We start from the raw sequence: 132,626 nt of genomic DNA, 5'->3' as shown, positions 1-132,626 counted from the left end.
CTTCAAAAAAAAGTTCTTTTTCACTTGCGAAGAAGCACTACGTCCTTAGACGGAACCGAGTTGGAAGGCCTGCGGCATCCGAGCCCAGCGCTCGTCTTTGTTCCGCTGGACCCGCCTCATGCCTCCACCCGTTCGGACTCCACGACCGTCCGGGGCCCCCAGAGGGCCGGGAAAAATGGGAGTTTGCCGGCCAGCCTGGGTCCCGCACCGATTGCCTCCAGCCCATCTCTCTGATGCGGCCCGGAGGGAGCGGGGATGGTGGTTGGCGGGGGCGGGGGAGGGCAGGGCCCCCCTCTCCCCCCCGCAGCCCCTGGGCTTGTCTGGGGTCAGTGCCACCGGGAAGGCCGCCCGTCCGGTCCCGGCAGGAATCTGGGAAGTGCACGATGGGAGGTTTGCGTCGAGGGTTCCAGGTACAGGAGAGGGGAGACTTCCCGTAGTAGTTGCGAAAGCAAAAAAAAAAAAAGAAAAAGAAAAAAAGTTGCGTCAGGATTTATTCTTGTGGAAGAAGGAAGAGAAGGAGGTAGGGGGAAATAAAAAATGGTGGTCTTGAGACTTTTTTAATTCAAAATTTTATAGAGGGCAAAAGTGACGTTTACCAGACAGAACGCTGATTTTTTTAATATATTTACAACAGTATTTGTGTAAAAAAATTGAGATTTTTAAGAGTAATTTTCTTTGTTTCCTTTCGTTTTGCATACACTGCCACTAATCCCTTCTCTCTTGTTTTGTTTTATATATATATATATATATATATCTATATCTAGAAAATGTATAGATATATATATGTATATTTTGTAAATTGAGACTGTTGAGGTTAGCTAAACTGCTTCCAGGTAGAAAGATAACTTGGCGACTAGACATTTATCAGAAAGAGAGGAAGGACGTTCTCTTCATCCTTTGTTGACATTTCTCTTCATTTTTATTGTTTTTGGTATTGCTTGGATGGGCGGGGGGCAGTGACCTCCCAGGCATTGTAAGTTGCTGCTTGACGTCTCGGTAGGGGCAGGTCACCCTCCCGCAAACCCTTCCCGCCCTCTTCCCTCCCGCCCCCATCCCCATCCCAGGGTCTCCCCTCAAGCTGTGCTTCCCCAGGCGGTGGTGACCGTGAGGGGGAGGAGGTGACTGACCTCACTCCGGGGTTGGAGGCTGTGCCCTCTGAGGGGCTCCGCCTTCCCTACAGTCTGAGAGGGCAACACGGCAGGGCAACGCGGCCAGGCAACGCGGCCCCCGGCCTCTCCCTTTCTCTCCCCTCCAGCCTTGCTAACAACCCAACCCCCTGACGTAGAGGCTGCTGCCGCTCTGTACCAGGTTGCCTGGCCGGTGCAGGGCCCACCGGGCCAACGGGCAGGTAGGGAAGGCGTGGGAGTTCTCGCGGAACCAACTGAAACCTGGGGACGGGGATCGGCACAGGGAGGGTCCCGCCTTTGGGGGCCGCTGGGCCGGGAGATGCCTCTGTGGCCTCTTCTGGTCCGGCTGGTGAGCCTTTTCCTGGGCAGCTCCTGCCTGGCACTGGGAAGCCAAGCTCCAGAGTGGGACCCTGCCCGGGTCCTGGCTGGGTAGGGGTGGAGTGGGGCTGTGACCGCCGCGGGGACCGGTTTGGAGCGCTTCACCGGGCTCGGTCACCTCCGCCACGCCGTCCCAACTGCCCCATCTCCGGCGTGTTCCAGGAGCCGCTCGGAAGCCCCGCGTGCCGACCGGGAACCAGAAGGGAAAGCTGGGAGTTGGCCAACTAGAAAGCTTCAAGTCTGGGTGACCGTACACCTGGTTCCCAGAGCGTCTCACGGGCAGGAGTTGGGCTCCTTGCAGTAGGAAGGGGGGTTCCCCTCCTCCCGCTGGGCCCAGAGCGTGGGGAAGGAGCTTCCCCGCCCTACCTCTCTCTCACCGCCCGCACCCCTCCCCCACCCCCCTGGCAGGGCATCGAGCCAACTGTGCGCCAGGCCCCTCTGCAAGGCCACAGGCCCTGGGTGGGAAGTTCACTTTGGGTTTAAGAGACCACTTGGGTCTGGGAAGGAGGCAGATTCTGGTGGATTCTGTCAGGAACCGATGCCTGTTGCCTGTGCCCCAGGGGTGCCTGGGAGTCTCGGGACCTGAGGAGGTCCTGGATGCCACACTTGTGCTCCGCCCCCCTCCAACCCCCAACACACACACGACCCCGGCCCGGTCTCTTCCCCGGCTGGTCAGAGGGTTCTTGGGGCCCGGGGCGGGCAGGAGGACAAGGAAGTCGGGGAGGGGCCGGTGGCCTTCAGAGCACAGGAAGAAGCCCGGCTCGTGGACAGCCAGCTCAGACCATGACAGTGCTTACTGGGGAGGGAGTCTTGGCCATTCTTTCCAGCATCTGAGCATCATCCCCTGCACACCTTCCCTGGCTTTGGTTCAAAACAGCCTTCTCTGGGGCAGGGGCGGGCCTTCCTCTCCATCCGTCCGCCGTCAGTCCTTGCCATCCGACTCGGGCCAACCGCTTTGATTGAGCAAATTCATTTGGGTGCAGTGGGGCGGAGGGGCAGAGGGCTAGCGGCGCACACAGAGTGCGGGGGATGGGATCCTCACCATTGGCCTGTGAGGTGGGGGAGAGGGGCCACCCCTCCCCCTGCACTGTTTCGGTATTCCGACCTTCTCAGAGCCCACATCCCAGGGTGGCGGCGGTTGGTGGATGGGGCCGGGGGCCCTCTTCTGGTCAGCCGGCCCCGACGGGGGAGTTTAAGCAGCTGGGAAGCCACGAGCCGGGCCATTTCCCTGCGGCGGAACAACACTGCCTGTGTGCCGGGGTCGGGGTGGGGGTGGAGGTAAGGTGGGGGGGCCAGAAACGGCTGCCCCCAGGACAGTTGGATAGTTTCCACCGGGCTGTTGGACTGGTGGCGGAGAGGCCGGTGGTTTGGCCATGGTTTCTAACAGAGATGTGAGTGATAGTCCCCTCCCTTTTCCCTTCTTCCTCCTTCCCTCCTTCTTTTCCCCTCTCCCCTCCTTTCCACTCCTATCCAGGGTTCTCCTAGCTCCTCACAGGCAGGGAACGCCTCTGGTGCTTCTGTTGCACTTTCCCAGACGCTCAGTGCAGTGCTCCGCACCCAGTGGGTACTCAGTAAATATCGTTACTACTACTACTACTACTACTACTACTACTACTACTACTACTATTACTACTACTACTACTACTACTACTACTACAACTACTACTATTATTACCACTACACTCTCTCTCCATTTCTCCTCTTCCTCCCTCCCCTTCTAGCTGTAAACCCTCCCCCATGCCCCTCCAGGGTGAACCGTGGATGGACAGACGGACGGACGGACGGACGGACAGTTGGATGGAGAAATGGGTGGATGGATGGTTGGATGGTTGGGTGGGTGGGTGGCAATTAGACAGTGTATTCCAGCCTGTCGGGCCCCGTCTGCCCCCAGGACACATCGGACCACTTGGTGAAAGGAGCAGGGAGGTTGGGAGGCTGAGTGCTTTCTCCCAAAGGAGCAGATTCCCTGCCCGCTCCCTCCTGGAGTCCACTCCTAAGAAATAGCCCGGGGAGCTCTGGACCCGCATTTCTCTTGGACCCCAGAGACTGCTTTCCCAGGCTGTCCGGAAGTGGCCGACCCTTCTGATTTCTCCAGCCTTGTTGTCATCAAAATGTTTAGGGTCTCCCCATGGCCCCCAGCCTGCTAGCTCAGCCCCTCGCCCCCGACCAGTGAAAGGACACTCCCTTGGCTGAGGAGGGGTCTGTGGGAAAGGGGCCAGGTGAGTTTGCCCCCATTTGAACCAAAGCAAAACTCTGTCCGCCTCTCTATCTGCCACCTCCCCCCACCCCACTGGAGCAGGAGGTTGGCAAGGGCCAGGGGCGGACCTTGGCTCGTGCCTCCCTCTTGCCCCTCCCCAGGGGAAGGGACCAAGGCTGACTGCAGGAACTCACACAGACGCCATGCTGCCTGTTTACCAAAGCTGGGGCCTCGGCGCTGGGGTCCGGGCCGGACCCGGGGGCTCCTTCCACGGCCTGACTGCCTCCTGGGCCATATGGTGAGGGAAGCTTAGCCATCACCCATCTGCCCCTTGGACGGTGCCCCACCCTTGGGCATCCCAGCCCTAACCACCCTGTTGCCTCCAAAGAGCCCACACCCCACAGGGATGCCTTTTCAGCCTGCAGGGAGCCTAAGGACCCCCCCCTTCCCCTCCCCCTTGGCCTCTCCCATTCCAGGGGCGCCCACATCCCCGCCCCCAGCCACTCTAGGAGCCTCCTGGGGTTTGAGCCGCCTGGGCCCTAGAGCGGGGGCAGAGACCAGTCAGTGGATCAGTCCAGGCTGCGATCGGCCTGGATTTCCGCAGTCCCGTCAGAGAGCTGCATTACCGGCTCTCCTCAGAACACCTCCCCACCCCTCTGCCATCGTCCGAGGAGCCTCAGACCACCACGGACGGCTCTCTGTCCCCCTCACTGAGATCAGGCCTCCATCTTCCCGTGTGCCCACCCGCCAAGGGACCCAGCCCGCAGCCCGAGCGCCCCTGGGCTGTCAACGCTGAGGCTCTGGGGTTGCCTCCTCCCCCAGCCCCCTTGGCCTGCAGCTCCACTGTTCGCCACGGCCCCCTGCCCCTCGGTCCACCCCCAGAATGCAGGCCCCTCCAAGGCACAGAGTTCACGCCTTCTGAATCCTGTCCCCAACACCACAATGCCACGGTGGCCTTTGCCCTAATCTTCGCAGCAGTGACTCATCTTATGGGGCAGGAGAGCTGGCAGGTGCGGGGAGGGTACGGACCCAGCTGACTCCTAAACCCCCAACTCTGGGGGCCCCTGGCCTGACTTCTTGCTCCCATGGACACTTCTGCGGCTCTGGGCCTTTCTCCAAACCCCACCGACCTGGGTGGGGGTGGAGGGGTTGTCTCCATCCCTCCCTCCTCTCCCCTCCCCTCCCCTCCCTCCCACCGGCCCTCTGACTAAGGCGACAACCGCACCTCTTTCTGGTTGCTGTTGAAGCATGTGTTGTCTTTCTGTATCCAAAAGGAGTCTGTGACTGTTATTAACCATAGCGATTTCTTTTTACTGGAAAAAAATATCACAGAGGTTTTTTTTTTTATTAACAGTACTAGTGACTTTGTGGAAGATGAGTTACTATTTAGCTATGCTTACTTAAGTACAGTACACTACATTGCAGTATTTCTGAAACCTAGACCATACACACATTATATATAACAACTCTATATCGAAATATATATCTATTACAGTATATTCATTTGAACTTTTGAATCTGCCTAGGATCATGATTTCATGCATTTATCATCTACTGCCTGCCTGCTACAGTTAAAACTCGGTGCGTGTGCTGATGACTCTCCTGACTCTAGTTTGCTTTTCATATTATCGGCTTCAGTAGTGTCTTTACAGGTTTTTAGAATCTGTTTTGGGGGTTTTTTTTGGAAGGGAGGGGTGGGGTGGGGTTATTTCATCAGATATATTTTTGCCAAGCAGGAAAGTGAAAACTTTTTACTGAAATAGTGTTAGTGATAGAGCAATGTGGTGAGACCTTGTTGAGCTGAGCCAAAGAGCTTGTCCGTGGCCTCGTCCCTCCCCCCTCCCCCCTGCCTCTCCCACCCACCATCCACCCTGCTCACTCCCCAGAAGCGGCTGCCCGGTCCCCAGAGCCGGCAGGACCGGCCTCCTGAGCCCTCCTGAGCCCTCTGGCTCTCTTCCGCCTGGATCCTGGGCTTGGCAGCTGCACCATCCAGGTGCCCGGCACTCTCCCCAAGGTGGTGTCCGCAGCCCAGGGTGGCAGGGGCGAGGGTCGGGGCTGAGGCAGAATTGGAACTCGGAGCTCCGAGTGACCCTGCCCAGGCCAAACCTGGCCTCGAAATCCACCGTTGGTTTGCCGGTGAGGACGAGGCCCTCCCTCAGACTGGAGGGAGCTTCCGAGATCCCTGGGTCCGCCCCCCCCCCCCCGGCCACCCCACCCAGGTCACCCCACCCAGGTGACCCACCTGCCCTTCCTGCGACCTATTCCTGTATTTAGCAACTCTCTAGGCTAAGAATATCTTCATTTTACCTCCCCTAAATCCCCCCTGCTGCCAGAGAAGCCCACCCCCACTTAGTGTGTGCCTGGGGGTGGCAGCTGGTTACTTCCGCTGAGCGAGACTCCTCCCAGGCCCGAAGACCATTTTTTGTGAAATCTCTCTCCTTCAGGGGGAAGAGCCCCAGTTTCTTTTGCCCCTTCTCGGTAACCTTGCTGGCCAGGGCCTCCATCCTCACATCTGACTCTAGAGCTGCATGTGTCTGGCCCCGGCTCCCCACACGGCCTTCTGGCTGTGCTGGACCCCAAGGGAGTTCTACTGCTCTGTTCCCCGCGGCCTCCCTGGGGAGGGGCTCATAGGGTGAGCTTTGGGGGCCTTCTCCGGGGTCGTGGCATGGCTGTTGGGTTCCTTCTGGTTTCGGGTTAGTAGCCTTGTTGTTCAGGCCCCCTGCGGTAGCCTCTCTTCTCTTTGCCAGGCATCCCCCTGACCGCCTCCCTTTTCATGGGTACTTTAGGCTCCATTCCCTGGTTTTACGGACGGGGGGATGGGAATCCCGTACTCCCTCACCTGTCCACCTTCCCTCGCTGCCAGGGTTCCCGTTTAACAGCCTCGCGCTAACAAGGGCCAGAGGGAGTAGGCCAGGGCAGCAAGTAAACCGATCTTCACCAGGTCTTCCGTGGCAGTCCAAAGGGGGCGGGGGGGTCCTGGTCCTTGGCCCCCATTTTCATCCCAGCGAATTTGGTCCGGGCCTTCTGGCCCCAAGAGTCTGATGCCCTCGCCCCCCGCCCCGCCATTTCTTTGATGATGAGCATGGCGCCAGGTCTCTGGGAACCAGCAGGTTCTTAGGGGGCGAAACCTCAGGGTTTCCTGCAGAAGGGTCTTCCTCCTCCTCCTCCTCCTCCACCTCCTCCTCTTCCTCCCCTTCCTCCTCCTCCTCCCCTTCTCCTCCCCTTCTCCTCCTCCTCCTCCTCCTTCTCCTCCTTCTTTTCCTCCTTCTCCTCCTTCTTTTCCTCCTCCTCCTCCCTCTCCTCCTCCTTCTCTTCTCCTTGTCCTTCATAAAGCTGGCCTGGAACTCCACCTGCTGAGCCCTGCTCCAGGCCTCCCGATCCAGCCCTATTGTTCCAGCCCTGCCCCTCTTAGCAGACTGGGCCCATGGACTCCAGAGCAAGGCTTCATCAGACCCAAACTATCCATCTGTTCATCTCTTCGAGGTGGGGATCTGGGTCCCCGAGTCTAGGCGCCTCCCCAGTAGGGCAGGCTAGGGCAAAGCAGGTTGTGGTCCCAACAAGCTCAGACCTGTTCTGTGGGGTCCCCAGAGTCCACCCGACAAGCTCCCCGGGAGCTCTTCCCAGCCACCCGTCTGAATGGTGGATTTCTGGGGACTGCCCCAAGCCCCCTCCTCCTGGGCTGGTGCTGGGTGGTGGTGTTGATGGCCTTAACTGTAGCCACAGTGTGTCTTGGAAAGAAAAATGCCTGCCACCGTTCAGTGTCACTGCTTCTTTTCCGGGGAATAGGGAGGGAGTACCTGTGTGCAGATTTCCCAGGCTCAGCCGTCCCCCCGGGCAGTTTTTGAGGGGCAGCGTGAGGCCTAAAAGTGGGCGGGATGGGTCCCCAGCCTGATCAATTCCCGCACCCATGGAGAGCTGCCCACGGACAGCTGTTCCATGCGACCCGCAAGCAGGTAGTGGGCGACAGCTTCCGTCCCTCCGCTCAGCGGTCAGCCCCCGGCCACCTGCAGAATCTCTCGTGTGCTTCCCTTTCTGCCCGCGGCCCCCCGCCCCCCGCCCCCCCCCCCCCCCCGGTTCTTAGAGGCAGAGGCTGCAGGAAGGTGTGTTTTCTTGGGCCTCCGGGGCTGCCTGCCTTTACCCCATGTCCGCTTCCACGAGCCTGACCACCTCCGGGCCCCCAGAGACCTTCCACTCAGTAGGTCAGTAGGGTTTATTGAATGCTGGCTGTGTGCAGAGCACTGTGCCAAGTGCTCTAGGGGGCTTCTGACTGTCAGGGGTGCTGTCCCACCAGGGTTTTGCTGTCCTGAGGGAAGCCCGTGCCTTGTTCAGTCTGTGGTCTGGCTGAACGGGACGACCCCATCTTGTCCGAGCCTCCGGACCGGAGGCCGAGCTGTGAGAGCCAGGCCAGCATCTACAACCCAGCCTCTCGAGGTGCTGCATTCCCCGGGGTTTTGGAGGCCCTCTCGGCCAGTCTTCTTCCTCCTCCTGGGTGCCCACTGTGCCCTGACTCATTGTGGGGCTCCTAGAGCAGAGGGAGTGGGTCAGAGGCCTTGATTTCTTGTCCATTTTGCACTATTGACAAGGGAGCAGGGGCCACCACACCCCCTTGCCCCCTCCACCCACCTGCCGCCATGGCAAGAGAGTGTCGGGCAGAGGACCGGGCCAGGGGAAGCCCAAGTGTGCTGGGGCTTGGGTGTGTCGATGTGTTCCGCTCTGCTTCCAGAATCCAGGCCACTTCCCAATTGCCTTCTGGATCCTGTGGGCCAGGGCTGGGGATAGGGAGAAGGGGGAGGGGAAGGTGCTTCTTCTTGTACACATGTGCACCCAGCCGTGTACTCCATGCATGCAGGTGTGGGCGGTGGTGAGAGTAGCAAGGGTAAGCAGGAGGAGACCCGCGAAGACTATCAAACATGAAAGGCACCTCTGGAGTCACCGAATCCAATCCCCGCCGGTCCAGCCACGTGTGTGGGGCCCTTTCTCTGAGGCCGGCTGGGCTGACTCTGCATGAGGGCTGTCCAACATGGCTCTGGGATGGCCGTGTTGAGGACTGGAGAGGGCTTCCTGCTCCCCTGTCTGAGCCTGGTGCTCTGCCAGTGCTCCCGACCTTCTGGGAATGATGAAGTGTTTCCGTTTGTGCCCATCTTGGTCCTGGTGGCCTGAGATGGGGCCTGAGAGACAGCGTATGCATGTGCATATGTGTGTGTGTGTGTGTGTGTGTGTGTGTGTATGTGTACACACGCGTGCAGGAGCAGAAAGTAAAGATGGGGAGTGAGGGGTGGGAGGGGCACCCCCAGTTGCAGGTGGATGGCGCTGCTCTTGATGCTCAGTCTCAATTGAGAAAACGGATTGATTGCACTATGAGGGCCCAAGACCGGGCGCTATCACATCCAGGGCCGGGCCGGGGGTGGGGGAGGGGGGGAAGGGGGCATGGGAGAAGACGTTGGGAGCCTAGGGAGGCTCCTGGGCATGTAGGGGGAGGCCCGGGGCTGCCTCTCTAGAGCCATCTGTCATGATGAAAACCAGCAAGTAAAACCACTACTGACTGACCTTTGCATTCGATGCTGGTTTCTCAGTCTGAGACGTTCCTCCACATGACCACCCGCTGACTTCCTCTGTCGCTGGCCCCCGCGGCCAATTTCCCGTAGCCAATGAGGTGAACTTTCGGGCTTCCTCCCCGGGCGGTGGGTTTGGCTGGACCTGGGCTGTTTATTTTGCACTACGAATGACTGCACTGCATTGCACTACTGACACGTGGAGGGGGCGGGGGTCAGGCCTGGCAGGGGCCTGAGGCCACGAGGGGCACCCCACCGTGGACTGTTAGCCCGGAGTCTGTCCCCGGCGGGTGGGGTGGTGGGTCTGAGCACTCTTGCCGGCCACAGGTCTGCCCCTGGAACGTCATCATTTTCTCTTGCCCAGCCTGGGTCCGCCCCGCCATCCGCCCCACCTGGCCCCACACTCCGCATGGGGGAGTGAGCCCAGGGTGGGGGAGGAGAACAGTCTGCTGGCAGGTGGCTTGAGGTTCCCCTGAGATCTGGAGGCAGCCCCCATTGAGACGAATGGAGGGGAAAGGAAGCTGCCATTGCGAGGCTGGCCCCAAGACAGCGGCCCTGGGCCTGCTGCCTCATCCTCTCACCGCCCCCCGGCGGGGCAGAGTCACTCCCAGCTCTGGGGCACAGCCCTAGGCCAGGTGAACCAAAGAAGAAGGTGGGCGTGCGTGCATGTGTGTGTGTGTGTGTGTGTGTGTGTGTTTGCACATGTGTGTGTGTGCGCTTGTGTGCGTGTACACGGGCGTTTGCACGTGTGCGTGTGTGCATATGTGTCTGGGGCGGAGTGCTCCCCGGGAGGCGCTGAGGGTTCGGTGCAATAAACACTGGAACAAGGGTTGGGATGGGCAGTTAGCATTGCAAATGGCAGGGCATGAGACATGGCGGAGTGGCAGGCGGGAAGGAGCAGGGGAGAGAGCGGAAGCCCCATGGCTGCCCACAGCATGGACTGGCCCGAGGGAGGCTGGGGACAGCCAGGAGGGAGGGTCAGGTCTGGAAAGTTGAACTTCCCTGGTTTTTGGCTTCTCCTTTTCTTTCCAAATCTGTGAGGCAGCCCTGGTCCTGGTCTCACCGCCCCTCAGTGAATTCCTCTCAGAAAGCCTGGGTTGCCGCCATTGAGGCTGGGAACAGCCGGGAGACAAGGCCCCAGCAGGGTGACCATGAGGAGCCCAGGGGGCTGTCGGGGATGGGTGTGGTGGCCAACAGCCCAACGTCTGAACAAGTGGGGCTGTGCCAAGCAATGCCTTTCACCAGTTTGGATACCCCACCCCCCCACAATCCATCCCCAGAACAGAGGTACCAGCCGTAGCCCCTCACAGGCCTCTCCCCAGTCCCCTCTACCAACTCCGGGTCTTCCACTCCTCCCTGCGGCTAGAAAGCCCCTGCTGAGTGCCTCCTCGGCCCCCATGCAGGAGAGGTCCAGTGGAGGGCTCAGCTCAAGTCAGGTGCCAGAGGTATTGGGCCCGGGGGTGTGGGGAGGGGAGCCGAGTGGTGGCTTGCTGGAGGCTGGTGGCTGGTGGCCAGCCCCGGCCCCCCTTGCTGGGAGTGGTGTCGGCAGCCCCAGTTCTGCCACACAGAACTGTCCGCCACCTAGTATCTGATTCTCTGAAGCCTGAGCCAAAAAACTCCGTGGTGCAGCAGCCGTGCCCAGGGCCCACAGGTGATCTGAGTGCTCTGGGCCCAGTGCCATGGAAGGGAGGGACGTTTGGGCGCAAGTTGTCCCAGCAGTGATCTTCCCCCTGGCCAGGGCCCAGCCAACAGGCCCTGGCAGTCACCCTGAGGGAACGCACTCCCCTTTTGCCGAACTGGCGGCCGGGGGCTGGGAGGGGGTGAGAGCCCGCAGAGGGACCGGCAGCGCAGTGGTTGATGGGTCTGGAAGGAGGGGACACTTCTGCAGGCCTTGGCATCAGTTTCTCCGGGGAGCATCTCGAAGCGCCGCCTCTGCCCTCCCTGGGCCCGCGGTCCGCCACCCGGCTCCCTGCCGGCCAACGGACAGATAGTGCCTTTCCACTCGTAGTCCAGGCTAGAGCCTGCCGCTCGGGATCGCGGACCCCCCGCTCCACCCCCCCAGCCTTCCTGAGGTTGGCCGGAAGGGGAGCGTCCGGCTGGGCAAGGAGGAAGGGTGGACCGGGTGATATTTGCACTAGAGTCCCAGGCTGCCAACGAGCCTGGGACCCCCGGGGTTGGAAGGAGCCAAAAGCAGCCCTGTTGACTGGTGCCCCTCACCTTCCCCAGAGGGTGGGCTCGTTCCCATGGCTCCCCTGGGCTCCCCCTCTCCTCCAGTTGGAGTGGCTGGTGATGGCCTGGGTGCTTTGAACTGGCCCTTGGGCTCTCCCTGCCCTGAGCCAGACAGCTGCCCGTCCCCCCGCTCCCAACCACGGGCAGAATCGTTCGCTCCCCGGGCGGCTGGGCGGGCCCCCCAGAACTCCAGTCCTGGGCTTCAGAGATCCCCCCCCACTGGGTCCCGGTGCCATCTGTTCCCAATCCTACCGCCCCCTGGTCTGGCCACAGCCGCCCAGTGTTTTGACCCCCAGAGGTGGAGCTGGTCCTGCCCGCTTCCCGCCCCCCTCGGCCTCAAGGGTCTGCTTCCTGTGAAGTGGGAGGGACTCTGGGGGTGGCCAGACGGCACTGGACCCAGCCTCAGGCCGCAGCCTCCTGCCCCACTCACCTTCTCGCCCACCCCTGCCAGGCCCCTATTGATCGCACGCTCCAGCACCTCCTTCCTCTTGCTCATCCCCCCCACTCCTCCTCCTCAGAGCCGAGTCCGGTGGTTGTGTCTCTGTGAGGGTGGGGATCTGTCCCTGCCGGGCATGGAGTCAGCCCACTCTGGCACGGAGGTGGCTTGGATTTTATTTTTGTTACAAACTAGTAATTCTACTGTAGACCAAAAAAAAAAAATATGACAAAACGATAAATTTTTTTGAGGTGAAAGCCGCGGCCCACCGTGTGCCAAGACGGCGAGGTGGTGGGCGGCTGGGCCGCAGCCATGGGGTGGTGGGAGCCAGGGGGCCCAGGCTGGCCTTTCCTACCAGCCGGCGCTCTCCCGACCCCGTCCACACTTCTGCCCCATCGTCCTTTGCTCTGTTCCTTTGGTTTTCCCTGAGGTTCTCGCCGTCGCGCGTTGTGTAGTCTTTGGCAAGGCCCAGTTTTGTTAGATTGTGCTTTCACCAGCCATTTCCTTTGGAAGGATGGGAAAAAAATACATTTCCTTTATATTTTATTTAGAACTTTTTAAATGCACTGGAAGTCAGATTGGACACATTTCACTGTTGGAAAAACACACAAAACAAAACACACATGAAAATCCCTGGCAAGCACATGAGCAAAATAGCAGGCTGGGAAGGACAGCCCCTTCCCTCTTTCAGATTGTGGGGACACCGTGGTGCGTTGGGGTGGAGCTCTGCATAGTCAGCAGTACCCGAGTGTCCCCGGCCGTGGGTTAGGGATGGGGTCCGGGGGCCCTCGGGTGAGGGGCCGGGGGTCTCCTGCTCTGCCAGGAACAGGTTGGGGACCTTGGCTCTGCCTTGAGTCATGCCTGGGGGCCCGGCTTCCCCAGCCAAGAGGGTCGATCTGACGAGCCTCTTCCCAAGAGCTGCTGGGGCCCGCGGTCCCTCCTCCTACTTCCACCCTCCCGCCACCCCAGGCCCCTGGTCTGGGCCTCCCTTGACACTCAGTGCCCACGGGGCCCTGGAGGTTCGGGGGATTTGGGTGCTGCCCAGCTCCCAGCCCCCAGCCATCCCCACTCTTGGGACCCTTGGTCCCATCCTGTCCCATCCCAACCCATCGTGGGCGCAACTGGGAGACAGTGATCCCTGCTGCGGGGTAGGGGGATGGGACACCCATGCCCAGCCTCCCCCCACACCAAGACTTTCCCCAGCCTGTCTGCTGCAGACTCCCCTTGTTTACCGCTTGCTGGGAGCTGGGCGGGAGTCAGAGGGGAGGGTTACTTCACAACTCTAATAGCTTGCTTGTTTTGCATCATCCATATGTTTTATGCAAAAACAGACATTAAATCAGTAAACAATTGTGCCCTAGACTGAAAGTTAATGTTTAGGAAAGGAAAAGTTGTTGGGATTTTTTCTACATTTTTTTGTGAAGAATCTTTTTTGGAAAGGAAGGATACATATTTTTGTTGTGTAATATTTTCTATTTTTGAATGCATTTTATTGGTACAAGACTGTTTTTTTGGTGAAGACATTATTTAAAAAAAAAAAAGAAAAAAACGAATCGAAAAGTTTGCCCTTAAGGATATGCTGCAGTTTTGAGGTTTAAAAAAAAAAAAAACCGATTCAAGATGCGTGTTGAAGTTGGGATTATATTGTTGTTTTTTGTAATTGTTACAAGAAGAAGTTTGTACCCACTGCTGTTTATTTTGTTTCAGATGAGTAAGTAAGTAAGGGATTGTTCTTGTTTTATTCTTTGAAAAAAAGCTATTTATGAAATGTCAAAAACACTGGACCGTGAGTTTAAGTGTGGAAGCGTTTTTACCACCTGTGTCTTCAGTCAGCCGCGGGCCCCCTCTCCCTTCGTCCTCCCTGCCCTCCTCCCGGCTCCCAGGGGTCCTCAGTGTCCCCCGGCCGAGCTGGGGATGGACGGCGGGGTGGGGGGGGGGCTTTCTCATTTGTGGTTGGAAAGAGTCGCGAGTCCATAAGCCCAGGGGATCCTGAGTTTCTGCCCCCTGCCAGGCTCCAGGGGCAGGGGTGGGGCTGTGGGGGCGGGGCAGGGGCTGGGCCGGGCCTCTGGGGTCTCATGAGGTCCTTGGAAATGGGACCCCAGCAGCTGCAGGCCCAGCCGCGCTCAGGAGCCCACCCAGCGGAGGTGCGGGGGTTTGGGTGCACGGGGTGGGGCAGGGCCGAGGGGGGGGCATCTCTCCTCCTCTGGATCTGTAGGCCCGCGGTGAGGCGGCAGCTTCCCCAACCTCTTTCCAAGCACTTACGGGGTGTTTCAGAGACCAAGCTGGAGGACAGGGCAGAGGGAGCCCGTGGCGCTGACGCACGCACACACGCACGCATGCACACACATCATACACAAACACACACACACACACTCACACACAAGAGACTGGAGATACTTAACTGGGAGCTGCTGAGGCCAAGACAAACCAAACCCCTCTGTCCTTGGCACAGCTAGATCTGGGCCCTGACAACCACGGCCTGACTGGGAGCTGAAGTGGGGCCTTCCTTTTTTCCTTTCTGCTTCCACTTTCCTCTCCATCCCTTCAGCTTCCCTCTCCTCTGCTCCTGGGCCCAGGCCCACCCTTGGGAACTGCTCCAAAGAGCACTGTACAGACGCCCTTGCACAAACATATAGGCACACACACACACATACACACACACATGCCCCGCAAACACAAACATACCACCGTCCTATTCCTCCCTGTCCCCAACCCCAACTCCAAGAGAATGACCCTGAGCATTGTACCTGTGGCGGGGCTTTTAGGGTCTGAGTAAAGCCATGTGCCTTCTGATTTCTTTGTCAAGTTGAACCGACCCCTTCCCTCAGCTGAGGGGACACTGTGGGGGGCTCCTGGCTTCCCCCCCATCCCTCTTTCCCAGGGTCCAGGCCCGAACTCTCTCCCCCCATTCCCAGAGACCCCCCCCAACCCTCGCCCTCATCATTCCAAGGTTGCACCCTGGGGCAGGTGACGCCCCCCAAAATCGTGGCCTTATCCAGAGTGTGGTGGCCCTGGGCCAGCCCGGCTCCTTCCCGGCTCTTCCCCCCCGGGAAGGGCCTCTGCTTTCCCCTCTTTCCTCCCCTCCCAGCCTCTCCCCCGCAACCCCCTCCACCCCTGGACAGCACGTTCAGGGGCCGGGCCATTGCCGGCGGGGCTGCAATAACGTTCTCTGGGCCGGGGGCCTGCGGACTGATGGCATGCAGGGCTGGGGATGAGAGCCTCTCTTGCTGCCTGCCAGCCAGCCTCCACCCCCCCCAACACACACACACACACACACACACACACACACACACACACACACACACACACACTCTCTCTCTCTCTCTCTCTCCTCTCTCTCTCTCTCTCCTCTCTCTCTCTCTCTCTCTCTCTCTCCCTTCCTCCCTCCCTCCCTCCCTCTCCTAGGATGGCAGTTAGTCGGGACAGGTGGCAGCCCAGTGGCAACAGGGCAGGGAGGGGCCATACCTACTGGCATCTTACCTCCTACCAGCCAGGGCTTGGGTCCTTCAAATGGGCCCCCCCAGTGCCTCGGTGCCTCCTCCCACCCTGTCTGGGCCCCAAGCAAGGCTTTCCTCTGCTTTCCTCCACTTTCCTTCTGCTCTTCTAAGCCCAGAGTCTCTGCTGCGGGACCCTGGGTGGGAAGTTCTGGGCAGTGGGGGCTCTGGGGGAGAGGTACCAAGCGGTTCATCCTTGAACAGATAGGTGACCGCCGCTGGCTCCCCGGAACCCCGCTGGCCCAAGAGGAGAGCTGGCCCTCTGGGCTGTGGATGAGGCTAGCCGGCGATGGGCCTGGGGAGGAGGGTGTTCATCTTTTGTTATATTGTGATTTCTCTGGTGCCTTATTCCCGTAGACTCTGGCACTTCCCAAAACACAAGAACCCTGGTGCACACTGCCACCCCAAGAAAGGGGATCCCGGGCTGGGGCCCTGGGGAGGATGAGGTTTCCCAGCTGAAGCAGGAGGGGAATGCACAGTTACTTTGATGGAAAGCTATGTTTTTGCCATTTGCCAACACATAAAGATCTCCCTTCCCTCCTCTGAACTCTCATTCCTTCTCCTCTTCTTCTTTTCCCCCCTCAGTCTTCTTGTATTCCTCTCTCTCACCCCTCCCACCCCTTTCTTTCCCTTCCCCTCCCCGTCTTCTCTTCCTTTGGCCACCTTCCTCCAAAGTCTCGGCCAGGTGTTAGGAATCCAGATCCACCCCGGGGTCTCGCTGCAGGGGGGCTACCCGGCCCTGCCACCCCCAGCCCCTGGCTCTGTGGACCCCAAGGGCCAAAGCATTGACCCCCCCATCCCAAATGTTTCACTGGGTTCCTAGGGTGGGCAGGGGGAGGACCGGTTATTTTGCATCAAATGCACTTTAAAGTCAAGAAATCCAAGGTCCAAACCCTTTGCAGCCCCTGGGGAAGGTGAGCGGATACAGTCTCCCGACCCCAGTTGCAATCTCCAGTCCTCACCATTCCCACCCCAGCGTTCACGGCCACAGGCCGGCCCCAGGCACGTGTCCGCCAGGCCGGGCACGTGTCTGCGGGCGACGGCCCCCGGCACCACACAGACACACAGCAGCAGAGGAAACGAGGTCAGGCTCTCGGAACAGATCACAAAACATCCAAACAGCCGTCGGCAAGTGACTCGGTCATTGCGCGGTGGTCCAAGGGGAGGACGGGCTGGAGCTCGGGCCGCCCGGCACACCACGTTCTACTTTGAGTCATTTCCTTCTGTGGTTACTTGGGATAAGATCGGAAGGCTAGAGTGACCCACAACAGACCCAGCACAGCACACAGCCCACCACTGTGCAGCCCTTGTCTAAGGGAGATGCCAGAAATCTCAACAAGCAGGGCCTGACTTGGCCCACCCACACCAACCAATCAATACTCTCTCTCGATGTTGGAGACGAAAAGTGGAGGGAAAAAAAATACTTTATGAAGCACCTTAACGTGGCCACCCCTCTGGGAAGGGGGCCACATTTTTCTTTGAGCACCTTATCGACATGTTACACTATCTGCTGTCTGCCTTTCCGTTCCCCACGGCCCGGAGGGCTGGCTGGGCACGCAGGCAGGGGCGAGGGCGAGGGGCCCTGGGTGTGTGTGCAGGATTCAGCCTCCCGGGGCCGTTGCCCATAAGGGAACCGGCTTCTTGAACCCTGCGGCCCGGTGAGGGCCCGGCCCGGACTCGTTCCTTAGAATGGTGGGTCTTAGCGGGGACAGGAAAGCGGTTCCCTTCTCGGGCGGGGCCTCTGTGTGTGTGTGTGCGTACACACATATGCACTGCACACACACACACACACACACACACACACACACACACACACACACACACACACACACACACCGTCTCTCCCGCCGGCCGCACCGCGTCCTGGCCCCGGGACGCGGCCATGTGCAAGACCCAGGCAGGCCAGGCCGGACCGGGTGGGCGGGCAGGCTGGCTCCACCTGAAAGAGAGAGAGAAGGCTGAGCCTGCCCTCTGGGTGGGGCAGGGGCCAGCAAGGGCACTCACACATGCACATGCACATGCGCACGCATGCACACGCCCCTGCCCAAATATCTATCCATCCATTCATAGTCACGTGCTGGTTGGGGATGAGCAGGCCAGTGGTTTTGAGAGATTCCTAATTTTTCTCTCATCGTATTCCCAAACGGTTGTCAGCTATCAAACAAAACCAACAAACAAAAACAGAAAATTGTTTTAAAAACCTTGCATACGCCTTTTCTATCAAGTGCTTTAAAATATAGAATAAATACACACATCCTGCCAGTTTTTTCTTACAGTGACAGTATCCTTACCTGCCATTTAATATTAGCCTCGTATTTTTCTCACGTATATTTACCTGTGACTTGTATTTGTTATTTAAACAGGAAAAAAATTAAAAAAAAGAAAATTAACTGTAGCGCTTCATTATACTATATTATTATTATTATTATTGTGACATTTTGGAATACTGTGAAGTTTTATCTCTTGCATATACTTTATACGGAAGTATTACGCCTTAAAAATACGGAAATAAATTTTACAAGGTTTCTGTTTTGTGTGGAAGAGTAATTGATGTTGCTAAGAATGATGTTTGTTTTTTGGGTTTTTCGTTGTTTTTTTTTTAAATGTTACCAGCACTTTTTTTGTAAGTTTCACTTTCCGAGGTATTGTACAAGTTCACACTGTTTGTGAAGTTTGAATATGAAGGAATAATTAAAAAAAAAAAGAAAAAAAACCTCTCCTCTGGGTTCCTGGTGTGTCACCGTCTTTGGGCTCCCCACGGGTCCAGCCCCTTTTCCGGGCAACCTCCGGCCTGAGCTCCGCCCCCCAAGGGGCATTCCCAAAGACAGGCCAAGGGGTCGGAGGGGTCAGCTGACTGGACGGCCCTCATCCTTCCACCCCGCACCTCAAATCTGGATATTTGGAAGGGAGCCAGGTCCCCCTCAGTCTGTGCTTTGTCTCCACCGCATGCTGGGCACCACCCGCTGTGCCGGCACTGAGAAGAGCGCATCGGAGCACATCAGAGCGGGGTGCCCATGGTTCCCTGCCATCAGGCAGCTCCCACTCTATTGCAGGTGAAAGGCAGGCACAGATGCAGCAGCCACAGTCGTAAGAACCACATCTTCAGGAGAGGGATCGTGCCTGCTGCTCTGGGGTTCCTAGACTCTCCCAAGCGCTCAGTTCAGTGCTCCACACACATGGATCGATCAATCGATTGAACGGACAAAAAGTCGGACAGATCTGGCAGGATGAATGAAGGAGCTGAATCGATGACTGAACGGACACGGGCCCAGGTTTCACTCTGCTCTTCTGAAGGATATGGTTTCACAGCAGCAGTCTGACCCCATCGCCCCACTCCTCCAAGGCCTCCAGCAGTCGCCCAGTCCTCTCTGCATCAAGCGGAAAGAAGGTCCGTCGGCTCCTTTCCACTCACCTCTACACTCTCTTCTCCCATTCCATCCCAGCTCATGCTCTCTGTTCCTCCCGAGCTCCCCTTTCCATCAGGCCTCGTTCCTGACTGACATTTGCTGATGTCCTTCTCCCCTACCCCCCTCCCTAATCGACCAGTCCTCAGCTCAACTCTCCCTAGCTTCAAGGCCCTCCCAAAATCGCCTCCCACCCCCACCCCGGTCAGTTAATGGCCGGGGGGGGTGGGGGTATCTCCTCTAGTCACACCCTCCCAACTCTTCTGCAGCACTTGTGAGCTCCCAACCCCCTGGAATCTTCCGGACTCTACTGTCTTGGCCCTGGCTCCTCCATGTGACCACAATTCCATGTTCTTCCTCCTCTCTGTAAGTGGGCTGAGCTTCTGTAGGCCCGGCTAGACTGAAGGCCCCTTGGGGTCAGACATCACAAACTCTATTGCACTCTCCCAACTGCTTAGTCAATTAATCAATCAATCCTTATTTATTAAGCACTTGCTATTTGCAGAGCACTGCACTAACCTCTTGGGAGAGTACTATAAAACAGCAGACATGTTCCCTCCTCACAACAAGCTTACATTCTGGGGTAGCGGGGCGGACATTAATTTACAATACAGAATTTCCACACACAATATGTGATTGATAAATGCTATGATATGTAAAGGCACATGAGAAAAGAAGAATGAAATGTTGAGTGCTAAAGTGGTTGGGGATTGCCAGGGGGGCTGGACTCATGTGATCAGGGTGTTTTCCTGAAAGGGGGGAGGTGATCAGGGTGCTGTGGTCAGTGGGGGAAGGCTTTCTGGAGGAGGTGAGATGACTGGAGGACCACCAGGAATGCACCCAGCACCTAAGGGGACGCAGCCTCCAGAAGAGATTTTGCCCCAGGATGGACACCGGGCCACTGCAGGGGCCACAGTTGAGTCCAGGGACCAAACTGCCCCCAGCTCCCTTACCCGTCGGGGTTGACAGGTCCAGACCCCGCTTAGGGGTTCGCATCCCCCACCTGCCCTGTACCACACTGGCGGTGTGTGGGATGGTGCCCACCCCAACAACTGGCACTGCCCCAGAGAAGAGGAAAATGCTGGATGACCTTTCCTTGGTGGCCTGTTCACAAGTAGTGACACACACACCCTGTGGGTCTCCCGAGTGCTTCAGGTAACTCTTACCCCCAGACCCTGCTAGGGTTCGGGGAGCATTGCGGGAGGATTTTGCCGCTGACGCGCGCGGGCTCAGCATCTGGTGGGGAAACTAGGCCAAAGCCTCAGCCTCCTCTCCCCCCCAGTAGTTGGGTTTCCCTGGAGCTTGTGAGACCGCTTGGATGGGCAGATCAAGCCCCCCTGCCCTCCCCCCACCACACCCCTCAAAGAGCTATACAGATAGTGCAGAACTCTACAGATAGTCATTCCTCGGACAGTACCTTCAGCCCCCTCCACCCCCCAACCCCAGACAGGTAGAGGAAATAAATCCACAAAGATTAGGCAGTAGAGGCTTTTAAAAGAAAATTCTGACAAGTATGAACTGACTTTAGTTGGGTACAGATCTTTAGCTTCACCAGGGGTTACCCCTAAAATTAGCAGCATCCACTTAAATCTCTATGTGTAGAAGGCAACTCTGCCATGGTTTCTGGGTCTCGCCGGGGTCTAGACCGAACCACCCCTCAACCTCCCTTTCGGGCAGACGCCTCAGCCAGCTCCCGACCCACCTTCCTGGCAGTCTCCTCGAATCCCTGCCCCACCAGGGTGAGGGTCAATGCCGTCATTCTTCAACCTCGTTCCCCACGCTCCGAGGTTTGTTTTTATCGTTCCTCTGCCGGGAGAAACTGACAGACCTCCCCCGTGGTCTTTGGGGCTCTCCGAAGGCGCGCCAGGTCCGTGACAGATCCCCGCTAGCTCGTCTGGGCCCGTGCTGGAGGCAGGGAGGCCCCAGGACCGGGTGGCATGCCTGGCGTCCAGGCAAGGAGACTGAGTCCGGGGGTGGAGTCTCGGAGTTGGGGCTGGGAGTGGCCACGGCTTGGGGAAGGTGAGATGGAAAGTTCTGGGTGTCCGGCCAGAAGCCGCAAACCAAAACCATCTTTTGCTGCGGCTGCTTCCCACATGCAGCTGGACTGAGCTGTCATCTCAAATGTGTCCTGTGAGACATGTCTACCGAACCCTCCCTAGGGCATAGTGCGGTGCTCTGCACACAGTAAGGGCTCAATAATAATCATAATTATGGCATTTGTTAAGCATTTACTATGTGCCATGCACTGTTCTGAGCGTTGGGGTGGATACAAGGTAATCAGGTTGTCCCACGTGGGGCGCACAGTCTTAATTCCCATCTTACAGAGGAGGTTACTGCAGCACAGAGCAGTTAAGTGGCTTGCCCGAGGTCACACAGCAGACAAGTGGCGGAGCCGGGGTTAGAACCCACGTCCTCTAAGTCCCAAGCCTGTACTCTTTCCACTAAGCCACGCTGCTTCTTGGTTGATTGACCGATTGATTGGACAGTGGGTGTTGGGTCCCTGGGGGAGAATCGGGCCATCCAGGAGGGCGACCGGCACACGTTTCCTCCCGGCGTCCTGGCCTGGCGGTCGCAGGCAAGAGGCCTGGGCCGAAGAGGCCTGGGGGCGCCCGGGATGGCGTCGCTGGGGGAGCCTTGCCCCCGTCCCCACGGTGACAGGGGGTGATGGCTTCCTGCCGCCCTGGGCGTCGAGCTGGGTCCGCTCTGGCTGGAGCCGCTGCCGGATGCCTCGGGGGCTCGGGCCGAAGCCCGCTCTGCTCCTCTCTGCATCTGCTTGGGGAGCCAGCCAAGCGCTGGCAGGACGCAGGTGGCCCAGCCTCGCCGCCATCTGCCGGGACAGCAGGTGTCAGCTCGCCGGCCCCCACCTGTCACTCATCCCCCTCCACCTGCTGCCGCCGCCACCGTCACCGCCGCCTGGCAAGGTATTTACGGGCGGGTGGGTGGGCGGCCGGGGGGAGGGGGCCTCTGTCTGCCGCCCGCCCGCCCAGCTGTGCCTCCCGTCCCGGCCGTGCGAGGAGGCCGGTCCTGGCCATGGGAAAGCCGAGCTAGCTCGGGAAAGCCACTTAACTGCTCTGTGCTGCAGTAACCTCCTCTGTAAGATGGGAATTAAGACTTTGCGCCCCACGTGGGACAACCCGATTACCTTGTGTCCACCCCAACGCTCAGAACAGTGCGTGGCACATAGTAAATGCTTAACAAATACCATAATTATGATTATTATTGAGCCCTTCCTCTTATTTAATAATAATAATAATGATGATGGCATTTCTAGACTGTGAGCCCACTGTTGGATAGGGACCGTCCCTAGATGTTGCCAACTTGGACTTCCCAAGCGCTTAGTACAGTGCTCTGCACACAGTAAGCGCTCAATACATACAATTGAATGAATGAATGATTTCCCACTTCCCCTGCTCACCCTGACCCCTTCCCCCCGTTCCCACCCAACGACCCCCAAAAGGAGCTGGGATTTGAGGGGAGAGGGTCTTTCGATGAGGGGGAGGGGGGCTTTAGTCCAGCTTATTTAATAATAATAATAATGATGATGGCATTTCTAGACTGTGAGCCCACTGTTGGGTAGGGACCATCTCTGTATGTTGCCAACTTGGACTTCCCAAGCTCTTAGTGCAGTGCTCTGCACACAGTAAGCGCTCAATAAATATGATTGAATGGATGAATGAATTTATTAATGCCATCCCCCCTCCCCACCTTACCTCCTTCCCCCTCCCCACAGCTCCTGTATATATGTTTGTACGTATTTATTACTCTATTTGTACATATTTGTTCTATTTATTTTATTTGGTTAATATGTTTTGTTTTGTTCCCTGTCTCCCCCTTCTAGACTGTGAGCCCACTGTTGGGTAGGGACCGTCCCTAGATGTTGCCAACTTGGACTTCCCAAGCGCTTAGTACAGTGCTTTGCACACAGTAAGCGCTCAATAAATACAATTGAATGAATGAATGAATGCAGAGCACCGCACTATGCCCTAGGGAGGGTTCGGTAGACATGTCTCACAGAACGCCCCTCAGCCAGCCGGGACAGCAGCCCGGGCAAGCCCAAGAAAGGGGGTCGCCAAACCCGTGGCCCCAGGACAGAAACAAAGGGCTTCTCCCGGGGCCCTCCCTGGAAGACCCGGGCCGAGCCTGTGGAGCGATTGCCCCTGCTCCCAGGCCCGGGAAGGCCGGAGGGGTGTCTGCTGGGATCCCAGCACTCATCCATTCATTCAATTGTAGTTACTGAGTGCTTACTGTGTGCAGAGCACTGTACTGAGTGCTTGGGAAGTACAAGTCAGCAACATATAGAGACGGTCCCTACCCAACAACGGGCATCCACAGAGAAGCAGCGTGGCCTAGTGGAAAGAGCCTGGGCTTGAGAGTAACAGATTGTGGGTTCTAATACCAACTCTGCCACTTATCAGCTGTGTGACTTTGGGCAAGTCAGCTAACTTCTCTGTGCCTCAGTTACCTCAACTGTAAAATGGGGATTAAGACATTGAGCCCCACGTGGGACAACCTGATTACCTTCTATTTCCCCCAGTGCTTAGCTCATAGTAAGCACTTAACAAATACCGTCGTTATTTATCCTCCTCCTCCTCCCCATCGCCCCCCCCCCCCACCCGGCCCTACCCCCTTCCCCTCCCCACAGTACTTGTATTTATTTGTACATATTTACTATATTTTATTAATGATGTGTTTTATTCTGATGGTATTGATACCAGTCTACTTGTTTTGTTGTCTGTCTCCCCCTTCTAGTCTGTGAGCCCGTTGTTGGGTAGGGACTGTTTCTATATATGTTGCTGATTTGTACTTCCCACATGCTTAGTACAGTTCTCTGCACACAGTAAGCACTCAATAAATACGATTGAAAGAATGAATCCACCTCACCGCCTAGGACACAGCCCCATAAGGGTCCCGTAAAGCCAGCAGTTCCTTTCCTACGCATTTCTGAAGCTCAAACTTTCCCAAGGTGGAGGCCAGACCCTCCTGGTTCAGCAGGTCCGGGGGTCCAGCCCGGACCTGGATGGCCAGCAGAAAGGCAGGGGCAGACTCATCTTCCTGGGGCTGTGGGGACTGGCGGGGTATACTGGGTGGTCACTGGCTATACAGGGTGTGTGCACGTCATATGCAGAGTGGGTGCCGGCTGGCTGCCAGTTGGGTCCGTGATCATGGTCTACACTGTAAGCTCATTGTGGGCAGGGAACGTGTCCATTCATTGTCACATTATACTCTCAAGTGCTTAGTACACTGCTCTGCACATAGTAAGTGCTCAATAAATACAATTGCCCGACTGTTCTGGTGGTCGTGAGCCAAGCACATGGGGTTGGAATGTTCCTACCAACTCTGTTGGATTGTGCTTTCCCCAGGACTTAGTACAGTGCTCTGCACACAGTAAGCATTCAACAAATACCATTGGTTGATGGACTGATTAACTGATCTGACCATCTTAAAATCAGCCATCGTGCAAGGCCAAATCAATGGCCCCACAGGGACACCAGCAGGGGGGTGCTGATTGAGCCTCCACCCATGGAGGAGGGTTGGGAGGGTGAGCTCTGAGCCTTGAGTGTTGGGTGGGTAACCCTGTGGCTTAAAGGTTTGGAGGGTGAGCCTTTGGGGTGAGGGCTAAAAGGGTGAACCTCAGGGTTCAAAGGTTGGGAGGGTGAGCCCCAGGGTTACACAGGTTGGAGGGTGACCCCTAAGGTTTGAGAGTTTGGAGGGTACACCAAACGGCAAGTGACCTGCCACCCCATCCAAGGGTACCATCTGTCTGGCCTTTCTCCAAGTTCTGTCCTGCCCCGCGATGCCCCTACCAGCACATGGGTGCCAATGACAAATCTCTGGCCACAGGAGGTCTCTGCCCTTATGCCAAGCCCTGCTCCAAGCACTGAGGCATACCGGCTTGTCGAGCGCAGAGACGAGAAGGAATCAACAGGGGATGTGGATGAGGCGTCCCACTCGGCTGCCTGTGCCCCTGCAAACCTGCCCCGCTCCCTGGCACCGGGCCCCTCAGCAGTGCCCCGGCCCCACCTGCACAGAGACAAGGTCGCGGCCGCGTGGAAACTTAACAGAGACACCAACTGCTGCTTTAATAGTGAGGGACCGGATTTCAGTGGCTACACCTCCAGGAGTCCCACTACCCGGTTCTGGGCTGGCCAGCTGGGGAAACGGCCTCTGCTGGGGGGAAGGGGCCAGACACCCCCCACTCCGTGAGCGAGAGGATTGGCTCTGATGGAACCGTGCACGGATGGAGGGGAGGCCCGACAGAGGCCGAGCAGGAGCTGGCCTGGCCTCCCGGGTCACGCTCCACTGTGGCTGAGGGCCCCGCATTTCCCCGACTTCTCCCCGCCCGGCTCCAGGCTGCCACTCCCCTGCGTCTGCTCCTGTCCGGGGTCGGGGGCCCCTCCGCGGGGGTCAGGCCGCCTGCCGGCGGATGAGGTCCTGCAGCCGGCCCAGCTTCTCATCCCTCAGGGCCTCGCGTATGGAGCGGAAGAAGCCGAAGTAATGCTGGAAGTTGTGGATCATTAGCAGGACCCCGGCCAGCAGCTCGTTGGTCACCAGGAGGTGGTGGACGTAGGCGCGGCTGTGATTCTGGCAGCAGTAGCAGGCACAGCCTGGCACCAAGGGGCCAAAATCATCCTGGTACCTGGGGACGGCGATGGGGCTGGCAGGGCGGGCCTCGAAGCCCTGCCCCTGCCCACACACCCTCCCGCTGAGATCTGAGACTTCCTTGCCTTGTCTCACCAGGCTCACCACCTAGAGGCTCCCCCAGGGCTGATCGGCTGGCCTTACCCCACGGTATGAAGACTGGGCAAGGAGGCAGGGGACAGGGAAGGAGGGAGCAGAGAGGGGTTGGGAAGGAGGAGACAGAGAGGGGAAAAGAGGGGGAGAGAGGGAGGATGGGGAAGGGAGGTGGGAGCACACATGTGGATTACCCGCAATTTCAGCGACTGCTGCCCTAACCCCCCTCCAGAAGTGCAGATAATCGGGAACAGACTGAGTGAGCCAGCCCCCACCCTACCGACAGAAACCAGAGCGAGGGGCGGCAGGGGGTGGTAGGCGGGTGGGCACCCACCTCTTATCCTTCAGGTGAATCTCGAACGATGTGATATCTTTGTGACAGGCAGAGTCGTTCCTCTCCTCCGACGGGTCCCACTTCCTTCCCTCGGCCTGGACCCCATTGGGGCCCACCCCTGGAGAACGGGACTCAGCTGTCATCAGTCCAGCCCCTGCCCACTCTGCCCACCCCACCCTGCCCCGCCACGTCTGGGAGGGGCCTAGGGAGTGTTCTCCGAGATCATTGGTCCCATGGGGTGGAGTGCCAGCTCTCCCCATACTGATCATCTCCTGGAGAAGGCACTGGACTTGTGGAGGGAATAGTGGGGACCAGCCATGGCGGGGGATAACAAAGTGGCGGGGGAGGGAGGACGGGACTAGATGGTGGCAGGTGGGGGGGGGGGGGGGCGTGGATCATGCAAAGCCGCTCTTTCTGCACCACCCCTGCCCCCCAAAGCTGGGCCTTGCCAAGAATAAACTGCAGGCCTCTCCCCACTTCCCCCCGCCCCTCCCCAACTCAGCTCTGGCGGGAGAGACCCACCTGCCTCCTCAGGGTCCGGCCGGCACTCGAAGCAGAAGGACAAGGCACAGCCACGCTCCGTTACCTGGTAGGGGAAAAAGCTCTCAAACAAGTCCACCCCAGCCTCCACACACTCCAGCACTTCATCCGGACGGCCGACCCCGCAGATGAGCCTGTGGGAGATAGACAGAGAGAATCGTCGGGGGGGAGGGGGGAGTCAGACCCAGCCCAGGGCCATGCCAAGATCTGGGACTCCTGGATGGAACCGGGACCGCAGCCCCTTACCCCACGGGCTCAACGTATTCATCCTGCCCCAGCGAGGCGGCCCTTGACCCCTCCCCAATGGCAGACCTAATCGGGGACCAGCAGAGAGGGTGTTCAGAGCACAAGAGATCACAGACTCAGCTCGAGTCCGAGCCCGCGTCGCCAGTCACAGAGTCGACTGCCCTGGGTCTGAAGACGCAGTGGGAATCAGGCCCAGGTCGGTGACCGCAGTTTCAGATGCACTCGGCTCCCCACGCAAGGTGCCCGAGCCCGCGGCCCTCCCCCGAGATGCCCACCCACCAACCCGCCCCCGGGGGAGCCCCGCTGTAGACAGAGACAGGCCTGGGCTTGTCGTCCGGCAGCTGGGCGGTGACGGAGCGGACCAGCTGCCGCCTCGTCTCCGGGGTCATGGCCGAGCCCTGGAACCCGTCCAGGAGGAAGCCGCCAACGGGACGCTTGGCCGTCTCACGAGCCGAGCGCAGCCGCTCCTCCAGCACGTCCCCGCCTTCGATCACGCCGATGGGCACGCTCTGCCTGAGGACCTGAGAACGGAAAGTTGACATCTAGGCAGCTGCCGGTCCCACCCCTGTGGGCCACCCCCACCTCTGCTCAGCCCCAGCCCCGAGGTGCTGGGCCACGACTGGTTATCGGCCAGCCACACAGCCATGCTGAACTGCGCAGAAGAGCAGGTGGCCGAGTGAACTGGGAAGACCCCAGGCTGGCTTTGGGTCCTGGATTCCGGCCCCCCTCAGAGAGAACACCCTGCCAGATCCCTGCCCCTCCCACCCTATACCAGTTCCTGCCTCAGCGACCTTGCAGAGCCCACCCCCACAACCATGGGCCAGATCTCTCACCGCTGACTTTTCCCTGAGCTGCAAGCATTCATCCAGGAAGGCCAGGGAGCGGTCCACCGACTTCCGGGCTCTCTTTTCTGAGGACACGTCCCCCTGCAGGGCCTCCCCATCTGAGAGGCACTGGAACCAGTCTGGCTGTAGGACCCTCTGGATGTCCATGAACCTGGTGGGAGTCATCTCCAAGCGCCCGCCGACACCCCACACCGACACTGTCTGTGGAGAGACGGGGGAAAGGGAAGGAGAGCCAGGTAGAAGGAGGAGAGTCATGAGCCACCGGGCACCTAGTGAGGGCCCCTAAACAGGAAACGTGCCCAAACCAGAGGTCATTCACCCCGGGTGTGAGAGGTCTAGCCAGGCGCCGCCGAGGGAACCGACCTTGTTGCTGATGTACCCGGCGGGACAGGGGTGGGCGGGATCGTGGAGAGAACAGTAGTGCACCGCCTCTGGCATACCTGTTTCCGCAAGGCAAGAGGGAGCCATGGGGACTGGGGGAACTGGACGGAGGGAGGAGACGCGGCCCCGGCCGCCAGTGGCCTGCAGCCTTGCGAGGCCAGAGGGCCGACTGGAATGGCCTGCCCGGAGAGGGGCAGGAGAAGACCAGCTCCATTCCCCAGAAGGGGAAAGCACTACACTGCCACGCCTTGCTCCCCGGGACCCCAGCGTCAGAAATGAGTTGTGCAGCCGTCAGTAAGCGCTCACCGCCTGCCGCGTGACCTCCAGTAAGACCCCGCTGGGCCTGCTTTTACCTATGAAGTTCCCGATCCCTTCCTTATACTCCTCCAAGATCTCGTGGTACTCTGCCCTGCAACCAAACAGAGACGTCCGAGTGGGGCCAAGAGGCGGAAGGCTGACGCGCGCTGGACCAAACCTCACCAGCAGCGGTCTGTTGGGCAGGAAGCTGCCCGCGGGCCATACCGGATGCCTCAGAGGGCAGGGTTGGCCCTCAGCCAGCCGGCGAGGGCGGGCAGAGACTCCCCCGTCCGCCGGGTGGGAGTTGATACGATGCCTTTAATTTGCCTGGCGTTGGACTTATTTTTAAAATTTTCTTTTAATTCCTTTGTCTGGTACTTTCATACTATTCCTCTACCTCTTTGTCCTCCCAGCATCCCCATGAGGAAGTGCAGGGATCTTTCCCTGTTTTGGACCGAGAAGGAAACTGAGGCCCAGAGAGGCTCAGGGAGTTGCCCGAGGTGATACAGCAGGCTAGGAGCAGAGCTGGGAACAGGCCCTGTTTCTCCAGACTCCCAGCCCATTGCTTTGACCACTGGACCACCCCCACCCCCTCAGGACAGTGTGTGTTGGCCATAGTGAGATGCTTCAAGGCTACGAACTGATCGTGGTGTGTGTACACACATGCATGCACGTACGGGGCCGGCACCAGGTTTCCCGGGCTGAGGGGCCAGCAGCTTGGCCCACTGCCAGTCAACAGGGCAGACAGAGAGCCCCAGCGTCCCCGCCACCAAGAGCTTACAGCGTGGGTAGAGTGAGCTGGACCACAGCCGGGACGCCATGGACGGCCTGCAGCGTGTCATGCGTCAGGTGAGGGGCAGAGCCAGTCTTGGTGTAGAGCAGGCAGCCGGGAAACTCCATCATCTGGTCTCCCTTCTTGCCCAGGCTGGTCAGGACCCCCAGGCGACAACCGTTAACCACTTTGGATAGGCTCAACTTCATCCTGGCCCTGCTGTCGCCCGCCAACAAGTTCCTAAGTATGGCCAGCAAATTCGAGCGGCTTGAGAGAAAACGCAAAACCAGGAAAAGAATGGTATCTTGCAAATGTCGGCTGCTGCGTGGCAGAGTCCTAGGACGGGCTCACGGTCCATCAGCCCAGATTCCGTCTCCAGGAGGGGCAGTGGGACACTTGGAGGAACCTTGTGGTCACCGTCCTGGACAACCCCCCTCACAGTTAGCGATGGGGAATCCATCACCCCTGACACTCTCCCCCAGTGACCCAGCAGGGACCGTCTGCAGCCCCTGACTCTCCCCACTCCAGCACGGACCATCCACCAGCCCTGACGACTGTCCCCCAGTGCCCCGGGCTATCCCCTCTGCATCTCCGCCTGCCTCCCCCACTAACCCGGCACGGGCCACACCACAGCCCCTGACCCTCCCCCTTTGTCCCTTCGGGTCAGCTCTTTCCTCCACGTGCCCCCTCTCCCCACGTGGCTCGGTGGAAAGAGCCCGGGCTTCGGAGTCCGAGGTCACGGGTTGAAATCCAGGCTCCCCCAAACTGTCATCTGTGTGACTTGGAGCAAGTCACTTCCCTTCTCTGTGCCTCAATTCCCTCATCTGTAAAATGGGGGATGAAGACTGTGAGCCCCCCGTGGGACACCCTGATCACCTCGTTACCTCCCCAGCGCTTGGAACAGTGCTCTGCACAACAAGCTAGCTAACTTCCTCCCTTCAAGGCCCTGCTGAGAGCTCACCTCCTTCCCGGACTGAGCCCCTTCCTTCCTCTCCCCCTCGCCCCCCTCTCCATCCCCCCCATCTAACCTCCTTCCCTTCCCCACAGCACCTGTATATATGTTTGTACATATTTACTACTCTATTTTACTTGTACCTATCTATTCTATTTATTTTATTTTGTTAGCACGTTTGGTTTTGTTCTCTGTCTCCCCCTTTTAGACTGTGAGCCCACTGTTGGGTAGGGACTGTCTCTGTATGCTGCCAACTTGTACTTCCCAAGCGCTTAGTCCAGTGCTCTGCACACAGTAAGCGCTCAATAAATACGATCGATTGATTAATAAATTCTATCATCATCATCATCTTACCGGCTCAGCCGCAGGCCCCCCTCCGCCGCCGACCTCCTCAGCGACGAGCCAATCAAGAGGCCGCGGCCCGTCATCGGCGGGCGCCGGCGGAAGAGCCGAGGCCCACGGAAGAGGCGTCTACTGTGTCGTCGAAGGGGCCGGCGTTGCTAGCGGCAACCACCGGGGCGCGGGGCCCTGCGGGACCCTGCGGGACCGTGGCATGGCCTTCCGGGGCAGCAGGCCGGAGCTGTACCGCTGGAAGCGGCGGGCGAAGACGGCGGACGCCAAGGTGATGAGGGAGCTCTGGGGGCCCGAGGGCCGGGACACCCCGGGCCACCCCCCCTCCGCCCGTCCCTAAGGGTCGGCTTTCCGTGGCAACGTGTCCCCGGGCCTCCGCGCACCCTCCGCTCCTCTGCCGCTAATCTCCTCACCGGGCCTCCTTCTCGCCTGTCCCGCCGTCGACCCCCGGGCCTGGAAACACTCTATTTATTTATTTATTTTACCTGTACATATCTATTCTATTGATTTTATTCTGTTAGTGTGTCTGGTTTTGTTCTCTGTCTCCCCCTTTTACACTGTGTATTTATTTATTTATTTATTTTACCTGTACATATCTATTCTATTGATTTTATTTTGTTAGTGTGTTTGGTTTTGTTCTCGGTCTCCCCCTTTTAGACTGTGAGCCCGCTGTTGGGTAGGGACTGTCTCTAGATGTTGCCAACTTGGACTTCCCGAGCGCTTCCTGTGTGCAGAGCACTGTACTAAGCGCTTGGGAAGCGCTTAGTACAGTGCTCTGCACACAGGAAGCGCTCAATAAATACGATTGATGACGATAATGAACTTGTACTTCCCAAGTGCGTAGTACAGTGCTGTGCACATAGTAAGCGCTCATTAAATACGATTGATTGATTGAATGCCCTCCCTCCGTCCATCCGCCAAGCTAGCTCTCTTCCTCCCTTCAGGGCCCTACTGAGAGCTCCCCTCCTCCAGGAGGCCTTCCCACACTGAGCCCCTTCCTTCCTCTCCCCCTCGTCCCCCTCTCCATCCCCCCATCTTACCTCCTTCCCTTCCCCACAGCACCTGTATATGTGTATATATGTTTATACATATTTATTACTCTATTTTACTTGTACATATCTATTCTATCTATTTTATTGTGTTAGTATGTTTGGTTTTGTTCTCTGTCTCCCTCTTTTCGACTGTGAGCCCACTGTTGGGTAGGGACCGTCTCTAGATGTTGCCAACTTGGACTTCCCAAGCGCTTAGTACAGTGCTCTGCACACAGTAAGCGCTCATTAAATACGATTGATTGATTGGTTGATTGAATGAATGCCCTCCCTCCGCCCATCCGCCCAGCTAGCTCTCTTCCTCCCTTCAAGGCCCTACTGAGAGCTCACCTCCTCCAGGAGGCCTTCCCACACTGAGCCCCTTCCTTCCTCCCCCCCTCGTCCCCCTCTCCATCCCCCCCATCTTACCTCCTTCCCTTCCCCACAGCACCTGTATATGTGTATATATGTTTGTACATATTTATTACTCTATTTATTTATTTATTTTACTTGTACATATCTATTCTATTTATTTTATTGTGTTAGTATGTTTGGTTTTGTTCTCTGTCTCCCTCTTTTAGACTGTGAGCCCACTGTTGGGTAGGGACTGTCTCTATATGTTGCCAACTTGGACTTCCCAAACGCTTAGTATAGTGCTCTGCACACAGGAAGCGCTCAATAAATACGGTTGATGATGATAATGAACTTGTACTTCCCAAGCACGTAGTACAGTGCTCTGCACACAGTAAGCGCTCATTAAATACGATTGATTGATTGATTGATTGAATGCCCTCCCTCCGCCCATCCGCCCAGCTAGCTCTCTTCCTCCCTTCAAGGCCCTACTGAGAGCTCACCTCCTCCAGGAGGCCTTCCCACACTGAGCCCCTTCCTTCCTGTCCCCCTCGTTCCCCTCTCCATCCCCCGCATCTTACCTCCTTCCCTTCCCCACAGCACCTGTATATGTGTATATATGTTTGTACATATTTATTACTCTATTTTACTTGTACATATCTGTTCTATTTATTTTATTTTGTTAGTATGTTTGGTTTTGTTCCCTGTCTTCCCCCTTTTAGACCGTGAGCCCACTGCTGGGTAGGGACTGTCTCCATATGTTGCCAACTTGTACTTCCCAAACGCTTAGTACAGTGCTCTGCACACAGTAAGCACTCAATAAATACGATTGATTGATTGAGAGCTATTGTGGACGCAAGTGCCACCCGAGATGGACTGACACACACACATAATCTCCACCCCACCGCGGACCGGGCAGGACTAGGAAGCAGCACGTCCTAGTGGATAGGGCCCTTGTGAAGCAGCGTGGCCCGAGCTTTGACGTCAGAGGTCATGGGTTCAAATCCCGGCTCCACCAATTGCCAGCTGTGTGACTTCGGGCAAGTCACTTAACTTCTCTTGGCCTCAGTTGCCTCATCTGTAAAATGGGGATTAAAACTGTGAGCCCCCCGTGGGGCAACCTGATCCTCCCTACCCAACAACAGGCGCACAGGCTAGAAGCGGGAGACAGGCAACAAAACAAAACATATTAACAAAATAAAATAAATAGAATAAATATGTACAAGTAAAATAAATAGAGTAATTAATATGTACAAACATATATACATATGTATACATATACATATATTTATTGAGCGCTTACTGTGTGGAGAGCACTGTACTAAGCACCTGGGAGAGTACAATATAACAATCAACAGGCCCATTCCCTGCCCACAATGAGTTTACAGTCAAGAAGGAGGAGATGGACATTAACCCAAATAAATAAATGCCAGATAAATAAGTAATAAATAATGATGGCATTTGTTAAGCGTTTACTATGTGCCAAGCACCGTTCTAAGCTCTGGAGAGGATACAAGGTGATCAGGTTGTCCCACGTGTGGCTCACAATCTTAGTCCCCATTTTGCACATGAGGTAACTGAGGCCCAGAGAGGTTAAGTGTCTTGCCCAAAGTCACACAGCTGACAGTCGGCAGAGCTGGGATTTGAACCCATGACAGATATGCACAGAAGTGCTTTGGGGCTGGGAGGGGGAATAATAATAATAATAATAATGATGGCATTTATTGAGCGCTTACTAGGTGCAAAGCACTGTTCTAAGTGCTGGGGAGGTTACAAGGTGATCAGGTTGTCCTACTGGGGGCTCACAGTCTTAATCCCCATTTTACAGATGAGGTCACTGAGGCACAGAGAAGTTAAGTGACTTGCCCAAAATCACACAGCTGACAATTGGTGGAGCTGGGATGAATAAAGGGAGCAAGTCAGGGTGACTCCACCACTTTGCTGTGTGGCCTTGGGCAAGTCATTTAACTTCACTGTCCTCAGTTACCTCATTTGTCAGATGGGGATTAAGACTGTGAGCCCCATGTGGGACCGGGATTGTGTCCAACCCAATTTGCTTATATCCACCCCAGCGCTTAGTACAGTGCCTGGCACGTAGTAAGTGCTTAACAAATTCATTCATTCAGTCATATTTATTGAGCGCTTACTGTGTGCAGAGCACTGTACCAAGCGCTTGGGAAGTACAAGTTGGCAACATATAGAGACGGTCCCTGCCCAACAGCAGGCTCAAATGCCACAATTATTATTATTATTAAGGGAGTGGGGAAAAAGGAAAGGAGGGCTTAGTCAGCATCTGTATATATGTATATATGTTTGTACGTATTTATTACTCTTTATTTATTTTATTTGTACATATTTATTCTATTTCTTTTATTTTGTTAATACGTCTTCATCATCATCATCAATCGTATTTATTGAGCGCTTACTGTGTGCAGAGCACTGTACTAAGCGCTTGGGAAGTACAAGTTGGCAACATATAGAGATGGTCCCTGCCCAACAACAGGCTCAAGTGCCACAATTATTATTATTATTATTATTAAGGGAGTGGGGAAAAAGGAAAAGAGGGCTTAGTCAGCACCTGTATGTATGTATATATGTTTGTACGTATTTATTACTCTATTTTATTTGTACATATTTATTCTATTTATTTTCTTTTGTTAATACGTCTTGTTTTGTTGTCTGTCTTCCCCTTCTAGACTGTGAGCCCACTGTTGGGTAGGGACTGTCTCTATATGTTGCCAACTTGTACTTCCCAAGCACTTAGTACAGTGCTCTGCACACAGTAAGTGCTCAATAAATACGACTGATTGATTGTAACCTCCCCAGCGCTTAGAACAGTGCTTTGCACATAGGAAGCGCTTAACAGATACCATTATTATTATTATTATTAGAGCAGGGGCCTGGGAGTCATGTTCTAATGCTGCCTCCCCCACTTCATTCAATCATATTTAATGAGCGCTTACTGTGTGCAGAGCACGGTACTAAGCACTCGGGAAGTACAGGTCGGCAACATAGAGAGCCGGTCCCTACGCAACAACGGGCTCACAGTCTAGAAGAAAAAGAGAATGCCTGGAGGGGGATCACTTGTCTGCTCTGTGACCTTGGGCAAGTCACTTCACTTCTCTGTGCCTCAGTTTCCTCAGCTGCAAAATGGGGGTTGAGAGGTTGGGGGTGAGCCCAACATGGGACAGGAACCATGTCCAACCCGATCTGCTTGTATCCACCCCAGCCTTTGGGACAGCACCTGCCACATTAGTAAGCACTTAACAAATACCAGAATTATTATTATTGACCGAGCTCGGGGTGACGATAACTTCGGTAGATGGGATCCCTGGCTACAGTGAGCTGAGAGTAAACTGTGTGCAGAGTGCTGTGCTAAGCGCTAGGGAGAGGACGGTAGAGTTAGTCAAGATCGCTGCCTTCACGGAGCTGCAACCCAACCCAAGGGATAGACACAGAATGAATTATAGATAGGAGGAGATGGAGGGGTAGAGCATGCCGAAGAGCAAGTGCATTAATAAGAGTGTGAAAACGGATGTGTGCAAAGTGCCACTAGGAACAGCATGTGCATAAGTGCTTCACGTAGTAGCTGGAAGAAGAAAATGACAGGCCACAGCCTTCTCCTGCCTCCAAGCCCACCTAAAATCCCACCTCGACCAACAAGTCTTCCCTTTCATTGCTCTCTCTGTGTCTGTCTCCACCCCTTATTACCCTCCTCCACTTTCTGTATTCGTAAATTGTAAGCCCCCTCAAGGTTCAGGGTCACTATCTAATTCAATTAATGATTCACATTTATTGAGCACTTTCTGTATACAGGCCACTGTACTAAGCACTTGGGGAAGTGCACCGCAACAACATAACAGACATTCCGTGCCCGAAACACTTAGTAAGGTGCTCTGCACACAGTAAGCACTTAATATATACTATTACCTCTGCAACAGCTCTCTCATCTCTTCAGCCGAGTCTAGAGCTGAGGAACTTGTTTACTCCCAATGTCAGCACTCATGGGTTTATGTTCATTCAGCTGTCCATTTTGATTACCTGTAAATATTCTTTTGTCTGGCCCTTCCATTAGAGTGTAAACTTCTTGTGGGCAGGGAATATGCCACTTCCTTATTTAGTACTTCCCAAGCATCTAGTATGGTGTACAGTGTACTGCAGTAAGTGCTCAATAAAATACTACTGATAATAGTGGTATTTGTTAAACAGTATGTGCCAAGCACTATTGTAATTACTGAGGTAGGTACAAGAAAATCAGATTGGACACAGCCTCTTCCCATGCGGGGCCGGGGGGTGCTCATAATCTAAAAGTAGGAGGGAGAACAGGCATTTAATTTCCATTTTACAGATGAAGAAACTGTGGTACAGAAAAGTAAAGTAACTTTCCTAAAGCCACACAGCAGGCAAGTGGCAGATCTGGGATTAGAATCCAGGACCCTGCTCTTTTCACTGGTCCACACTGCCTCTCAAACTACTATCACTACTTGTAATAGTACTTCTGGTGGAGGTGTGATTTCTGAAGGGCTTTGAAAATGGGGAGAGTCATGATCTGGCAAATTTTATGGTGGGGGGAAAAGGGGGAGCTCAGTGCAGGAGGATGGGTGTGAAAGTGTGAACAAGAGGCCCCAGGTGGGAGGGTCAAGAATGACGTCCAATATGGTTTGCTTGAGAGGGCAGGGTCGGATGGGAGGGGGATGAAGATAAGCATGGGGGAGAGAGAGCTGAAGCAGTGCCTTAAAGCCGTTGGTGAGGAGTTTCTGCCCGATGCAAAGAGGAATGGGCAGCCACCAGAGGTGTTTGAGGGATGGGGAGGTGGGTGAGAGAGGATGTTTTAGGATAATGACCCTGACAGAAGGGTCAAATATGGAATGGAGAGGAAAGAAAAGTAGGAGCAGCAGCAGCAGTAGTAGTGATGGTATATGCTGAACACTGATCAATCAATCAATCAATCATATTTATTGAGCGCTTACTGTGTACAGAGCACTATACTAAGCACTTGGGAAGTACAAGTTGGCGACATATAGAGACAGTCCCTACCCAACAGTGGGCTCACAGTCTAGAAGGGGGAGACAGAGAACAAAACCAAACATTAACAAAATAAAATAAATAGAATAGATATGTACAAGTAAAATAAATAAATAAATAAATAGAGTAATAAATATGTACTGATCAACTGTGGTGCTCTGTACTCACTCCTTGGGGCATACAGCAGATGCACAAGACCAAGGGAACTCACTCTTTAGTGGGGCAGGAGGCGCCAGAGATCTTTACATGCAGTGGAATTAGAATAAATAAAACTGGTGATCAAGCAAATATGCATAGAGATTCTGAGTGCTGAGGTTGGCCATAAGTAGATCAATCAATCAATCAGTGGTATTTATTGAATACTTACTGTGTGCAGAGCACTGTGCTAAACGCTTGGGAAAGTACAATACACATTTCCTGCCCACAATGAGCTTACAGTCTAGAGGACAAGCTTACAGCCTAGAGATCCATAGGTGCAAGGTAGGGAGCGGAATCTGGGGGTGCCAGTGATGTGTTTAGGGAGGTCTAGTGCAGGAGGTGAGATTTTAGGAGGGTTTTGAAGGTAAGGCTGGAGGCAGGGAGAGCAGCGATCCAGTGACGGAGTCCGGGTCTGACCAGCGCCCGTGAGGACACGAAGAGGCAGAGCCTGGAAGTGTGGAGGAAAATCCGAGAGCGTTTGGTGACAGACTGGATACGCGAGTTGAAAGAGCAAGTTGTTGGATGATGCTTGGCTTGTGGACCCTGGAGACAGGAAAGAGTGGTGTCCACGGTTCCAAAATACAGTAGGCAGTAGCTCAGCCTCGTGAATAGAGCACAGGGCCTGGAAGTCAGAAGGACCAAGGTTCTAATCCTGGCTCCACCATGGGCAAATCACTTCACTTCTCTGAGCCTCAGTTACCTCATCTGTAAAATGGGGATTAAGAGTGTGAGCCCCATGTGGGCAGGGACTATGTCCAACCTGATTAATTTGTATCTGCCCCAGTGCTTAGAAAAATGCTTGGCACATAGTAAGACTTAACAAGTACTATTATTATTACTATTATTATTATTATTCTCTCTGCCCTCAGTTCCGTCATCTGTAAAATGGGAATTAAGACTGAGAGCCCCATGTGGGACAGGGGCTGTGTCCAACTTGATTAACTTGTATATGCCCCGGCACTTAGTACAGTGCCTGGCACATAGTAAAGCGCTTAACAAATACCACGGCTGAGGGTGGGGGCGGAAACGAAGGAGGAGAGGGTTTGGGAGGGAAGATGAGAAGATCCGTTTAGGCTAGGGAATGTGTCTGCTGACTCTGTTGTGTTTGTCCAATTGCTTAGTGAATAAGTGTTCAGTAAGTGCTCAGTAAATACCATGGATTGATATGTTGAGCTTGAGAGGAGGAGAGGGTTTGGGAGGGAAGATGAGAAGATCCGTTTAGGCTAGGGAATGTGTCTGCTGACTCTGTTGTGTTTGTCCAATTGCTTAGTGAATAAGTGTTCAGTAAGTGCTCAGTAAATACCATGGATTGATATGTTGAGCTTGAGAGGCCAGCGGGACAACGAGGCCGGGCCATCCTGGAGGCAGGAAGAGATGTGAGGCGGCAGGGCAGGAGAGGGGTTGGGGTCAGAGAGGGAGATTTGGGAGTCGCCGCTGTGCAGGTGGTGGTCAAAACTGACTTGTTAAACACCCCTCTCCCACCCCCTGGCCCAGAGAACCACCCCCACTTCTGGCTTCTGACCTTGTCCTCCCTCCAGGATTGTAAACCTCACAGGGGAAAGGGGCGGTGTCCGATCTGATGATCCTGTATCCGCCCCAGCAAGCAGCACAGAGCTTGGCGCACAGCGCGTTGGTCATTCTTCCCTCTCCTTACGTTAATTTGCTGGCCTGAATCTCCCCATTTGTGGGTCATGGATTCAGACCCATGGATCTTTAGAAAAGTCAAGACTGGCGGGAGCAACTGGGATCGATTGAGTCCCACTGGGTGCCGGATGCCATACCGGGAAAGTGCAGCTCGAAGAAGCCATGGGTCCCCTGCCCCCAAGAGGCTTCTGCTCTCTCGGGGTGACAGATGGAAAGGTGCACACAACTGGAGGGATCAAAGTCAATCTCTGCCCATTGGGCCAGGGCGGGCCGGACCGGGTGCTGCTGTAGATCCCAGGCCTGGGAATGGGCTTGAACAACTATGGCAGCACAGCTCAAGGTGTCTGGGGTTGGCTATGACTCGGGGAAGACCAGTAGGAGAAGGAGGAAGAAGAGGAGGAGGGGTTCCAGGCACCAGGCCTGGAAGGCAGGGAGGGCTGGGGTCTGGTGGATTCTGTCATGTTGCCACCATGGCTTCCTTTAGACCCTCCTGATAGAAAGTGAGCTCGGAGGAAGGAGGGGGCAGAGCAGGCAGAGCGGAGAACCAGTGGGAAGAGTGGCGAGTTGGCTTTCGGAGTGGGGCCGGGTGGTGCCCGGGGATGACGTAGTCTCTGCTCTTCTTTCCAGCCCAGGTTTGAGAACGACACTGTGGCTCATTGGGTCAAGGTAAGAACCCATCACCGCTTGCCTGAAGCCTGAAGGTGGTTGGCGCGTTCCTTGGGGGTGGGGGTCTGGGTGCGGATGGGGGTGATGGGGACAGTGGGGACAGTGGGTATCTGGTTTGGGTGGCACGGGCATGAGAGCAGATGAGGGTAGCAAGGGAGCAGGCCTTGCCACATGGGAAACCTGGTGGAAAGCATCCAGCCCTCTGGGCACATCCTGCTGAGAGCCAGAGTGGGGTGGGAGGTGGAGGGATGTCTGTGCTGGGGGAGCCTTTTGGGGCCTGGGCCCCTACTCTCTGGAAGAGTGGAAGTGTCTGAGGACTAGAGGACGGCGGGGAGCAGTCTGTGCTGAGGGAACCGTTTGAGGTCCGGGCCCCCGTCTCCAGAAGAGTGGAAGTGTCTGAGGACCGATTTGAAGGGGAACCTTCAGACCGTAAGTCACCATGAGCGATGCAGGTGGAGGGCAGCAGGGCCCTCTCATGGCTGTGATCATGTTCATCACCCTCACCATCGCCCAGTACGCGGCTGGCCGATAGGAGCACCCGCCTTCCTGGGGACGGAATGGAGTGTTGGGCCCCGAGGGACCCGAAGGAGAAGTGAAAACCTCTTTCCCCATCCTTTAGGAGTTTCTCGCCTGAGGCCACGGGGCAGCGGGAGCCGGGACAACAGGAGCTGCTCTGAAACGGTTCATTTTCTTCTTTTAAATTAGAAAGTGGAGCAGGCCTCAGAGTTTGCTGTTTCAGAAGCCTTTGCTCTGAAAGACTCCAGGTTTCCCCAGAAACCCCCGAGCTTCGTGGCAGACCTGGAAACGTCAGAGCAATTGCAGGACCACGATGGCACCTATGCCGAAGGTGGGCCAGTCTCCTGGGCCCTGAGCGGGTGCCCCTGCTGGCTCAGGAGAGAGCATCAGCCCTAGCAGCCAGCGGGTGGATGGGCGGGAGGGCCGGCGGGCAGAAAGACAGGCAAGCAGGCCAGGGGACAGATCGGTGACAAGGGCCTGGCTGTTTGTGTTACTCTTCTACTCTTCTCATAAAGCTGGGTTCTCTCTCTCTCTCTCTCTCTCTCTCTCTCTCTCTCTCTCTGTCTCTCTCTCTCTCCCTCTCCCTCTCCCTCTCTCTCTCTACAACTGCTCTGGGGCTATGTAGTAAGTGGGAGTGGCAGTGCTAATAAATACTATTACCACTATTACCTCCTAACCCTCACCCTAATTAGTTTTGACTTGGCTCTGAGGAGATCATCGGGGACCTTGGAGGGTACCAACTTGGTGGAGACTGCCAATTCCTATAAGCTCGTTGTGGGCAGGGAATGTGTCTACCAACTCTGTTACATTGTACTCTCCCAACAGCTTAGTATAGTGTTCTGCACACAGTAAGTGCTCAGTAAATTCTGCACACAATAAGTGCTCAGTAAATACAACTGATTGATTGGTTGGAGAGAGAGAAGAGGCTGACAGGTGGTGGTGGTAGTAGTATTTATTGAGCACCTACTTGGTGCAGTGTACTGCACCAGATGCTTGGGAAACAGGGGCGACACATCCCCTGCCCACAAAGAGCTTTCCCTCCCACAGGGGAGGCAGACATAAAGATAGTCACGACCAGATTTGTCAACTGAGAGTTGGGGATTAGCGGCAAAAGCGAGGAGATAGGCTAGGGTTGAGGGCAGATGGGGGAGAACCTTGCAGCTGATAGTGAGGAGCTTTGGTTCCATGTGGAGAGGCCGGGGGAGCTGACGGAGGGTTTTGAGGAGAAGAGCGATGTGGGGTTAGTAATGCTTCAGGAAGATGATCCGTAGAGCAGGAGCATGGAGTCTTTATTGAAGAGCTTGGTTCTCTTTGAGCAAAAGCTTCATTGGCCAACATTAAGCACCACAGAATGGGGGACAGTGGGGCTGGGACTGTGGATCCCACATTGGCCTTTTCAACTGCACACACACTCATAGTTGAATTTAACAGTCTGCCAGTCATCTTCGAATGTGAAGGACAACTCCATTTATATCCTGAAGGCTGGGAGACCAATGACTAGGCTCATTAAAGACCAGCGCATATGACAGGGTGATAGCAGTTTGGGTGAGAGGAAGGGGAGGAACCAGGAGATGTCGTGTAGGAAGAAGGTACAGCAGTTGGCCATAGACTGAATGTGAGAGGGTTTTTTTTTTTTATGGTATTGTTAATGGCTTACTATGTGCCAGGCACTGTTCTAAGCACTGGAGTAGATACAAAGTAATCAGGTTGGAAACAGTCCGTGTTCCCCTTGGGGCTCACAGTCCTAATTCCCATTTTACTGATGAGATAATTGAGGCAGAGAAGTTAGGTGACTTTCCCAAGGTCACCCAGCAGACAAGTGGCAGAGCCAGGACTAGAACCCAGGTCCTTCTGACTCCCAGGCCTGGGCTCCATCCACTAGGTCACACTGCTTCTCGAGAGTGGAACGATAGCGAGGAGGCAAGGCCACTCCCGAGGGTGTGGGGTTTTAGGACGGGGAGGATAGTGGTGGCATTGACTGGGATGGGAAAGTGAGGCGGAGGAGTGAGTAGGGGGCAAGACGAGGAGTTTTGTCCGATACATGTTCATTTTGAGGGGCCAGTGGGACACCCAAGTTGAGACATCTTGGGGGCAAGAGGAATTGGGATCCCAGGTCAAGGGAGAAGCTGGGGCTACAGAGAGAGAGACTTGGGAGTCATCTGCAGGGAGGAGGGAGGAAGGAGCTAAAGCTGAGGGAGCGATTGAACTCCCCGAGAGAGTGAGTTGTAAGCAAGAAGAGTCGGGGACTTGGAACAGCACCTCGGGGGACACCCTTGGTCAGATTTAGAGAGAGAAGAAGAATCAAGGAGTCGTCACAAGAAGAGGAGGAGACCTGAGTTAGTGTTGTGTGGCCCAAACTGAGGCCTCGGGGTGTTTGGAGGAGGGAGGCAGAGGAGGATTGGGTTGGATGGAGGGAGGTGGGGAGGGAGGGATGGATAGATGACATTGAGCCCTGTAGACTCGGTGGTGCAGAGACAGGTTACTAGAAATGAAGTCAGAGCAATTTTTTTCCAACCCCCACAGCTGGGAAATCAGCATTCGAAAAGTGGGGGTGCCCGCCTTCAGAAGGACGGGGCTGAGGTAAGTGGTTGTGAACCCCTGAAATAAGTCTACTGGGTACATATCTGCACTTTCCACCCAGCCCAGGAGCTGCTTCATGATTGGCTGGATTCCAAGCTGACCCCAGAACTGATGAGGGACTCTGAGGCCACTGGGGACCCGGTGCTCTGTCCAGGTCGTCTTCCCGAGACTACCAGCTTGCTCCAGTTCAACACGTTAGAAGGTGAGCTGGCATCTCTTTGGGTCCAGCTGTAGCACTCAGCTGACTCTGTCCCCGGGGCTGGTCCCCGCAGGGGGCCCCCAGCTGGGTTGAAATAGGTGGCTTTTACTCCCCTTCCTCCCTCCTGCTTTCAGGGGAAAATTGCTCATTGATTCTCCATGCTACTTTCCAGCTAGACTGGGTTTTCCATTTGGGTTCCCCAGTTAAGCTGATGATGTCCTTTAAGTAGCAACCGTAATGTGCCCTGATGACTCTACGCTTGGGCTCCTGCCTGACCTTGCCCTGTCCTGCCCCTCCCTGGAATAGCACTGGTTTCCTGTCAGTCAGAGGAGGCAGCCACCATGTTTCAGTGGGAGTGCGGGGGGCAGGATCTTAGTGGGTCTGAGGACTGGGAGAGGGTTGGCTTCCAGGAGCCAACAGGCCAAAAAGGTACCTTGTTGGAAAACCCTGGGGTACAGTCAGAGAGGAGAGAAGCCATCTGGAGCCCAGGTAATACCACTGAGGCATGCTCCTCCCTTTCCCGCCCCCGCCTCCCCCTGGCTTGCCCTCTGGATTGGGTATCTGAGCTACCAAATGGACCTGTCCTAGCCTGAAACCAGGGGCCCCTGCCAGAGGCCAGTTTGTTCAGAATAAAGGAGAGGAAATGCCTTCTGTACCCAACAGATGTAAATGCCTGGAATTGGCACCTCCAGGAAGTTAAGATGGCAAAAACATCAATGGGTTTCTGTGGGCCTGGAGGGTTTGGGTCAATCCATGGACAAGGTATGGAGGGGTGCGAGAGCCAGGATGACTTGGAATTCCAAAGATTCCTGGTGCACCTGCCTGACTGAGGATTCTGAGCTGGGGGACCGAATCAGGATTCTGAGCTGGGGGACCACAGGTCTGGTCCACTAAAGAGGCTTCTAAGGGAATTGTATCAGGATGGACTGCATCTCTTTCAGAGTCTTATGATTATTTGGAGAACGGAGAAGAAAGTACCACAGTTCCACAGTTCATTCAGCACCTCTTGCACAAAGAAGTGGTAAATTCTGGAATATTGGGAGATCTCGATTTGACTGACCACCAAAAAAAGCAGAAGGACCCTCGCCTCAGCATGGAGTTAAGGCATCAGCAGGTGAGAGGAAAACAGCGGATTCAGATAGGTCATGCTCTGAGTTCACCTAGCGAGCATTCCTCCAGATGTGCCAATTTGTACTTCCCAAGTGCTTAGTACAGTGCTCTGCACATAGTAAGCGCTCAATAAATACGATTGATGATGATGATGATGTAGATGATGGTAGGACAAAGAGTCCCAGGGGTGGTTTTGTGAGAACCAAGGAAAGTGAGCTGAGAGAGTGTCAGAAAGGAGAAAGATTCTTAACCTTTGGGCAGGGACCAACCACCCTTCTCGCTGTCCACTAGTGGGCAAGGTCTGCACTTGGGGTGCCCGCACAGCGGCGGAGCAGGGTTCGTGGGGAAGGGGGAAGGCAGGCCACAGAGAACGAGAGAGAGAGGGAGAGGGAGATACTCCTTTGGCCTTTCTCAGGTCGGTGGGGTAGAACAGGAAGCATTCCAGGGGGATGGAGAGCGTGTTTTGGTGGACCTTCGCTGTGATATCATTTGTTATTCAGCAAGGGCACGTGTGCTGAGGTAAATGGGTACTCTCTAGCAAGGAAATCATGATTCCTTCAGGCACCATTCGGCTGAGGTGGAGGGAGAGCTGTGAGCCCTAGCCAGTGAGAAGTGGAGCTCTGGACCCCAGATGCCCGGCGGACTTCTCTGGGGAAGAATTGCCACTTAGAGTGAATGGCCCCACTTCCCCACCTTTGGGAGTTGTGGTGTTGGGTGGGGTGTGGGGTGGTGAGCCGGCTTTGCCTTTCCACCGTAGTTGGCTCTGTCTCCAGGGGTTTGCCCCAAAACGGGCCAGGTCCTCGCTTCCACGTTTCACAGGTCCCCCACTTTCAGGTGAGAGAAAATCGTCTCAGGCATCAAAAGGAGCTCGAGCGACAGAGAGCCGAGGCGGCCCTGAGGAAGGCGGCCCTGGCCGAGGCCCAGGCCCTGGTACGGGCAGAGCAGAGGAGGCGGGCCCTGGCGGCCAAGCAGGAGGAGGAGGAGGTCCAGCGGGAGATGGTCAAGCTCAGGAGAGAGCTGGCCGCCCAGAGGCACACCGTGGAGGAGGCATGGAAAGTGTGCGTGAGGCGGGGAGAGGCTTGGGTGGGCAGGGACCCTCCCTTCCCCCAGAACCTTTCCATTTCCAGGCCCCGGGGTTCTAGCTGCGCCGTTCACTGTGGGCGGCCAGGGACAAGGGCTGCGGATGGGCCATGGGTCCGGCTTCAGGGAATGCTTTGTGGGGAAGGGGGAAGGTGGGCCACAAGCAGTGGGCCAGGGCAGCTGCCAGAGTCAGCCCAGGTGAGCTGCAGGCAGGAGCATGGGAACACCGGAAATCATGGTGAGGACGCCTGCGTTCTGAGGTTCCTTCCGCTCCTTGCTCTAGGGGTTTTTCCACCAGTGTCTCTGGAGCGGTGCATCCCACCCCTCCCGCTGTGCCCCTCCTCGTCCCCTTGTGCCCTACATGGACTGTCTGGGCCTCTTGCTCTGTCCTGACCATCTGTCTGTACCCCACCAGACTCAGAGCTGAGCTCCATGTTGAGCTCGTGTCGGGTAGAGCATCTCGCCCCGGGCCTGGGACAATGCCAGGCTTGCCCCCGGGAGTGTAGTAAGAAGTAGCCGGTGTGGGCCGGCATCACTGAGGTCCAAGCTCCCTCCAGTCCCGTCCTCTGATCAGTGGGTTTGTTCTGGGGGTCCCAGCCTCCATTACCCGCTCTTTACCAAAGTGCCTCTTATAAGATCTGGACTATTTCTTCATTGCCAAAGTCTCTTCTCCTTATGCTGTCTCAGTGAGTTCCAGTTTTTGCTCTCTGGGCAATTGTTCAGCCACTCTAGAACCCTTCTCTGTTCTGCCATCTATTTTTTCCTTGTTAGCATGCTTCTTCCCTCCCCACCCCCACCCCACCGCCAAACCGTGTACGATGTCTCTGGACCAGGTTTTGGTCCCTTTGTTGTCCTGAGTTGTTTTTCTTTATCCGGAAGGAGGACGGGGGGCGGGAGGGGGAGTAACAGCAACAACATGGGTCTGTGCCAGAAACTGCTGGCACTACTCCCTGGCTCACGAGCATTCCCCTGAACCGGGGTCACCAGTGCCCCCAAATGAGGGGAGGTCATCTGCCTTGGTATATTGTCAACCCCTGAATTAGCATCCGAGAAGTCTGTGATTAGCTTTTGGAATTGGTGTTCTTTTCAGGGAGAGAGAGAGGCTCCAGAGGGAGAAAGAGCAGGTGGCGGCCGAAAAGCCCCTGGACCAAAATGTGCCAGCTGCTCTACGACAGCCAGAAGAAGAGCGAGACAAAGAGAGTGGGGGAGAAACGCTGGACCCACTGATGGCACAGGGTGTCAGGGATCACCAGGTGAGTGAGCACATGGCAATGGAGGGATCAGGCTGGGGCACTGGGGGAGGGAGAGTCAGGGGTGTTTGATGATCTGCGTTGGGGCACTGGGGGAGACTCAGGGACAGAGGGGAGAGTCAGGGGTGGTGGATAGTCTGTGCTGGATCACTGGGGAGTTGGGGACAGAGGGGGGAAGAGTCAGGGTGGTGGATGATCCTTGCTGAGTCAGTTCCTCCAAGCATCTGGTGGGATTTAACCTCCTTTGGAGACAGTCCTGATCTGGCTGGCAGTGGGTCTAAACCAGGGATGACTTTGCAAAGGTTCTCGTATTCCTTCTCTGAGAAATAAGCCAAAGAATACCTGCACAGGGATACTGTGTTTGCAACTTCTCAGAGGATGGGCCGGGATAAATCCCAAGGATTATTGCAGGCTTTGTGTTTGCCACACCCAAACTCATCCCCACTAGTTTTCGATCCATGCAGGAAATTTCCTCTCAGCATCAGTCAGGCGCACCCAGAATAGAGCTAGAAGATCTCGAAGATCCGCGAGAGTCTAGAAGGCCTCAGGGCCCGGGATGGTCAACAAATGCGGACAGAAAGGTTTTTAAATAGCTCTCTGAGTTCTTGAATTTTGGAGTTTGGTGGATGATTTTTTAAAGTAGCTTTGCAATGAAATTCCATCCCCCTCCCCCACCCCACCCAGGGCGTGTATCCCTCACTACTCCTCCATCCCACCCAGGGTGTATACCCCTCCCTGTAGAAGCCTGCCTCTCCCCCGCCTGACCCCTCTTGCCCCCTCCTGCCGCCTCCCACCCTCGCTCCCCCGCCCCCAGTCCCTGACCCACTGGTGTTGCACCGTTTCCACCGCAGACCCTGCGGCAGCATTTCTCCGCCTGGTTCCAGCTGGTCCGGGATCGCAGGATCCAGATGGGCAAAGCTGGGGCTCTGGCGGATTGGCAGTGTCGGCTGCGGGCCCTGCGGGCCTGGAGAGACTACGCCTGGGCCCAGAGGCTGCAGAGGGAGATACACAACTTGGAGACTCTCCTTCGAGAACAGAACAGGTGTGGGGCACAGGCCTGGGCTTCCCGCGGCTCCAGCACTCTGACACTATGAAAAATCCTGATCAGAATTTTGGTATTGGGGAAGTGCTTACAATGTGTCAAGCCCTGTACTAGGTGCTAGGCGAAATTCAAGGTAATTAGGGTGGACAGAGTCTCTGCCCCATAAGGGATTCACAGACTAAGGGGGAAGGAGAACAGGTATGGAACCCCCATTGTACAGAGGGGGAAACTTGGGGCCTGGAGAAGTTGTGTGACTTGCCTAAGGTCACAGAGCAGACAAGTGGTGGAGTTGGGATTAGAACCCAGGTCCTCTGACTCCCAGGTAGGCTCGTTCCACTAAGCCATATTGCTTCCCATGAGGCTTGGACTCCCTTTCGAGGCTTGGTGTCCCCTGGGGCACCTAGTACATACATCTGGCAGGCCCTCGTCTCAGGTGACGCCCACAGAGTTAGGGGACATGCAGCAGGGAAGCTGCATGGTCTAGTGGGAGGAACCCAGTCCTGGGAGCCAGATGATCTTGGTTCTAATCCCGGCTCCGCCACTTGTCTGTTGTGTGACCTTGGACAAGTCACTTCTCTGTGCCTCAACTTCCTCATCTGTAAAAAAGGGATTAAATCCTCCTCCCACCTACTTAGACTGTGAACCCCCTGAAGACAGCTCCTCTGATTATTGTGTAGCTAGTCCAGTGCTTGACACATAGTAAGACTTTAACTTGTACCATAGTGATAATAGTAATAATAGTAGTATTATAGGAGGAGCCCCATCCATCACACTGCCTTATGGGATAAGAGGGGTAGGTAATGTAGGGAGGGCCGGGAGCAATCTGCTCCCTTTTAAACTAAATTGCAGGAGACCAGAATCTGCTTCCATCTGTCTTCTTTTGGAGGGGCTGACTGTCTCCTGATGGAGCAGAGGAGCAGAGCACCCCCTCTCCTGTGATACCTGCAGGGCTGGCCTGGTCCATGGTAACCCTGCCCCTGCTCTGGGCCCTGCTCCTGCCTGGTCTACAGTTTCTGGCAGTCAGTCAGCATTTTCTGTGCTCAGACCACTGTACCGAACGCTTTGGGAGAAGACAGTAGAGTGAGTAAACTAGATTCCTGCCTTCAAGGAGTTTAGTCTGCTGTGTGCAGAGTGCTGTACTGAGCACTGGGGAGAGGACAGTAGAATTAGTAGACATGATTCCCCGCTCCTCCCACCTCTGGCTTGAGGAGCTGACAGTCTTCTGTGTGTAGAGTGCTATATACTAAGCGTCAGGGAGAGGACAGTAGAATTAGGATATGCATTCTGGAGAAGCTACCAGTCTGCAGGGGAGAAAGAGACAAAGGGTAAATTCCAGGTGTGGGGGAGGAGGAACCGGGGGCCGTTCAAGCCACACCTCATCCTCCAGGAAGCAGCAGCTCGCCGTCGCCAATCACCGCAACAGCATCCTTCGCCGCTGCTTCACCGCGTGGCAGTGCTGGAGTCGGGCGGAGGCGGGGAAACGGGAGCTGGAGCTGAGGAAGGAAGAGACCAAAAGGAAGATGGCGGCGTTTCTGGAAGCGCTGTCACTTGGGCTGCTCAGCTCCAGTGGGTCGCGGGGCGTCAGTGGAGCCTGCAAGGGCACGGATCCCCGGGACCTACACGCGAGGCCAGAACAAGTGAGGCCTCTTTCTCTCTTTGGTGACTTCTGCTATTTGTGGCGCAGTCAACCCCGGACACTGGTCTCTACCGGTCACAATGGGCTGAAAATGGGTGTTAGGGCTGGCCGGCCCTGTTGAGGGGCACCGGTGGGGTTCAGGGTGGCCGACAGGGTTAGAATTGGGCAGTGTCATAAGGTCCTGCTGGCAGGGCCAGAGGTGGGTGGGCGCATTGTGGGCGGATGGTGTTATTAGGTCTGTCCATCAACCTTAGGGGAGGCCTTCTCAGACTGAGCCCCTTCCTCTCCCCCTCGTCCCCCTCTCCATCCCCCCCATCTTACCTCCTTCCCTTCCCCACAGTACCTGTATATAAGTATATATGTTTGTACATATTTATTACTCTATTTATTTTACTTGTACATATCTATTCTATTTATTTTATTTTGTTAGTATGTTTGGTTTTGTTCTTCTCTGTCTCCCCCTTTTAGACTGTGAGCCCACTGTTGGGTAGGGACTGTCTCTATATGTTGCCAACTTGTACTTCCCAAGCGCTTAGTACAGTGCTCTGCACACAGTAAGCGCTCAATAAATACGATTGATTGATTGACCACCTTGTCCTGAGTTTTATATGACTGGGGGTGGGTCGCAGCTCAGATCCTGGAATCCCAGACCCTTTTTCTCCCAGGAAGGTCACCCCTCTGTAAGACCAACTGATGGGTGCTCAAGGACACAAGAGAGCAATGGAGAGCCCCGGAATTGGACTTAATTGAGTAGAGTCCTTGCTTTTCAGGGATTTGGGGGTACATAGATGGCCATCTATGGCAGAGCCCAGAGTTGGGGTGCAGACAGGATCACTGTAGAACTGGAAACGGACCTCCCAGGATCCCCAGAAACACGGGGGGTTTCGGAGCAACCCACCTGACGGTGCTCCGAGGACTGCCAGCAAGGGTGGAAATGCTGACCCAGACTTTTTCTTGCAGGGCACTGATGGACCCCTCCCCACACACGAGCCCAAAGCCGCAGGAGCCTGCCTGGACGGTCCGGACTGGGGCTCTGAAGGCCAGATCCACAGTCCCGCGCTCCACCGAGGCCCCACACGAACCTGGCCAGCCTCCCCTCTGGCCACTCCCCTGTGCTCCCCAGGCCTCATTCCAGTCCAAAGCCAGGAGGAGGCCCCACGGCTGGCTGCCAGCCACGGTGATCATGGCCACCCTACTGGTCAGCTCAGGCATCCAAGCCCCGATCCTGGGCCCGGGTGCCATCCTGAAACCCGGGAGAAGGCCAGGCTGTGGGCCACTGCAGTTCTGGTGGCCCCGAAGCGTCCCGGGCCAAACCCTGGGGCAGGCAGGCCAAGGAGAGGGTCCCAGCAGATGACTGAACACGCCAACTCACTGAGGTCAGCCGGAGGGTTTGTCGTGGCCTGCAGACCCAAGGCCACCGGGGTTGAGCCTCCCTCTGTGGTAGCTACCTTCTTCCTGTCCTCCCTCCTTCCCTCTTTTCTTCCTTTCTGTGAGTCCCATGTCTTAGACCGTGAGCCCTTTGTGGGTCAGGGATGATGTGGGTCAGGGGAAGCAGCGTGGCTCAGGGGGAAGAGCCTGGGCTTCGGAGTCAGAGGTCGTGGGTTCAAATCCTGGCTCTGCCACTTGTCAGCTGTGTCACTTTGGGCAAGTCACTTCACCTCTCTGGGCCTCAGTTCCCTCATCTGTAAAATGGGGATGAAGACTGTGAGCCCCATGTGGGACAACCTGTTCACCTTGTAACCTCCCCAGCGCTTAGAACAGTGCTTTGCACATAGTAAGCGCTTAATAAATGCCATCATTATTATTACGTCTGACCTGATTATCCTGAATGTACCACGGTGCTTAGTATAGGGCTTGACACATAATAAGCACTTTACAGATACCGCAATTACTACTCTGTCTGCCCACCCTTCCCTCCCTCCAGCCCTCTGGAGATCGCACCTCTGGTTTATAAGAGGGTCTAGAAGCCCTTAGTTATTGGTGGTGTTGCAGGGAAGAGAGGGAGTGGGGATGATTTCGGTTGGCCAGAAGCCTCAGACTCCTCAGAGGAGAGGCCAGCCTTCTACTTGTTGGCACTTTTTGCCTTCCACTCCCAGGGCCCCTTCTTTGGAGAGAGAAGGCCTGAGGCAAGACCCCCACAGCTGTTTTGCCAGGTCCAGAGGCAGTCCGAAGCAGCTTGCTTGCTCCCACCCCATCCTCAAAGGTAGAGTGCTGCCCGGTGGAAGGAACACATTTCCTATGGGAGGAAGCCTGCAATTGCCTGGGAGGGGTCCTGGCGCTCAAACAGTGGCCAAGCCGATGGCTGTTAGGTGCTGAGGCTTCCGGGTACTGTTTCCCAGCTATGGAGGAGAGAGCAGTTCGGCGGGCAGAACGGAGAAGGGAGCTGGAAGACCGGAAGAAGAAGCAGGAAGAGGAGAACTTGGTAAGGAAAACTCGGGGGTGGAGGTCTCGGACGTTGCAAGGGTTGAGATGGGTGGTGGGTGCAGCCAGGGTGGGGGTGCTGTATGGGAGGCACCCTGGCAGCAGGAGCCGGGGGGCATGCGGTATGCGAGGTGATCAGACGGTAGGGGCACTTTACGTGAGGAGTACAGACAGCGGGGGAGGTGGAAACTCTGTACACTAGGCATCCAGACGGTGGGCGGAGAGCGAGGGGGGGCTTGACATGAGGCATACGAACAGTGGAGGTGGTAGCGGGGGGAAGCTGTATGTAAGGCATATGGACAGGGGTGATGGGGGTTGATTTTTGTAAGATGTACTGACAGTGGGGGCCGGGAAGGCCCCATATGTGGAATATACATACAGACAGTGGGAGTGAGGGAGCAAGCACTGTTCGTGAGGTGTACGGACAGTGGGGGCCGAGGGCACGGTATGTGAAATGTACGGGCAGCGGGGGTGGGGTGGTAGGCTCTGTACATGAGGCAGACTGATAGCAGGGGCGAACGGGAGGGCAAGAAGCCCTTTCCCCTGACCCCGGATGGCACACGGGCCTTCCGCGAGGCCATGCAGACACCGGGGGACGGTGGGGACGGCGGCGGCAGTGAGAATATTTCCCCGGCCGGGGGAGGCGGCCGAACCTCTCTGCTCGCGTTGACCAGGCCCTTGCAAAGGCCCGGGAGGAAGAGCGGCAGCGGCAGGAAGTAGAAGCGAAGCGGATCCAGAGGGCAGAGAAGAGATTGCTGAAACTGGTGAGTGAGGACGGCCTGTCCCGCCTCTGCTCCCTGCCCGCTGACCCCAGGTGGTGGAACCTGGCTTTAATGCTCAGTAGCTGCTAACTTCCCCAACTCAATCAATCAAGTGTATTTATTGAGCGCTTACTGTGTGCAGAGCACTGTACTAAGCGCTTGGGAAGTACAAATTGGCAACATATAGAGACAGTCCCTACCCAACAGTGGGCTCACGGTCTAAAAGGGGAAGACAGAGAACAAAACCAAACATATTAACAAAATAAAATAAATAGAATAGATATGTACAAGTAAGATAAATAAATAGAGCAATAAATATGTACAAACATATACATATATACAGGCGCTGTGGGGAAGGGAAGGAGGTAAGACGGGGGGATGGAGAGGGGGACGAAGGGGAGAGGAAGGAAGGGGCTCAGTCTGGGGGCTCAGTCTGGGAAGGCCTCCTGGAGGAGGTGAGCTCTCAGTAGGGCCTTGAAGGGAGGAAGAGAGCTAGCTTGGCAGATGGGCAGAGGGAGGGCATTCCAGGCCAGGGGGATGACGTGGGCCGGGGGTCGATGGCGGGACAAGGGGGAACAAGGCACGGTGAGGAGATTAGCGGCAGCCGTTAGCATGGCACCCCGCTCTTCCTCTCCTCCCGAGTGAGCTCCCAGACCTGGGAACGGATTTCCTCCAGCAACCCGCACCCCAGGTCATTCATTCATTCATTCATTCAATTGTATTTATTGAGCACTTACTGTGTGCTGAGTACTGTACTAAGCACTTGGGAAGTACAAGTCGGCAACATAGAGAAACGTTCCCTACCCCACAGTGGGCTCACAGTCTAGAAGGGGGGAGACAGACAACAAAACAAAACATGTAGATAGGTGTCAAAATCGTCAGAACAAATAGAATTAAAGCCATATGCACATCATTAACAAAACAAATAGTAAATATGTACAAGTAAAATAGAGTAATAAATCTGTACAAATATATCTACAAGTGCTGTGGGGAGGGGAAGGAGGTAGGGTGGGGGGGATGGGGTGGAGGAGAGGAAAAAAGGGGCTCAGTCTGAGAAGACCTCCTTGAGGAGGTGAGCTCTCAGTAGGGCTTTGAAGGAAGGAAGAGAGCTAACTTGGCGGATGTGCAGAGAGAGAGGACATTCCAGGCCAGGGGAAGGACATGGGCTGGGGGGTCAACGGCGGGACAGGCGAGAATGAGGTACAGTGAGGAGATTAGCGGCGGAGGAGCGGAGGGTGCAGGCTGGGCTGTAGGAGAGAAGGGAGGTGAGGCATTAGGGGGTGAGGTGATGGAGAGCCTTGAAGCCGAGAGTAAGGAGTCACGCCTACTGCACTCACATTGTCATGATGGGATGGCAGCCCAGGGGGATGGGGCATGTGCTGAGGAGGACAGTAGGGAGGGAGGTGGTGTCTGCTGAGAATTGTGGTTCAGGGGCTCTATGGTTCCCCTGTATTAGAAGGTGATCCAGCTCAGAGCATTCATCAAAGAAGAGAGAAAGGGCTGCTTGAGGGGGGAGAGGGTGCTGGCAGGTGTTCTGGACCTCCTGGACCAGTCAGAGCAGGGACCCACAGCTCCTAGTGCCCACACTGGCGAGGAATCCGGGGACCACCTCCAGCAGAATACGCTGCTCCCTGCTCGCCAGGGGGACTGGGAGGATCTGGCCAGCCGCTCAGCTGGCACGTCCCCCGAGTCACTTTCTTTAGTCCTGGTAGAGGCTGCCCGGGGATCTATCCGAAGGTCGGCTTAGAGTCCCCAGGCAGAACCGGGCCCATGAAACTGTTGGGAAAGGTGCAGGGGACAGAGAGAGAGTGATCTTATGGACTGAACATTTCTGCCTTCACCATCTCCAGAAGGAACTGGAGAAGCAGCGCAGGCTGCAGCAGTATCAGCGGCTCCAGGCGAAGGCCAAGGAACATTACGACAAGACCCTGCTGCGGACACGGGGGCTGGATCCGTGGAAGGCCCTGATGTTGAAGAGCAAGGAGAACATGGAGGTAAAGGGCAGGGCCGGGGGGACTGAGCCCCAGGAAAGGTAGAGAGAGACAGAGGAGAAAGAGAAAGAGAGAAACACACCAGATTCAGGAGTTTGCATGCAAACCAATCAGTGAAATTTATTGAGTGCTTAGGGTATGCAGAGCACTATACTGATTGCTTGGGAGAGAACAAGCATGGCTTGTGGAGAGCTGTGGCCTAGTGATAAAACACAGGTTTGGGAGTCAGAGGATCTGGGTTCTAATCTCAGCTGTGTCACTTGCCAGGTGCATGAATCACTTCACTTCTGGGTGCCTCGTTTTTCTTATCTATAAAGTGGGGACTCAAAGCCTGTTCTTCCTCCTACTTAGACTGTGAACCCCAAGTGGGACATGGACTGTGTCCCGCCTAACTTGTATCTACCCTAGCTCTTAGAACACTGCTTAAAAATTAATATGCGCTTAACAAATATAATAATAGTAACAATAACAATACCGTAGTCAGCAGACACTTCATTCAACCATATTTACTGAGTGCTATGTGCAGAGCACTGTACTAAGCACTTGGGAGAGTACAGTATAACAAATACATTGCCTGCCCACAACGAGCTTATGGTCTAAAGGAGGAGACAGACATTAAAATAAATTACACGATCCCTGCCTTCAAGGAGAGTACAATATGATCAGTAGACTTGACTGGGGTAGAGCATGCTTGCACACGCACGCGTGCACACACACACACTCACTCACTCAATGGTATTTATTAAGCCCTTCCTGCATGCAGGGCAGTGAAGTAAGTGCTTAGTATGCACACACGTATACACACCCGGTGACACTGCTTATCTGTGCCCCCGCTTCTCTCGCGATGTTAATGCTCCTCTTTCTCACTGTTCAGAGTGCTCCCCCAGCCACCTGCTTCTCTCTCAGGAAGAGGAGGAGGAGGCCGGAAGAAGAGAAAAGCCAAGTCAGATAACTGAAATAGCCACCCCACGGGGGTGCCACCAGCTTCTCTCTTTCTCCCCACTTTCACACACCCTCAGTAACAATATTTTGGAAATGTCACCAAAAACAAGCAGAGCAGTTTTCTCCAACCCCTCCCCAGGCCTCTTGCCCAGTGCCCCGACAGAGCACCTAAGCTCACTACTGCTCTTTCCTACCTTGCCCTTCCGCTGGGCCTCTTGATGAACTCACACCTCCTACCCATGATGTTCACACTGCCTGCATCTTGCTCTTTCCACCCCTACCAGGCCGCCCAGACACATTGGCGCAGGGCCTGCCAGCGGAGCTGCTTGAATACCTGGCACAGACACGTTCAGCTCAGCAGAGCCCAGCTGACAGCCCAGGCAGATGACTTCCATTCCCAGGTGCTGCTCAGGAAGACTTTCAGCATCTGGGTCCAGGTGAGGTGCCCACAGACAATGGAACCCACCAGGCCTCACCAGGGAATTCACCAGGGCCGGGACCCGTCAGTCTCAGGCGAGGCCCCTGATAGAGCTGTGAAGGGGTCGGTGTCCTAGCCAGGGGTGTGAACAAAGAGGGTGGGAGGCAGTCTGCTTGCTGCAGAGAGGAATGGGTCATTGTGAGAAGTTTTAGAAAGTAATCTGGATAGCAGAGTGAGGCTGGGAAAAGAGAAGGGCGGGTTGAGGAGGAAGAACTGACGGGATCCAGTAAGAGACGGGACATGCATGTGTGTGTGTAGCTGGGGGGCACGTTGAAAGAGAGGGCAGAATCCAAGAGGGTGGTGGCATGGCCAGTTTGGGCTTCTGCAAACTCCCTTGATAATTGTTTCCGGGTGCCCCCACCCCCGTGGGTGCCACGCTCGTTGTGTGTTTCTGCCCCCCGATCCTCCTCGTTTGTGCAGTACCAGCGGGACCGCGCTGCCCTGGCCGCCACAGCCAGCCAGCTGCGGGCAGCCTTCCTGAAGAAGAAGGTCCTTGGGGCCTGGTCGGTGCTGGTCCGGGACAAGCACCAGGCTGCAGTCCTGCACAGTGACTGGTGAGGTCCGGGGTGCTCGGCTGGCCGGGGGCAGGGTTGGGAACCCTGGGGTACGACTCCCTGCTGCCAGAGCTCACAGCAGTGTCACCAACGTTCAGCACTGACCCACTGCCCGGTAAAGAGGAGCCTTCTTGTCACAGAGAAAGCACCTCCAGGCATCTAGACACTCGGTCTGGACGATTCTGTGAGGGGTGGGGACGTGACACTGAAAATGAACAGAACAATGGGAATCCCAGTCTGAGTGGGTCAAGGATGAGGCAGAACCAGGGTCCGACCCTCGGCCGTAGGGCTGGGGAGGAGGAGAAAGAGGATGCTTTCGGCCTGGGCCCGGACTGATCTTGAAGTGGCAGGCACAGTCAGCCACGGAGCCACTGGCTTTCACCATGACCCGCCTTCCCCATGCTCACAAAGCAGGCTTTATTTCCTCCTGCTGGGACCATCGCGGCTATGTGGTCCGAGCATGCCGGAGGAGGCAGTGCTTGGGTGAGGTGAGGGAAGGGGCTGGGTGGTGAAGTGGTTTTTCCTCAGTCAGTGAGTCTCGCCAGAATCAGCCACCCTCACGTTGTGGCCAGCCTCATCCCACCTTCCAGAATGTCGGCTGGGTGGGGCCTGCTCTGGCAACTCAAGCCAGGGAGCCCATGCATGCAGACACGCTCGCTACGGGTTTCTCTCTCATTAAGGAGGATGCTTCGGAATGCTTTCCGGCAATGGAGGCGGCTCCCAGAGTCCATGCAGGAGGAGAGGTTACGAGAGGAGAGGCGGGAGCAGCTCCGTAGGAGAGTGGCAGAAATCCTTCCCGACTTCAGAGCCTGATGGGCAGAGTCTGGGCCGGGGATGTGGAACAGCCTTCTGTACTTTCTGCTGGTGAAGCTGGAGAGGTGTGCAGCCCTGGGGATCCCGACAGGGAACCCTGCAGGATGATGACGGTCCCTGACTCTCAGCTATTCACCTGGGGCACCCGAGCTACTGAGGGATGGCTGCCGGCCCACGGTCCAAGCTGTAGTTTCAGGGGTGGGGGAGGGCAGGTATAATACAAACATCAAGCTTTTATCTGCGGGCTGCTGCCTAGCTTGGGGTGGCCTGAGTGCACGCTCCCAAGCCACAGGGACCTCTGACACCAGGCGGAGCCCGCAGAATAAATAATGATAAACCTAAGTTGTCCCCAGTGGCTTGTGAGAGTTCTTTGGACAAGGCCCCTTGGAGGAGGTGGGGTGGTCAGAGAGTGGAACAGCCAAGTGGAGAGGCTTCAGCTTTACCAACATTGTGGGATGGGGAGGAGGTAGGGAGGACACTGGGAACTTGAAGAGGAGTTAAAGATGTTGGAAGAGGCAGGCGGGAGCAGGGAGGGAGCCTGGCCTAGTGGAAAGAGCACGGAGTCAGAGGACCAGGGTTTTACTGCCGGCTCTGCCACTTGTCTTCGTGTGACCAGAGGCAAGTCAACTCACTTCTCTGTGCCTCAGTTACCTCATTTGTAAATGGGGATTAAGACTGAGCCCTGTGTGGAACAGGGACTGTGTTCAACCCAATCATCTTGTATTTAACCCAGCATTTAGTACAGTGCCTGGCCCTGGTGGAGCTGGTGAGCTTCCTAGCCCCCTCTCTCATAATAACAACATAGTAAGCACTTAATACCACGATTATTATTAACAAGGGTGGTATTGATGCATTTACTGTGTGCCAAGCACTGTTCTAAGCACTAGGGTGGTTACAAGACTGTCAGGTCAGACAGGGTCCCTGCCCCACATGGGGCTCACAGATAAAATAGGAGGGAGAGCAGGTACTGAATTCCTATTTTACAGATGAGCAAACTGGAGCCCAGAAAAGTGAAGTGATTTGCCTCAGGTCACACACCAGGCAAGGGGCAGAGCCCAGATGAGAAGCCAGGTCCTCTGACTCCCAGGCCTGTGCTCTTTCTATGGGACCACACGATTTCTTGCACTTCTTCCCTCCCTGGACCAAAGGAAAGCAGACATAAGCACAAGGCAGTGAAGCTGCCACCTCTACCGGAGATCTGCAAGGGAAAAGGGGCGAGAAGCCGTCAGGCAGCCACTGTCCAGGGATGGGAAGAGCCCGTGCCCCACAGCGGGACTTGGTGCCCTCCCAGAGATGGTGGGGAAGAAGGGGCTTTGCAAAGCACCTGTTACTGTTTCCTGAGCAGAGGCAGGCACTCTCTCTTTTCTGGGCTGGGCTGGCCACACCACCTGGAGTTCTGCCTGTCTGTCCACCCTCCTCCCTAACAGCCTCTGACAGTGCTCGGAACAGCTCGGGGTGGGAGGGAGACTCAAGGTCGATGTTGGATCCCGCCCCGGGACTGGGATGGAAAGCTTGCAGTGCCCCCATCCTTGTTGCAGCTCGTAAGAAACACCAGTGTCCAGGAGGGGAGGCCCTCAGCCCCATGAGAGGTGCGGGGTGGGGGTGGGGGTCTCAAACCAGCCAAAGACACCATCGCCCCGATGGCAGAGGCTGCAGTGCCCACGAGACATCCTCTGGTGGGCTAGAGTTGTCAGGCATCTGTGAGGCCCCACGCCCTCTTTCTTCCCAACATGCTTGGCTTTCTCCCTGCCACCTCCACAACACACACACCCTGCGTCTCCCCTGTTTGTTTCTTCTATCAAAGGCAGCAGGGAACACGAACACACACACGCGTGCGCGCTTGGGTATTAGCATTTAATACCCGTCCTTGGCCAAGAAAATCTAAGGTGATGTCTTTATGGGAGGCTTTATTTTCCATTTAAACTCTTATCATAACATCACATTCACTTTACAGAAAATCAAGCAAAGGGTGTTAACCCTGAAGGAAGCAAATGAGGCACAGTCCGTACAGGGAGAGTAAGGGGAGGCTAAGCCCAGGGCCTTGGCCATCTGTGTGGATAGAGGGCAGGAGACAGAGAGATAGAGAGAGACTGTGTGTGTAAGTACGTACATACTTGGGGTTGGGTGGGGTGGAGAGGTATGGGCTGTCCCACCCAACTGTTGAAGTCAAGGTTCCAGGGGCAGGGAGGGAGGGAGGGGCCCAGAAAAATACCCCCTTTTCACACCAAGACTCCAGAGCCCTAGGCCTTTTAACTGAGACAGCACAGCAACCGCCCCTCACCAACCTCAGCAGAGCACTTAGCATCCTTGAGGTTTCACTCCCCAGCCCCACACCCCCTACCCCTGCTCTCACCTACAGCAACTGGCGCCACAAAACAAAGGCACCACCTACAACTACTGCACCAGCCTTCCGCCTTCACCAGGTCCCCTGGCCCACCGTGCCCTAAGCCAGCAGCCGGTTTGGTGGCTAGCCCTTGAGGTTGTTTGTTCTCCCAGCCCTCAACCCTGCCAAAACCCCCTGTGAACCTTAAAGAAACAGCCTGTTTCTGGACCCCACACTCCTCTGCCACAGAGCAGAGCTGCTGGAGAGATGTCAGCTCCCAGTGAGCTGCGGATGTGAGCAGATGGCCCAGTGTGGGAGAGAAGCTTCCCGGCGGGGGCGACACCGCTCCCCGAGCCGGTCCAGGCCTTGTGGGGAAGAAGGAACTCTCTCTCCTGGGCCAGGGCCAAGGTGGAGTCCAGTCAGACTTGAGAGAGAAAGCGGGTGGCAGTGGGGGTGGTAGGGCTCCTCAAGTTAGCCCAATGGGCCGGCAATGGGGCTGGTTAGGCCACCCAGGCCATGGGGTCACGCCTCTGGTGGCATGCTGCCCCTCCGGAAGCATCAGCCATGCTTGTGTCCACTGGGGACCTCTGGCCCAACCCCCAGGCCCTGGTGCTAGTGGGTTTTCTGCTTTCCCTGAAATGATCACCTTGTAACCTCCCCAGCACTTAGAACAGTGCTTTGCACATAGTAAGCGCTTAACAAATACCATCATCATCATCTGGAGTCACTGGACGCCCACCAGCCCTGAATGTCCACAGGACAGGACAGAGGAGTGAGGTGGCTCAGGGAGAGGAGGCTGGTCACATACTCCTACCTTACAAGCAACCCAGCAGGCACCCCCACCACCTTTCTCCTGCACCCCAGCCAGCTCTAGCCCTCCCCTGCAGGATCAACACATTCATTCATCCAATCGTATTTATTTAGTGCTTACTGTGTGCAAAGCACTGTACTAAGCACTCGGGAGAGTAAAATCTAACACACACCCCTAACCCCACCCATTCTCACTCCCACAGTCAGGGAGAGATGGGGGAAGGGCCGGGGGATGCAGGGGGGGTGCCACTTCCTGGGAGCTCTGGCACTACATGAGGTGGGAACAGTAGGTTAAAAGGAGGCTCTGGGACTCTGACCGCCCACTGACCAGTGGAGCTACACAGACCAGTCACTCCATGGCCCCCAGGTTCCTACTGGCTGGTCAGTTAGAGGACTCATCAACACACGGGCCCTTTCCTCCAGGGACTCTGAACAAGGAGAACCCCTTGAGCCATATGTGAACTCCAGAGTTGAGAACATAGATGGGCCCAGTAGTGAGGCGCCACAGGGTTTGAACCTCCCTGAGCACTCCCAGCAGAGCAGCTGAAGAAACTCCCATTGGGACATACGGGTGGTGCGAAAGGTCACTGGACCATGGGACAGTGGAAAGCCCTGGCGGTGATGGACCAACTAGGCCCCTCTTCCCTCTGGCACAGCCTGGGGAATATGAGAAAACTGATTGTCCCAAGGGGTTTCTGTGGCAATAGTGGTGTCTCTCTCTCTCTCTTTCTCTCTCTCTCTCACACACACACACACACACACACACCTCCCCCCCCGATGGTCCAATGGGGCACAAATGATGACCGTCCACCCCCACAACCTCAACATCCAAGTGGAGTGCCAGCACTGCAGCTTGACAACTATGAGGAGAGGAAAGGACCCTAAGAGCCCCAACGGGGCCAACAACAAAGGCACTGAAATAGACAGGCAGGAACTAGTAAACAGATAAGCAGCATGGCCTAGTGGAAAGAGCACAAGTCTGGGAGTCAGAAGGACCAGGTTCTAATCCCAGCTCCACCACTTGTCTGCTATGTAACCTTGGACAAGTCACTTCACATCTCTGGGCCTCAGTTACCTCATCTGTAAAATGGGAATTAAGACTGAGAGCCCACGTGGAAACCGGACCGCGTGTCCAACCTGATTAGCTTGTATCTACCCTAGCACTTAGTACAGTGCCTGGCACACAGTACACGCGTAACAGTACTATTAAGTAAAAACAACAACAATATTCCCTGTGCACACATCCTGACTTATAGCTACTCCCGAAAGGCCAATTAACACATTCCCGCTAACTGACCAGAACAATATTTACCTGGCCAGGGATCTTCTGATTGTCCCCAGAGGCTCCTACCCCCATCCCATCCGCCTCCCAGGGGCCGGGAGTTTGAGGTCACAGACTAGTCCAGCTAGTCCCTGACCCTGCTGCTCAGCAGGTTCACACCCAGGGCGTAGAGAGAAGAAAATTCCCCCAGTGTAGTGAGGCAGGCCCACAACAGGCCCAGTACATCCACTGGCTACCGCTTTCGACCCTGACACAGTCAAGCCCAGACTCCTGTTTTGGATCCGGGAGCCGAGGCTCCGCAGGCATCTCATCTGCTGAAGGACGGTGACTTCGTCTGGTCCTGGTCCTTTGTAGTGGGGAGGGGGGGCACCTGGCCCAGGATCCGCCCCGCTTTCCCCGCCGCCAGGCCCAGAGTCGTATCTCTGCCTCAACCTTCCCTCCAGCTCCTGGGCCCAAAGCGAGGCCCCAAAGCAGGGGGAAGAAATGGTGCTCCCTTCAGACCACGTCCTCGGAGGGCAGGGGACGTGGGGGGGCACCCAGAGTGCAGAAGTGGCGCCAGTTGCTCAGGAATCCCCTGTTGTACTGGCCGGGGTCCACGCCAAGCCCGCAGAGCAGCCGGCGGCCGGTTTGGCCTCGCAGGGCCCGCCCAGCTTCCCTCTCGGTCACGTTGCAGCTGATGTTGATCAGCTGGATCAGGAAGATGTAGCCCATGCCTGCCGTGATGATCGCACAGTACCACGAGCATGTGAAGGATAGGGCCGAGCTGACGGAGACACAGGGAATCAGTCCGTCAATCAACGGAAGCCCCCGAGCGCCTGCGGGGAGCATGGTGCTGCACTGAACGCTGGGGAAAGGACGGGACAGTTAGTAGATACCATCCCTGCCCTCAAGGAGCGGGCAGCCTAGTGGGGGAGGCAGACACAAAAATAAATCACAGGGAGAAGACAGCAATCCAGGATGAAGATGAGTACATGACTGTGGCGGGAGGGGTAGGGGTGAGGGAAGGACTTGAGCGCTCAGGTGATGGGTGCTGGAGGGCTGGTGTGGTAACTGGGTGGGGAGATGAGGGATTAGTCAGGGAAGGCCTCCTGGAGGAGGTGATCTCCAGGGGGCTGTGAAGGCCTGCCAGACGTGAGAGGGGAAGGGGTTCCAGGCAGGAGGGCAGTCACGAGCAAGAGACTGGCAGCCAGAAAGATAAGAACGAGGCAGCGAGTAGGTTGGCTTGAGAGGGGCAAAGTGTGAGCTGGGGTGTGGCAGGAGAAGAGTGAGGATAAATAGGGGGGAGAAAGCTGATGGAGCGTCTTAAAGCCGACAGACAAGAGTTTCTGTTGGAGGTAGAAGGGGCTGGGCAACCACTGGAAGTTTTCAAAGACTGGGGAGACATGTGCAGCACAGTTTTTCGGAAAAGTAATCTGAGCAGCAGAGTGAAGTGCGGCAGGCAGGAGATCTAGTAATAATAATTATGGTATTAAGTGCTTATTGTGTGCTAAAAGTAATAATAATAATGAATAATGATGGCACTTGTTAAGCGCTTACTATGTTCCAAGCACTGTTCTAAGCGCTGGGGTAGATACAAGGTAATCAGGTTGTCCCTCGTGGGGCTCACAGTTTTAATCCTCATTTTACAGATGAGGTAACTAAGGCACAGAGAATTTAAGTGACTTACCCAAGATCACCCAGCAGACAAGAGGTGGAGCCACGATTAGAACGCATATCCTCGGACTTCCGAGCCTAAGCTCTAGCCATTAGGCCATTCTGTGCAGCCCGAGAGCAGGGGTGAGGAGGTAGGTGGAAGCTGGGGATGTTAGTGGGAGATTTCTGGGAGGTCACCTCTGACGGTTTCAATTTTGTCAACAAAAGAGTTTGTGTCTGTTGATTTCTGCTTGGCCTTAAATTGGGGATTAGAGAAGGGGGTTGTTTTCGTTTGGGGGGCTTCAGAAGGGCGTGAAAAGCCTGGAAGAGAGAAGGCCAGGAGTGCGCACAGGAGTCAGCAAGGAAGGAGAAATAACGTTGCTGAGTCAAGGAGGAGACAGAGTTACAGCAGCAGGCGAGGATGAGTTTGACAGGAAAGAAGAGGGCCCGGGATATCGTGGCCTCCTTCGGCGCGGCGGAAGGATTGACACTTGGCCAGTGGGGGATCCTGGGACCATTACTTAATCGGAACACTAAAGGATAGTGGGGGGTAGGGGGGGAGAGGGGGCGGTCCCAACACTGAAAACTCAACTAGAATTTTGCTTTGCCTGATATTATGTTCCAAGAGCTGACCCAGATCACAGAGTAAACTGCAATAATCTCCTCCATTTTGGAAAATTTGCTCGGCTGAGCAAAACCTGTCCTTGTCCAGCACGGGGCTCTTGGGGCCTGGTTCAGGAGACTTACCTCCCCTGGAGCAGGCACAGACCCAGGCGGGAAGGGCCAGGCCCAACTCGACCATTCAGCTACTGCCGAGTGGGGAAAAGCCAAGGATTCACGATTCATGGCCAAAGGCAGACAGCAGGGCCTGGGCCAGCTCCCTCAGCAAGGGAGAAGTCAGCGGACAGAAAGAAGCTTACTGTCTCCTCAGGCTCGGATGACAGGAACAGCTAATCTCGGAGTCACTGCTGTCAGCCATCCATGCCCCCGCAACTCCCTGCCCGCCACCGACCCACACTGAGCTCTTACCTGGAGGTTGCGTAGACACCAGGGCAGTAGAACAGAGCCGTGAAGATGCTCCTCTCAGGACAGATGGTGCCCAGAGTCAGGGCTATCCCATAGCCGGAGGTGAGCAGGAAGAGCGAGAGGGCGAGGAGGAAGGCCCGGTGATTGGATTCTCCCACGCAGTTGTTGATCCTCAAAAGGAAAGCAAAAGGGTAAGTCCAGGGCTCTAAATGGCTGACACCCTAAGTGTCAGACCTCCTCACAGGGTGGGAGCCTGCATCAGCACAGGTGGACCCGGCTCCTGCGGTCACGGTTCTGGACAGGGAAGGCACAGACCACTTGGAATCGCATCTCTCCCCTTTCCCAGGTGCCACTCAGATGCAAGCAGGCAGATCGCAGGGAATGTGGCGTGGGGAAGAATCGTCACCACCGGAGACTTCTGTCCACCGGCCACGTCGCGAGATACTGGGAGTTGGCGGTTAAAGGGGCAGCCGTGGAGGGGGTTGGGGGGAGACCAAGACAGCCAGAGTCTCTCCCCTCAGCCCCAACAGCAAGTCCCAGGGGTCATCCAGAGCGAGGCAGTAGCAGGGGCAGACTCAGTCCAAGGAGCATCAGGGCTGGCTGGGGAGCTAGATATGACCCTCTGGAAGGAGCACTGGGGTTGCAACTATCTGAAGGGGGAAGACCACGGCCCAAGCTGGGGAAGACCGTGCCCTCCTGTGGCCCCCTCGCGGTTCAGCGGTAGCCCCCGGCCGACACCTACCAGACACAGTGATGGTCCATCCTCCGCACACACAGCTGACACAGGCGACAGTGCCCGGCCCGGGCCGGCCTGACCAGTCGGCACTGGGTGCACCAGTCCTCTCGTGACTCCAGCCTGGCCAGCACCAGCCGGCCGTTGGGGGACTCCGGCCCTGCAGCCCCGTCCCCCGGCCGCCTGAGGTAACCGGGATCCTCCTTGGCCCGGCGGAGGGCCAACAGGGTCAGGCCCAGCCCACAGGTGAGCGTGGCCAGCTGGGCCGGCCCCACACGGCCCCTGGGGGCCACTTCGCGGAGGAATGTATAGTACATGTAGCCCAAAGAGAAGAGGCCTAGGCTGAGGAAGAAGAGGGTCTGGTCTCCCCTCCTGTGAGTGAGGTAGTAGTACCACAGAGTCAGCGCGGGCAGCGAGGCCAGAATCACGACCCCCAGCAGCAGGTGCCATGCTGCCACGTGGAGGAGGGCGGGCAGAAGGACGAGGGGAGGGAGGATGCTGATGTCCACCTTTCGGGCCCCTCTAAGCCAGGGGATGCGACAGCGGTCAGAGATGGTGTCCAGAATTCTCTCAAACGCCCCAGGAGCCAAGGGTTTGCCCGAAATCCACCTGTTGAGATTGAACGCACACAGGACAGCGCAGTCACAGCGGCTGCGCCGGTCTGGGGTGCCTGGCCAGCAAGTCCCCCAGACAGTGTGACCCCACGCTTGGGCCCTAAGCCTGTGGTCTGACCACATCCCTGCCTCGCTTCGGGGCAGGACCTGAGCACCAGGCCAAGGGGTTGCCCCAGGCTACTGCTTCTGCCCCACGCCAGGCTCCTCGGGGGTCGCACCGTCTCCGGGAGCCCAAGTCAGCCAGCTCCTGAGACCCCACACCAAGCACTCAAAACGCTAGCTAGCCAGTCGCCTCTGGGGGCAGCCCCTCCAGAGCCCCAGAGGGTCAGGGGAGGGGAAGGGCAAGTCGTCCCTCGGGTTGCTGCTTCCCAACCCGCCGCTACCCATGTCCCTTCCATCAACCCCCTGCGCCCCCTTTTCCCCCTCTGGAGCCCAAACTCGGGCCACGTTGTGGACAGAGGGCAAAGTCCCCCGCTCCCCCCCGGGGCCACGGCCTTGTTCCTGGGAGCAGGTGGGGTGGATGCCTGTGCTCTGCAACCACCTGCTCTCAGCCAACCGTGGGCACACCACCAACACCAGGAAAACCCACTCGGTTGGCAGCGAGGCGACGGGTGCAGCTCACCACCTCCCCTAGGAGGGAGGAAGGGTGGGCCGCGGCGGGAAAGTGGGGGGCGCCCCTCACTCCGCTCCGGTCCACAGCCGCTCGGGTCCCCGAGTTCTGGCTGGCCTGTCTTTGTGGAAGGATGGCCAGGCTGTACCTGCCTGCCTGCCTGTCTGTCTGTCCGCCTCCCGCCCTCGCTGGCGGGCAGCGGCCCCGGGCCGGGCTCTCCCCCGCCCTACTCTCCCGTTGGCGGGAGCTGAGCGGTTGAGGAGGCGGATAGGGGGCAGGGGGTCCGGGGGCAGGCAGCCTCTCTGAGGCCGGCCCGGCAAGGACGGCAGCAGGGCCCGGGGTCTCCCTCCCGGAGGCTCCTTGCCCGGTTTCCTCTGGGACGGACGGCTCCGGAGCAGGGAAGTGATGGTGGCCAGGGATGCCCCCGGAGAGCTGGGCTCGGGGTCAACTTGGATAGGTCAGTGGGGGCAAATCCTCCCCGTCCCGGGTAGGGCTCCGGCCGTCCGAACGGGAGTCCGGCCGGCCGGCCGGTCCGGGGCGGGGAAAGGCCCCGGCTAAGGGGTCCTGCCCCGGGCCGCGCTACCTGTCGCAGCCGTCGTCCAGCTCCTGGCAGTCGCAGATGCAGGCGGCCACGTGGCTCCTTGCCCCGTCCCGGCCGATGTACTCGCAGCAGCACAGCGGCTCCAGGGCCGGATCCTCCGCTCGCCGCCGCCGCCGCCGCCGCCGCCCCCCCTTCTGGGCCATGGCCCGCCAAGTCCCGCCGCCGGGAGGGCCGGGGCCGGCGGGGGGGGGTGGGGGGCCGGGACCGCAGCCTCCTAGGAGCGCCCGCTAACCTGACACCGGCCCCGCCCACCCCCCTCCCCTCCCCTCCCCTCCCCTCCCGGGCCCACACACCTCGGGGAGGGGCGGGGGGCGGGGACGGGGAGGAGGGGCAACGAACCGGGTGATAAAGGGGCTTGAAGGGGGCGGGACGGGGCAGTTGGAGGGTGGGTGAGGAGGAGTCGGGGTGGTTGGAGGAAGTTGGAGAGTAACTGGGGCGGGGAGTTTGGGGGCGTTGGAGGGCGGCCGGTCTGTGGCGGGGCGAGGGCGAGAGAGAATGAAGCGGGGGTGTCGGGGCGGTCCCTTGGGGGATTCCCTCCGGAAAGCTCCCGCTGCCTCCCCTTAGCCTGCGCCGCTCCCGGGCGGAGAGGGGGACCCCAGGGGGAGAGGGGCTTCTTGCTGCCCGGGAAGGTCGGGCCGGGCACCGGCCGAGCCAGCCCAGGCTGCCCGCACTTCCGTGTCTCCGGGCCGGGCCCGCCCCGCCCGGCCCTCCCCGGCGAGGAGCAGGTGCGGGACTTCCGCGGTCCGCCCCTCCTCCCCGCGGCCCGCCGCCGGCCCCGCCTCCTCCGGGGCCCCAGCAGGGGCGGGGCCCGGCCGACTCCACCGCCCCGAGGACGCGCGGCGGCGGGCGGGCCTGCACGGGAGCTACCCCCTGCCCCCACCCCCACCCCCCAACCCCGGAGCTCGGGGGGTGCGGGGCACCCAGAGACCACGCGTGACTCCGAAACTCCACTCACAACTTCAGTGCGTTTATTGACGCGGACTTTACAGAAATGGCCCGACGATTGAGTAGCCTTCATTTTGCATACACAAATACCTCTCGATTTATACAAAACTACTTAGGTCATTGCCGATACATCTCACTCTGGTATAAGAACAGCCAGAGAAACTGCTCCCTACCCTCTTTTGGCTCGTTAACATTTTGACAAAACACCCCACCTCCACCCCCCACTTAGTTAAAAATTCCACATCCTGTGCCCAAAGCCGGGGACCTGGGGGCCTCCGGTCTGCGGACCAGCAGGCGCGCAGCCAGGAGCAAACGCGGGGACCGTGGTTCTCCCTTGGGCTAGATGGTCTCCACAGAAATGGAGGGGGCAAACTGGCCTCCTCAGGGGGCCGGAAGCCCGTGGAGACCTCAAACTGGTAAGAGGGGAATGCTGAGAAGGAAGCAGTGAAGAAGACTCCCTTTCAACACGAGAAAAGATCCTGGAAACAACCACGCCCAGCCAAGATCCCATCCCAGCAAACCCTGGCTTTGATTACGTCCACGGGGCTGGCCCATGCTCACGCTGTGGAACAGCCGGCCGCAGGGCTTTCTTGTTGGGCCGAGGCCTGGGCCTGGCTTGGTCTGACCGACAGAAACACCTGCCACCCCTCTGGGACGGGAACGGTGGAGCTCCGGGGCCCAGAGGACCGGGAGCCCACCCCCCACAAGCTCCCCTTTCCAGTGTCGTGGGGGCTCGGCCCAAGCCGAGCACGAGACAGTGCAGCAACTCATCCATCTTGAAAAGCCTGGGTTCTCAGTGGGAAAGGGCCGCATGCCTTGTTTTGGGTCTTGTTCATCTAATCTCCCTGGAGCAACAGATGGTCTGCCCAGCCAGCAGCAACGTCCCCTCTGATGGACATCTTGCGGAGAAAACCTCTCTCTTCGGAGACCACGCCACCCAACAAGCTGGATGGGGCAGCTGCAGGATCGCAGCCACCCGCCTGCAAACCCCCAGTGACAGCGGAGCTGCCGAGAGGATGCGTCCTAAAATCCACACGGTGAAATCCGTACAGTGAGTAAACCTGGGAAACGAAAGAGTGTATGCGAAGGATGGGCACTGTATGATCATGAGGCCGAGAACCTTTCAGCTGTAAATACATACTAGCCGGGTTCCCCTTTCCAAGGAATTCGTTCCAAGCTGGCGGCAGAACCGGATCCGAAACCTCAGCCCCCAGTGAACAAGAGTGGTCCATGGCGCCTCATCGAAAGGGCTTTTCCACTGGGCCCACGGTGCACCTGCTCACCTCAGGCTTCCGCTAGGAATCCACAGTTCCGATGACACGCCAGGAGGAGTGGGGTGAATTTCTCAGAGCCGTAGTGATGGAAATGATCTAGTATTACTCGATATGATCTTTTATTAGATGTACCGGGAGGTGGAAAGAAATGCAGACGTTCCTATGACAACCTGCAGTTCTCCTCCTTCGGCTTCCTTCCACGTGTCTTCCTTCATCCTCCTTTCACCCTCTCGGGGGCGGCAGTCTTAGAAGTCCAGGTTGCTAGCTCTCAACCGTGTTGCTTGTCTTGTTCAGAAGTTCGAAACTTCTCTGGAGCATAACGAGGGAGCTCTTCAACTGCAAACATACAATCCCCAATATAAAATTCACTTTTTAGGTTCAGCTGCGAACACCAGACCACTTTTCCTTGATCTGGTGACTCTCCCAGCTATTAGGGCCGGAACTCTCTGGTTCCAGGGAAGGGCCTAACCCACAGCATTTATGTTCGTATCCGTAATTTATTTCTTTATATTAATGTCTGTCTCCTCCTCTAGACGGTAAGCTCATTGTGGGCAGGGATCGTGTCTACCAACTCTGTTATAGTTACATTGTACACTCCCAAGTATGTAGTACAGTGCTCTGCACTCAGTAAGCACTCAATACCATTGATTGACTGACTGATCAATTGATACTGTTTTCCTTCTGTGAAACTGCTTCAAATGAGCTGGCAAGTCTTTGTTCCAGGCCTCTCCTGATAAGGAGGTGGAAGGAGGACAGGGGGAGGGAGGCAGGGAGAGGATGGGGAAAAAGCAGTCCACAGATCTCCCTTCTCCCCTCTCTGAAGCCCTGCCGCAGGAGGTCTGCCTAGATGAATCTCCTGTCTCTCCAATTTATGTCCCCTAAGTGTTGTTTCAACTCTTCCGGGCCACCTAAGAGAAGGAGCATGGCCTGGTGGAAAGAGTGCGGGCTGGGAGTCTGAGGCCCTGGGATCGAATCCTGGCTCTGCCACCTGTCTGCTATGTAATCTTGGGCAAGTCACTTGACTTCTCTGTGCCTCAGTTGCCTCATCTGTAAAATGGGGATTAAAACTGTGAGCCTCATGTGGGATATGGACTGGGGTCCAACTTGATAGGCTTGTATCTATTCCAGAACTTAGTACAGTGCCTTGTTCATAATAAGCGCTTAAATACCCTAAAAAAACCTCTAAAATCTTGGAGGTAATCTCTCTATCTCACACACACACACACGCATACACACATACACGCACCCCAAAAGCGCTTATATCCGTATCTTCACATTCCAACATTGCTCCCTCCTACCTGAAGTTTATTTTTGTGCCTGCTACTGTCAGCTCCCTGAAGGTAGGGATCGTGTCTAGTAACTCTACTGTCCTCTTCCCAGAGCTCAGAACAGCACTCTGCACATAGTAAACTGTAAATCCCCTGAGAGTGTGGATCATATGTACTAAATCTATTTTACTCTTCTCAGTGCTCCCAACAGTGCTCTGCACACAGCAGATTGTAACTTCACCAAGGGCAGGGATTGCATCTACTAACTCTATTGTATTCCTCTCTTGGGCTCAATATAGTACTCTGCACATGATAGACTGTAAGCTCCTCCAGGGCAGGGATCCCATCTACTAATTCTATTGTTCTCTCCCAAACACTTAGTACAGTGCTCTGGATTCAGTCCTTGGGCCACTCAGTAAATGCTTTTGATTGATGCAACTGACAGGGACTGACGCTATGCCTGTTGCCCCTAAAGCAACCATACCCTCCGCTCCCGACTTTCAGCCTCTGCGGTCACTTCCACTGGATCCCTGGGGGCTCCCTGGAGGCTGGAGCTCGAGGCCAGCAGCTGAAAAGATGGCAGGGTGGACCCTGAGGAGGCAGAGCCCTGGGGAGGCAGTCCTACACTCTGGATGATTTCCCACCCCGGCAGTTGCTGTCGCTCTGAACTGCCGACCCCTGATACTCCTTGCTGCGGATGCGCCCACCACTCCCTGCGGCCCAGAAGCAGGACCTCCTGGGGACCCCTCGTCCCGATTTCAGATGGCGGGGAGGTGGCTGGAATTCCAGAAGGGCCATTTGATCAGCTACACTGTGCCTCCTGGCTGGGCCCTGACATAACCTGGGGCGGTGGGAGGTGGGGGTGCTAAGGAAGCAGCGTTGTTTAGTGGATATAGAATGGGCCTGGGAGTCTGAAGGACCTGGGTTCTAATCCCAGCTCTGCCACATTTCTACCATGTGACCCTGGGCAAGTCACTTCACTTCCTCTGTGCCTGAGTTACCTCATCTGTAAAACGGGGACTGAGACTGTGAGCCCCATGTGAGACAGGGACTGTATCCAAATTGATTTGCTTGTATCCACCCCAGTGCTTAGTACAGTGCCTGACAAATGACTGACACCTGTCCACATGTTTTGTTGTCTGTCTCTCCCTTCTAGACTGTGAGCCCGTTGTTGGGGAGGAACCGTCTCTATATCAATCAATCGTATTTATTGAGCACTTACTGTGTGCAAAGCACTGTACTAAGTGCTTGGGAAGTACAAGTTGGCAACATATAGAGACAGTCCCTACCCAACAGTGGGCTCACAGTCGAGAAGGGGGAGACAGAGAACAAAACCAAACATACTAACAAAATAAAATAAATAGAATAGATATGTACAAGTAAAATAAATAGAGTAATAAATATGTACAAACATATATACTTATATACAGGTGCTGTGGGGAAGGGAAGGAGGTAAGATGGGGGGGATGGAGAGGGGGATGAGGGGGATTTGTTGCCGACTTGTACTTCCCAAGCGCTTAGTACAGTGCTCAGCACACAGTAAGCGCTCAGTAAATACGATTTTAGACTGTGAGCCCACTGTTGGGTAGGGACTGTCTCTATATGTTGCCAATTTGTACTTCCCAAGCGCTTAGTACAGTGCTCTGCACATAGTAAGCGCTCAATAAATACGACTGATGATGATGATGATGATGATGAATGAATAGTAAGCACTTAATAAATACCATAATTATTATTAACTTGCATCTACCCCAGCGCTTAGGACAGTGCTTGGCACATAGCAGGTGCTTAACAAGTACTATCATTATTATCACTATTGCTATTATTATTGTTAAGAGCTAGTAAGTCGCACTGAGGGTAAGCTCAGAGCAGGAGGGGCCCCAGGGAGGGAAGGAGGGAGGCTGTGGGCCAAGTCTGACTAGAAGGGGAGAATTCAGTGTGAATGCAGTGGGAAGTAAACTCTCCAGGTGGGGAAGACTTCATATCAAGTAGCTTGTCATTCTCATCGGCCACTGGGTTTCAAGGATTTGAATCTGTTGATCTCCTCTGAGATGCCTGTCCCAAGCAATTTCTGAGCCCCAGAACAGACTGGATCTGAGCGCTCCCCCACACCGGAAGGGCACAACGGGACGGGGTGGTGGGGCACGGGGCACACCGCGGACGGGGATTGAACTGGATCCCAAGCAGATCCCCTACCTGCTCCAGCACCGCTATGGAGTCCTGCAGGACGCTTCTGAGACGGTGGGCCTGATCCTTGTTCTGCTGAGGGGGACTCTCTCTTGACACAACCTCGGAGGCCATGCTGAGAGAACGAGAATGCTGAACAAGTGGGAACTGCAGCCGCAGGCCCTTACAGCCCCTCACCTCGCCCACGGGGGTGAGAAACAAACCCACTGCCCAGGCCCAAGAGCCTGGGCCTGCAGGGATGGAGCCCTTCTGCTGGACGGCCTGCAGCAAACTGGGGACCGTCAGCAGGCTGCGGCTGTGGAAGATGACTCACTCACCTGAGGGTTTTCTCGTCCTGCAGATGCAGCCGGTAGAAAGACTGAGCTGCGAGTTCAATCTTGGACAGCTTGAGGAAGAGTGTCACGTTCAAGAGGACAAGCAGGAGCAAGCTAGGCACAAAGTGGCCCAGGTGAGGGTTAGCACAAGGCCCCTCGCTGCGCCCCCCGACCCCACGGACCGCTAAGGCCAGAGAGGTGGCAGGAGCTGTTACTGATGACCCTGAGAGTCAGGCCCCAGAACCGCCCAGGCCTAGTGGCTCCCTCCACTGTGCGAGCCACCTCTGACTGGCCCAAGGCAGATGTGAAGGCCCATGGACACCCACCTGGCTCCAGCTAGGTGAGGTGGCATCAACCTGCTGGGCAGCCATCCACCTGCTGAGGGCTTTCTGACCTCTGCAGAGCCTGGCAGATAACGTTAACCAAGAAGAATGGGTGGGCCAATCCACCCAGACTTCCCCAAGCAAGTGTCACATCTGACTGTAAGTGCAGTCCCCCCATGCCACTCGGGTGGTCCACGTAACCCCAGGTAGCCGGGCCGAATCCCAGCCATCCAGGCCCTGGAGCACCGTCTGACCTCTGAGTTGCAGGTATGCTCATGGGAGATGGACGACCGCAGGGGGCCCTGACAGCTGCCCAAGCGACAGCGGAGACAGGGCGGCAGCAATCAGGGAAGGACCGGACAACACTCTGAAGACGCAACAGAGCCAAACCTCCAACGCTGTGGCAGCACAGACTTTAGGAGAGGGCGGGGGACACCCAGAGGGAGAAATGAAAATGGTGCCAGTCACAGAGGGCAACCGATGTAATGAAGTACCAGAGGGCCACCTCTCCAGTGGCACACCCAGTGATGGTTGCCCCAGGGATTGTCCATGATGTGTGGGGAGATGGTCTCACTCACCCCATCCTCACCCTTCAAGAGACAGCTCACAATCAGTAGTGTCATCTTCCTCAAAAATCTCCAGTGGCTACCAATCAATCTGTGCATCAGGCAGAAACTCCTCACCCTCGGCTTCAAGGCTGTCCATCACCTTGCCCCCTCCTACCTCACCTCCCTTCTCTCCTTCTACAGCCCACCCCGCACCCTCCGCTCCTCTGCCGCTAATCTCCTCACCGTGCCTCGTTCTCGCCTGTCCCGCCATCGACCCCCGGCCTACGTCATCCCCCAGGCCTGGAATGCCCTCCCTCTGCCCATCCGCCAAGCTAGCTCTCTTCCTCCCTTCAAAGCCCTACTGAGAGCTCACCTCCTCCAGGAGGCGTTCCCAGACTGAGCCCCTTCCTTCCTCTCCCCCTCATCCCCCTCTATCCCCCCATCTTACCTCCTTCCCTTCCCCACAGCACCTGTATATATGTATATACGTTTGTACATATTTATTACTCTATTTATTTTACTTGTACATATCTATTCTATTTATTTTATTTTGTTAATATGTTTGGTTTTGTTCTCTGTCTCCCCCTTCTAGACTGTGAGCCCACTGTTGGGTAGGGACTGTCTCTATATCTTGCCAACTTGTACTTCCCAAGCGCTTAGTACAGTGCTCTGCACACAGTAAGCGCTCAATAAATACGATTGACTGATTAATTGATTCCGCACCCAAGGACTGTCACCTCTTTCTGACACTATGCTATGAAGCAGCGTGGCTTAGCGGATAGAGCACGGGCCTGGGAGTCAGGAGGACCTGGGTTCTAGTCCCGGCTCTGCCACTTGCCTGCTGTGTGACCTTGGGCAAGTCACTTAACTTCTCTGTGCCTCAGTTACCTCATCTGTAAACTGGGGATTAAGACTGTGAGCCCCATGTGGGACAGGGACTGTGTCCAACCTGATTAACTTGTATCTACCTTAGCACTTAGAACAGTGCTTGGCACATAGCACTTAACAAGCACCATAATAATAGTAATACTTATGTACTTATTATTAATATACTTATTATTATTATGGTACTTGTTAAGCGCTTACTATGTGCCGAGCACTGTAGTATTATTATTATTATTATTTGGGTACTTGTTAAATGCTTACTGAGGGAAGACTGAGGGAAGATCATGTTACTTAAAAATGAAACAATGGACACGACAGCAGTCTAAATATTGTCTGGTCGAGCGAATTCTGAGTATTAGAATTGTCTTGCCCAGGCAAGGTGGTGTCTGTTGCTGCCGAGGTCTCAGAGATGTCCTGTTTCTTGACCGCAGGCTGGGCCTGGTCTACCTACAGGCCTTCTGGCTTTGCTGGCCTCTGGCCTGGGAGAGTCAGGCCAGAGAATGTGGATGGCTTGATGCCTCGAAAACTGCTCTGGCCTAAGGGCCCGCTGGCGGCGAGGACACGCCATTCCCCTCATTCCCCTCAGCTAGTCTGGGTAGAGTCTAGAAGCCACCGCATCGATCTCAGCAATACGAAGGTGTGAAAGAGCATGGATATGGAATACATTTAGGACAACAAACAGTCTGGAGCTCTAGGCCACAGTATGACAGGCACAAGCAGGATCATCACCCATCCAACAACTGCGAGTCGGGGCTCCCACTGCCACCCCGGTCACCCACTCACTGCAGAGCAGTGAGGAGGTTTGGTCCATGAGCCAGGAGGCCCTTCCCAACTCCCTCAGATTCCCAGGTCCTAATCTTGCACCCAGGGGACTCATGAGCAGAACAATACCTTGAGTGGACCCAAATGGGAAAGGCAGCGAGAATAACTCCGGCAACCCGGCTCAGCCCCGGCAACCCACCACTCGCTGCCGGTGATGGCCCCTGACTGCCCCCGGCCCACTGCCCTGCCCCCGGCCCACCACCCTGCCCCACCCTGCCCCCGGGGAAAGGTCATAGTTACTCACAAGATGCTCATCACCACAATCATGGTAGTGTTCCGGGTTTCTGCTTCCCTCTTTCTTCCTACAGAACGCAGAAGGAGCCCTTTAGCCGACTCAGCTCGACGTGGACAGGTTTACTCTGCTTTTCCAGAAGGTAAGACCGTGAGCACGCCTCGGAAAACCCGCTAACCAGAAACGCGGGCCGAAGGGCAGGGCCGGGGACTTTCTGAGAGGGCAATGGTCCAAGCACCTGCAGAGTGTCTAGCGCCCTTCTGAGCCCTTGGGAATGCAGGTAAGGTCAAGATGCTCATTCCCAACCTTGGAGGAGCTAACCCTCACTGGGGCTGAATGTAGATTCCCAAAAATAACCTTGAGGCTGACAGGGCAAGGGCCACAGCTTGGCCCTATGGAACAGCCAGGAAGCGAGTCACAGGTGGTTGGTGTGCGTAGGACTGGGAGGACACCTGCCGCGACCTCGACCACACTCCCCCAGGCTGCTCCTGCCTCGTTTATCCAGCCACGATCACTGCAGGCAGGCCTCTTTGCAGCGACCACCCTAGCCACCCTGGACCAGCTGAATATCAGCAACAGTTGCCGGAGACTGCAGACTGTGGATGCAGGGGCATTAAAGACTGTTGGCACAGCTGGCCCCTCGGCCGTGATGGTTTCCCCAGCAGCTTATGGCTTTTGGCCACGGAATGCTGGCTCACTACAGGCCGAGGAGTACCCCTCCCTGCCTCCGTGGGCGAGGGCTAGGCAGGGAGAGGTGCAAAGCCAGCACTCTCCCAGGGTGCCCACCATGGGCAGCTCCTCCCTTGTAACAGCCCCCATCCCAGACAATTAAGGAAAAAGCCACAGGCCTGGCCCCCCCGGGAAGCGGCCCAAGAGTAGCTCTGGAGGGACTAGGACATTGGTGGATTTGGGGAGGTACATCGCCAGTTCCCTGTTGCCATGGCTACCCCTAAACTCCCACACTCCATGTCCCTCCCTCTGTGCTCTGGGTTCCCCTTCCCCACCTATTCTCCTCTCTTAAGTTCCCTTTTTCCCTCCTCAGTCAACCCTCTCCCCCTCCAATCCTCCCACCTTCAAATACTCTTTGCCTTGCTGCCTTTTTGCCTCTCCTCCTGAACTCTGCATGAGGGTACACTCTGTATGCCTGTGTACCTGTGACTGTCTGGATCACTCTGTACTCATGTGCCACTGCCTGGATTTATCCATGCTGTCTCTGCATGCATGTTGTGGGGGTGGGCCTATGGAGCGGGGGTATTCTATCACCTTCAGCCCAGTAGGGGTTTTTGATTAGTGGTTTGTATCCGAAAAACAATCGCATTGTGTAACTTCAGTACATGGGTCTCCGAGATGGGCTGAGATCTGAAGAAACACCCTCTTATGACTCTCCTAAGATACCAGCAGGAAGTGTTAACTCCACTGTGCAGATGGGAGAATCCCGGTCCAGAAAATTGGAAGTGGACTGCCACGGCCCACAGAAGAGCGAGTGTGGGAAGAGAGAAGACCATGGAGGGAGGTGTGAGGAAAAACAGTCTCTTCATTTGGGAAGGGAAAAAGGGGAGGCGGGGTGGAGAGAGTGGGGAGATGGAGGATCTGGTCAGAGGTCCAGTAGAGGTGGTGATGTGGCAATTATGACCTGCTGCCCGATACAATGCCCAAACCCACCCATAGAATCCCTACCTGGGCTACCTGTACCCTGGGGGTCCAGGCCTGGGCCCCCCAGTGTCCGCCGGGAAGACCGCTGAGGAAGCAGTTCTGTCACGCTGCGGGTGAATGTTCTTCTCCTCCTCCGCAAGGTGCTCAGCTGACCGGGATCCTCAGTGGACTGGTTAAGTGTGGATTCCTCCATTAAAAGCTCGGACTCTAGGCCGTACAAGAGAGTTCAGTCAGTTATCCCTCAGGGGTGCAGATGGGAAGGGAGGGGCCCGGCCTCGGGATGGCTGGAAGTCTCAGAGGCCCAGAAGATGAGATGATGGCAGCCCTCCTGGAGACCCTCCTCTTCTACTGGGACCTGCCATCCTTCAAAACCGATGGATTTGTTCTGCCTCTTCTCCCCATCCCACCAGGCCACACTCCGAAGGAAGCAGCAAGGTGGGAGGCAAGGCTTCCTGACAAGGGGGTTGGAATCACTCCCAAGCTGGATCGGAAGCCCCAAAGTCCCTGTACTGTTTCAGGGGTAAAGGTCAGGGAGGATGCCCAGCTGTGCTAGGGGGTGCGGGGGGCCCACAGGTGGCCCCGTCACTCCGGGAACGGGCCGCCGCACACAATCCATGGTGACAGGACTCTGACTTTCTGAGCTCCATGGAGTCCCAGAACAGATGGAGCAGCCCCCAGATTCCAGTCACTGAGCAAACCCGAAGTGCTCTTGGAAAGGGATGACACTTGGGCCCACGCAATCCATTCTACAGGAGACGAAGCCTGGAGGGGGGAAGCCCTTTCTAGCAGTGGGAGGCCCAGGGGAAAAGAACACCTGGTTGCTGGGAGAGAAATACCACCATGTTCCAGGGAGCTTGGGAAAAAGTGCTCCTTCCCACCAGGGCCTTCGGGCCCTGAGTGGCAAGAAGCCAAGTGATCGATTTGAATGGGTTTTCCCTGCTGGACCAACCCTTTCGTCCCCCTGCAGTGGCACTCTGATGTCTCTTCCTTCTCCAGAGCACTGGGATGGGGGTGTCCAATGGCCACTCATAACTCCGGCTCCCCCCTACCATCGCCCCTACCACTGGGCCACGTCCCCAGTGGATGCTCATAAAATACCGCTGAATATCCCTAATGAAGGAAAAGGCCCTTTCACCCCTAAGCCCCAGGAGAACTGGCCCTGTGGGATGAGATCCTCCAAGCCTCTAAAACTCTGCCCTTCCGCACAAGCAGGACAGCGGATCAGCAGCACAGCGCATCATCAGGCCACAGCCACAAAGCCCCCAGACACTAATGTCGCCCCGTAGCACCAATCAATGGTCCACGGGCCTGGGGACCACCGCCACTTCTGGAACACCGTAAGTCAAGTCGCTCAGAGGCTGCTGCTTGGGCTCGTTTGGAAGCTCTGGTGACTGAGCCCGAAGCCCCAGCTCAGGTCTGGAAGGGAGGCCCAAGAGAAGCCAAGGGGAGCCCTAAGCCCTAACTGACCACTTTAGGGAGTGAGCCCAAAGCAACGAAACAATAATAACAACAGAGATATTTCTATGGGCCAACCCCTTAACTAAATGTGTACTGACCTAGGTGTTTAAAATAACTTTCCAGAGATCCCCAGGAGTTCTTCTCAATCAGAGTCTTGATCAGGCCCCATGGTTGTTTTCGGTACTTCAGATCCGTGGAAACTCTGCAGGTGGCCAGAAAGGGGTAAGGAAGAGAAGGGGGACGGTCCAATTCCCACCCCAAGCCCACAATGGGCCAGACTGGGCCCAGTGGACTGCCCGGCTGTGGGGAGTCTCTGGAAGCAGAACTCATGGCCATGGGGGAGGAAGGGGAGGGGCCACATCCAGAAGGCACAACGCTGCCCAAGTCACTAGTTTGGCAGAGGGAAAACAGGGTGGTCCTCTAGGGTCCATTCAGGTCTATCTTTGGGGCCAAGTACAGTGGCGAGCACCAGTCTCCTCACCTCCTTCACAGTCAAAGGCGATGCCACAGACAGTGAGGCCCTATTGGCTCTCACGCCCTCTTTTCATGGGCTAAGGAATCTGGGGCCGAGGACCAGGAATCTAGTAAAGACTCTCTGTTCACTTTCCTTCCCCCTCTTCTGCAGGAACAGCTGTTTTGGGAGGCAAAGCACTTAGCAGCCCCGTCTGAGCAGACAAAAATGTAAGAAATCCCATTCCTGGGTCAGATCACTGGTCTGTCCAGTCCAGTTTCCTGCCTTCATCGGTGGCCTCGGGATGCTTGGAGGAACCGTGTGATGGATGCCCATTTTGGGTACATCCAGTTTGGTGTTTAGGAGCAGAATGATATGACATCCTTAACTTGGCCCTTTTCATCCCAAACTTGCTCTCTAGGACAAGGAATTTATGTAAACCCACTGAAACATGCCGATGTGTTCAGCCCACACAGCTTCCTGTGGTAACTCAAGACAATTGCCCAAGGAGCTCTGAAATCTGGCTGCAGCCCCCAACCGGTCCTGGCCTTCCATGGCTCACCGTAACCTGCATGTGTGTTTTGAGGACCGGGTGATGCAGTATCTGTTGAGGGTGTAGAAGTAATCGTGGTAGGGCACGTCGTGGGTCAGCACCTCCGAGTCCACCAAATAGAACCGTGCTTCCTGACTTTCTTTATAGAGAGTCTGCCAAAACAAAATGAAAGAGTCTTTCATTTGTTCATTCATTCATTCGTATTTATTGAGTGCTTATTGTGTGCAGAGCACTGTACTAAGCGCTTGGGAAGTACAAGTTGGCAACTTATAGAGACGGTCCCTACCCAACAACGGGCTCACAGTCTAGAAGGGGGAGACAGACAACAAAACAAAACAAGTGGACAGGTGTCAAGTCATCAGTTAAGGTAGACCACCGAGCTCTCAGCCCTCCGCCATTAGACTGATCATTCATGTCATTCATGATAATTCATGACAAAGGATCACAGAATCACAGACACGGGATATGAAGATTTCCAAGATTTCTAATATTAGCATATTTTGGACACATCATCAGGAGGACTAATTCTCTGGAACATGCCCATGTCTCTCCCATCCTAAAAAAACCCTCTCTTGACCCCACCTCACCTTCTAGTTATCGCCCCATATCCCTCCTACCATTCCTTTCCAAACTCCTTGAACGAGCTGTCTACACTCGCTGCCTAGAATTCCTCAACAACAACTCTCTCCTCGACCCCCTCCAGTCTGGCTTCCGTCCTCTACATTCCACGGAAACTGCCCTCTCAAAGGTCACCAATGACCTCCTGCTTGCCAAATCCAACGGCTCATACTCTGTCCTAATCCTCCTCGACCTCTCAGCTGCCTTCGACACTGTGGACCACCCCCTTCTCCTCAACACGCTATCTGACCTTGGCTTCACAGACTCCGTCCTCTCCTGGTTCTCCTCTTATCTCTCCAGTCGTTCATTCTCAGTCTCTTTTGCAGGCTCCTCCTCCCCCTCCCATCCTCTTACTGTGGGGGTTCCCCAAGGTTCAGTGCTTGGTCCCCTTCTGTTCTCGATCTACACGCACTCCCTTGGTGACCTCATTCGCTCCCACGGCTTCAACTATCATCTCTACGCTGATGACACCCAGATCTACATCTCTGCCCCTGCTCTCTCCCCCTCTCTCCAGGCTCGCATCTCCTCCTGCCTTCAGGACATCTCCATCTGGATGTCTGCCCGCCACCTAAAGCTCAAAATGTCGAAGACTGAACTCCTTGTCTTCCCTCCCAAACCTTGCCCTCTCCCTGACTTTCCCATCTCTGTTGACGGCACTACCACCCTTCCCGTCTCACAAGCCCGCAACCTTGGTGTCATCCTCGACTCCACTCTCTCATTCACCCCTCACATCCAAGCCGTGACCAAAACCTGCCGGTCTCAGCTCTGCAACATTGCCAAGATCCGCCCTTTCCTCTCCATCCATACCGCTACCCTGCTCATTCAAGCTCTCATCCTATCCCGTCTGGACTATTACATCAGCCTTCTCTCTGATCTCCCATCCTCGTGACTCTCCCAACTTCAATCCATACTTCATGCTGCTGCCCGGATTATCTTTGTCCAGAAACGCTCTGGGCATATTACTCCCCTCCTCAAAAATCTCCAGTGGCTACCAATCAATCTGCGCATCAGGCAGAAACTCCTCACCCTCGGCTTCAAGGCTCTCCATCACCTTGCCCCCTCCTACCTCACCTCCCTTCTCTCCTTCTATAGCCCAGCCCGCACCCTCCGCTCCTCTGCTGCTAATCTCCTTACCGTACCTCGTTCTCGCCTGTACCGCCATCGACCCCCGGCCCATGTCATCCCCCGGGCCTGGATGCCCTCCCTTTGCCCATCCGCCAAGCTAGCCCTCTTCCTCCCTTCAAGGCCCTACTGAGAGCTCACCTCCTCCTCCAGGAGGCCTTCCCAGACTGAGCCCCTTCCCTCCTCTCCCCCTCTCCCCCTTCTCCATCCCCCCATCTTACCTCCTTCCCTTCCCCACAGCACCTGTATATTTGTATATATGTTTGTACATATTTATTACTCTATTTATTTATTTATTTTACTTGTACATATCTATTCTATTCATTTTATTTTGTTAGTATGTTTGGTTTTGTTCTCCGTCTCCCCCTTTTAGACTGTGAGCCCACTGTTGGGCAGGGACTGTCTCTATATGTTGCCAATTTGTACTTCCCAAGCGCTTAGTACAGTGCTCTGCACACAGTAAGTGTTCAATAAATACGATTGATGATGATGGAAAAGACACTAATGCCAGGAAAAGTCCAGGGAAAATGTAGAAGAGGCAGGCCAGCAGCTAGATGGATAAAAACCATAACAATGATAAGGGAAGGACCATTAGCAAGGTTACGGTTCATACCAGAAGATAAGACGTTCTGGAGAAAATATATCCATAGAGTCACTACGAATTGGAAATGACTCATCGGCATTTGATAATAATAGTAAGATCTGTAGTTCCACTCCCCTCCTGCTGAATGGGGCTATGTCAATCCCCTAGGCCTCATGGGAAAATCAAAACATCCACTCACCTGGCCCCACCCCTCTCCCACCTGCCCACTGCAGCTGCAGCCTGAATTGCTCTGGTCGCCCCGAGGCCCTCATGTGAAGGGCCTTGGGAAACAGGATTCCAGTGAGGTGGCAGCCTGGCCTCTACAGTCCTCTAAGAAACACTGGTCTCTCTGGGTCTGTGTGACCCAGAACTCAGGGGACACTCTAGATTTTTTTTAAAATGGCATTTATTAAGCGCTTACTATGTGCAAAGCACTGTTCTAAGCGCTGGGGAGGTTACAAGGTGATCAGGTTGTCCCATGGGGGGCTCACAGTCTTAATCCCCATTTTACAGATGAGGGAACTGAGGCACAGAGAAGTTAAGTGACTTGCCCAAAGTCACACAGCTGACAATTGGTGGAGTCAGGATTTGAACCCATGACCTCTGACTCCAAAGCCCGGGCTCTTTCCACTGAGCCACGCTGCTTCTGATTTCCAGCCTTGCCGGAAAGTTCCCAGGTTGCTTGCTTCCCATCTGCCCACTCTTCCTTCAAACCAAGGGAACCCCTCCCAACACACACACCTGCTTTTCCGTGGCAGCCGTGGACTTTCCGGTAAGAGGGTTGTTCAGAATGATAGTGTAGGTCATGGTCCTCAGCTGGTCACCCCCAGCCTCCACATTCCAGGGAGTGGACACCACATCTGGACACAACAATAACAAAAAATGGCTTGTGAGGAAGTGCTAGACATGTAGAGGCCCAAATTTGCCGATCCAACTGAACAAAGGCATTTGTTAGTAAACTGCAGAAATATTCACCAGGTGCAAACTGCCTGACTACAGATAAATGGGTGGAAAGCCCAGTGATTCTTGGAAGACGCTTTTTCCTCTCTATGGATTCCCTGGTGAATTATTTTGCCTCCTATGTTTTTTGGCACTTTATTCTTATAAAAAATAGAATACAAAGTTGATTCTCTGCTTCCTCCTTCAGACACCCCCTTGAGCTAGAAGGCTTTCCGACTAGGAGGGACGGAGGGAGGGACAACAGGGAAGAAGGAGTGAAAAGATGGAGTCAGTTCCATCTTCCTATGTGTTGAAGGTTGGCCCACAACTGCTCACAAATGGTCCAGAGGCGTGGGCTGGTCTGCCACTCCAGGAGAGCCGGTGTCCAGGTGGGCAACTGGCCTCCAAGATTTCTGCTTGGAGATGGAGTCCTGGGCCGGGTGGACCATTTGTTTGATCCGGATACCGGCTCCAGTGAAACTCTGGGTCAGCAAAGCCCATAATCCAGCGTATCCTGCTCCTAATAAGGCCACATTACTTGAATCAATCAATCGTATTTATTGAGCGCTTACTATGTGCAGAGCACTGTACTAAGTGCTTGGGAAGTACAAATTGGCATCACATAGAGACAGTCCCTACCCAACAGTGGGCTCACAGTCTAAAAGGGGGAGACAGAGAACAGAACCAAACATACCAACAAAATAAAATAAGTAGGATAGAAATGTACAAGTAAAATAAATAAATAAATAGAGTAATAAATATGTACAACCATATATACATATATACAGGTGCTGTTGGGAAGGGAAGGAGGTAAGACGGGGGGATGGAGAGGGGGACGAGGGGGAGAGGAAAGAAGGGGCTCAGTCTGGGAAGGCCTCCTGGAGGAGGTGAGCTCTCAGCAGGGCCTTGAAGGGAGGAAGAGAGCTAGCTTGGCGGATGGGCAGAGGGAGGGCATTCCAGGCCCGGGGGAGGACGTGGGCCGGGGGTCGATGGCGGGACAGGCGAGAGCGAGGTACAGTGAGGAGATTAGTGGTGGAGGAGCGGAGGATGCGGGCTGGGCAGTAGAAGGAGAGAAGGGAGGTGAGGTAGGAGGGGGCGAGGTGATGGAGAGCCTTGAAGCCCAGGGTGAGGAGTTTCTGCCTGATGCGCAGATTGATCGGTAGCCATTGGAGGTTTTTGAGGAGGGGAGTGATATGTCCAAAGCGTTTCTGGACAAAGATAATCCAGGCAGCAGCATGAAGTATGGATTGAAGTGGAGAGAGACACGAGGATGGGAGGATTGAAGCACCAAGGCAGTGTTTCCCAATCCAACCAGTTCCTTGAGAGGTGTGTCTCCGGTTTGAAGGGGCTGGGCAGCAGTGGACCCACAAAGGCAGAGGCTTCCCTGACTAAGTGAGAGAAGCAGTCCCTAGCTGACCAGGTTGCCAGACTCCCACCCAGAGACACATTTACCAGAAAGATTGGCTAATGGAGCATTTGTCTGGTTATTGGTCACCCAATCCCCACAGCAGGAGCGAGACTGGATGAGTTATTTAAGTTTGGCCCGCCCAGAGAGGTTCCAGGAGGCCAATGATGTTCGTCTAGTTGTCCCATTCCCTCAGCTCAAATGGACAAACCTATAATATTCCTGGAGCTGGTGAACTTCTGCATGAAGCCGGAGCTTGTGAAAAGCAATTCAAACATTCGGTCCACACTGATATGAAAAACCCGGTTTATATACAGTCTTCCGCTGAGGTCCTTCCTAGGAACATTTTCTTCCACTGTGAGAGGAAAAAGCAACAGAAAAAGGAACTATAAGGGAGGGAGCTAAATCAAGTTGTCTATAAAAATCATCTTTTCCTTCTGAAAAAATTTGGGATGACTCAAATACTCTTCAAGCTGGATCCAGAATTTTCTCAGTCAGTCCAATCAAACCAAACAACAGTACTGATTGAGCAACTACTGTGTGCAGAGCTCTGTACCAGGCCCCTGTGAGAATACAGTAGTGTTAGTAGATGTGAACCTCATCTTTGGTTACAATCCCATGGACACCACCAAACGTCCCCCACAAATGTGCTTTCTCTACAGTTCTGTCCTATACAGGTGCACATGAAGATTTTTTTTAATGTGGTTTATTAATGGTCTTAGCTTAAAAACCTTTTCAATGTCCACATGGCCAAATCTCTGGCCTGGCATTCACCCTGTCAATCATTCATGTTGGCTGAATCCTAGCCTCTCAGGGACAAATGCAGTTGGGAACACTGTCGCCGGGGACAATGAAGTGTGATGGGAAGGGCTGGCCGCAAGCTCATTTAGCTATATAAGTGGTGGCGCTAGGAGCAGGAGAGGGGGAGGGCCGGGGACCTGGACACATCAGGGAGTGGAGTCGAGGGTGCTTTTGTCCCACTCGATTCACTCATACCCGCCCCAGAGTGTAATACAGTGCCTGGCACATAGCACTTAACAAATACCATTATTATTATTATTATTACTATGATAATTATTATCTTGACATTTTGGAGAAAAGGCCGCAGCAGAGAAAGGCAGCCACAGCAGGGTCCCACGGAAGGGAAAGTCAGTGGAGGGAGAAATTCGGTTACTTCTTTCAAATGGAATATTCAATGCTTTGCTCAGATTACACTATTTGGAAACACTTTGATATCCACACCGGCCCCCCACCCTCCCACCCCCAACCAGAGTGTAAACTCCTTGTGGGTATGGAATGAGTCTCACATTCTGGTTAGGGTTATACTCTCCCAAGCCCTTGGAACAGTGCTGTTACTACTCAGTGAATCCTCAGTAAACAGAGAAGCAGTATGGCCTAGTGGATAGAGCATAGATCTGGGAGTCAGAAGGACCTGGTTTCTAATCCTAGCTCTGCCACTTGTCTGCTGAATGACCTTGGGCACTTAACTTCTCCTGTGTCTCAGTTACTTCATCTGTAAAACGGAGATTAAGACTGGGAGTCCCATGACGGACAGGGATTGTGTCCAATCGGATTAACGTGTATCTATTCCGGCGTTTGGCACATTTAACAAAAACCATTAAAAAAAAAAAATACGATTCCGACTACCACTATTGCCACTACCATCACTGGAGGTCCTATTTATAGAAGGAAATTTTAAAAAGACTGCCTTAGAAAAACCAGTTTCCCTTCTTTCTTGGGTTTCACAATGAAACACTCTTTCCCACATCTTTGAATTACTAGATGAGGGGTAGTATGAAGGAGAAGTGCCTGCTACACAGGCAGGGTTTTCAAGCAATCAGTAAAAGAAGGGTGTCCTTGTTGTATTTCTGTGTGCTTGAATTCCCCGATACAGTCCTCTCCTGGTTCTCCTCCTATCTCTCTGGCCGTTTCTTCTTAGTCTTTCGTGAGCTCCTCCTCTGCTTCTAACTTTGGGAGTCTCTCAAGGCTCAATTCTGGGTCCCCTTCTATTTTCCATCTGCATATTTTCCATTTCCACTCCCTGGGAGAACTCATTCACTCCCATGGCTTTAACTACCACCTCTACACAGATGATTACCAAATCTACATTTCCAGCCCTGACCTATCTCCTTTCTCTACCACCTCAGATTTCCTCTCTTCTTGGATTTGCGGCTAATACCTCAAACCTAACAAATTGGAAAAAGAAAGTCCTCATCTTCCCTTCCAAATCCTGTCCTCCCCGTCTTTCCCATCATAGACATTATCTTTCCTGTCTCACGAGCCCATAACCTAGGCGTTATTCTAGACCCATCTCTCATTCAATCCATATAGTCCTACTGTCCCCAAATCACTGGATCACCCAAATCCCCAAATCAAATCACTGTCCCCACACCAACCAAATCCTGTTGGTTCTACCTTCACAACATCACTAAAATCCACCCTTTCTTCTCCATCTAAACTGCCTCCACACTAATCCAAGCACTTGACTACTGCATCAACCTCCTCGTTGACCTCCCCACCTCCTGTCTCTCTCCACTCCAGTCCACAGTTCACTCTGCTTCCCGAATCATTTTTCTAAAAAAACTGCTTAGCCCTCATCTCCCCACACCTCGAGAAGCTCCAGTGGTTGCCCATCTATCTCCTCCTCAAACAGAAACTCCTTACCATCGGTTTACCATCAGCTCTCCCCCTTCTACCTTACCTCACTGATCTCCTACAACCCAGCCCGCACACTTCATTTCTCTAACACCAACCTACTCACCGTACCTCAATCTCACCTATCTCACTGCTGACCACTTGCCCCCTCAGGGCTGGAACTCCCTCCCCCTTTCTACATGACAGACCACCACTCTCCCCACCCTCAAACCCTTATTAAAATCACATCTCTCTCTAACTAAGCCCTCATTTCCCCTGTGCCCTCTTCTTTTTGCATCACCTATGCATTTGGATCTGTACCCCTGAAGCACTTGATATTCACCCCACCTTTGGCCCCACAGCACTAATATCCATATTCATAATTCAATGTCTGTCTCCCCCTCTAGCCTGCAGGCTCCTTTGCGGCAGGGAATGTGCCTTCCAATTCTGTTGTACTCAGTATAGTGCTCTGCACACAGTAAGCCCTCAATAAATACCACTGATTGATCAATCAATCAATAGGAGCCAGGACTGAAAGAGATGGTTGACGATTGCCAGGAAAAGGCTCCCGCCTAATGATCTTTATCATCACTATTTTGGTGGCAGTGTTCTTCGAGCTGATGACCTTGTATCCTGACAATTACCACTCCCTCCACCGCTGTTCCCTGCCAACAGAGGGGAGACACCACAAACCCAAGAGGAGGGTGTCGGTGGGGCCGTAACTGAGCCTCTTGGGCAGGTTGGTCAGCAAACCTGTCCCCAGGCATGGTCTATACATGCGAGGCAGGAAGAGGAGGTTCCTGGGGAGAGGTTTGGGAGGGGCTGCTGGGAAGTTCCAAGTTCAAGGCAAAAAAAGTGCAGGTTTCTGGGGAGAGGCTCGAAAGGGTGCACTGGGAAGCAGTGACAGGGACTCCATGCTCGGTGACCCAGTGGCCGGCTCACCTCACACTTTCTGGTTGGGAGGGTCCAGAATGAGTCTTATTTGTCCTTCCCTGCTTTCTCCCCCAGGACTCAGGACAGTGCCCGGTGCCCAATAGGGATCCCAGCCCCAATGTACGGGTGGCTGACAATGGAGGTCCAAAATCCAGGGAAACTTTCCACCTGCTCCCCAGGGGAGCCTTACTCTACTGGCCCTGGCCTTCACCCACCTTAGCATGTGAGGCCTCACACTGGTGAGATGCCTCTCAGGGGGCCACTTCTGCAAAGAGCAGTTCGGGGAAAAGCCCCCCCAAAAGAAGAAAAACCTCCCCTTGGGGCCAGGAACCTCTCTGCCCCCTGGGGTCCTGCTAGCTCTATCTGGAGTCTGAACTTTGGCACAGCCGGCAGTGCTGAAGCCAACTGGCCAGTTCTCCAACTGAACTCTCTGCAGCAGCATTTGGCCCCCAGCAGGTGCCTGGTCCAGCCTCTTGATGGACCATCCGATTATTCAGGCCCTGGCTCATCCAACCTCCTGACGGATGGACAAGAGATCAGTGATTGTGAAAGCTCAGGTCCGGCGGAGGACGAACCTCTGGAGCGAGGCAGTCTCTCAATCAATCATTGGTATTTATTGAGTGCTTATTGTGTGAACAACACTGTATTAAACACTTGAGGGAGTCCAACAGAGTTGGTAGACACAACCTCCATCCAGCTGCTTTCTCTCCTCTTGGTCAATTTCTCAGCTCCTGGAGGGGCCATTGCAATGGTCTCTCTGCACCTACAGACCAATGGCTGCCACAGACAGTGTGCAGACTGACACCTGCAGACTGGTGACTGGTCCAGCCCAGAACAGAATGGCACAAAGGCCGAGGGTGCCCCACAGGAAGATTTGGTCTTGCCTGCCCAAGCAGAGGAAGCTCAGGACTGCCTCCAGGGGAACCCCCACCTCCCACCTACGGTCCCTGGGGAAACTGAGGAAATGGTTCACCTTCTCCGGCCGACTCTGAAGAGCTACTTTTTTCCAGAGAGAGATACTCGTTCTTGTTCAGATCCAGGGATCGAAGTGGAGCCGGACCCCTCGCAGCCCCGCTTGGCCTCCTTTCTGACGTCAGCAATGGGCTCTTCTTGTCCGGCTTCTCGCAGGGCAGCGACTCCTTCCCGAAGCTCTGTGGGAAGAGCCAGACAGCCCCAAGGTAACCGTGAGTGTGGACAACACATCCCCTCCCCGCCTTGCCAGGCCGGCATCCCATCTCCAACCTCCTGCTCCTCCAAGCCGCCCTGCGTATTGGTTGTGGGGCACACCCGTGTTCCTGCCCCCCTTCAGCTCCTAGACACATTCTGTTCTGTGGTTGCAGGCCACGTCCACTCTCCCTCTGGCTGCCTCCCTTGGTGGGCCACTGGAGCCATGGCGCCTGGGCTGGAGAGCGTGGATGGCTCGGTGCTGACCGTCCCCACTCCAGCACACACCCCACCCACCTCTTCACCTCACCCAGAAGGCAGGGGTAGGAAAGGGGGGCCCAGATGGGTGTTGGTGGGTATGGAAGGTGAGCACACAAGGCCTTCTCTCTCCATAATAATAATAATGATGGTATTTGTTAAGCACTTACTAAGTGCCAGGCACTGTACTAAGCGCTGGGGTGGATACAAGCAAATTGGGTTGGACACAGTCCCTGGCCCACGTGGGGCTCACAGTCTCAATCCCCTTTTTACAGATGAGAAGTAAGGCCCAGAGAAGTGAAGAGACTTGCCCAAGGTCACACAGCAGACGAGTGGCAGGGCCGGGATTAGAACCCATGACCTTCTGAGTCCCAGGCCCGTGCTCTGTCCACTACACCATGCTCAGCCTCAACTCAATGTCAGGGGGCCTCTATGAACTGGAGGATGTGACTGCTCCTGGGTATTTATTGACACCTCGGTTATTTGCCTCCCTAGATTGTAGGGCCTTTGAGGACAGGGGCCATATCCTCTACTTCCTCTAACTAGCTCAATGGCTAACAAAGGGCTCCACAGAGACTGAAGAGCTCAACAACACTGGTGACTGATTCAATATTTACACTACAGGGCAATCTTTCACAGCATGACCTCCAAACCCAGTTAATCAGCTCTTGGGAAATCTTCTTAATAGTCGAGAGGGTGTGTATGGGCTGGGGACCGCAGGCAGGTAGAAGATATTGGTCACTTGGAGCCAGATTTGGCTGTTGGCTTAAAGGCTCCCAGTTGGGTGTTAGAAGGAATATTTGGGATTTCTGGCAGCATGTCATTTACCAGGTTGACTGAAGCCAAGGAGGGAAGGGAACTTTCACCTTGGACCCCTGAGTGTCTTACGAGGCCACTGGCAGAGACAGAGTTTGCTAGGAGAATTGGCCGGGCCCAGTTGAGTGTTTCTAAGGTTCTGACGTGCATCGCCTCGCTGGGCTATGTCACATGCTGTCAGCATTCAAAGATCAGGTGGCTACTCGAACTCTCCTATGGTCTGCGGGCCCCAAACGGCTGTTAACTCGTGAGAGCTGTTTGACAACGTGGGACCTGGCTGGCAACAACCACAACACTCATAACAAAAATGCCAACCCCTCTTTGGGAGGGCAGGGGCTTGAGAAAAATCATTAGCTGCCTTCTGAGGAAAAACTCTCTGCCCTCTGACTTCCACCATCCTCCAGACGGAGCTGAAGGGGCCCAGGGGCTTCAGCCACCAACTGGCTGGTCAGCGAGTTGGGGACTAGGCTGGGGCCAGTGGTCACGAAGTCGTTGTCTTCTGCCCTCAGTATCCAAGGTCCCAATCCGGGGCTCTTCCATCTCCTTCGGGGAGTGGGGGAGATGGCCTTGTTGCCTACCACTTCCCCATGCTGCCTGGTCCCCGGAAGCCACCTGGGCAGGCCTGATAGGACGGAACAACGTAACCTGACCAAATTCTGAAGCTCCGCCCCGACTGCCACCTGGGCACACACTAGCGTTCGCTCTCTGGACTAGGAAGCCCCACTCGCCTCTGGCCTCAAGCCATCCTGGTTGCCCAGACGCCGCTGTGCTCGAGCTGGTCCGATGGCAAGCAAGGCCCTCGGCTCAGGGAATGGAGCCAGAGCAACCCTGTGACCCACCTCAGAGCCTGAAGTGGCTTGACCCAATCCCACTGGGGTTCGGGACTCAGTTTATACGCCTCCTCCTGCTTCAGTCAGGCTCCCTCAAGAACGCAAGCCACCTTGGAAAAGGAGGTGAATCCCAAGACCATTCTTAGAAATAAAGCATTGGCCAAGTGCCAGGCCTTGCTCCAACTGCCCTCCTGCTGCTGCGGCCACAGATCAGGATGGACCCCCTGGACGCGCCCAGTGGTGACTTGCCCTCGAGGACTCCCTGGGTGGTGGGCCGCACGCGGGCGGTAGGAGACAGGCAGAGAGAGTTGAGACTGGAGGCAGCACTTTGCTCAGCCTGTCTCATGGCCTGGCGAAATTGACACCCAGTGGGGAACTTGATACCCATTGTGAGACAGCTGGAAAATAGAGCCGCTGGCCCATCTTACAGCTCCCCGGACAGCGGGCGGATCCAAGCTGGGGAGAGGTAGTGAGGGTCATTCCGGAGGGGACTCCTGCACTGAGAGACTTTCTGGGGTACCTATGGCCAACCCGCAGGCTCCTACCACTTCACCGCCCACTCCCGGCAATAGTGCTGGAGCTTCAGGGCACCTTGCTCCCTGCAACCAGGCTGGGGAGGCGACCTACTCAGATCCCAGGCCTGGAACATGCAGGCAGGTGGGGTGTTGGCTGGTTGACTGATTGCTCTGGCCAACAAGGACATTACATGGGGAAACCCTGCTGTGCCAGAGGAAGGAACCCCATTATCCTTCAAAGGCAGTTTATATCCACTTCTGCAAATAATCCAGAATCTCTGCACCTGATATTTCTCCAACCATGTGAGTGATAGGATCAGAATATGCTGGAATTCTGCGTGTGCACGTATGTGTGCCAGTGTCTGGGTCTGGGCATGGACAGTGTGGACTCTATAAATTGCGCTGGCTGCAAGGAACCCGCCCTTGAAGCATCTCCCCAATACTCACCCCACTTGGGGAGCCACCATTGGGTGACTCGGTCTCTGGGAACCGCAGACTAGGCTCTCGGGAAAAACTGACGGACTTGGACAGCTTCTCCTCTCTTTCCCCGGATTCGTCAAAGCTGCTCCGCCCCGGAGTCCTACATCGGAATGCCACGATATCAGGGCGGAAGAGCAGGTGCTCGGCCCCTCCCACAGGAGACAGCAGACGAAGCCCCTAATGGCATCAGGCCCGTGGGAGGGGCAGCTCTGGCCAGGCTCCAATCGAGATTTGAATCAGAGTTTCTTCACACACACCTGCACAGGTGTGAGCACCAAAACAATCCTGGATTGCTATGATAAGGGGCAACGGAACAATCCCTGATTGCTATCTATAGGGGAAGCTCGATCAGAACATCCCAAAGCTTGTTTGCCAAGTACCTTCTGAGTGGATGTCAACTTCCCAGTTACTGAGGGAAAGGTCACAGCAGGACAGACGCCAAAGGGGCATCTTTAATAATAATAATAATAATAATGATAATAATAATGGCATTTATTAAGTGCTGACTATGTGCAAAGCACTGTTCTAAGAGCTGGGGAGGTTACAGGGTGATCAGGTTGTCCCACGTGGGGCTCACAGTCTTAATCCCCATTTTACAGATGGGGTAACTGAGGCACAGAGAAGTTAAGTGACTTGCCCAAAGTCACACAGCGGATAAGTGGCGGAGCCAGGATTTGAACCCATGACCTCTGACTCCAAAGCCTGTGCTCTTTCCACTGAGCCACGCTGCTCAGGAATCCAACCAGAGGGAAGGGGTGAGAAATGCTGAGCCTCTGCCAGTTCCCTAACTCCAGCTGTTGGGTAGGGACCGTCTCTATATGTTGCCAACTTGTACTTCCCAAGTGCTTAGTACAGTGCTCTGCACACAGTAAGCACTCAATAAATACGATTGAATGAATGAATGAGTCCGGTGTCCTGAGCCTCCTCCCACCACAGCAGCCCGGTACTCCGAGGCCTCCCCCTGCTCTACGAAACTAGTGCCCTGAGCCTTCTCCCATCCCAGGAGCATAGCACCTCAAGCCTCCCCTCACCCCAAGGAGCCCTGTGCCTCAAGAGCCTGGCACCCCAAAATCTCTCCCTGCCCCAGGAGCCTGGCACCTCCAAGCCTCTCCCAAATTACTTTTTGCTGAGGGCCAAATCCTAAGGCTGTGTGCCCACTCCCCAGACCAGCAGGGCTGAGAGGAAAAGGGGTGAGGCAGGGGCAGCATATTGGGAGACCCAGGAATGCCCCAGCTCCAAGCATCCCCCTAGAGTCCCAAGAGGAGCCGCACAGCACCCCCTCCATCCTTTAGCCACTCCTCGGACGTCCTGCAAGGGACGGGGGCAGTAAGTGGTAGCTTGTCTGGTCGGCCCCTGGAGCAGCCCCTCATCCTTTCCTGGTTCAGCCTGGCCCCATCCGGACTGGTGCTTGGTCTCTCCGGACTCGGAGCAAGCACCTTCCACGCATCCTGTTTACGAACCTCCCTGCCCTGCGTGGAAGGGGAGTCCATCTCCGCCCCAGGGCAGGCAGAACGATGGGACCAGGAGCTGCAGACACTCAGCGGGAAATCCATTCTGAAGCCCAGGCCCAGAGATGGACATCGGCAACCCTTTCCTCTTGTTTCAGCCATACCTGGTCTGCCAGCTCTCCTCTGAGGCCAAGGACAGGTTATCCATCTCTTCTGCATTTAAGCCCAGCTCAGTGCCATAGCTCTGCTGAACCAGCTGCCAGAACTCCTGCTTGGTCAGGTTCTGAAAGAACAGCAGAAAGTCCATCATCGCGTGAGCCAATGTGGAGGCAGGGGCTTCACTTCTCTCGTTTCAGTCCAGAGAACGGCACCCTCCCTCCCCTCTTGGGGCAACCACCACCCACCAACTACCTCTGACGCAGACCTGAAAGCCGAAAACTACATATATTATTCTGGTGCTGGCACCTGAGCTTGGGCCAAAGTCAACCTGCAACTTTTTTGGTCCAGGATGGCAGGTAGTCTGAAAGCACTGCAAATGGCAGCAGCCTACCCACCAACTGCTCAGGGTGAGCACCTCGGGCCAGGCAATGTTGCCCTGGGCCCTGCCCCCATTGCTCCACCCACACTCGGCTGCCTCCCTGAGCGCATTTACCCTCCCCTGCTTCAAAGCCTTATTGAAGGCACATCTTTTCCATGAGGTCTTCCCTGATTAAACCCTCTTTTCCTTTACTTCAACCCCCTTCTGCATCACCCTGACTTGCTCCCTTCACTCATTCCCCCTTCCCAGCCCCACAGCACTTGTATGCATGCAAGTATTTTATTTATTTATATTAACGTCTGTTTCCCCCTCTAGACTGAAAGGTCATTGTGGGCAGGGAATCTGTCTGTTATACTGTCATGCTGTATTCTCCCAAGTGCTTATTTCAGTGCTCTGCACATAGTAAGCACTCAAAAAATACGATTGACTGACTGACTTGGGAAATAGGAATGTGGCCAAGCAATCTTGCTTAAACCGGAGGCGGCCTGGGGGCAGAGCCTGAGACCGGGGTCCGGAGACCTGGGTTCTAATCCCACCCCTTCCCCAGCCTGCTGTAGGACCCCGGACAAGTCACCTGACTTCTCAGAACCCCAGTTTCCTCACTCAAAAAATGGGGTAAGAGCTAGGCCCTTCCTCCCTCTTATACTGTGTGTGGGAGTGGGGCCTGGGTCTCACTTAAAAATCTTGTATCTACCTCAGCGCTTAGCACAGAGTAAGGGGTGACTGAATAAGTGCCATCATTACTGTCATTAGAGCTCAGGGAACTCTGTCACCCAGTAAATGCAAAGGCTAGTGGTTGGCAAAGCACGACCCACTTGCCCAAGGCACCAAGAGATCACGATATATCCCATTCTCTATGGCTCTGGTTGCAGATGAACTCAATCCTGGACATATTTCCAGATGTGCACACATGCTCAGAGGCAATATCCTTCCCTCTCTGAGAACACCAGCCTGTGGCCGATCTGGGGCCTAGATGCTACAGAACCTGGAACTTTGCCTAGGGAATCCCTCTCTGGAGAGTGACAAGCAAGGGTTTCAGCACTTAGGACCTCTGCAGAGCTTCCATGTGTGCTGGAGCCAACCACCCTTCCTCTTTCCGACTCTTCCCCTCCATGAAATCTCTTCGGCCTGCTCTGCTTTTCCACGGTAGCGGCTCACAGAGCAGGAGAGAGTCGGGATCTAGGGTCCACCCCCAATGCAAGAGGAGTGGCCAAAAGATGGTTCCCACTCAAACTGTCCTGAAATCAGCGGGGGAACAAGACCTTGGACCAGAGTTCAGTGAGTTGCTGGGCCATGAATAAATGTGGCTGCATTTGGACAGAAAGTTGAGTGGTTTGGTGTGGCCCGAGATGCTGAGGCTCCAAATGAACAAAAATCAGACTGGGCCCTGGGACAGGTTGGGGTTGGTGGGTCAGGGGAGTGGGTGTGCAGCTGGAAATGGCCCCTGCTGACACGAAACTGGGGATGAGGGCTCGGATTCCCCAGGGCCCCAGCCATCCCATAGGGATGCCGGATGGCCTGGACATGGGAACAGGGCCTGAGTTGCCAAATTGCCAAATTGGCAATTTGGTTGGACAGGGCCAAATGGCCTTTCTGATTGCGCTTACAGAAAAACGTACAGGGATTGGGGATGTGGGTTTGTTTAAAACGCTCCCTTTGGCCCTGATGTTCCTCTGGGATGTGAGTCCAGATGCCATGCTGGCCAGTTGGCCCATTTGTGGCTGCTTACCACCTCTTGGCAAATTTCCCTTTGGACGGCAGCCCCGGCCTAGCCTCCCAACTCCATCAACAGATAATCAGAGCCGGGAGGGGTCTTTCCCTTGGGATCAGCCGGCTTTAGTTCTGTCCCAGACTGCTAAGGCTCTAGAAACAAAGAGTACATCTACCTGGGAATGGCAGGTGGGTAAGAGGGCAGGCAGCCCCCGTGCCCTTTGGGAGGAGACGAAGGAGAATCCTGCACCTGCTGGAGAAGGCTCGAACTGGCCGGATCACTTTGTGGCCCAAGCAGCTTGGCGTGTTGTCCCCCTCTGCGCTCCTTCCGGCCCTCACAGAGTTCCTTGGGGACCCCAGGGCAGACTCCAAATGCTCCCATGCGGGGGTCCACCACCACTCTTCTAGGGCTTCCGGTTCTGCCAGGTGAAGCTGTTCCTACAGCCCGACCTTCCAAGGGCTCCCTGGCCTCTCTCTGGCCCCGCTCCTACTCTACGGTGGCATCAGCACAATTCTCAAGGTTGCAGGTCCCACCGACAGGCGAGTGCAAAGCTCCACCTTGCTGGACTGGTTTCTAAGCCACTCCTCTGGGAGGATGACAGGTAAACAGGTTCTGGTTAAAGGCACAGCTCCCATTTTCTGCAAGGGGCCTTCAATGGGCCTCACTAGTCGAAGACGCAGCATGTCTGGCCCAAGCTGGGCTGCCGGGGCAACCGCCCTGAGGTTGGCAATGAAGACTCGAGATCAAGCCGGAAGGAAGTTTTTGGTCTTGGAGAGGAGGTCAAGGGAGGTTTAGCTCATCTCTATTGAGCTCACCTCTACTCTGATCTGGCTATTTCAGCAGCAGGGAGGGTGCCTTTGCAATGATGGAATTCTTTTTGGAAGGCTTCCTCCCTCCAAGCTGGCTGGGGTTCCCTGCTTCATTCTTCTTTTCACTCCTTCCATGCCGCCAGGGAGATCGCCAGTCTGGTGAGCTTGGAACATCGGGTCCAGGCTTGTTGGGCCACTGGGTGCAAGGGCCTGGCATCTGTCTGTTCTCCTTGTCCAGCTTCCTGCCCAAAAGCATTCACTGGTCAGGAACATCCCCCTACCCCCAACAGCAACTTGGCTCAACTGCTAATTCAGTCCTTACGAAGGGGAGGAAAAGGCCAGCGCCTGGACCTGGCGGCACCGGTCCGACCCTGAGCCCCTTGACCAGTTTCTGCTCACCACCACCTCCTTGGGGCTCACTCCCAAATCTGTCTCTCTGCCTGGCTGACGCACTCTTCTTCCACCTGTTCTGGGCCAGGCCAGGCTTGGCCACATGGAGCAAGCCGAAGCCCCACTGGGTTCCGCTGGATTCCGTTGGGGGCAGAGCTCTCGGATCACAAACTCGCTGAGAATCAGAGATCTATGCCAGACCCCGGGTGCCACCAGGGCAATCTTCAGATGGCCACCAGGAGTCCCTCACCAAAAACATGTTTGCTTTTTTTTTTCATTTTTCCTTTAATGGTATTTGTTAAGCATTTACTATCTGCCAGACCCTGCACTAAGCGCTGGGGTAGATATAAGCTAACTGGGTTGGACAAAGTCCATGTCCCACAGTCGTAATCCCCATTTTACAGATAAGGTAATTGAGGCACAGAGAAGTGAAATGACTTACCCAAGGTCACACAGAAGAAGACAAATGGCGGAGCTTGGATTAAAACACGGGTCTTGTGACTCCCGGGCCCACACTCTATCCATTAGGCCACACTGCTTCTCAAAATTTGTTAACCTGCAGACTCTTCCCCAGTCATCCCCTTGCTTCCTGTAGTCCCAAAAGGCACTGGGCTGGGGCAAGACTGGTGGGGGTGGGTGTACGGTGTAGGCACGGTCTCAAGTTTTCCTAAAATTCTGGCTTACCCAAAGCTTGACTTCTTTTAGCTCCTGCAAATCCACATGCTGAAACCGGTGCTCAAGAAACCAACGAGTTTGGAGGTATTCCTTATTACTCTTTCAAAACTCTCAAGAAAAAAGTCCTTGAATTTCCACAGCACGTTTTCTGCTTTCCAAAGTGCTTCCATATCAGTGATCTTATCTGAACCTTACCCCACCCCTGGGAGGAATAGGGGAGATGTAGGCGTTCTCATCTCCATTCTACAGGCCCTGTCTAGAGTGGGCCAGTGACTTATCTAAAGTGGCCCAGCAGGCCAGGGACAGAACTGGTGTAGAAAGAACTGGATCTCCTGACCCCCAGCCCCACGCTCCTTCTGCTACACCATGCTGCCCCTTCTGCCAGGAAGCGCTTCAACCTCACTGAGCTGCTTTCTCATTTGGCCGTGATCTGTGGACCCCAGGACTGGGTGTTTCAGCAAATCAGTACCCAGCTCAACATAACATCATGCTTGCGGGGGAAGTGCGTCAAGCGTGATGGGAAGGCAGCCAAGAAACGCCGGAAATGACTCCAACGGAGGCTTGAAGTGTGGATGGTCACAGAAAGGCTGGATGGGGCACTCTCATTGTCCAGTCCAGGGGCCGTGGATGCAGGGTGAGCCATGGACCAATGGTCACTACTTTTCTCGGCGCCAAAGCTCCTACTGGCCAACTCTCAAAGGCATTTGAGCAGCCTTAGGGAATGAAGCATTACTTCAGAAGTCACTCGTTCTGGAACAACCATAAGATCAGTGTGATGGTTGGTTTTAAGCACAGATTCCATGTGCCCTGAGCCCTACAAGGAGACCCACCCTCTCATCTAGCTCTCCTGAAAGGGTTGCCGCCACTTCTGATCCTCTTTGTTAGACAAAAATCTGGTAAAAATACATTGTTCAAATGCCACCAGTTTTTACTTTAATAAAAACACACAGCTGGTGGCCCCTAGCATGCCTTTTCATTTCTTTTCATTGAAACACCTACCTGGTGAAATTACTCTAAGTTTCTTTGGTTGCAGGTTGTCTTGGAATAGACAGAGGCATGTGTGTGTGTGAGAGGGTGAGTGCGTGCGTGCGTGTGTGTGTGTGTGTGTGTGTGCGCACGCGCATGTGCGTGTGGAGAGCACTTACTTGACCCCCCGCACAGGACCTTTCTGACCAACATCATCTGCTGGTCTGGTATCACTTTGCTGCCATTCCCAGCCTGAAGAGGGATCAAGGATTGGATCAGAAGCCGGGCCCAGCTTGTCAGCTCCCAGGCACCCCGGGCACACCTACTGATGTCCGCTGGCAGTAACAGGGCTTACCTTGTCTAGGAGCACGTTCTGCCAGAGTCTGAAGATGCTGAGGTAGCTCCTGTCCCGAGCCCCGAATGATGTAAAAAAGAACTGCAGAAGGAAGGAGTGGCCTAGGTTCAGCATTTTGCATCATGCATTTTGGTCCCAAAGTGGGGCCGGGATTCCCAGAAGGCAGAGAGCACTAGGGGCATGATACATGCTGCTTCCTTAGTTGCACCAGCCCCACCCTCACCCCTGTTCCAACAACTCATCCAACTCCATCCTCCCCCTGGTCTCATATGGGAGCTGAGAGGGCAATGGTGTGGGGATCCCAAAAGATAGGAACGGTGATGGGGGGAGAGGCACCCAAATTGGGATGGTTTCTGCACCTTTTCACCCTCCGTGCCGATCTGGATGGCATTTGGAATGAGCCAAGCAGTTTTTTTCCTTTGTCATAAAGGTGATGTCCTTCAAGGCGATGGAAATCTGGACACAAAAACAGATTTAAAGTAGTTGGAAAAAGCTCCGAGGCCTAGAAATTCACAGTTCACCATCAGGATGGCCAGGGGATGATTACTTCAATGTTCATGGAGACAAATCCTGGCAGACAAGTAGATGACTTTTCCCCAGTCTCTTCCATCATCTCCCTAAGGTTCTTAATACCCATCAGATTATAAGTGGACCAGTGGGAGCGGAAACTGAGAGCAGACAATTGACATCGTTAACACAGCTCTTTGGTTAAACCGTAGGGACTGGAGCTGACCACCGGACCTGCAAATCCTCTCCATTTTAGCTGTCTGACTATAACGGGCACCACTGATGGTAGGACTGCATGGCACCGTTCCAACCTGCTGCAAAGTTTGGCCCTACGAGACCACCTGTTAGCCTGTTTGACCAGAAACATTTACTATGAAGATACATTTCTTGGCTGGTGAAACCCTAGGAAAATGAAATCATTTTGGAGGCAGTGAGGTGATTCGGTAGAGAACAGGAGGGTGGATTCTGGGGAGGGAGGAGGGAAGGGGCGGGAGACAATCTACAGGCCAACCGTGAAGCCAGTTGATTCTGGGCCCAACTCTGAGCTTGGCCCCGAGTCTGACCTAGCGAACACTGGACCCCCCAAAGACACTGGACACCCAGAGCCAACAACCATGGTGACCCCTTGAACTCAGAGAATGGAAGAGAGCCTGGAGCGCTTACGACGAAGGGAAAAGAGAAGATAGCTTACCGTCGTTTCCCATCTGAAGATGTTGCTATAGAAACACAGCCAGTTTTCGGAGAGGTACAGACGCCCTTGAAGCAGAATATCTTTCTGAAGAGCACAGGCATAATCTAGAAACAAAAGAACAGGAAAGATCAAATAGAGGAAATGAGTAACTTCAAAATAATCGATACCCTTTACAAATAAAAACCAACTCCCCCAGGCCGAAAGAAGCGAAAATGACATGAGTTAATAGGAATGGAGCAATTCCTTGGTGTGGACCTGATCTTCACCAGGGGAGGGAGACCTATAGAACTACTCCCCACAGCAACTCTTCTACTTTCTTAAACCGTGCTTTGATTCTGTCTGGGAAGTGACTGGGGAAATTACTGCATCCCTGTGGATAAAAACTTCCATAGCATTCAGGGACCCATCTTTCATTAAGAGTTTCAGAATAAACCAAATTATGTCAATTTTATGTCAGCTCCCAACAGAATATTTCAGATGGTGACCTTTTCCTCACAGATTGTCATTCTGGGTTCTTCAGCTGCTTTAAAACAGCTTCCAGACAAAATGAAAAAATAGATCTGTAAATGGGCAGGACTTTACAGGGGATCTCTATAAAGAAGCAGAAGGGTCTCTCATCTTAACAGCTGCAAATAGTAGGTATCCAGATCCTACCCCTAGACCTGTCCAGAGCCCAGCCCCCGCCCAGGCCCCAAATCCTGCCCCCGAATTCTTTCCCTCCCAGCTGCCCATCGACAGCCTCAAACCCAACACTTAAATACCAGTGTTGGAGCTCACCCATGGCTGTTTTCAGACCTGGCTCATCTAGGGGATGTGGAAAGGGTCTCTGCAGAAAGGCTCTCTCTAGACTGTAAACTCGTTATGCACAGGTAATGTGTCTGCTAATTCTGTTGCTTTGTACTCTCCGAAGTGCTTAGTACAGTGCTCTGTGCACAATAAGGGCTCAATAAAAACCATTGATTGACTGACTGCAGACATAAGGTACCTGGAGCCTCTAAAGCATTGCTGTACTCAAGCCCTCTAAACTGTACGCTCGTTTTGGGCAGGAAATCTATCTGTGATATTGTACTCTCCCAAGAGCTTAGTATAGTGCTCTGCATACAGTAAGCGCTCAATAAATATGGTTGACTGACTGGGGTATGGGAAGGGGCGGAGCAGGGGTGCAGGGGACAAGGGACTGGTGGGGGCAAGAGCAGAGGAAGGGACTCCCAAGGCAAAGGGCAAGCTCCTTGTCCAGGTTCCCCGGGGGCCATCCTCAGTCCCTTGGTCACCCTCAATGGTTCCATGGAGGAAGGGAGGACTGAGGTGTGGGAGTGTGGGAGTGTGGGAGTGTGGGGTGTGGAAGAATCGGATGTGGGGGTGTGGAGGAATGAGCCGGGGGGAAATGGAGTGAGGTTTTGGAGAGGGCTACAGCATTGCCTCTATGGCCTCGGAAAGCCCATTCATTCATTCATTCAGTTGTGTTTATTGAGAGCTTACTGTGTGCAGAGCTCTGTACTAAGTGCTTGGGAAAGTACAATACAACAATAAATGGACACATTCCCTGACCACAACGAGCTTACAGTCTAGAGGGGGGAGACAGACATTAATACAAGTAAATACATTACAGATATGTACATAAGCAGGGCAGCTGACTACAGACCCAACAGCCCAAGTGACCCTGGACACAAATGTAAACTAATGCAGCCTTTAATTCTGAGTTCCGTCCACTTTGGGGACTGTTTTTCATTAAAAATCATTCAGATTTATCATATTTTTAATCATAAGAAATAAAACAAAAGCCAACTAAAATGTTCTACTTGCTGGTTACTGTCAGTTCGACAGATAGATTTTTGTGGGAGTTCTAACTAGAAATCATGTGATTCTGAGTCAAAACCAACTAAAATGACAAACGGACATGTTTTCTGACTGGCAGTTTGTGCTACACTAACTTTTCTTTTACAGAGGGCTGGCAGAGCTATGGGATTACCTCTCTAGTGAGGAAGAAGATGGACTGGCCCTTGTTGGGCCCTCTCCCAAAACCTTAGCACCGGGCTCTGCACTCAGCAAGCCAAGCGCTCGACAAACATCAGTGACCGATGGACTGACTGATCTATCAGATGATATGCCTTTCTTCCTCTGAGCCCTGCTTGGGTCACTGGAGGTGGAGACTGCCACCAGCTCCATCAACTGCAACATCCCAGAGCCCCGGAGTCCTGGAGCCGGGCTTCCTTGTCCTGGTGCCTGGTTTTTCCTCATCTGTCCCACCCACTTTCTGGTCCTTCTTTTGGACTGGGGACCCCATGAGGGCCAGGGACAGTATACCATATTCTCTCCCAGCACTTAGGACTGGGTTTCGCACACCCAGTGGGCGCTCAGCAAAGACCACCGATGCCCGTGGGGCCTGGAGCTGCCCCCAACTCTTCTTGTACCCCAGTGGGCTCCTGAGCTGTGGTGGGAGAGGGTGCAAGGGAGAAGAGGAGAGCCATTTAGATTCATGGGGAAGAAAACTGTTCTTGTGTGTTTAAATTGTACGATTGACTCTTCTTGTACCAACTTGCTCAAGGGTTTCATTTTCTTGGCTCTTCTACACATAAAAGGGCTGCCGACCCTTAACCTGTTATTACTGCTTTCAGAAACATGACACTGGATTGTGAAAGCCACATCTGAATTGTCCTCAGGAAAAATTTCCGGGCATGAATTCTGACCACTTTTTACCTCCAGCCTATTTTCCCAGCTACTACTGGAAATTTTGAAAATCCAGCAACCGCCCCTCCCCACAATCTTGTGAAACTTTATGACGTTTCAAAAGGTGCAGTTGCAGCTTATCCTTAAAAATGTTGGCTGGGACGGGCAAAGGCTAAAACCGTCCCCAGCCTTTCTGTTTCAACAACACCACTGGGGCGATGGAGTTTTCATTGTTGTGTCTTCTTACCAACCACCAGCCTCTCGGAATCAGGGAGATGTGTGAACTGTCTCTTGAACTCCTCACTCCTGTACTTGTAAGTGGAACTGGAAACCTGCAAAAGTCAAAACCAGAAGGTTACGTCAGCATTTTCCAGGTAACATTCCGTCGTCATCATCATTGTTATTTATTGAACGCTTACCATGTGCCGACCACTGTATTAAGCACCTGAGAGAGTACAACAGGGTTGGTAGACATGTTCCCTGCCCATAGCGGGCTTTCAGTCTAGACATGGCTTAGGAAAGCAGCATGGTATAGTAGATAGAGAACGGGCCTCGGAGTCAGAAGGTCATGGGTTCTGGTCCCAGCTCTGCCACTTTTCTGCTGTGACCTTGGGCAAGTCACTTACCTTCTCTGTGCCTCAGTTACCTCATCTGTAAAATGGGGAGTGAACTGTGAGCCCTACATAAGACAGGGACTGTGTCCAACCCAATTTGCTTTTATCCACCTGAGCGCTTAGTACGGTGTCTGACACATAATAAGTGCTTAACAAATACTATTATCATTATTATTAGAAATGAGCTTACCAAAGCCTTGGCCTCATCAATCCCAAACTGTGTTTCAAACTGCCAGAGGGCACTGAGAAAAGGCTGCAGGAATATTCCGCATTACTATGGTGTGGTTCCCACAGTCACCAAAAAATGAGCCATATTTGCTCCAACAACAGTCATGGGGAGGAAAAGGGCGGAACGTGGGCATATTTTGTTGGTAGAATTAAAGAGGCTCCTGAGCTCACTCAAACCACTTTTCTCTAGATCAGCAAGGATCTCGTCACCTAGACTGTATACACGCACATGAAGAAACGCAAGAACATGAACTAAAAAACCAACGTGCTTCATTGGCAAAAGAGGGGAAGAGATGTGATAGTGTGCGTCACATAGAGATGAGCACCTACACACATTCTGGATGGAGAATGGAATGGGAGTTTAGGGGAACAAAGGGAGGGGACAGAAGAGAGACCACAGACTGCTTGCTAGATGAGGGATGGCCCTGGGATGGGATCTTGAGATGATGTCAGCTTCCTGCCATTGAAAATGAGAATTTCTTTAAAGGAACACCAATCTCGCTACTTACTCTGGATTTTAATCAGTTAATTGCATTTATTGAGAGCTCACTATATGCAGAGCATTGTCTAAGCACTTGGGAGAGTAAAATACAACAGAATTGGTGGACTTGGTCCCTGCTCACAAGGAGCTTAGAGTCTGGAAGTGTGGACAGACATTAAAATAAATGAGGGATATGGACATAAGTGCTCTGGGGCTGAGGGTGGGGTGAATATCAAGTGCTTAGAAGGCTCAGATCTAAGTGCCAGGGTGATGAAGAAGGGAGAGGGAGTAAGGGAAATGAGAGCACTGTCGGGGCAGGCCTCCTGGAGGAAATGTAATTTTAAAAAGGCTTTGAAGATGGGGAGACAAACGGTCTATCAGATATGAAGGAGAAGGGAGCTCCAGGCCAGAGGCAAGAAGAGAGGGGTCGTCAGTAAAATAGATAATAATGATAATAATAATGGCATTTATTAAGCGCTTACTATGTGCAAAGCACTGTTCTAAGCACTGGGGAGGTTACAAGGTGATCAGGTTGTCCCACAGGGGGCTCACAGTCTTAATCCCCATTTTACAGATGAGGGAACTGAGGTCCAGAGAAGTGAAGTGACTTGCCCAAAGTCACACAGCTGGCAGAGTGGGGATTTGAACCCATGACCTCTGACTCCAAAGCCCAGGCTCTTTCCACTGAGCCACGCTGCTTCTCAAGATATCAAGGTTGGTGTTACAGGAGCAAAGTGAGTATGCTTGGTTGTAATAGGAAATCAACAAGGTAAGATAGGACGGGGCAAGTTGACTGAGTGCTTTAAAGCCGACAATGAGGAGTTTCTGTTTGATGGGGAAGTGAATGGGCAACTACTGGAGGCTCTTGAGGAGTGGAGAAATATGGACTGAAGAGTTTTGCAGAAAAATGATCTGGGCATCTGAGTGAAGTAGTAGGGACTACAGTGGGTAGAGATGGGAGGCAAAGAGGTCAGTGAGGAGGCTGATGCCACAGTCAAGGCAGCACAGGCTAGGCACCTTAATCAGCATTATAGCAGTTTGGGTGAAGAAAGGGAGGATTTTAGTGATGTTATGAAGGAAAAACTGACAGGATTTGGGGACAGACTGAATCTGTCAGAATAAGGAAGATGATTTGAGGATAATGCCAAGGTTGTGAGACAGGGAGGATGGTGGTGCTGCCTACAGTGATGGGAAAGTCAGGGGGAGGACAGGATTTGAGTGCAAAGATAAGGAGTTCTGTTTTAGACACGTTTAGCCTGAGGTGTCAGAGAGACATCGAAGTAGAGATAGTGGCATTTGTTTCTCTCCGACGGTGCAGATCTGTTCAGATCTGTCCTCTAAGTATTTGGTATTCACCTCTTGCTCCTCCCCAAAGCTTATGTGTACATTGCATAATTTATTTATCTATGTTTAATGTCTGTTTTCCCCTTTAGACTGTAAGGCTCGTTGTATGCAGTGAACATGTCCACCAATGCTGTTGTATTGGTCTCTCCCAAGCACTTAAGACAGGGCTAGGCACACAGTAAGTGCTCTATAAATACCATTGGTTGACTGATTCAAAAAATACACACAGTAGTGCTCAATAAGGATCACTGAATGATTCCAAAAATACACATTCCTAAGGCTGACCTGGACGAAGCATGAAATGGCATGATTAGGGCAAACTGTGGCAGAATGGCTAAAACCTGCTTTTCCCCGAGTCTCTCCTTTCTCGGAAACAGGAGTGGAGACTCTGAAGCCCTCCAGGAGGGCGTCCGCTCATGCATCCCTTGGTGACCGCAGCTGCCGAGTGGGCACAAACAACCCTTGAGTTTGTCCTGGGCTGATCTAATGAACGGGAAGTTTTTTGTTGTTTTATTTCCCTGAGGGTAGTAGTCAGTCACTCCAGATGCTTACATTCTCCAGCCAATCAAACATCAGCAGAGAGATACAACATTTCCTCCCTTCAAATGTCATGGTACTGGGGAGCTCGCTACACTGTCCTTCACTCAGAGTTAAATGGAAACTGGGCCTTCACTGAATCTTTCCACTGACTTCATCAAAGGAGCAGTATTTGGACTTGGGGGAGACTTTTGTTGTATTCCTATAATACACTGGGGTGAGGGTTGGGGTGACTGATTGCCTGATCGAGAGCTGTGGACTCGAGGGAGAGTATTGGACCTTCTGACGTTAAGGCTTTTGGGAACTCCAGAGAGGTATTCCTGTTCCTCCTCCTCCTCTTCCTCAATCACTCAATCAAATCATATTTATTGAATGTTTACAGTGTGCAGGGCACTATATTCAGCACTTGGGAGAGTACAACAAAACAACAGACACATTCCCTGCCCACAATGAGCTTCCAGTCTAGAGTTCTCCTCCTCCTTACCCAATTCTTCCAACGGGTCTCTATACCCCATTGCCACAGAAAGCATCCACCTAATTTGACCAGGAACACACTCTCTGCTGTTTGCCTGCCTGATGGGAGGGTGAGCTTGAACTTCTGGGTCTGGTCTCATCTTATCCCATTATGCTTTCTGTTCCTTTCTAGGAAACTGTCCGAGAAGCAGCGCGGCTTAGTGGAAAGAGCTCGGGCCTGGTAGTCAGAAGGACCTGGGTTCTAATCCTGGCTCCGCCACATGTCTGTGTGACCTTGGGTAAGTCACTTCACTTCTCCGTGTCTCACCTGTAAAATGAGAATGAAGACTATGAGCCCCACGAACGACATGGCCTGTGTTCAACTTGATTAGTTTGTATCTACCCCAGTGCTTAGTACAGAATAAGCGCTTAGCAAATACCATAAAAAAATGAAAAACGGAAGGGGAGGTGGTGAGAGGGGGAGTTATATGGGTAGGACTGCTTTTAAACAAAGGTTGCTGTTTTCAGATTGAAACTGAAATCTGTTTAGGTTTTTGTTGTCTCCTCAGATCTGTGTTTACAATGCAAATCACTGCCCTCCAGGGACCCAGGTTTCCTGGCATATTGTGCCCAAACCACTACAGTCAAGTCTCAGCTTCCACAGTGCCTTCAGCATGGAATTAAAAAAACAAAGAACCATTACTACTGTGCTGACCTCCAATCAAGAAACTTTGGAAAACTCTCTTCTCACTGCTCAAACTCTTACTCATTTTCCTTTTTAGTCAGATTCAAATGTTACGCTTTTTGATTTTATAACTCTTGAGAAGCAAATAATCTATCAGCCGTAGTTACTGAGTACTCACTGTGTGCACAGCACCCTACCGTAATGCTGAGTACAATAGAATTAGTAGATATGATCCCTTTCCTCCAAGAGACTTTACTGTGTGCAGAGCACTGTACTAAGCACTTGGGAGAGTACACTACGGTAGACTTTGGTAGACATGATCCCAGCAATCAAGTTGCTTACAATCTAGTGGAGTTTACAAACTTCCAATCAAGCAGTATTGGCTTAGTGGAAAGAGCCTGGGCCCAGGAGTCAGAGGATCTGCATTTTAGTCCGGGCTCCGCCACTTGCCAGTAGTGTGACTTTGGGCAAGTCACCGGGAGAAGCAGCAAGGCTCAATGGAAAGAGCACGGGCTTGGGAGTCAGAGGTCGTGAGTTCTAATCCCGGCTCCACCACCTGTCAGCTGTGACATTGGGCAAGTCACTTCACTTCTCTGTGCCACAGTTACCTCATCTGTAAAGTGGGGACTAAGGCGGTGAACACCACATGGGACAACTTGATTACCCTGGATCACCCCCAGCGCTTAGAACAGCACTTTGCACATAGTAAGCGCTTAACAAACACCACCATTATCATCATCATTATTATTTAACTTCACTGTGTCGTGATTTTCTCCTCTCTAAGATGAGGATTCGAATACCTGGTCTCTCTGTTACTAAAACGATGAGCCCCATGTGGGACAGGTTGGACTGTGTCTGACATGATTACCTTGTATCTATGCCAGTGCTTCGTAGAGTGTTTGGCTCACAGTAATCGCTTAACCCCACCATTACTATCATTATAATAACTGCATCCTGACTCCTCTTCTACAGAGAACATAGCAGGTATGCGTGTCACTTGGAAAGTTCCTTGGGAGACCTTTAATCAGTTGTCTTCTTGCTCAGGGTTCCCTTATCAGGAAGTAGCCATCCACTGTTCTAAGTTCAGTCAGTAGCTGGCTGCTAGTTTCTTTTCACAGGGAATGAATTAATGATTAAGCTGTGTGGCCAAGAAGCAGTCTGCTTCTCTCCATCCTTCCATGAGTTTTGGATGGCCGCTTTCTCCACAGGGAGGTTGGCTCCCTGACTTGAAGGCTGCATTGTAAAAGGGGAGGAGGTGGAAAAGAGTTCCCCCAGGAAGTCACTAGGGCCTGAAGAGAGGCTTTGCTGGCCACCTCCAAACCATGCAGAACCATGCAGGCACAGTTGCTGACTGCCACATTTCTGGAAGTAGCGATGGAATTTTCCACCAGTATTTTAGCACTTATTAATCCACCTAACCCTCCTTCCATTCTCTAACATGTTTTGTGTCTGCCTCCCGGGCTGGATTGAAAGCTCCTTGATGGCAGGGATGGTGTCTACTAACTCTATATTGTTAAGTGCTCTCGCCAGCACAGCACTAAGTTCAGGGCTTTGCACACAGTAGACTGAACGCCCCTTAAGGGCAGGAACAATATCTACTAACTTTGTTGTCCTCTCCCCAGCACTCAGTACAGCCCTCTGCACATAGTAGGCTGGTAAGGACAGGGAAGCAGCATGGTTTAGCAGATAGAGCACGGGCCTGAGGTCAGACGGGCATGGGTTCCAATCCCAGCTCCGCCACTTGTCTGCTGTGTGACCCTGGGCAAGTCACTTCACTTCTTTGAGCCTCAGTTACCTCATCTGTAAAATGGGGATTAAGAGTGTGAGCCCCTTATGGGACAGACACTGTGTCCAACCTGATTAACTTGTAGCTACCCCAGAGCTTAGAACAGTGCTTGGAACACAGTAAGCACTTAACAAGTACCATACTTGTTATTATCACACCTGCGGACTCTACTGTCCTCTACCCAGAGTTCAATACGGGGCTCTGGACACAGTAGACTGTAACTCCACAGGTGCAGGTATTGTATCTACTAATTTTACTGTACACCCCCAAGCTCTCGGTACAGCCCTCTGCACTCAGAGGGCTAGCTCTGCCCATCTAAGGCAACTCAAGGCAACTTGATCATCTTGCTTGCTACTAAAAAGTGAAAAATCTTCCACCCCAGAGGACCAATGGACACCCGCCCCCGGTGAAGACCATGGGCCAATTCTTGGAAACCTGCCAGGATGAAAGAAAACAGAAAATTCTGCAAACGATGCTTAGACGTCACCGCGCTTACGACTGTGTGGCAGGGAAGGGACTGGACCAGACCCATCGTGCATCCGTGCAAGGTTGGTCTGCCCCATCCCCGACTGGAAGCGTGGTGAGCTCCCCGGAGGGAAAGGGAGTCCCTGACTAGTTGCTCTTGGTGCATTACCTATGAACCCAGGAAGTCTCAGTGCCCTTCACCTAAGGATCTCCAAAAGGGGTTTGGATGAAGAGGAGCAGGAGGATGAAGACAAGAGTCATTCCATTCCTCTGTGACTTGGGGTTCAGGGTGCAGTTGTGGGAGCAAGAGTCAAGAGGCATGAAGATCAGGCAGGCAGCCAGGCAGGCAGAAAGGTGATTGAAAAGATTACCTATCTAGAGCTGGGGAATGTGACACATTATCTGTCCACAGAGACCAAAGAGAGGAGTCCGGGCTGATTAGCTAATGGTCCAAAGCCCTTCTACTCTGAAGGATAGCTGGATGCCCTTTCAACCACGGCTCATTTATCTTGATAGGGAAATGACAATCCCCATCTTACCTCTGAGAAAGCTGAGGTCAGGGAAAGCAGAGGCCAGAATCCAAGACCCCTCCCAACTAACTCAGGGTCCTCCCTGCCCAGTCGAGCGCTTAGGGTCCTTAGACTGCTCATTAATATACAAACTTTAATTCTCTCGGCCTGCAGAGAAAACTCTTTTATTGCACAAGGTCTTTTTGTGTTTAAATAGATGAACAAAATATTTTTCCTCATCTTCTCCATCATAGCCACCTACACCACCATCACCATTCACTGATTGCCTACACTGGACAGTAAAATCTAGAGAAAGATTTCTGACAGTTTCAAACTTACCACCTTAACAGAGTCTTACAATCTGCTAAGAAAATGTATTTCTATGGAAATCTGGAATTCAAGGATATATTTCTCTCTAAAACAATATACTCCTTTACTCCACATTCAGTGGAAGAAAGAATTTTGATGTTTAGCCCAACTAATGCCAAATCAGAGAACTACAAATTCAGAAGAATGGCCTAGTGGAAGGAACATGGTCCTGTGAGCCAGAAGACCTGGGCTCTAATTCCGGCTCCACCAATTTCCAGCTGTGTGACCATGGGCAACTTACTTCACTACTCTGTGCCTCCATTTCATCATCTGTAAAAATGGCCATATTATACCCTTTCCCCTTTCCCGCTTAGAGTTTGAGACCCTTGTGGGGGCAGGGACTGTGTCCACTCTGCTTACACCCCAGCGCTCTGTACAGTACTTTGCATAGAGCAAACACAAATTCCAAAATTACCATTACTATTAAGACAATCACTTTCTAAAAACTTTCTAAAAACTTCACTGGATGTTACTGTTCTTACCAAATCTGTTACTACAGAAAATTTTTTGACCAATGGAAGTTAAATTTGCTCTTAAATTTGGATGAAACAAACTAGTCACTGTGTTTTTGTGAACTTCTATAAGAAACAGCCCTAGATTTCTCACAAAGAGGATGAGAAATTTAAGCTCAATCTTTCCCATGCCTCCCTAGAACTCTGAGCTATCGGTTACCCAGGACAACTTGCATCCAGAACAGTTTTTACAAATGGAACATGAATCTCGCCCTTGTGAACTTAATGAAACCCATCTCTGGCTACTGCATGCTGTCACTCAGTTGCATCTATCTCACCACCAACCTCTTGCCTGTCTGGCCAGGAAGTCCCTTCCCTTTAGTTTTTGACAGACCATGCTTTCCTCACCTCAGAGCCCTCCTAAAATCCCATCTCCTTCTAGATGCTCCTGCTCATAAACCATAAAGAGAGAGAAAAATGGGGGCTTGCAAATGAAAACAGAACAAAATTAAGCCAACCCTTACATGCTTGACCCATTTTCTTCCTTGCCCTAATCCAGGCTGGAGGCTGAAAGCCGAGAGCTGGTTATCTAGCTGGCTGGGGGGATGATTGTTTTTTTAATGGCATTTCTTAAGTGCTTACTACTGTTCCAAGAGCTGGGATTCCCACAAGGTAATCTGGAAGGATGCAGTCCATGGTCTTATCCCCATTTCACAGATGAGGTAACTAAGGTACAGAAGTGAAGTGACTTGCCCAAGGTCACAAAGCAGACAAGTGGTAGAGCTGGGATTAGAACCCGGATCCTTCTGATTCCCAGACCCATGCTCTCCCCACTACACCATGCTGCTTCTCTAGCCTCCCCCTCTTTCCCTACCAGACCACAAAGCTTTCAAACAACAACGGAGAACTGGTTCCCCTACAACATATTCTGATTTCACTTTACAAATGGTGCAACTCGCGGCAGTAGCTGGAATCCAAGGAAAAACACTGGGGCGCTCAAATTTGGGAAAAGCATAAATAGAAATACGAATTAAGAAAAAGCATTAGTTTATTTCCATCTGTTGAACTTACTGATTGGTTCTACGCGCTTGGGAGAGTAGGCTGGTCGATTGATCCCTGCCCTCAAGGAGTTAACAATCCAGCTGGGAGAGACAGACCCTGAAATAATTTACTGACAGAAGGAAAAGGGGATTATGTTCAAGGGTTAATGTTTCAGGAACAGGGTACTAATGAGGAATACCCTCTAGACTGTAAAATCTCTGGGGGCAGGGATTGTGCCTACCTACTCTACCGTATTGTACTCTCCCAAGTGCTTAATCCAAGGCTCTGGAAACAGTAAGCACTCCATAAAAACCCTTGAATGATTGATCGATTCATAAGTGCTCCCTGGGGTTGTGAGTAAACCAGTGCTCAGACTAATCAAGGAAGATTGTTTTAAAAGCTTCTAACAAACAGTCTGTAAAGACCCTCTGCTAGTGGCCCCATAACACAGTCCCTTATACCGGTCACTTCCCCTCTGTCATTTATTTTAATGTCTGTCTTCCTACGAACTCTATTGGGAAGCTGCATGGCCTAATAATAATAGTAATTAATAATAATTATGGTATCTTTTAAGCCTAGTGGATAGAGCATGGGCCTGGGATTCAGAGGGACCTGGGTTCTAATTCCGGCTCTGCCACTTGTCTATTGTGTGACTGTGGGCAAGTTATTTCACTTCTCTGGGCCTCAGTTTCCTCATCTGTAAAACGGGGATTAAGACTGTGAGCCCTCATGTGGGATAGGGACTGTGTCCAATCTGATTAGCTTGTATAATAATAATAATTATGGCATTTATTAAGCGCCTACTATGTGCTAAACACTGTTCTAAGCACTGGAAGGATACAAGGTGATCAGGTTGTCCCACGCGAAGCTCACGGTCTTAGTACCTATTTTACAGATGAGGTAACTGAGGCACAGAGAAGTTAAGTGACTTTCCCAAAGTCACAGGGCTGACAAGTGGCAAAGCCAGGATTAGAACACATGACCTCTGGCTCCCAAGCCCATGCTCTTTCCACTGAGCTACGCTGCTTCTCAATGCTACTCCAATGTTTAGAACAGTGCTTGGCACACAGTAACCACTTAAATACCACCATTATTATTAACACTATTGTCCTCTTCCTAGCACTCAGTACAATGCTCTGCACATAGTAGACTGTTAGCTCCTTTATGGGCAGGGATCGTGTCTATCAACTCTGTTGTCCTCTTCCAAATGGTTTAGGATAGTCCTCTGCACCCAGTAAGCGCTCGGGACATTCCACTGATTGACTGATTGATCCTCTAGACTGTAAGCTCCTTGCGGGCAGGGAACATGTCTACCAACACTATTACATTGTACACAGTGAGCACTCAATAAATACAATTGATTGACTGATCCCCAGCCCTGGAACTCGATAGGCAGTTTTGTCCGGGACGGGCTCCAGGAAGATTGCTTTGCCACTTAGTGGTTTTGGGGGTTAGAGAAGTGGGCTTACCATGTGGACCATGGACAGGACCCGTGTGTCCTCCCTCGGTTGGCGGACAGAGCCGTGGCCACCGCAGGCAGGCAGGGGCAGGACCGGCAGGAGGTGTGGAGCTGGAGAGCCAAGGGGCTAAGGAGTCTGACCGAGAGCCGGAGAACCAGCAGGGCACTTTAGCCCCTTTTATCCAGGGGCTCCTTGGTCAGGCCAGCCCACTTCACATTCACACCTTGGGGCTCCACCCTTCAGCGGCCTCGGGTCTTCCCTGAATGCCCTCCCTAATCAAATCTGAAAATTACTCTTCCCCACTTTAAAGCCTTATTGAAGGCACATCTCCTTCAAGAGGCCTTCCCTGACTATGCCCTCCATTTCTCTTCTCCCGCTCCCTTATGCGTCATCCTTGCTCCCTTTATTCATCCCCCTACCTAGTCCCACATCATTTAGAGGAGCAGCGTGGCTCAGTGGAAAGAACACGGGCTTTGGAGCCCACTGTTGGGTAGGGACTGTCTCTGTATGTTGCCAATTTGTACTTCCCAAGCGCTTAGTACAGTGCTCTGCACATAGTAAGCGCTCAATAAATACGATTGATGATGATTGATGATGGAGTCAGAGGTCATGGGTTCAAATCCCGACTCCACCAATTGCCAGCTGTGTGACTTTGGGCACGTCACTTCACTTCTCTGGGCTTCAGTTACCTTATCTGTAAAATGGGGATTAAGACTGTGAGCCCCCCGTGGGGCAACCTGATCACCTTGTAACCTCCCCAGTGCTAAGAACAGTGCTTCACACATAGTAAGCACTTAATAAATGCTATCATTATTATTATTATTACTTACATATCCCCATCCAAACCGCTACCAAGTTAATACAATCACTCATCCTATCCTGCCTGGATTACTGCATCAGCCCAGCTGCTGACCTGCTAGCCTCCTGTCTCTCCCCATTCCAGTCCATACTTCACTCTGCTGCCTGGGTCATTTTTCTACAAAAATGTTCAGGACATGTTTCCCCACTCCTCAAAAAACTCCAGTGGTTATCCATCCACCTCTGTATCAAACAAAAACTCCTCACCATTGGCTTTAAAGCACTCAATCACCTCGCCCCCTCCTACTTCACTATATCACTCACACTCATCTATCTCACCACTGATCCCTCGCCCACATCCTGCCTCTGGCCTGGAACATCCTCCCTCCTTAAATCTGACAGACACCCCTCCTTCAGAGCCTTATTGAAGGCACATCTCCTCCAAGAGGCCTTCCCTGACTATGCCCCCCTTTCCTCTTCTCCCCTCTGCTCCCTGATTCTTCCCCCCTCCCAGCCCCACAGCACTTATGTGCACATCTGTAATTTATTTATTTATATTAATGTTTACCTCCCCCGCCCCTAGACCGTAAGCTCACTGTGGGCATGGAATGTGTTTATTGTTGTACTATAATAATAATAATAATGGCATTTATTAAGCACTTACTATGTGCAAAGCACTGTTCTAAGCACTGGGGGGTTACAAAGTGATCAGGTTGTTCCACAGGGGGGCTCACAATCTTAATCCCCATTTTACAGATGAGGGAGCTGAGGTACAGAGAAGTTAAGTGACTTGCCCGCAACCTTGGTGTCATCCTCGACTCCGCTCTCTCATTCACCCCTCACATCCGAGCCGTCACCAAAACCTGCCGGTCTCAGCTCCGCAACATTGCCAAGATCCGCCCTTTCCTCTCCATCCATACCGCTACCCTGCTCATTCAAGCTCTCATCCTATCCCGTTTGGACTACTGCATCAGCCTTCTCTCTGATCTCCCATCCTCGTGTCTCTCTCCACTTCAATCCATATTTCATGCTGCTGCCCGGATTATCTTTGTCCAGAAACGCTCTGGGCATATTACTCCCCTCCTCAAAAATCTCCAGTGGCTACCAATCAATCTGCGCATCAGGCAGAAGCTCCTCACCCTGGGCTTCAAGGTTGTCCATCACCTCGCCCCCTCCTATCTCACCTCCCTTCTCTCCTTCTACAGCCCAGCCCGCACCCTCTGCTCCTCTGCTGCTAATCTCCTCACCGTACCTTGTTCTCGCCTGTCCCGCCATCGACCCCTGGCCCACGTCATCCCCCGGGCCTGGAATGCCCTCCCTCTGCCCATCCGCCAAGCTAGCTCTCTTCCTCCCTTCAAGGCCCTGCTGAGAGCTCACCTCCTCCAGGAGGCCTTCCCAGACTGAGCCCCTTCCTTCCTCTCCCCCTCGTCCCCCTCTCCATCCCCCCCATCTTACCTCCTTCCCTTCCCCACAGCACCTGTATATATGTATATATGTTTGTACATATTTATGACTCTATTTATTTATTTATTTATTTTGCTTGTACATATCTATTCTATTTATTTTATCTCGTTAGTATGTTTGGTTTTGTTCTCTGTCTCCGCCTTTTAGACTGTGAGCCCACTGTTGGGTAGGGACTGTCTCTATATCTTGCCAATTTGTACTTCCCAAGCGCTTAGTACAGTGCTCTGCACATAGTAAGTGCTCAATAAATATGATTGATGATGATGATGATGACAACTGGCAGAGCCGGGATTTGAACCCATGACCTCTGACTCCAAAGCCTGTGCTCTTTCCACTGAGCCACGCTGCTTCTCTGTACTCTCCCAAGCCCTTAGTACAGTGCTCTGCACACAGTAAGCACTCGGTAAATATCACAATGAATGAATGAATAATTTATTTATATTAATGTCTGTCTCTCCCCTTAAACTGTAAACTCGTTGTGGACAGAGCATATGTCTCTTTATTGTTCTACTGTACTCTTCCAAGCACTTGGTACAGTGCTCTACAAACAGTAAGCGCTAAATAAATATAATCGAGTGCATGATTGATTGATTCCCTGTGCAGGGAGGGGCTCAAGGGCTTCAGGCTTAGCGCCTCCTTGGCCCTCTGTCAACTCCTTAAGTACTCTAGACATCTCTACTCCTGGAGGTAAACAGATCTGGGCCAGAGTTCCTGAGGAGGGGCTCCCTGCCCCCAGGGGGGCCCTGCTGCTCTTCCCAGCACTCCAGACTGGCTAGGGAGGGCTTCCCCAGCTGTTCCCAGGGGCTTTCCCGGGGGGATCTATTCGGTTTCAGGGGTCTTCCTGGGACCTGCCTTCAGCATACCTTCCCTGGAAGGCAGATATGCTTGCAGCCACTCACTCACACACCCGTCCTCCGTGGGGGCAACCACACATACTTATCTTCAAAAATCAAATACGGGTAGCTGAAAACTTTTTGGCTGAAATTCTGAAGCAGAACTGCTGTGTGGCAGGGGGTTTCGGAACGAGAGCTGGGATTGGCCAGGAGCGGCTCTTCTCCAGTAGAAACATCACAAGGATGCAGTGACCAGGTGGCAAAAGTAAAAACGGGGCTGAGCACCACAAATGGGACGAGGGCCGGTCGTGTGGATGAACGAGGAGGCAGGGCCGGACACCCAAGTCCCATGTTGGCCTCTCCAGCTACTCGAACACTGGATCTCTCACAGAAAACAGCAACCCATCCTTCCAACTGAGGGATCAGTAAATGCCCGCCCATCACCATAATCAGATGCTTAATTCTTTAGTTTGTTCATTTTCTTTCCTGGTTTCTCGGCCACCTCCTCCTCCTCCTCCTCCTCTGGGATTAGATTGCGGGTTTCCACACTGTCCACCAATCACAAAGTGAGAAAAATGAAAATCTGCCCCAATGTGCCTACGTTCTCTAGGAGATGAGGCTCTCTCCAACTAATAATAATAATAATTATTATAGTATTTGTTAAGCACTTACTATGTGCCGAGCACTGTTCTAAACCCTGGGGTAGATAGAAGGTAATCAGGTTGTCCCACATGGGGCTCACAGTTTTAATCCCCATTTTACAGATGAGGTAACAGGCACAGAGAAGTTAAGTGACTTGCCCAAAATCACACAGCTGATAAGTGGCAGAGCCGGGATTAGAACCCACAACCCCTGACTCCCAAGCCCGTGCTCCTTCCACTAAGCCATGCTGCTTCTCCGACCAACTACATGACCAATCAAAGAAAATGCATATATAGCTCAAAGTGGCAAACAGGTAGAATGGGATTGCTACTAATGGGCCACTGCCATCACTGATGCTGCTGTGACAAAATACTGTGAAGCCGCGGGAAAGTCATTTCCCCTCTTGGGGCCTCAGTTTCCTCTTCTGTAAAATGGGGATGGAATCCCTGCTCTCCTTCCCTCCCTCTTGGACAGTGAGTCACCCCCCCCCCACCCAATGCCCCGAGCGGGACAGGGAGGGTGTTCAATCCGCTTATATGTAGCTTCCCCAGGGCTCAGATCGGCACAGAATAAGCCCCCTATCATCACCATCATCATTATTATAACATAATAGTAATAGCTTGTTGTGGGGCAGTTTTAATGCATTTAAAAAAGAAGTAACCTTTTACTCAAGGCATGATCATGTGGGCAAAGGTATTTGTTGAGTGCTTATTAAGTCCCAAGCCCTGCACTGAGTGCTGGAATATTTACAGGATCATTATATGAGACACAGTCTTGGCCCCACATGGGAGGGAGTCAGGGAGAGCTGGCCCAGAGAGGTTAAATGACTTGTCTAGGGCCACACAACAGGCCAGTGAAAGAGCTGGGACTTGAACCCGGCCCTCCCACTGCCGGAGCCAAGCCCTTCCTTCCAGGCCTCGCTGCCTCCCATTCTGGAATTGAGGCAGGGAACCGGGGATACAATTTCCAGCTCCTGTTTTCAAAACCTCAGAGGTAACCATTAGCCCTCGCTGATCAGGCTCTACCTTTCAAAACCAAAGGGAAAACGGCAGCACAAAGAGACTCCCACGCTGCTTAGACTCCAAACTAATGCATGAATTCAGCCTTCTTCTCGTCAACATGGTTTACAAGAAGGCACAGAGAAGTGAAATGGTTCGAAATGATGTGAAATGAAGTGAAACGGTCGCACAGCGGACAATAAGGATAAGAATAGGAAAAATAATTGTAATTGTAATAATTGTAATAATTAGAGAAGCAGCGTGGCTCAGTGGAAGGAGCCCGGGCTTTGGAGTCAGAGGTCATGGGTTCAAATCCCAGCTCCGCCAATTGTCAGCTGTGTGACTTTGGGCGAGTCACTTCACTTCTCTGGGCCTCAGTTACCTCATCTGTAAAATGGGGATGAAGATTGTGAGCCCCACGTAGGACAACCTGATCACCTTGTATCCCCCCAGTGCTTAGAACAGTGCTTTGCACATAGTAAGCGCTTAACAAATAAGCGCTGCCTTCGCGGCGGCAGAAAAGGAGTGGCTGGTAAGGGGCGAGTGGGGTGAGCAGGGCGAGCGGGGCAATTGGGGCGAGCGGGTCGGAGTGGGCCAGTGGGGCTGGGGAAAAAGACATCCCCTCTGCCTTACCTCCTTCCCCTCCCCACAGCACCTGTGTGTGTATATATATATATATATATGTACATATTTATTACATATTATCCCCCCACCTTACCTCCTTCCCTTCCCCACAGCCCCTGCATACATGTATATATGTTTGTACATATTTATTACTCTATTTATTTATTTTACTTGTACATATTTATTCTATTTATTTTATTTTGTTAATATGTTTTGTTTTGTCGTCTGTCTCCCCCTTCTAGACTGTGAGTCCCCTGTTGGGTAGGGACCGTCTCTGTATGTTGTCAACTTGTACTTCCCAAGCGCTCAGTACAGTGCTCTGCACACAGTAAGCGCTCAACAAATACAACTGAGTGAGTGAGTGAGTGAAAAGAAAATGAGCAGAATCTCCCTGGGCTGGGCCTACTGCACTCCAGAGCCGGAGAACCTTCGAACACTCTATTTATTTATTTATTTATTTTACCTGTACCTATCTATTCTATTTATTTTGTTAGTGTGTTTGGTTTTGTTCTCTGTCTCCCCCTTTTAGACTGTGAGCCCGCTGTTGCGCTCTATATGTCTGTCTCTATATGTTGCCAACTTGTACTTCCCAAGTGCTTAGTACAGTGCTGTGCACACAGTAAGCGCTCAATAAATATGATTGATTGATTGATTGATTGATTGAATGCCCTCCCTCCGCCCATCCGCCAAGCTAGCTCTCTTCCTCCCTTCATGGCCCTACTGAGAGCTCACCTCCTCCAGGAGGCCTTCCCAGTCTGAGCCCCTTCCTTCCTCTCCCCCTCGTCCCCCTCTCCATCCCCCCATCTTACCTCCTTCCCTTCCCCACAGCACCTGTATATATGTATATATGTTTGTACATATTTATTACTCTGTTTATTTTACTTGTACATATCTGTTCTATTTATTTTATTTTGTTAGTATGTTTGGTTTTGTTCTCTGTCTCCCCCTTTTAGACTGTGAGCCCGCTGTTGGGTAGGGACTGTCTCTATATGTTGCCAACTTGTACTTCCCAAGCGCTTAGTACAGTGCTCTGCACACAGTAAGCGCTCAATAAATACGATTGATTGACTGATTGATTGAACAGGTTTGCTCAAGGGCAGAGATCAGCTCACATTAGCGGCCGCTTAAGTGAGGACCACAGCACCTCCTAGCGGCCGGCTGAGGGCAGGCAACAGCTCCGCCTAGTGGCCGGTTGAGGGAGGACAACCACTGCACCTAGCCGCTGGCTAAGGGAGGCCCAAATTTGGGCTGCCTGCTTAGGGGTGACTGACTCCTCTCTGTCCAGAACCGGGCCAGGCCAGCGGCAACCCCCTCCCTACTAGTCAATCAATGGTATTTACTGAGCGTTTACTGTGTCCAGGGCACTATACTATAAAAATAATAATAATAATGGCATTTGTTAAGCGCTTACTATGTGCAAACCACTGTTCTAAGTGCTGGGGGGGATACAAGGTGATCAGTTTGTCCCCTGAGGGGCGCACAGTCTTAATCCCCATTTTACAGATGCGGTAACTGAGGCTCAGAGAAATTAAGTGACTTGCCCAAGGTCACACAGCAGACGTGGGGGAGTGGGATTCGAACCCACGACCTCTGACTCCAAAGCCCGTGCTCTTCCCATTGAGCCACGCTGCTTCTCGTACTAGGCGCTTGGGAGAATCCGGGACAACAGAGTTAGACATGATTCATTCGTTCATTCATTCAATCGTATTTATTGAGCGCTTACTGTGGGCAGAGCACTGTACTAAGTGCTTGGGAAGTACAAGTTGGCAACATATAGATACAGTCCCTACCCAACAGTGGGCTCACAGTCTAGAAGGGGGACATGATCCCTGTCAGCTCCCCCACGGAGGAGGAGCCCAGCTCCCAGAAGACCCACAGATGGCTTGGAGAGTGCCTTGAGATCAATGGGAGAAGCCTGCTAAGTAAAAGTCAAGGAAGGGGGGAGTGATCATCAAAAAAAGCCAAGTTACCCAAAAGCTCCACTCAGCACTCCAGTTGTGGGGGCTGGGTCCTGGTTTTTTAACTGAAGCCGCGCTGTTCTCCTCTGTGATGGGGCTGAGGGTGTCCTCCAGGTCTGCCAGGAACTGGGTGATCAGAACAGGTTCTTCTTCATCTAGTACCTGAGAATAAGCATCACAGAGGGGAATTTGCTTTAATTGTGCTCAAAATTCCCGTCTGAACTTCCAAGAGCCAAAATGGAGCTGACCACAACCTTCTGAAGGCAAAAAAAGAAAGTATGCTGACTTTCCCAGGGAGGAAGCAAGAGCGCTTCATTTTCCTAGGGCCACTCGCCACCCCCTCAATCGATCTGCCTTTGGAAAAGCAGCAGACCAGCCCCCATCGAAGCAGGGAACATAAGCCTGGAGCTGCCGCAGCCACTGCCACTACTGCAGCCACCGTTGCCACCACCACTACTGCAGCCACCAATGCCACCGCCACTACTGCAACTGCCATCGCAGCCACTGTCACCACTGCAGCCACTGGCTTCACTGCGGCCCCCAGAGCAGACCCCTGGAGGAAGGGCAAAGGGTCTGAGGGTGGGTGGTCTGGGCCACTCCTGCCGTTTTCAGCCCCGAGCGATTGGGACAGCAGCAAGAGCTTCTCTTCCTACCTGCGCCGGACCTGGCTGGTCCACTTCCTGATGGAGGCATTACCCTGAGCGAGACAAAGGCGGAACGAGGGAGGGGGGAGAGACAGGAGTGTGTGTGTATCAGTGTGGCAGGAGGATGCTTCTTTCTTCAGCTCAGGAAGAAGTGAGGCGATTCTCCCTGAAACCTACACAATAATCAATCTGCCAAAGGCAATCTCCACCATGTAATCCGCAGAGCACCCACAGAGGCTCCCTTCCTTCCACCCAGCACGTCCATTCCCAGCCATTAACTGTATGGTTGCGTGATCGGGGGCTGCGGTCGTTGGGAAGTTTTGGGTCCTCCTGCCTGGGCCCTGGAACTGCTTCAAGGCCCCTGAGGGCCGTGCCAGCCGCTCAGACGAGGTTCGGGCAGGCTGAGGCCCCTCGAGGTCAAAGAATAATAATAATAATAATAATAATAATAATGGCATTTATTAAGCGCTTACTATGTGCAAAGCACTGTTCTAAGACAAGCCACCTGGGGAGGGGCGGCTTCTGACAGCTGTTAGGCCGGTAGTGGCAGGGAGGACCAGAGCCTGCCCCAACTCCCAGGCACCTCCCTCGGCTGGGGCTTCGCCGAGCTCCCTCTGCCCTGAGCCTGAACCCCAGAGCCATCTGGGGGCCCCTCCAGGCCGCCAGGCTCAGGGGATAGATCAGTCACCTACGGACCTTGCCCTGGACGTGAAGAAACCAAGTGCGTATTAGCCAGCTGGTCAGTGGCTGGGGGCCCCGGGCTGCCCCAAACCCTTGACCCTCCAGGCCAGAGCCGGGCACCACAGGCTGCTTGCGTCCTGCTGCGGAGGCTGCCCAGGCGGTGAGCTTCTGTGGTTGGGTCTGAGGGGCTCAGGCCATGGCTAAGCTGTGTTCCTTTGCGAGTTTTCAACTCTCCTAACACCATCCCTGGCGCTCACACATAAAGGACCGTTCATCAGGTGATTTTCTTCTCAGAGTTTTCATATTTTTATGTTTGTCTCCCCCATTAGATTGGACGCTCTTATGGCAGGAACAGGTCGCTTCTTTATCTTGAACTTCCCAAGGGCCTAGCACAGTTGGATGCTCAACAAATGCTGTTTCTCCTCCTCCTCCTGCTCCTCCAAGCTCTTCCGACTCAGCTTCTCTCTGTCATGTTTGTGGCTGTGGGCCACTTCTATCTTATTACCTCTCTCCTCACATGTCTGTCGCCAGTACCCCTTCTTGGGTTGTGAGCCTCTTGAGGGCTGGGGACCACGTCCAAATCCCACCCACGCATTCTTTCCCACTGCTTAGTACAGTGAGTTGCACACAGAAACCCTAAATACTATTACTACTACTACCACCACTAATCCGTCCACTCATGTCTGTCACATGCAGGCTTGGTTTCTAGTGTTAAAGGACAAGATAGCAAACGCTGAGATAGCTGAAAATGGCTCTATATCAGCCCAAGGTAGGTACGGTCATTTGGGGGCAACTTTGATTATCTAGCCAATCTACAAATAACTACAAACAAGAGCTTCCAATCTTAAGGAAGGCACCAACGACAAAGAAAAGCTAGGGAAATGGTGTCAGTGATTTAATAATAATAATGAAGGTATTTAACAGAATGCTGAGGAGAGCATGGTCTCATGTAAAGAGCCTGAGACTGGAAGTCAGAGTATCCCCCTCTAGACTGGAGGTTCCTTGTGGGCAGGGAACATTTCTGCTATGTTGTACTGTGTTCTCCCATGCGCTTAGCACAGTGCTCTGCACACAAGTAAGCACTCAACAAATGCCACTGATTGATTAATCTCAGCTCTGCTACTTGCCTGCTGTATGACCTAGGGCAAGTCATTTCACCTCTCTGTGACTCAGATTCCTTCCTCTGTAAAATGAGGATGCATTACCTATTTACCCTCCGACTTGGGCTGTGAGCACATGGGACCTCTTGGAACAGTGCTTGACATAGCAAGCACTTAACAGATACAATAACAATAATAATAACAATAATAGGCCTCAAGGTAAATTGTCAAGAGTTAACGGGTAATATACTATCCATATTATAATTATTAATATATTAATTAGCTCCCTCCCTTCTAGACTGTGAGCCCATTGTTGGGTAGCGATTGTCTCTATTTGCTGCTGAATTATTGAGCGCTTATTGTGTGCAGAGTAATCAATCAATCGTATTTATTGAGCACTTACTGTGTGCAGAGCACTGTACTAAGCACTTGGGAAGTACAAGTTGGCAACATATGGAGACAGTCCCTACCCAACAGTGGGCTCACAGTCTAAAAGGAGTACTTTTAGACAGAGTACTGTACTAAGCACTTGGAAAGTACAATTCGGCAATAGAGGCAATCTGCTGATAATGGGCTTACAGTCTAGAAGGAGGGAGACAGACATCAAAACAAGAAAACCGGCATTATCAATAGCATCAATACAAATGAACAGAATTATAAATATATACACATCAAAGCAATTAAACAGGTATTAATGTAAATAGAATTATAGATCCGTACATATTTACACAATGCTGTGGGACGGCGAGGGTGGGTAGAACAAAGGGAGCGAGTCAGGGTGATGGGTGGGGGGAGCTGAGGAAAAGTGGGGCTTAGTCTGGGAAGGCCTCTCAGAAGAGGTGAGCCTTCAGTTGGACTTTGAAGGGGGAAAGTGTGATTTTTTTGGCTAATTTGAGGAGGGATGGCATTCCAGGCCAGATAGGACGTAGGCCAAGGGTCAATGGCGAGACAGGCGAGAACGAGGCACAGTGACAAGGTTAGCACCAGGGGAGCAGAGTGTGAGGGCTGGGCTGTAGAAAGAGATAAAGGAGGTGAGGTACAAGGGGGCAAGGTGATGCAGAGCTTTGAAGCCGATAGTGAGGAATTTTCCCTGCCACCAGGTATACAAGTGATGTTTTTCAGAATAAGACTCTACGATCGGCTTGCCCAACCACTGCTGACCCAGAATGTTGTGGCATTTCAGGAGCTGCTGCATCCCCATTTGGGTCAATGATTTTTTGTCGGCAGCTTTCGTGAAAAGTAAAACTCACCTCGATTTTTGACTTAAGTATTTAAAAAAATGGCCTTTCACTTCAAGAAGCAGCATGGCCTAGTGGAAAGAGCCTGAGGGTCAGAGTACTTGGGTTCTAATTCCGGATTGGCTTGCCTGCTCTGTGGTCTTGGGCAAGTCAATTCACTTCTCTGAGCCTCGGTTTCCCCATCTGTAAAATGGGGATTCAATACCTGTTCTCCCAAACCGCGCTTGGCCTATTTTGTAACTACCTCAGTGCTTGGTGCAGTGAAACAAATACTGCAGTTGTTAGTAGTGGTAGTTCTACTACCACTATTGCCCCTAATCCCAATCTGCAGTTTCGGGCAGTTGATGCCCGGCTGAGCCACGTTTTCTAGATCTCTCTCACTCCTTGGCATCGGATCTGAAGGGTCTGGGGAATTGGCTGGAGCAGCCGGGCCCGAAATAATAAAATGTCCCGAATACACCCCCACCTGTCACTTCAAAGGGCACCGTTATGCCTCCCCAAAGGCGGGGTCTGGGCCGTCTCTCTGTGCACTCTCCCCTGGGGTACATCCAGGCAGCTCTCCCTTCCCCACAGCACCTGTATATATGTATATATGTTTGTACATATTTATTACTCTATTTATTTTACTTGTACATATCTATTCTATTTTATTTTGTTAGTATGTTTGGTTTTGTTCTCTGCCTCCCCCTTCTAGACTGTGAGCCCACTGTTGGGTAGGGACTGTCTCTATATGTTGCCAACTTGGACTTCCCAAGCGCTTAGTACAGTGCTCTGCCTTCTAGACTGTGAACCCACTGTTGGGTAGGGCCTGTCTCTATATGTTGCCAACTTGTACTTCCCAAGCGCTTAGTACAGTGCTCTGCACACAGTAAGCGCTCAATAAATACGATTGATTGATTGATTGATTAAAACCTGGACAGTGACAGTCAGGCCAGGCGACTGACATTGCTCATGGAAAACCAGCTTTCAAATCTCATCCTTCGGCAGGAAAACCGTTTTTGGGTGCCACGGGCGGGTGGTGGTGCCCGGTGCCCGGAGGGAGAGCGATGCAGGCTGGGCTAACCGCCCTCCCCGCGGCCTCCCACGGCTCCACCGGCACTCGGGCCTCCGGCCCCCACCCCGGAAGGGACCCACGGCTGGACAGTGCTTAGTACTGTGCTCTGCACACAGTAAGCGCTCAGTAAATACGATTGATTGATTGATTGGACAGGCCGAAGTGCCGCGGGAGGAAGATGAGGAAGCCGGAGGAAGAGGAGGAGGGACGAAGAGGGGGCTGTTGGGGCCGGAGTCCGGGCCAAGAGACGGGCTGCGGCTTTGGGCCGCCGGGCCGGGGGAGGAGGAGAGAAGGCCTGCGGGGAAAACGGGCCCCCGCTCGCCCGGGAGGACACTAGGCTGCTGGCCCAAGAACCTTAGAAGGAGGTGCTAAAATCACCCGTTGCTTTTTGCAGGGCTTTTTTGCAGGGCCTCACCGTACCTCGTTGTCGCCTGTCCCGCCATCGACCCCCGGCCCACGTCATCCCCCGGGCCTGGAATGCCCTCCCTCCGCCCATCCGCCCAGCTAGCTCTCTTCCTCCCTTCAAGGCCCTGCTGAAAGCTCACCTCCTCCAGGAGGCCTTCCCACACTGAGCCCCTTCCTTCCTCTCCCCCTCGTCCCCCTCTCCATCCCCCCATCCTACCTCCTTCCCTTCCCCACAGCACCTGTATATATGTTTGTACATATTTATTACTCTATTTTACCTGTACATATCTATTCTATTTATTTTATTTTGTTAGTATGTTTGGCTTTGTTCTCTGTCTCCCCCTTTTAGACTGAGAGCCCGCCGTTGGGTAGGGACTGTCTCTATATGTTGCCAACTTGGACTTCCCAAGCGCTTAGTACAGTGCTCTCTGCACATAGTAAGCGCTCAATAAATACGATTGATGATGATGATGTTGGGTAGGGACCGTCTCTATACGTTGCCAACTTGGACTTCCCAAGCGCTTAGTACAGTGCGCTGCACACAGTAAGCGCTCCATAAATACGATTGATTGATTGATTGATTGATTGATGGAGGGTAGCAGTTCCGGGGTCCCGAGCGCCGCGGCGGGATGCGAATTGGGCTGTCGGGGCTGGGCGGGGGCTGGGCGGGGGCCGGCCCGGGGCCACGGGCAGGGCGGAGGGCCGAGGACCGGGCCGGGATCCGGCCAGGGCACCAGGAGGACGGGGCGGGGGATGCGACGGAGGCGGGGGACCAGGCCCCGCGAGGGCCCGGTGCCCGGGCACAACTTGGTCGCGCAACGGGGGCGGGCTCGTCCCCCTCTCCATCCCCCCCATATCCCTCCTTCCCTTCCCCACAGCACCTGGATATATGTACATATGTTTGTACAGATTTATTACTCTATTTTATTCGTACATATCCATTCTATTTATTTTATTTTGTTAGCACGTTTGGTTTGGTTCTCTGTCTCCCCCTTCTAGACCGGGAGCCCACTGTTGGGTAGGGACCGTCTCTCGATGTTGCCGACTTGGACTTCCCAAGCGCTTGGCCCAGTGCTCTGCACACAGGAAGCGCTCGATAAATACGATTGATTGATTGATTGACGGCGGACTCGGCCTCCGGGCCTGGCGGGGCCCCTCGCGCGCCCCCGCCCCCGCCCCCCCCCCCCCAAGACCCCCTTACCTGCTGGGCTCCTTCAGCGCCCTCCATCGCGCGCGCGCCCCCGCCCCGCCCCGCCCCGCCACGAAGGGGTCTGCGGCGGCCGAGCGCGCCCCCGGCGCCCGCGCGCGCCCCCCCGTCCGTGCCCGCGCCCGCGCCCCCGCCGCTCCCCCTTCCCCTCGGCCCCCCGCGCGCCCTCTGGTGGCCGTCTCGGCGTCCCGCTCCCCCGGCCGGGAGCCACCCCCCCCACCCCCGTCGCGAGGAGCTATATATGTATATATGTTTGTACATATTTACTATTCGATTTATTTTATTTTGTTAATATGTTTTGTTGTCTGTTGCCCGGATTGTCTTTGTCCAGAAACGCTCTGGGCATGTTGCTCCCCTCCTCCAAAATCTCCAGTGGCTACCAATCAATCTGCGCATCAGGCAGAAACTCCTCACCCTGGGCTTCAAGGCTGTCCATCCCCTGGCCCCCTCCTCCCTCACCTCCCTTCTGTCCTTCTCCAGCCCAGCCCGCACCCTCCGCTCCTCCGCCGATAATCTCCTCACCGTTAGGCCTCGTTCTCTCCTGTCCCGCCATCGACGCCTGGGCCTGGAATAGCCCTCCCTCTGCCCATCCGCCAAGCTAGCTCTCTTCCTCCCTTCAAGGCCCTACTGAGAGCTCACCTCCTCCAGGAGGCCTTCCCACACTCAGCCCCTTCCTTCCTCTCCCCCTCGTCCCCCTCTCCATCCCCCCCATCTTATCTCCTTCCCTTCCCCACAGCACCTATATATATGTATATATGTTTGTACATATTTATTACTCTATTTATTTATTTTACTTGTACCTATCTATTCTATTTATTTTATTTTGTTAGTATGTTTGGTTTTGTTCTCCGTCTCCCCCTTTTAGACTGTGAGCCCACTGTTGGGTAGGGACTGTCTCTATATGTTGCCAACTTGTACTTCCCAAGCGCTTAGTACAGTGCTCTGCACACAGTAAGCGCTCAATAAATACGATTGATTGATTGATTGATTGTCTGTCTCCCCCTTCTAGACTGTGAGCCCACTGTTGGGTAGGGACCGTCTCTCTGTGTTGCCAACTTGTACTTCCCAAGCGCTTAGTACAGTGCTCTGCACACAGTAAGCGCTCAATAAATACGATTGAATGAATGAGGCCTCGCAGCGGCGAGGCGCACCATCAAGGCCTTCGAGGGGCCTGCATGCCCCTGCGGGACACGCAGACAGACCAACCGACAGATCAGAAGGTGGATGGGCAACCACTGGAGGTTCTTGAAGAGTGATGATCTTGCCCATACCCCAACTCAGCACACTGTTTGGCTCATAGTAAATGCAACCGTGGTACAGGGTTTGGATGGGTCATGGATTCTAATCACGGTTCTGCCACTTGTCTGCCGTGTGACCTTGGGCAAGTGACTTTACTTCTCTATGCCTCAGTTACCTCATCTGTAAAATGGGAATTGAAACTGTGAGCCCCAAGTGGGACAGCAACTGTGTCCAACTCAATTTGGTTGTATCCATCCTGGGCTTAGTACAGTGCCTGGCACATAGTGAGTGCCTAACAAGTACCATAATTAATTATACCCGATTTCAGTCGCTTGCCTCCACCCCAGCTCTTAGCACAGTGCTTGACACATAGCGCACAATAAATATCGCTATTATTAAGATCAGATATAAGGTAATAATTCGGGGTGGGAGGGAGGTTGGGCATTTACTATGAGCCAAACATTGTGCTGAGTTGGGGTATGGGCAAGATCATCACTCTTCAAGAACCTCCTGTGGTTGCCCATCCACCTTCTCATCAAGCAGAAATCCTTCACCATCGGCTTTGAAGCATTCAATCACCTCGCCCCCTCCTACCTCACCTCACTGAAGTGTATGCGCACTTCACTCCTCTAATGTCAACCTACTCCCTGTATCTCGATCTCCTCCCTCTCACCTTTAACCTCTCACCCACGTCTTGCCTAAGGCCTGGAACTCCTTCCCTCTTCATATCCAACGAATGATCACTCTCCCCACCTTCAAAGCCTTATTGAAAGTACCTTTCCCTATCTAAGCCCTCATTTCTTCTGACTCCCTCCTGCATCACCCCCGATTTGCTTCCTTTATTCACCACTCCCTCTGTCCCACTGCACTTAGGTATATTTCTGTAATTTGAATATTTATATTATGCCTCTCCCTCATCAACTCTGGACATACTGGGACTGTTTCATTCTTGGCAATGGCCCTTAGATATGGCATCTTTTAGGACTGCTGTCAGTCTTTCTTGGGTGTTTCTGTCACTCGTTTAGGTCTGGAATCTCATTTACAGTCCTATGCTGTCCAGTCTCTGTACTAGAGGGAAGATTTTTGAGGTAGAAGATTTAAGAATGGCTGAGATTGAGTCACGGTCAATGAAAGACTAGATGGAGGACTGGAGAGATAGTCAGGGGTGTTGGCTGGTCCATGCTGGGTCACTGGAATTTCGCAGATAAGTGGCAGAGCTGGAATTAGAACCCAGGTCCTTCTGACACCCAGGCCAGTTCTCTATCCATGAGGGCACACTGCTTCTCCTGCTTTCTTTGTTTTATTAGCAGCATGGCTCAGTGGAAAGAGCACGGGCTTGGGAGTCAGAGGTCATGGGTTCCAATCCAGCTCTGCCACATGTCTGCTGTGTGACTTGGGCAAGTCACTTAACTTCTCCGTGCCTCAGTTACCTCATCTGTAAAATGGGGATTGACTGTAAGCCCTACGTGGGACAACCTGATCACCTTGTATCCCCCCCAGCGCTTAGAACAGTGCTTTGCACATAGTAAGTGCTTAACAAATGCTTCATTATTTATCTTTGCCTTCATTTGTTTGTCATTTGTTTTTTATGGTTTCATCACCTAATGACACTGTTACCTATCTCCCCTCCTCTCCTTTATCTTTAGACCATGAGCCCCTTGAGGGCGAGGGACCATGTCTATTCTCACCTGTGTATTCTTAGTGCTTGGCACAGTGCTTTGCACACAGTAAGTGCTCAATACATACCACCACAATGCCAAAAATACCCAAGTAGATGGGAATTAGCAATGCAGCTCTGTTATTTTACCACACTTCTCAAGCAACCAAATACAGACTCTGCTCCTATTGATGCATTATGAATACGTGCTGTTCTTTAATAACAAAATCTGTCTGCTTCAAGCCAGGAAATCAAGGAAATGGTGCAACAGAAGGAGGCCAGGAAGGCCTGATCTAAAGGTGACTCTGAACTCTTTTCAAATATTTGACAGGAAACTCATTTTGCCTCGGTGTGATGAAATGCTGCCAGTAAACACTCCCATCAGTTTCAGGAGGCCATGGGCCACTTATCAGCTGTGTGACTTTGGGCAAGTGACTTAGCTTCTCTGTGCCTCAGTTACCTCATCTGTAAAATGGGAATTAAGACCGTGAGCCCCATGTGGGACAACCTGATTACCTTGCATCTACCCCAGGACTTAGAACAGTGCTTGGCATATAGTAAGCACTTAACAAATACCATTATTATTATTATTATTATTCATTTCAATTCAATTTTTTGCACTCAAACAGGAGGATTGTTCAGTTCATGACACAGGGAACAAATTTTTGTGAGCTTCTTAATAAAACTGTTTGGCAGGCTACTTTTTGGTAAGATGGCCTCTTCGTCTTCATAGCCACTGTATTATCAGGTTGCATTCTTTCAGTACGTGTTCAGCCCACACACTTCGCTCTTGGAATACCAACCTACTCACTGTACCTCACTCTCAACTATCTCACCACTGACCTCTTGCCCCCATCTTGCTTCTGGCCTGAATGCCCACCTCTCCCCACCTCCAAAGCCTTATTGAAGGCACATCTCCTCCAGGAGGCCTTCCCTAAGACCTCATTTCCTCTGCTCCCATTCCTTTCTGCATCACCCTTTCTCCCTTTATTCACCCTGTCCTCAGCCCCACAGCACTTATGTACTTATCTGTAATTTATTTATATTAATGACTGCCTCCACCTCTAGACTGCAAGCATGTTGTGGGCAGGGAATGTGCCTAAAAACTGTTATTTTGTACTCTCTCAAGTGCTTAATACAGCACTCTGCACACAGTAAGCACTCACTAATACAATTGATTGATGTCTAGGCCTCGATTTGAATTTATCCAAGAAGGTGCTACTAGCTGACTGAATGAACCGAAAGTGATTGTGTTCTTCTTCTCCATCTGCTTGTTCATTAATCGTATTTATTAAGCGCTTACTGTGTGCAGAGCACTGTACTAAGAGCTTGGGGAGAAGCATTTCTCCTCCATGTGCCTCTCCCCAGTGCTTAGATCAGGGTTTTGCCCAGAGTAGGTGCTTTAATGAATAAATAAATTAATTATTTAACAATTAAATAAATTCAAAATACCTAGTAACTGAAGACACCAACTGCCTTCCCCCTGACTTCTGGGAAATTTGTTAGGATTAAAATGGCTTCCCTGATTCTTAATTGATGGAGCAGGAAAGCCTCAGCTGCACTATTGTCTGGCAGTTTTGTTTCAGCAGCTGAATATCACACTGTGCAGTGCACATTACCTAACATGGTGTCCGGCTGGTGTTGGCCAATTACCAAGCCAGCCCCCAAAACAACCTCCCATACAAACATCGCCCAAAACAGGCCTCAGGGCTAAAGAACGGTTTAATCCAATGGGTTTACAGTCACCCAAATAACCGTCTTTCCTTTAAAAATCATTTGTGAGTTTTGCTTTCCTGCCAGGGATGCAACGGGTGGGGATGAGGGGGAGTGAGCGGCTTCAGGTGAAGAATCAATTCCCCCATCTGGGTTCTCGGGCCTGAAGGAGTCACAGGCCCAAGACTCGTCCACATTCCAGATGGGAAATTCCCTTGCCGTGATCATTTTCTCAGCCACATAGTTTGGTGCCGGGCACTCACTAAGGGCTTGACTGACAGATGGAGTGACAGCACCCCGATTCTTCTTTCCTCCTTTTGTAATTCTGAGCCAACGGCCCGGTCCCTCTTCCAGTTTATCTGATCTCTCAGGCTCATTGCTGGATGCTCTCTTACTCTTGGCCGTGGGAGTAGGGGGTAAGCTTCTCATTACATTAGGACTGGGGGTCTTGCCTAGATGGCGAAGCTTGCAGCAAACCACACCTTCTAGAAATCGGGTCGGGGGAGCGGATGGCTGTGAAAGGTGGATGTCTAAAGATTACATTTCCTCCAAGGATGGTGTTTTTTTTTTTTTTCCATTGACTTCATTTGGCATTTCTAATCTTCCACACCAGTCAGTCCGTCCTATTTCTAGTTAGGGCGCAGAGGGACGCAGAACTGGATATAAATGGAAAGCAGAATGGCCTAGCGGAAAGAACACGGGCCTGAGAGTCAGAGGCCCCGGGTTCTAATCCTGTTCCGCCACGCACCTGCTGTGTGATCTTGGGCAAGTCACTTAACTTCTTTGTACCTCAGTTCCCTCATCTTCTAACTGTGGCTTCAATACCTGTTCTCCATCCTACTTACTCTGTGAACCTCATGTGGGATCTGATTACATTGTATTTACCCCAGTGCTTATTTCAGTGCTTGGCATATAGAATGTGCTTAACAAATACCCCAATTATTGTTATTAAGGGTGGAGAAAGAGGCGAGTCCAGGAGACAAATCAGCTCTTACTTTAAATCCACTTTTTATTCTTTCAGACTTGAACGACTATACACAACTTTTAGCAACATAAAGATAGGGAAATCTCCAGGAAGAGCAAGCAGTAGTTGTTGCCTGCATCTTCCTTTTCCTTCCTCTTGAGGGGAGGGACACTTGCAACAGGCACAACAAATGTGAAAGAAACCAAGGGAAAACCACATGGAAATGGTTTGAACTGGCTCTATTTGGGACCGAGCCCAGCACAATAAATATAGACCTGCATCATTTTACTAACGGTAAATACTTCAACATATCCTGCAGTGAAGAAACAAAATTGGCCCCCTAAAACTTGAAGCTCTCCAACCCACGGTGTGGGAATGGCTGAGGACCCTGGAGTGGAGTTTCTGAGCTGTTTCCTTGGTGATGCCTCCTCGCCCTCCCCGTGAGAATGGGCATCGTGAGGAGCCAGCCTTGGAGGATGGGCAGCCAGGGAGTCTGGGTCAGGGCTGCTGGTTGGCAGTTGGACAGAAACAGAGTGGGGGGTGAGGAGGAGGAGTGGGGGGGAGGAGAGGGAGGAGAGAGAGACAGACAGACAGACACACCCACACCCACCCAGGAGAGTCCCGGGCAGAACACATTTCATGAGCAGCTCCTACTTGGGCAGGGCAGTGCCATTTCAAACAGTTCCTACCCTTTATTCCGGACCCCACCCCTGCAGTGATGCCAATCGCTCCCGCCCTCTCCAGGCGGACAGGAAGGCATTGTCTGGCTCAACAATGGCTTACTGTGGCATACAAGTGGCACACTCCTGGCCTCAACTACCCCATCAGGGATT

At 53.5% G+C, this 132,626-nt stretch overlaps 4 protein-coding genes across 10 annotated transcripts; 1 reads left to right on the top strand and 3 right to left on the bottom strand.

Annotated features, from left to right (window-relative positions):
- Positions 1-24,872: 24,872 nt before the first annotated feature.
- On the bottom strand, positions 24,873-30,345 carry QTRT2 (queuine tRNA-ribosyltransferase accessory subunit 2). 5 transcript variants are annotated; one of them, XM_038753892.1, is made up of 9 exons: positions 30,271-30,345; positions 28,974-29,231; positions 28,249-28,304; positions 27,878-27,954; positions 27,503-27,715; positions 26,991-27,190; positions 26,406-26,557; positions 25,884-26,001; positions 24,873-25,454 (listed from the first exon to the last, which is right to left on the bottom strand). In XM_038753892.1, exons 1-9 carry the CDS (start codon positions 30,342-30,344, stop codon positions 25,223-25,225), a joined length of 1,380 nt encoding a protein of 459 aa, XP_038609820.1. In that variant the 5' UTR covers position 30,345; the 3' UTR covers positions 24,873-25,222. The 5 variants fall into 5 exon arrangements, with proteins under 5 accessions (XP_038609820.1, XP_038609821.1, XP_038609822.1 ...); XM_038753893.1 differs by having other exon boundaries at positions 24,873-25,422; XM_038753894.1 differs by having other exon boundaries at positions 28,974-29,204; positions 30,271-30,322.
- Positions 30,346-30,400: 55 nt separating this feature from the next.
- On the top strand, positions 30,401-56,884 carry CCDC191 (coiled-coil domain containing 191). 2 transcript variants are annotated; one of them, XM_038754429.1, is made up of 18 exons: positions 30,401-30,538; positions 39,141-39,179; positions 39,885-40,026; positions 42,337-42,477; positions 43,416-43,588; positions 44,419-44,642; positions 45,755-45,917; positions 46,379-46,495; positions 46,766-46,956; positions 48,344-48,593; positions 49,553-49,968; positions 50,689-50,795; positions 50,932-51,014; positions 51,688-51,777; positions 53,625-53,768; positions 54,992-55,144; positions 55,606-55,739; positions 56,420-56,884. In XM_038754429.1, exons 1-18 carry the CDS (start codon positions 30,470-30,472, stop codon positions 56,550-56,552), a joined length of 2,769 nt encoding a protein of 922 aa, XP_038610357.1. In that variant the 5' UTR covers positions 30,401-30,469; the 3' UTR covers positions 56,553-56,884. The 2 variants fall into 2 exon arrangements, with proteins under 2 accessions (XP_038610357.1, XP_038610358.1); XM_038754430.1 differs by lacking the exon at positions 46,379-46,495.
- A 3,964-nt stretch (positions 56,885-60,848) lies between these two features.
- ZDHHC23 (zinc finger DHHC-type palmitoyltransferase 23) lies at positions 60,849-66,326 on the bottom strand. 2 transcript variants are annotated; one of them, XM_038754391.1, is made up of 4 exons: positions 66,166-66,326; positions 64,368-64,967; positions 63,629-63,796; positions 60,849-61,811 (listed from the first exon to the last, which is right to left on the bottom strand). In XM_038754391.1, exons 1-4 carry the CDS (start codon positions 66,324-66,326, stop codon positions 61,463-61,465), a joined length of 1,278 nt encoding a protein of 425 aa, XP_038610319.1. In that variant the 3' UTR covers positions 60,849-61,462. The 2 variants fall into 2 exon arrangements, with proteins under 2 accessions (XP_038610319.1, XP_038610320.1); XM_038754392.1 differs by having other exon boundaries at positions 60,849-61,730.
- An 803-nt stretch (positions 66,327-67,129) lies between these two features.
- Positions 67,130-126,241, bottom strand: GRAMD1C (GRAM domain containing 1C). The gene is given in 19 exon segments (XM_038754117.1): positions 67,130-68,738; positions 71,867-71,972; positions 72,175-72,285; positions 74,994-75,051; positions 76,668-76,841; positions 78,191-78,294; positions 79,106-79,248; positions 82,161-82,279; positions 83,975-84,118; positions 88,304-88,481; positions 91,361-91,493; positions 93,006-93,124; positions 98,286-98,366; positions 98,645-98,698; positions 98,700-98,741; positions 99,484-99,587; positions 102,398-102,482; positions 119,904-120,053; positions 126,215-126,241. Coding segments are annotated over 19 exon segments (2,007 nt in total). The 3' UTR covers positions 67,130-68,663.
- Positions 126,242-132,626: the final 6,385 nt, after the last annotated feature.

Source organism: Tachyglossus aculeatus, chromosome 11 (assembly GCF_015852505.1).
Source record: "Tachyglossus aculeatus isolate mTacAcu1 chromosome 11, mTacAcu1.pri, whole genome shotgun sequence".
NCBI lineage: Eukaryota > Metazoa > Chordata > Mammalia > Monotremata > Tachyglossidae > Tachyglossus > Tachyglossus aculeatus.
Note: the sequence above shows the minus strand (reverse complement) of the source record. Positions and strands in the feature narration are given on the sequence as shown.

Bases quoted from the DNA above. Each gene is read 5' to 3' on its own strand.
- QTRT2 (XM_038753892.1), bottom strand. From the start codon at position 30,344: ATGACGGGCCGCGGCCTCTTGATTGGCTCGTCGCTGAGGAGGTCGGCG. The intron at 28,305-28,973 runs GTAAGCTCTTGG...GTTTGGTTGCAG, and splicing joins CAGCTCACTCTACCCACGCT to GGCAGAGTACCACGAGATCT. The intron at 25,455-25,883 runs GTGGGTGCCCAC...CGCCGTCCCCAG, and splicing joins ATTCACCTGAAGGATAAGAG to GTACCAGGATGATTTTGGCC.
- CCDC191 (XM_038754429.1), top strand. From the start codon at position 30,470: ATGGCCTTCCGGGGCAGCAGGCCGGAGCTGTACCGCTGGAAGCGGCGG. The intron at 30,539-39,140 runs GTGATGAGGGAG...TCTTCTTTCCAG, and splicing joins CGAAGACGGCGGACGCCAAG to CCCAGGTTTGAGAACGACAC. The intron at 53,769-54,991 runs GTAAAGGGCAGG...CACCCCTACCAG, and splicing joins AGAGCAAGGAGAACATGGAG to GCCGCCCAGACACATTGGCG.
- ZDHHC23 (XM_038754391.1), bottom strand. From the start codon at position 66,326: ATGGCCCAGAAGGGGGGGCGGCGGCGGCGGCGGCGGCGGCGAGCGGAG. The intron at 63,797-64,367 runs GTAGGTGTCGGC...TTTCCTTTTGAG, and splicing joins ATGGACCATCACTGTGTCTG to GATCAACAACTGCGTGGGAG. The intron at 61,812-63,628 runs GTAAGAGCTCAG...TCCTTTCCCCAG, and splicing joins GGTGTCTACGCAACCTCCAG to CGTTCAGTGCAGCACCATGC.